The sequence below is a fragment of the Symphalangus syndactylus genome, chromosome X (assembly GCF_028878055.3).
Source record: "Symphalangus syndactylus isolate Jambi chromosome X, NHGRI_mSymSyn1-v2.1_pri, whole genome shotgun sequence".
In the NCBI taxonomy this organism is placed as follows: domain Eukaryota; kingdom Metazoa; phylum Chordata; class Mammalia; order Primates; family Hylobatidae; genus Symphalangus; species Symphalangus syndactylus.
The window spans coordinates 54,596,308-54,740,486 of NC_072447.2; the positions used below are offsets into that span (position 1 = coordinate 54,596,308).

The window sequence follows — 144,179 nt, forward strand, 5'->3', positions numbered from 1 at the left end:
GGCAGGCAGATCTCTTGAGGCCAAGAGTTCGAGACTAGCCTGGGCAACATGGTAAAACCCTGTCTCTGCAAAAAATACAAACACTAGCTGGGCATAGTGGTGCACACCTGTAGTCCAAGCTATTCAGGAGGCTGAGGCAGGAGGATAGCTTGAGCCTGGGAGGTAGAGGTTGCTGTGAGCTGAGATCGCACCACTGCACTCCAGCCTGGACGACAGAGTAAGACCCTGTCCCTGTCTCAAAAACAACAACAAAAAGCCTAATCTCCACTGATTTGAGTACTAACAAAACTTCAATCTCCCATACAGCTGGCTCTGTATGAATTAAACTTTCCTGCAATTCCCATGTCTTGATAAATTGGCCATGTCTAGGCAGTGGACAAGGAGAACCTATTGGGCTCTGTATAAAGTAAAGTAGAGGTTCCTCTTCAAAGACTTTCCTCCCCATTTAATTAGGAATAAATAGTAACTTCTCTTAGAAGCAAAATTTATTCAAAGACCTCTGCTAACATCCTTAAATATCTGCTAGCCGTGGTAAAGAAATCAATATACTTTATGTTCTTCGCTCCCACACTTTAGCCTAAGTATTTGCCCTGGCACGCTTATACTGGTCCAAGCAAGCATTAGGTCATAGCCTGTTCCTCTTCCTTATTTGAAGGTGTTTTTACTTTTCTCAGCATTCCACAAGTTACTTCCTCCTTCCTTTGTTCTCCTCTGCCTTTGCCTCTTTTAAAAAGTTCTAAGTTGCTAGCCAATCGGGACAAATACAGAAGGTAAGGTCCCATTCCAGCCAATGGAAACCAGACACAGCAGTAGGGTGGACGTGTTAGGTTATAAATGTTTGGTGTACTCTCGTGGCAAAACTGCTGGCAAGTGTACCTTTTCTGCAAGAAGTAAAAATGGCCTTGCTGAGAAAATTAAATTTATGTTCAAGTGCTATTTCTTTTTTTTTTTTTTTTTGAGATGGAGTCTTGCTCTGTCACCCCCCAGGCTGGAGTGCAGTGGCGCGATCTCGGCTCACTGCAAGCTCCGCCTCCCGGGTTCACGCCATTCTCCTGCCTCAGCCTCTCCGAGTAGCTGGGACTACAGGCGCCCGCCACTACGCCCGGCTAATTTCTTTTTGTATTTTTAGTAGAGACGGGGTTTCACCGTGTTAGCCAGGATGGTCTCGATCTCCTGACCTCGTGATCCGCCCACCTCGGCCTCCCAAAGTGCTGGGATTACAGGCTTGAGCCACCGCGCCCGGCCCTCAAGTGCTGTTTCTTTATGGCACTGGGGAACAAGCATTTCAAAGAGACTCCTTAGGCCCATTCTGGGACTATATTAACTTCTTTATTCTTTAAACTACTACATGTTGGGGACCTCTTAGTTATAACATGTAGTCTTTCACCATAACTAACATACATAATTAGCAACTGTTTAAAGTTATAATGAAAAATATGAGAAAACTTCTAAATGTGTAAAAAAGTAAATAGTTTGTTTAAAAATGCTTTTTTCTTTTAAGTAGTCATAAACGAAAAAAGTTTAGACTCCTAGAATAGTTTACACTTGATTGTCTATACTTCTTTACCTTCTAGTCACTCACCAACCTATTGTACCTTGCTCCCTCCCTCTCCAGAAAGAGAAGAAGCAGATTCCAAAGAGGTTGATATATCAATCACTTGTTCTGCCCAGAGCAACCTCTAGATATATCCATTGACTTCTCTGCCCATAGTCCCTTCTAAGGGAACCTACCCCACCTTCAGCTCCTATTGAGACAGCTTCCTATTTTGTTCCATATGACCTAGTGTGCCCCCTTCCCTACCACCAATCATGATGATAGCAGACTTGGCCAGGGTGGGCACCTGACCAATGAGTGACAGTCAATCCATAGGTAGACCAGGAACCTATGATGTAGCCCAGCCCAAAAGCCAAACTGGCTTTATCATATTACCTCTCTTGGGTATCTGAACTGGAAAACATGAAACAGATGGCAAAGGAAGCTGAAGATGAGCACATGTTTGGAGAAAGGCCATGAATTACTGCTGGGACCATTAAGGGTCAGAACAAACTCAGATTACAAAGAAGCATAAACTGTGAATTGGCAAAAGCTAGGAGTTAGAGCTCTGCAGAAAAGAAGAAAGGAGTAAACCAGAGAAGGCATTCTGTTTCATGCCAGTTATTTTTATTTTTATTTTTCAGTATTTTTGGGTTTTTTTGTTTTGTTTTGTTTTGTTTTGTTTTGAGACAGAGTCTTGCTCTGTCACCCAGGCTGGAGTGTAGTGGTGGGATCTTGGCTCACTGCAACTTCTGACTCCCAGATTCAAGCGATTCTTCTGCCTCAGCCTCCCAAGTAGCTGGGATTACAGGTATGTGCCAACACACCCGGCTAATTTTTGCATTTTTAGTAGATACAGGGTTTTGACATGTTGGCCAGGCTGGACTCAAACTCCTGACCTCAGATGATCTGCCCGCCTCAGCCTCCCAAAGTGCTGGGATTACAGGTGTGAGCCTCCGCACCCAGCCACAAGCCAGTTATTTTTAAAAACCTTCAACTACAAATATATGGGAATTCTGGATAAATATAACAAATATCCCTTAAAATGCATAGCTGAGGTGAAATAATTAAATGTGAGGGGAGACAGGACAAAGAGAAAGTTGAAACCAAGTTAGCAAACTTGCATTCATATTTTGGCTGCCCTGGGGTAAAAGCAAACAAGAAGCAATGCAGAGATGAGACATAAAAGGTCCCTCACTGAAAGGATGAATTATTATTCTACTCACCAGCAAGGGACATGATGAAGATACTTGTCAATATAAGCTAGACAATTTTTGCCCTTCCTCCTGCAAGTAGAACCTACATCAGTTGGGGAACACAGATGAACATGTCACCAATGTGGCCTTCTGTGCAGGTGATACACCTTAGAGTTCTGGGTTCTGTCTGAATAATTGAGTCTGGTCCTCGTTTTTGGGGAGCTTGACTGAAAGGCAGTCAGTCCAGCCTATTCTATTTGTCCACACTACCAGCTTGAGGGCATGTGTCACCTCATGGAATGACCGAGAGATAGCTATAAGAATGGGATTGGGGAAGATATCTGAAGATGCTGACAGATGGTTTGTGTGAAAGTTTGTCAGCTCTTCCACTGTTTCTGATAGACTTCTCAGTAGGACAAAGGACAATGGTGACCAAATTGTAGTTAAAGCTGTCTAGCAGAGGACAGCAGACACAGAAGTCAGTTTAATTTAAAGTGTACAAGCAAAACAGTTATGGAGAGCCACACCAGGGAATTTTTCCTTCAAGAGGAAGGCTCCAGGGGTGACTCTAAAAGATCAAAGATCATTAAGGTTCCTCCCTCCCCCGTTCGCCTTGACATCTGGGGTGTTTCCTCCCCAGGCACTGGCATTGTTGTTCTCCCTCCACCTCCATAAAATTGGTGTGACCTATTCCAGCAGTTATAACTTCACCTTTTCCCAATCATCCATTACTCATATCCAGACCTTTTGTCCACAAAGGTCAGATGCAAGAGGGACAAGGATATTTTATTTTATTTTGAGACGGAGTCTTGCTCTGTCGCCCAGGCTGGAGTGCGGTGGCGCAATCTCGGCTCACTGCAAGCTCCGCCTCCCGGGTTCATGCCATTCCCCTGCCTCAGCCTCTCCGAGTAGCTGGGACTACAGGCATCCGCCACCACGCCCGGCTAATTTTCTTGTATTTTTAATAGAGATGGGGTTTCACCGTGGTCTCGATCTCCTGACCTCGTGATCCGCCCGCCTCGGCCTCCCAAAGTGCTGGGATTACAAGCGTGAGCCACCGCACCCAGCCGGGACAAGGATATTTTAATAAAACTTATAGAGACCCATTATGTTCCCCCACTTTGGCCCTCCCATGTGGGTCATTGTAGGGTGGAGGGGCCGGTGAGCAGTGTACTCAGCCAAGTGGTCATTATCCTTTATGATCTAGATGATGGCAGTCCAGCAAGAGATCCAGATGGCTGAACTAGAATTAAGTTTCAATACTTTAGGTCCATTTTGAGCTGAGCTGCCATACAGAGAGTAAACCAACCAGGCTGGCTTGGGTTTCCCTTAAGGGAAAGAAAGAAGCAGCATGCCTAGAAATGATCACAAAAGTATTGAATTTTCAAAATAGATCTCTATAAACCCCACCCCTTTGTCCTGATCATTACTTAGGCAATAGCTGGGAAGGGACAGTTTTTTTTTCTGGGGACAACTGCGTTCAATGACAAATTGCCTTATTAAGGCATGTAGACCAGGAGGAGGTGAGGGAAGTAGAGTCAGAAATCTTTTTTTTTTTTTTTTTTGAGATGGAGTCTCGCTCTGTTGCCAGGCTGGAGTGCAGTGGCGTGATCTCGTGATCTCCGCTCACTGCAATCTCTGCCTCCCAGGTTCAAGCGATTCTCCTGCCTCAGCCTCCCAAGTAGCCAAGATTATAGGCGTGTGCCACCATACCCAGCTAATTTTTTGGTATTTTTAGTAGAGACGGGGTTTCACCATGTTGGCCAGGATGGTCTCGATCTCCTGACCTCGTGATCCACCCGCCACAGCCTCCCAAAGTGCTGGGATTACAGGCGTGAGTCACCGTGCCCGGCCAGAAATCTTTTAAAGTAGATTTTGGAGGAGGTTGGTCAGACTCCACAATACCAGATGCCTTTGGATGGTAGGGAGCATGGAAGGTCCATTGAATACCTTGACAATCAGCCCATTGTGTGTGGCTTTTGCAATAAAAGGGGCATTATTGTCAGCCTGCAAATGGTCTGGGAAGCTGATCACATGACATAGATTAGTTTCAAGGGTCACAGTGATTTGTTTGGACTCTGCTGATCAGACTGGAAAAGCAACACAGTAACCTGAAAAAGTGTCAACAGCAGTGAGGCCCTGCTGATAGGCCCAAGAGGGGATCAAAGGTCCAATGTGGTGCGGTCAATCTTGCAGGAGCAGCGCCCTGTGCAATGTGGGCTCCTTCGCTATGAGAGAGGAGTCCCAAGTCTGGTATGCCACGATAGCCTCGGCATCAGAAACATAAAGTCCTTCATTTTGTGCCCAGTTTATGAGGGTGGCTGTCTTGCCATGTCTAATCCAGGCAGCAATGGTGGTAATCTGGGCAGTGCAGGTTTGATTAGCAGCTTGCTTGGTCTCATCAGAGAACAGGCCTTTCCATGGGCATCTACATGAGTGACCCAGATGGTTTGATCAGCCAGCCATGATTTGTTTCCACAGTACATGGCCCCAGAGAAAGATGTCTTTAAACTGTCAAGCTATCACTTTCTATGTGGCAAACCAAACAAATAGGCCATCGGCAATAGTCAAGAAGTCAGTAAAACCATAACAAGGTTCATCAAAGGAAGTATTGGTTGGAGCTATGAGAATGGCCTTGTTTTCTGCCCATTAAGTGGAGCCACATTCATTTTTGCTTCTGCATAGCTGGTGGTGAGGTCGAATAGCTGCAGCATTCCAGTAGACACTATTGGGTTTCAGTTTAGTTGAACCATCAGTGAACCAGGCCCAGGCATTAGAGAAACTTCTGTGAATCAACGGTCCCATGGAGTCAGTGGTTTTGCTTCAGGCAAGCAAATGAGGGATAATTGAATGGGGATAGCTGTTACTTTTTCATCTAAGTCAAGATGCTGCTTGGACCAGGTCAGCTGCTTTCTTGAATACATTTCCTTTTGACAAGGGAAGCTTATTGGGCCCATTCTGATCTGTTAGTCACTGAGTTTGAGTTAACCCACCCCAAAATGGGAATATAAGGCTGGAGAGTCACAAGGCCTCCATGAGGCAGGTGTTCAGTTTTGACACGAGCCGTAGCAAGCTAATAGCTGGTTTTCAAAAGGGCTGTTTCTAGTAACCATATCAGGGAGACGGCTAGTCCCAAACCCCAAGCGGTATTTCTGGGTGGAAGCTGCCTCCCTTTGTCAGAGACTTCAATCAGCAAAATCATCTGCCATGATCATTAAGTTTATAGCACCCTAAAGGTAGACAGCATGCCACAGCTTGCAGGACAGCTTCAAACACAATTTATTGGTTTAAGCCCCACTCAAAGGATGCTGATTTGGCAGGTTCACTGATATAAAGATCAAGTAGCATGACTGAGTGGGGCACATACTGTTTCTAATACTCTAAGAGTCCAATAAGGTACTGGACTTCCTTTTTGATTTAGGGGACCAAAGAGATAGCAGTTTTTCCATGACCACCACAGGGATTGAGTGTTATAAATCCATCCACATAGTTCCAAGAAATTTTGCTTGGTAAGCCAACAAGTCACCATCTGTATAGTGAAAGCTTCAGACATCAAAAGGTAGAAGAACTCATGCTAAATCCTGACTCACCCACTGGTGACAAATGGCAGAAGAACTTAGGTACCCCTAGGGGAATGCCTATAAACGTATATTGGAGGCCTTGCTACATGAATGTGAACTGATATTGATCCTCAAGTGTCAGGGAGAAGGTGCTGGTAAAAGTCTAAGACAGCAAACCAGGTGTTATCAGCCTGTGTAATGGATTAATTTGCAGTTGCAATATCTGGAACAGCCATGGCTATGAAAGCAAAAACAGATCAGTCAGCAATAATCTACTCTAAGCCTTCACCACCTGCTTCACTGGCCATACAGGGTTATTATATTGAGATAATGTCTTATTTTCCACCTCTGATGCCTTAAAGTCCTTAATCAAGGCTATGATTTCCCTTTCTCTTCCTGGGGTTCTTTAGCTTCTGTTGGACCATCAGGGAGGAGACAGAGAGGTGGGCTGAGAAGCAATGTATACCTTCCATAAACATTTCTCTATATGCCACTCTTCTGAATCCTGAAAATCTCCCCTCACCCAACCCTGGTACTTATGGGATGGGGATACAATACATCAATTCCTACTGTACATTCAGATGCAGAAGTAACAATCACAGTACATTGAATTGGCCCAATGGACCCTACCCACAAGTTAGATTTCCTTCTTCACTGTGAACCCTGCCTAAGCACCATTAGCTGGATCTGAGGGCTTTTGCCTTCCCCATGTCTGGGTAGGATAGTGACTTGAGCACCTGTGTTCAACAGAGCCATAGCAGTTTGAATTCCTCACTTTCCCCAAATTCCCCTTGGATGAGTAGATATAGTTTTCAATTTTCTTTAGGGTCAGGAAAATCTTGGCCCCACCTCTAATAATCTTTCTTTTTAAACTAGCTGAGTTTGGGGTAGAGGGGGTGGGGAGGGATCAGGGACATGGAGGGAGAGAGTGGCTCTAAGCTATTAAATAAAAAACTTTGCATTTAGGGAGTGTGGCAGAAGCTTATGGTGCAACCAAAAAAAATTTCAGTGTTTTTTCCTACTCACACTTTACACTGACTGAGTAGAGATCCTGATGGTTGACACTATCAATTTCAGCTTTGGAGACCCCTTCACTCAGTCATAGCTGCATGTTTTCTAGCTGAAGCTATTGGGTTTGTGACCCCTAGCTGACTTGACCCAGGCTTGCACAGCAGCAACCTTCTTTGAGAATTCCACTTTAATTCAGGGCCTCTGCTGCCCCTTCACCAAGATAACATCTCTTATGTTCTCACCTGGTTTCAACACAAGGGAAGTTTTCCAGGGCAGCAGCATCTACCTAGGTTTGATTGGGTCAGCTTCTCATTCTCCAGTGGGTCACCTTTGCCAGCATTGCAAACCCAAATTCAAGGCAGTGAGAGCCTGAATACTACTCAATGCCTCATCTACGGTTTCCCATAGGAGTTTGTCTGTCTCAGGGAAATCTCCCTGAAAGGCCCACAGCTCCCTTATTGCAGCCAGGATCTATTGCAAAAAAATAAAAACCTCTAAGACCTTCCACTCTTCCCTCCTAGTGGATCTAAGGCAGACACGATGGACCACAGGAGGGGCTGAGCCATAAGACCCAGTTTACATTGCCATTCTTCCTTGACAAGCATTACTAGCCCCACTTCCTCATCTCCCAAGTGAACCAGCCAAACTCCTAAAGATGTGCCTGGTTTCTGCCCATAGTGGTCATGAATTTCCGTCCTTCCACACATCTCTGCAATTGTTGTCTAAAAGAGGGCAGAATCTTTTATGTGCACCAGACAATACCTAGTACTAGTTGTTACAGTGGGGCAAACCTGAGGCTAACTCCAAATTGTTCAGGAAGTTCTACACCTGCAGGAGAGTTAGCAAGAACCAGGGCACCATTTGAGCAGGGGTCTTTGAACCTGCTTCCTGGTACTCAGCCTGCATCCACCTCTTCAATCCCCATCATGAACAGGCAATAAAGCAAAGAACTATTTATGGCCTAGTTGAGCAGATAATTTGATCAACATATTTCAGCAACTTTCTTCAAATTTCTTTTCTTTTCTTTTCTTTTTTTGAAACAGGGTCTTGCTGTGTTGCCCAGGCTGGAGTGCAGTGGTGCGCTCTTGGCTCACTGCAGCCTCAACTTCTCAGGCTGGAGCAATTCTCCCACCTCAGCCTCCCAAGTAGCTGGGACCACAGGCACACGTCACCATACCCAGCTAATTTTTGTATTTTTTGTAGAGACAAATTGCCTTATTAAGGCATGTAGACCAGGAGGAGGTGAGGGAAGTAGAGTCAGAAATCTTTTTTTTTTTTTTTGAGATGGAGTCTCAGTCTGTTGCCAGGCTGGAGTGCAGTGGCGTGATCTCGTGATCTCCACTCACTGCAATCTCTGCCTCCCAGGTTCAAGCGATTCTCCTGCCTCAGCCTCCCGAGTAGCCAAGATTATAGGCATGTGCCACCATACCCAGCTAAGTTTTTGGTATTTTTAGTAGAGACGGGGTTTCACCATGTTGGCCAGGATGGTCTCGATCTCCTGACCTCGTGATCCACCCGCCACAGCCTCCCAAAGTGCTGGGATTACAGGCGTGAGTCACCGTGCCCAGGCTGGTCTCAAACTCCCGAGCTCAAGCAATCTGCTTGCCTTGGCCTCACAAATTGCTGGGATTACAGGTGTGAGCTACCACACCCGGCCCTCAAATTTCATTAAATTTACCCACAATATCCTCATCCTTCTCCTTCTAGAAAGCCATGTCTCTGTCAGTATCCCACCCTCCTCACTAAAGCTGTCAAGAACTATAAAAAGTCTGAGATTTTGTCCTACTCAACAAGCTAACAAGTCAGCCCACCACAGTTTCATGGAATCTGGTAGAAAACATGACACTCAGAGATGGACAGCGTTTTACTGTAGAAAGGCCAGTCACCAGATATCAACATTTTGGCACCAGTTTCTTGAGCCCCGATTACGTAGGGGAACTCCTCTGTGCTGGTGCCCTGAAAACCGTGCATATATCCTCATAGGCCATATAAGCAAAGCTCAACTGCAAGCCGATCCAAGCCGTGGCAGAAGGCCCTGTGATCCTCCCCAAGCATGCGGGAAGATCTTCTGCACAGTCGTTTATTTTCTCTTCCAACTATCTGTTGAGCCGGGAGATCTCCTTCCTCATCAGCTCGGGCTCATGGGGGGTCTGCAGCCCCCTGAGCTGTGCATGGAGCCCCCTCATGTATTCGTCCCTGCTGGCATCGTATCGCTGCCACTTGGCATTGAGGTCTTCAACGTGAGTCACCTTCTGTTTTAACAGTCGATTTTCTTCCTCAGTAACACTCTGGACAGAGGTGTCCCTACCTGTGTGTTCTGACTTTCAGGACTTCTCTCCCCGACGTTCCTTTGTGCATGCTGTCGTTTATCCAGACACTTGGCCAGATGCTGACACATGTGGGCAGTGGAGGTCAGCGTCCTCCGCAGCTGGTGGGTCTCATTGGCCAAGGAGCGGCACAGAACGTCACTGGCGAGGTGGGCGGGTTCCCCCTCCGCCATGCTCCTCCGCATCAGGACGACTTCCTTCTCTCGCTCGTGCTGTGGCTGGCTCAGCAGCTGCTGCATCTCCCTCTCTTTCGCTTCTAGTTGCTCAGTAAGCCTCTCAATTTCCTGGCGCATCTGGGCCTCCGCGGTGCCGTCCTCCTGCCGCTGCAGCTGCTCTCGGAAGCGCGCCACCTGCTCCAGCAGCGCGTCCACCAGGGACGGCGCAGTGTCCCCCTCCAGCGCGGCCAGCCGGGCGCGGAGGCACGCGATGAGGGAGTCGCGGGCGGCCAGCTGGTCCTGCAGGCGCCGCAGCCACTACCCGACCTGGTAGTACAGGCCGCAGAGCTCTGCAGCTGCGCGCGGGGCCCCCTCCCGGCTGCCCGACCCCGGGTCCCCGCACGTGACTGTGGGCCTGCCTGGGAGGCCGCACGGCCGCCGGCAACTTCGGTGCCCGGGCCCCGTCGGCTGTCTATCTTGAGGGAGTTTCTCATCGCCTCTTGGTTCCAATGAGGTGTGGGACTTTCCAGCTTGTCCCCTCTCCCTTAGGGAGGCTAAGCTGCAGGCTATAAAACTACTTAGCGGCAGTATAGAAATGGCTCCTCTGGCGCGGTGGCTCACGCCTATAATCCCAGCACTTTGGGAGGCCGCAGCGGGCGGATCACTTGAGGTCAGGAGTTCCAGACAGTGAAACCCTGTCTTTACTAAAAATACAAAAATTAGCTTGGCGTGGTGATGTGTGCCTGTAATCCCAGCTACTCGGGAAGCTGAGGCAGAAGAATCACTTGAACCCGGGAGGTGGAGGTTACAGTGAGCCAAGATCATGCCCCACTGCACTGCAGCCTGGGCAACAGAGCAAGATTGTCTCAAAAAAATACAAAAAAAGAAAGAAAGAAAGAAAAATGAAATGACTCCTCAGCAACAGGGTGCCCCAACACTCATGTTTCTTGTCATTTGGCCTCTTTTGTTTGGGTGTCTTATTGTGGGACAAGGAATGCAGGGAGCTGACACCATGCTGTTGTTTCTTTTTCTTTTCCTTTTTTTTTTTTTTTTTGAGAGGGAGTCTCACTCTGTCACCCAGGCTGGAGTGCAGTGGTGCGATCTCGGCTCACTGCAAGCTCCGCCTCCCGGGTTCACGCCGTTCTCCTGCCTCAGCCTCTCCGAGTAGCTGGGACTACAGGCGCCCGCCACCACGCCCGGATAATTTTTTGTATTTTTAGTAGAGACGGGGTTTCACCGTGGTCTCGATCTCCTGACCTCGTGATCCGCCTGCCTCGGCCTCCCAAAGTGCTGGGATTACAAGTGTGAGCCACCGCACCCGGCCGTTTCTTTTTCTATGTAAGTAATAAACTGTCTGAATCTAATCAGTGCTTGTTGTCCTCTTACCAGCCAAATCTGTAAGCCTGCTCAACGCATTCTCACAGGGCAACTCTAAAGAGGACCAGGTAACACCTGCACGTGCAGTGGATTGCATTATAGGAGAGAAACCCTGGGCTTAGGGAATCTGAACCTTTTATAATGGGCAGTAATCATTCCTGCCCTTCACTCCAGAGGGAGACTATTTTTATTATAGTGGACAGTAAGTATGCCTTCCCTTTGCTTCAGATGTAAACATTGTCTTTACTATGTTAAAGACAGTAAGCATGCTTGCCCTTTTCTTTGGAGGGAGACACTACCTCTGTCTTTCAAGGATGCACTCTATACAAATATCCTTGAAAAGATAGTCCAGAACAAAGGACAGTACAGTGCCTTACTTGCAAGATGTGCAAGCACACAAGACCTATGAAGAACTGTCTCCCAACAAAGGATACATGCAGAAGGAGAAAAAACTCTCTTAAACAAAAAGAGGCGGAGCTGGCAGGGACTGAGCGGGTGCCTCAGTCTCCTTCCCCTCCCCTCGCCTGTCATCGCCATCTTCTCCTCACAGCCGGACCGGAACTATGTGATCCCGGAAGTTCCGGGGCGTTTGGACCTCTGTGATCCCGGAAGTTCCTGGGCATTCCGGGGCGTTCTGGGGCCTTTGGAGCGTGGGATAAGCAGTAATGGCGGAGGCTGCAGCTCCCGGAACAACAGCCACAACATCTGGAGCAGGAGCGGCAGCGGCGGAGGCGGCGGCAACGGTCTCCACGACTCCGATCCCCACAGTCACCGCCCCGTCCCCGAGGGCGGGCGGAGGGGTCGGCGGCAGCAACGGCAGCGACGGTAGCAGCGGTAGTGGCGGCAGGGGCGACAGTGGCGTGTGTGACGGCAGCGGCGCTTGCGGCGGCAGCGACGCTTGCGATGGCAGCGGCGACAGCTGGACTAAACAGGTCACTTGTAGGTATTTTAAGTATGGGATTTGTAAGGAAGGAGATAACTGTCACTACTCGCATGACCTCTCTGACCGTCTGTGTGGTGTAGTGTGCAAGTATTTTCAGCGAGGGTACTGTATTTATGGAGACCACTGCAGATGTGAACATAGCAAGCCACTGAAACAGGAAGAAGCAACTGCTACAGAGCTAACTACAAAGTCATCCCTTGCTGCTTCCTCAAGTCTCTCATCAATAGTTGGACCACTTGTTGAAATGAATACAAACGAAGCTGAGTCAAGAAATTCAAACTTTGCAACTGTAGGAGCAGGTTCAGAGGACTGGGTGAATGCCATTGAGTTTGTTCCTGGGCAACCCTACTGTGGCCGTACTGTGCCTTCCTGCACTGAAGCACCCCTGCAGGGCTCAGTGACCAAGGAAGAATCAGAGGAAGAGCAAACCGCCGTGGAAACAAAGAAGCAGCTGTGCCCCTATGCTGCAGTGGGACAGTGCCGATATGGGGAGAATTGTGTGTATCTCCACGGAGATTTATGTGACATGTGTGGGCTGCAGGTCCTGCATCCGATGGATGCTGCCCAGAGATCACAGCATATACAATCGTGCATTGAAGCCCATGAGAAAGACATGGAGTTCTCATTTGCTGTGCAGCGCAGCAAGGACAAGGTGTGTGGGATCTGCATGGAGGTGGTGTATGAGAAAGCCAACCCCAGCGAGCACCGCTTCGGGATCCTCTCCAACTGCAACCACACCTTCTGTCTCAAGTGCATTCGCAAGTGGAGGAGTGCTAAGGAATTTGAGAGCAGGATCGTCAAGTCCTGCCCACAATGCCGAATCACATCTAACTTTGTCATTCCAAGTGAGTACTGGGTGGAGGAGAAAGAAGAGAAGCAGAAACTCATTCAGAAATACAAGGAGGCAATGAGCGACAAGGCATGCAGATATTTTGATGAAGGACGTGGGAGCTGCCCATTTGGAGAGAACTGTTTTTACAAGCATATGTACCCTGATGGCCGTAGAGAGGAGCCACAGAGACAGCAAGTGGGAACATCAAGCAGAAACCCAGGCCAACGAAGGAACCACTTCTGGGAATTCTTTGAGGAAGGAGCGAACAGCAACCCCTTTGATGATGAAGAACAGGCTGTCACCTTTGAGCTGGGCGAGATGTTGCTTATGCTTTCGGCTGCAGGTGGGGACGACGAACTGACAGACTCTGAAGATGGGTGGGACTTGTTTTGTGATGAAGAATTTTGTGTCTCAGATCTATAGAAACCTTGCGTGGTGTGTGAGCTGGTCTGCTGACCCCAGACAGCAGCTGTCCCCTGTGGTGGTGTGGCAGTGCCTATGTTCTCTCCTAGGCAGGCCTAACAACTCCGGGTGCTGTGGTAAGAATATGTACCCAGGGCCTGTCTTCTCAACCCCTCACCTTTCCCCCAAGGAGTGTGTTGTTTTCCCTGTTGAAAAAATTTACAAAAATAAATGTTAAAGGTTTTTTTTGTTTTTTGTTTTTTTGAGACAGAGTCCCACTCTGTCACCCAGGCTGGAGTGCAGTGCTGCAATCTTGGCTCACTGCAACCTCCGCCTTCCGGGTTGAAGCCATTCTCCTGTCTCAGCCTCCCAAGTTGCTGGGACTACAGGTGCACGCTACAATGCCCAGCTAATTTTTCTCATTTTTAGTAGAAACGGGGTTTCACCATGTGGGCCAGGCTGGTCTCGAACCCCTGACCTCAGGTGATCCACCTGCCACTACCTTCCAAAGTGCTGGGATTACAGGTGTCAGCCACCGTGCCCAGCCTTAAAGTTAGTTTTTTGTGACAGGCATGAGCCACCGCACCTGGCTTTAAAGTTAGTTTTTTGTAACAGGCATAAGCCACTGTGCCTGGCCTTAAAGTTAGTTTTTTTGTAACACGAATTTAACTGTTGGACGGTTAGTTTAGGTGTGTTGCATCATCTATTTTCAACCAGATTGTGTTTATGGACTTTTCACACTAATTTTGAGGACCCCAGGTTCAAAAGTAAAAGCAGTGGCCCTGCTTGGGGGTCCAATAATAGGAGTGATGGGTGAAGGGACCTAAGCTGGCCAGTAGCCTTCTGCTCCAGACATGGGACGTGGATGCTTGAGGTTTCTGGTTAAATCTGCACATCTGTGTTTTTATATCTGTTCCCTACCCCTGTAATCCCTACCACATGCACTTGTTCCGTAGTTTTGGTCTCTCATTTAATTGCATACAAGTAGTACTACTGGGTACCCAGAACCAAGTGTGAATGTGTTCAGATTTCTACTGTTTTGCATGATAGGAAAATTGAGAAAGAATACATATAAAAGATATAGAGGCATAACATCAATGCAGAGTTGGAAGTTGACCTCCACGGGGTGACATGGTGTGTGCGAGTGTGGGTGTGTGATAAGCTTCTCAAACCTGCATAGATGCAGTATTCTTGGCTGTGGTAGAAAACCTTGGTTTAAGGCCGGGCGCGGTGGCTCACGCCTGTAATCCCAGCACTTTGGGAGGCTGAGGCAGGCGGATCACAAGGTCAGGAGATCGAGACCATCCTGTGAATGGTGAAACCCTGTCTCTACTAAAAATACAAAAAATTAGCCAGGTGTGGTGGCAGGCGCCTGTAGTCCCAGCTACTCGGGAGACTGAGGTGGGAGAATGGTGTGAACCTGGGAGGCAGAGCTTGCAGTGAACTGAGATTGCGCCACTGCACTCCAGCCTGGGCTACAGAGGGAGACTCTCAAAAAAAAAAAAAAAAAAAAAAAGAAAACCTTGGTTTAGTGGTTTAAGTCTTGTGTGGCTGTTAGATCTTACAGGACAAAGCAGTATATTGGTAGTTGTCAATATAGCAGTACTAGCTCTGTTTATATAAATAGAGAAATGGAGTTAGCCATAGAGGTTAAAACTACCTGGTTATCCCATATATTAACCCAAACTGGGTCTTGGATACACAATTGTATTTAATGTTTTACGATCTAGCCTTTCCAGTATAGGCACTTTCTGAAAAACCTTTGTCCTCATTTGGGGCATTTTGTTGTCGGGTTTCGCCATGTTGGCCAGGCTGGTCTCGAACTCCTGACTTCAGGTGATCCACCTGCCCTCAGCCCCCGCAAAGTGCTGGGATTACAGGCGTCAGCCACTGCGCCCATCCTGACACTTTGATTTTAACCCAGTAAGATCTGTGCCAGACTTCTAACTCCCGGAATGGTTAAGATAAAAAATTTGTGTTGTTCCAAGCCATTCAGTTTGTGGCAATTTGTTACAGCAGCCTGACATTTTGATTTTAACCCAGTAAGACCCGTGCCAGAATTCTAACCTTCAGAATTGTTAAGATAATAAAATTGTGTTGTTCTAAGCCATTCAGTTTGTGGAAATTTGTTATAGCAGCCTGACACTTTGATTTTAACCCAATAAGACCCGTGTCAGACTTCTAACCTCCAGAATTGTTAAGATAATAAAACTATGTTCTAAGGCATTCAGTTTGTGGCAATTTGTTACAGCAGCAATAAACAACCAATACACATACTTTAAATGGAGACCAATATTTAATTTTCCATGATTTTATAATAATTATAATAACAAGTTAATCATAGTAAATGCAAGTGAGGAAATTATTTTTTTTAATATCTTGAAGCTTAATATCTGGTTCAGAAAAGCATCCTTGTCCTGCCAAAGACATGAGCTTAAAAAATTGTCATTCCATGGGGGTATAAATTGATACAACTGTTTGGAAGGCACTTTGGCAGTAGCTAGCAGAAGTTTAAATGTGAATACTCTTTGGCTCAACAGGGTAATTCTAAGAATTGTGCTACTGATTTTCTTTCATAAATTGATGATAATGTATAGACAAGAATGTTTATTAGATTGTTGTTTGTGATTAAAAATTGCAAATAACTTATATGCCTACCAAAAGGGACTGGTAAAGAAATAGTATACAATGGCATTTTATGTAGAATTAGCTCCATCTATAAGTAGTAACATGTCCATAATACATAAGTGAAGCAAGCAACTGGCAGGTAGTGTGTATAGAATAATTTCATTTTTGTAAAACGAAATTTGTATGTATATGTGTTTATATAACAAAAAAAGTTCTAAACAAAGGTATAGTAAATAGGAAAAAAATCACTCACTTTTTACTGTCTGCATGTCAGTAATAGTTATGGCTACTAATACTTTTTTTTTTGAGGACAAGTCTCACTCTGTTGCTCAGGCTGGAGTGCAGTGGCATGATCTCGGCTCACGGCAACCTCCGCCTCCCAGGTTCAAGCGATTCTCATGCCTCAGCCTCCTGAGTAGCTGGGATTACAGGCATGTGCTACCACGCCCAGCTAATTTTTGTGTTTTTAGTAGAGGCAGGGCTTCACTATGTTGGTCAGGCTGGTCTGGAACTCCTGACCTCAAGTGATCCATTCCCCATCAGCCTCCGAAAGTGCTGGGATTACAGGTATGAGCCACCGTGGCCAGCCATTATGGTTACTAATACTTTTGCAGTTGGAATATATCAGCTTCAGCATGAAATGAAAACCTGAAGAAATAAAAAAATGTTTTGTAATAACCCTTAGGTGATTTGATAGTCTCACATGTGATTAGCGATTTGGCGTACCTCTAATTCCTAACTGGATTACTAAATTTATAAGTGACTGAAAAAAAGCAAGAAATGGCTTGTAATTCAGGACAGTACAAACCAAATAAGGAACAAACAAGCGGAACAGCCCACAAGGCCAGTAGGGGTTCAGAGGATGAAAAGAATGCTGTGGGCTCTCAAAGGTGCCGTCAGAGTCATTGGTGGCGCCCATGAACTAGGACATGGAACAATTTCACTTTGACTAGACTTGGGGACCACTTGGGGTTATGCAGTGGCTGTAGGAATACACCTCACAGGACCTGGCGTGGTGGCTCACGCCTGTAATCCCAGCACTTTGGGAGGCCAAGGCGGGTGGATCATGAGGTCAAGAGATCTAGACCATCCTGGCCAACATGGTGAAACCCCATCTCTACTAAAAATACAAAAATTGGCTGGGCGTGGTGATGCATGCCTATAGTCCTAGCTACTCGAGAGGCTGAGGCAGGAGAATCGCTTGAACCTGGGGGGCGGAGGTTGCAGTGAGCCGAGATCGCACCACTGCACTCCAGCCTGGTGACAGAGCGAGACTCCGTCTCAAAAGAAAAAAAAAAAAAATGCACCTCACAGACCTGCAATGACAGAGAGCATAATTGAACAAGGGCCCCCAATGCTATGGTCTGAAATCCTTTGCCATGTTGGCACTAAAGCCACACCTCCCATGAGTTACTCCCAGCGAGTGACAGCAAGGATACTAAGGCTGACACTTTCCTCAGATACACAGGACTCCTTTGTGAGCTGACTTTAGCTCAAGGCTCCCCCTAGTCCTTGCTGAAACTTCCTTAGGCTTCATGGTAGTCTAGGATGTTTCCTAGTCTTGACCTTCTGTCTCTCTCTCCACTTTGGGTTACCCTTGCGTCACGATCTGACAACTTGCCCAGCCTCTATCTGGCTCTCTCCCCATTTTCTATAACAGCCCTTATCTGGCCCCCTCTTTATCTGGCATGTCCTCTAATAAAATAGTACCTACCTTATGAGTTTATCTTATCACTTTATAGATGAGGACATTGAGGCTACAGTTCTGGAGGTCAAAAATCCAAAATGGATGGTCAGTGGACTAAAATCAGGGTGTTGGCAGGACTGGTTCCTTCTGGTGGCTCCATTCCCTTGCCTTTTCCAGCTTCTGGAGGCCACCTGCAAGACCAGCAATCACGTCACTCTGACCTCGGCTTTTGTCATCATGTCTCCTTTTCTGACTCTGATCTTGTAAGAACCTTGTGATTGTAACAGGCCCAACCAGATTCAGAAAAATCTCCCCATCTCAAAATCCTTAACTTGATCACACCTGCAAAGTCCCTTTTGCCCTGTCTCGAAAAAGAGGAAAAACAAAAGTGTATTTGACTCATGGTTCTGCAGGGCTGTACAGGAAGCAGAGTGCTGTCATCTGCATCTGGTGAGAGCCTCAAGCTGCTGGCACTCATGGCGGAAGGGGAAGGGGAGCTGGCAGAAATCACACGGTGAGAGAGAAGGTAAGAGACAGGGGAGGGAGGTGCCAGGCTCTTTTTAACAATCAACTCTCAAGGGAGCTAATAGAGTGAGCACGACTCCCCACTCCACATGGGGAGGGCATTAATCTATTCACGAGGGATGCATCCCCATCCCCCATTACCCCAACACCTGCCATTAGGCCCATCTCTCTCTCTCTCTCTCTCTCTCTTTTTTTTTGAGATGGAGTTTTGCTCTGTTGTCCAGGCTGGAGTGCAGTGGCCTGATCTTGGCTCACTGCCAAATCCACCTCCCAGGTTCAAGTGATTCTGCCTCAGCCTCCCAAGTAGCTGGGATTACAGGTGCCTGCCAACACACCCAGCTAATTTTTGTATTTTTAGTAGAGACAGAGTTTCACCATGTTGGCCAGGCCGGTCTCGAACTCCTGACCTCAGGTGATCCACCTGCCTCAGCCTCCCAAAGTGCTGGGATTACGGGCATGAGCCACCACACCCAGCCAGGAAAGGTATTTTATATTTATCATTGCTGTGCTGTTTATTCATTTGTATAAATTTAAGTTCCCATCTGGTATTATTTTCCTTCAGCATGAATAACTTCTTTGAACATTTCTTATGTTTCATGTCTGCTGGCAACAAATTCTCTCAGCTATTTATCTGGAAAAGTCTTTATTTCACCTTCATATTTCACCTGTATTTTCTTTGTGTACAGAATTCTAGGTTGACATTTTTTCCTTAGTGTTTTAAAGATGTCATTTCATATTCTTCTGGTTTGCATAATTTCTGATGAGAAGTCTGTAGTTTATTTTCTTTCTGTTTCTCTCTTTGCTTCTCTGCAAAGCCAATTCCTCTTGCTATTTTTAATATTTTCTCATTATCATTGTTTTATAGGAATTTGATTATGATTTTCCTTGGTATTATTTCCTTAACATTTGTTCTATTTGGGACCATTGAGCTTCTCATAGCTGCATATCTGTATGTTTATAATTTTCATCCAGTTTAAAAAAATTTTTTTGAGAGTCTCACTCTGTCACCCAGTCTAAAGTACAGTGACACGATCTTGGCTCACTGCAACCTCCGCCTCCCTGCTTCAAGTGATTCTTGTGCCTCAGCCTCCTGAGTAGCTGGGATTACAAGTGCATGCCACCATGCCCAGCTAATTTTTGTATTTTTCGTAGAGACAGGGTTTTGTCAAAACTCTCGACCTCAAGTGATCCGCCTACCTCGGCTTCCCAAAGTGCTGGGATTACAGGCGTGAGCCACTGTGCCTTGCCCAGTTTTAAAAATTTTGACCATTATTTCTTCAAATATTTTTTTCTGCTACTACCCTTTCTCTCCTCTCCTGAAAGTCAATTTTGAGTATGCTAGACTGCTTGATATTGTCTCACAAGTCAGTGAGGTTGTTCTCCTTTCTTCTTTTTCTTCAGTCTTTTTTTCTGTGTCTGCTGCATTTTGGATAGTTTTTATTGTTATGCCTTCAAGTTCACTAATTTTTCTTCTGCAGCATCTAATCTGCTATTAATCTCATCTTCGCAGACTTCAAGTACACATCTGTGAGATCATTAATATTGTTTCTCCCAGGCCACTGAGGCTCTGTTCATTTTTAGCCTTTTTTTTCTCCTTATACTTCAGTTTAGACAGTCTCTATTGCTATTTTTTAGAATTCATTGACCTTTTCTTCTGTAGGTTCTAATCTACTGCTAAGTCCATCCAGTGAATATTTCATTTCAAATACTGTATTTTTTAGCTCCAGAAGTTCCATTTGGCTCTTTTTTAAAAAAATTGTGGTACAACATACAGAACATAAAATTTACTATTTTTACCATTTTTAAGTGTCCAGTTCAGTGGCATTTAGTACATTCACATTGTTATGCAACCATCACTGCCATCCATCTCTAGAACTTTTTCATGTTCCCAAATTGAAACTCTGTACCCATTAAACAAAAACACCCAATTTCTCCCTCCCTCCCAGCCCGTGGCAACCACCAGTTTACTTTCTGTCTCTGTGAATTTGACTATTCTAACTGCTTTATATAAGTGGAATCATACAATATTTGTCATTTGGTTCTTTTTATTTTCTTTTCTTTTTTTTTTTTTTTTTGAGACGGAGTCTCGCTCTGTCGCCCAGGCTGGAGTGCAGTGGCGCAATCTCAGCTCACTGCAAGCTCCGCCTCCCGGGTTCACGCCATTCTCCTGCCTCAGCCTCTCCAAGTAGCTGGGACTACAGGTGCCCGCCACCACGCCCGGCTAATTTTTTGTATTTTTAGTAGAGACAGGGTTTCACCGTGGTCTCGATCTCCTGACCTCATGATCCGCCCGCCTCGGCCTCCCAAAGTGCTGGGATTACAAGCGTGAGCCACCGCGCCCGGCCTGGTTCTTTTTAAAAAGTCTTCTGGCTGGGCATGGTGGCTCACACCTGTAATCCCAGCACTCTGTGAGGCTGAGGCAGGTGGATCACTTGAGGCCAGGAGTTTAAGACCAGCCTGGTGAACATGACAAAATCTCATCTCTACTAAAAATACAAAAATTACCCAGGTGTGGTGGCGCATGTCTGTAATCCCAGCTACTAGGGAGGCTGAGGAAGGAGAATTGCTTGAACCTGGGAAGTGGAGGTTGCAGTGAGCCAAGGTCATGCCACTGCACTCCAGCCTGGGTGATAGAGCGAGACTCTGTCTCTAAATAAATAAATACATAAAAATAAAAAGTCTTCTATTTTTCTCCTCTTTATGTTATGTTTTCCTCTAAGTATATTAACATACTTATAATAGCTGTTTAAAGTCCTTGTCTGCTAATTCCCTCATCTCTGTTGCTTCTGGGTCTATTTCTATTGACTGACTTTTCTCCTGATATGGGTCACATTTTTATGCCTTTTAGCAAGTTTAGTAATTTTGACTGGATGCTGAACATTATAAATGTTACATTGTTGAAGTCTGGATTTTATTGTCTTCTTTAAGGCATGCTGAGTTTTGTTTTGACACACAATTAAGTTCCATACAGTTCAGGCTGATCTTTTCATGGCTTATTTTTTAGCTCTCTTATGGCAGGTCTAGAACAGCCTTTCATCTAGGGCTAGTTTAGACCTGTTATTGAGGCTTAAACCTTCTGGGCTCTACTGAATACCCTGGTGTTTCTCCACTCTGAGTGGTCAGAACTCAAACATCTCCCAGTCCTATGAAAGCTCTGAGAATTGTTCAGCTAACAGCTCCTTGGTGGTACTCCTTTCTGTGGTAGTTATCCTTTGCCTAATCTTGTGGGGTCTTACCCTATTATGTATGCATTAATTTATAGTCAGCCAAAGGAAGTCAGCCGATCATTTTAGCTCTCTCTGCATAGCTCACTCTTCTCTGGTAGTCTTCTCCCCAAATTCCAGCTATCTCAGCTTTCCTGAACTCCAATCTTCATCTCTTCAACTCAGCAAGACTTCTGTGCTGTGCTTGGATTTCCCCTCTCACACTGCATTCTGGAAAGTGCCCCCAGTCAGTAGATATCTCTTCATTTGGTTCCTTTCTTTCAGATATTGCAATTCCATGCTGCCTGGTGTTCAATGTCTAGAACAAGTTGTTTCATGTATTTTGTCCAGTTTCTGGTTGTTTACATTAGAAAGGCAAGTCTTGTACTTGTTGCTCCATCATGGTTGGCAGAGAAATTTACCCTGTCTTTTTTATGTAATGCTGGCAATTTAGTTCCTTTTATACGCTCCCTTCATGTGTGTTTAAAAAAAAAAAAAAAAACAACTTGAGGCCAGGCACAGTGGCTCACACCTGTAATCCCAAACTTTGGGAGGCCAAGGTGGGTGGATCATTTGAGGTCAGGAGTTCAAGACCCATCTGGCCAACATGGTGAAACCCCATCTCCACTAAAAATACAAAAATTAGCCAGGCGGTAGTGGCATGTGCCTGTAATCCCAGCTACTCAGGAGGTTGAGGCAGGAGAATTGCTTGAGCCTGGGAGGCAGAGGTTGTGGTGAGCTGAGATCGTGCCACTGCACTGCAGTCTGGGCGACAGAGCAAGACCCTGTCTCAAAACAAAACGAACAAACAAAAAAACTTTAGACAAATGAAATGTAACAGAGTTCAGTTGAGCAAAGAATAATTCATCAATCAGTCAGCTCCCAGAACCAGAATAGGTTCATGTGACTCTGGAGCTACCACATTGTCAGATAATATTTATGAACAGAAAAAGGAAAGCAATGTACAGAAAATGGAAGTAAGGTACAGAAACAGCTGGATTGGTTCCAGCTCAGTGTTTGCCTGATTTAAACACAGTTTGAACAGTTGGCTGCCTGTGATTGGCTGAAGCTCTGTGATTGGCACAGAGTAGGTTACAGTATATTTATACATCCAGTGAGGCTACAGTTCACTATGTATGGAGAAATGTTTAGGCTGAACTTAAAATATGTTAGGAGGCAGCTTTAAACTTAATTTAACATGTTTTTATGGCCAGGCACGGTGGCTCATGCCTGTAATCTCAGCACTTTGGGAGGCCAAGGTGGGTGGATCTCCTGAGGTCAGGAGTTTGAGACCAGCCTGGCCAACATGGTGAAACCCTGTCTCTACTAAAAATACAAAAATTAGCAAGGTATGGTGGTGTGTGCCTGTAATCCCAGCTACCTGGGAGGCTGAGGCAGGAGAATTACTTGAACCTGGGAGGTGGAGGTTGCAGTGAGCTGAGATTGCGCCACTGCACTCCAGCCTGGGTGACAGAGCAAGACTCAGTCTCAAACACAAACAAACAAACAAACAAAAAAAGACATGTTTTTACAACCAATTCATTGCCAATTTTTGCCATATTATTGCCTACATATCTCCACCATCAATTTCTTCCCTCCAATACCATTGCTACTTCTTCAACTGAGGCAATCTGCCATTTGTAGTGTGGAGTGCTTCAGAGTTTTCTTTTTTTTTTTTTCAGAGACAGAGTCTTGCTCTGTTACCCAGTCTGGAGTGCAGTGGCACAATCTTGGCTCACTGCAACCTCCGCCTCCTGAGTTCAAGCAATTCTCCTGCCTCAGCCTCCCAAGTAGCTGGGATTACAGGCACCTGCCACCACACCCAGCTAATTTTTGTATTTATAGTAGAGACGGGGTTTCACCATGTTGGCCAGGCTGGTCTTGAGCTCCTGACCTCGTGATCCATCCACCTCAGCCTCCCAAAGTGCTGGGATTACAGGTGTGAGCCACTGCACCTGGCCTCAGTTTTAATAAAAGCTTCACTTTTCTAACATTGTGTCCCTCTGTACCATCTGCCACACAATACTCAGAATATTTATAAAATACAAATATGACCCTATTGTTCTTCAGCTTATGAAACTGCCTTTGCAAAAATTGTAACTGAGAAAATTATGTCAGTGAAAGACATCTAACCTAACCAACTCCATCTTGCCTTTAACCTCCAAACTGCCCTTGGTCACTCCTGGGCATGGGCCAAGCTAACTTTGGGAGAAATTTATAGTTTAAATGATAATAGCCCTTCCCAAAACTAAACTGCCTTTATAAAACTAAAAAAAGTCCACAAGTTTAGGATTATGAGAGGGGCCTGAATTCTGCTAAGATGTAGGTATAGTTAAACTATTACCAGCCATTGTTCTGGAGCTCACAAGATTTGTATCTCCCCCAATTACCCCTATGAATAACATCACTGTTATAGAACCTAAGATTGGCCTTTTGAGACATCTTGTCCGACTTTGCATTTCTGACAAACAGATGACTCCACTCAGACCCGAGACTCAAGACTCAACTGGTCCTGTGGCCCCCACCCAGAAGCAGACTCAGTGCACAAGGACCATTTTCCATACCTCTGTGATTGCACCTCCAACAAATCACCAGTACCCATTCCCTAACCCCCTGCCTGCCAAACTATCTTTAAAAAACCCTAGCCTCTGAATGTTCAGAGAGGCTGATTTGAGTAATAATAAAACCCCAGTCAAGGCAGAGTTTGCAGTGAACTGAGATTGCACCACTGTACTCCAGCCTGGGCAACAAAATGAGACTCTGTCTCAAAACACACACACACACACACACACACACACACACACACGCAAAAACCCAGTCTTCTGTTTAGCCAGCTCTACACGTATGAAACTCTTTCTCTATTGCAGTTCCCCTGTGTTGATAAATTGGCTCTATCTGAGCAGTGGGCAAGATGAACCTGTTGGTGGTTACACATAAACCTTACAGTGGCTTCTCACTGCCTAAGATAAAGTCCATTTTCTTTAGCTTAGTTTATGAGGTCGTTCCTTTAGGGTCCCAAACTAGATATGGACATCCCTTCCTGCCCCACCCTTCTTCCCTTTACCCTCCAACAATGCTAAACTACTGGTAGTTCCTTAAACACTGTGTCAATTCAAGGGCTCTGAAAAGCAGAGGCAATGACAGATGTAGATGCACATGAGGTTTATTCAGGGAAACACCTCAGAAGGATAAAGGGCAGAGGGAACAGGAATAGACAGACAGAGCCTTCAAACTGTGATAGAGTTCTAACACCTATGAAAGAAGAAAAGGATAGAAGGAAGAACTGGATAGGAGGAGCTTAGGTTGCAGTACAGCTCTCTGAGAAAGTCTTGGTCAGGCAGGTTGAGAGCCCCAGGGTAAACATTGACCACTAGGGAATCCCTCATCAGCAAGAAATGGCTCAGTTCTAGAATTCCTGTCAGAGGCATCCTAACCAGAGTGACTGCATCTTGAAAACAGGTGGGATAAAGCCAAACCTGCTCGGTTACATTCCCAGAGAATTGGACACTCTTGGTCACAAGATGTTTATGGTCAAGGGAATGAGTTAATGATGCTGACTAAATAAAGAACCAGGGCTTATGCAAATGTCCAAATATTTTAAGAACAAAAAGCAGCCGAGCAGGCACGGTGGCTCATGCCTGTAATCCCAGCACTTGGGGAGCCGAGCGGGTGGATCACCTGAGGTCAGGAGTTCGAGACCATCCAGGCCAACATGGCGAAACCCTGTCTCTACTAAAAATACAAAAATTAGCCGGGTGTGGTGGCAGGCACCTGTAATTCCAGCTACTTGGGAGGCTGAGGCAGTAGAATCGCTTAAACCCAGGAGGCAGAGGTTGCAGTGAGCCATGATCAGGCCACTGCACTCCAGCCTGGGCAACAGAGTGAGACTCCATCTCAAAAACAAGAACAAAAAGCATTCTTAGTTTAAGAATAGGTTTTGTTTTGAAGATAATAGTACACTTGGAAATTCTTGTTGAAATCAATAGTAACATAGGAAAATAACAATACTAATAGCCTAGCACAAGCTGATCACAAGCTTTTGTAATAAAGTACATTATTCTTAACAGCCTATATAAGCAAGTACCATGCTTAAGATGGGGGAGTTTCTCCTCTTGCTTTCTGAGGATGCCCTACTCTGTACCACAGTAATCTCTAATAAACTATCTTAACTTCACTATACTCTGCGACTCACCCTGAATTCTATCTTGTGTGAGATCCAAGACCTCGTGGGGTTTGGGGCAAGACCCCTTTTCCAGTGACACTCCTGCCATGCTACGTCATTGGCTGGGAGTAAAGCAGAAAAAATTTGGCCTCAGCATGAATGCAATGGCAGATCTGGAAGTGAGGTATCTGGAAGCTGTTGACCAACTACACTTCCTGTAGCAGGTTTTCTTGAAGGGAGATCTTAGGAGCATGTTCACCTCCATGGCTGCCTAGTGTGATTTTTCCCACTTCTTTGTCTTTGCTAACACAGTTTCTGCTATTTGAGATGCCTGACCTCCCCGTCTATTTCCCCTGGACATGCATACTTATCTTTCAGGACTGACTTACCAGTCAGTCTTCCAAGAAGCCTTCCCTGACTGTCTATCCCAGCCCCCATTAGATGTCCCACCTTATACATAGTTTTATCATAGCACTTAGCATTCATATTGTAATTGTCCTTCACGTATTTTGTCCCTTGCCCTTTATTGTGAGAAACCATTTCTTTGTATCCCCACTACCTCATTCAGTGCCTGAAACGTGGTAGGTGCCGAATTGCACTTTACCTTAACATTGTTGCACTTCATCAGCGTTGCTCCATAAATGCGAGAAAGTACGTGTCCAAATGAAATTATTCTCTATCAATAGGCTATAGAGGTCACCATCCTTAATGCAGTCCTTTATTCATACAATTTCCATTTTGTATTATATTTGTTCCTGTGAGAATCCATTGATAATCTCTGACAAACTGATTTACATTACAGTAAGTGGCACCCCCACTCTGACATTATTTGCATTTAAAAAAGTGAAGTCTGAAAGGGGGAATTCCTTTTGCCAAAGAGGAATTTCAAGCATCTGTTGCTGGCCACTGAGGTGAATTTTTTTGAAGGGGCCAGAGGCCCTTTCAGGGAGCAACTACCAAATCATCCCATAGAAGGAGGTGATTTTATTTTGGTCATAACTAGTGACAAGAACTGTCTTGAAGACTTGAGCAAAGTCCCTAAGGAGGCCTGAATTTGGAAAGACAATGGGAGTGACCGCACTAGCATTTAAAGAGACATTTTTCGTTTTCCGTTTTCCATAGCTAAATGCTCTGGTTGAATCCTCTGCCCCTTCCCCCCATGTTTTTGTGTGAGAGAAATTCTGCTTCTGCTAGCAGTGCCTGGGATTCTGTCCAAACAGTGTGCTGTCAGCAGCATCAGCCAGCAGGAACGCATAATCCTCCCACCCTTTGGTTTTAGTGGGTAATGTTAACTAAGAAAATACTCCAGATTTTTGTTGTTCTCATGGTGTAACTCACTCACTTCAGACATGCCCCTTTCTCCAGTAGTTGCCCCCTATACTTGAGGAAATTTTTTTTTTTGCAATACAATAGCCAATTCAGGAAACTAGTAAGCATCTCCCAGGACAAAAAGGCAGCTTTTCAGACTGCAATGCCACTTTCTTTCATTACTGTCATTCCTTGGGTCAAAGGGGCACAATGACCTCAAGTTTTTAAGTTTTTAACATTTCTGAAATCGAATTGTTACAGGAAAGGGGTCCCGATCCAGACCCCAAGAGAGGGTTCTTGAATCTCATGCAAGAAAGAATTCAGGGTGAATCCATACAGTAAAGTGAAAGCGAGTTTATTAAGAAAGGAGAGGAATAAAAGAATGGCTACTCCATAGAGCAGCCGCAAGGGATGCTGGTTGCCCATTTTTTATGGTTATTTCTTGATATATGCTAAACTAGGGGTGGATTATTCATGCCTCCCCTTTTTAGACAGTATGGGGTAACTTCCTGATGTTGCCATGGCATTTGTAAACTGGAATGGTGCTGGTGGGAGTGTAGCAGTGAGGACAACCAGAGGTCATTCTCGTTGCCATCTTGGTTTTGGTGGGTTTTAGCCAGCTTCTTTACTGCAACTTGTTTTATCAGCAAGGTCTTGATGACATATGTCTTTTGCTGACCTCCTATCTCATCCTGAGACTTAGAATGCCTTACCCATCTGGGAATGTGGCCCAGTAGGTCTCAGCCTCGTTTTACCCAGCCCCTATTTAAGATGGGGTTGCTCTGGTTCACATGCCACTGACAACACTATACTACAACCTAGTTCAAGCCAACAAAATTTATTGAAGATTTATTATATGCCAAACTGTATGGTGTAAAATAGAGCAGAATGATTTAATTTGGCCAAACCATATTGAGGCTCACATGGAACTGGCACTAAGTCTATAAAGAATAAATCATGGCCCCTACCTTAATTAGCTCAGTGTGGTCAGAGAGACAGTCTACAATTAGAAAATGTGATAGGCCAGGCGTGGTGGCTCATGCCTGTAATCCCAGCACTTTGGGAGGCCGAGGCAGGTGGGTCACCTGAAGTCAGGAGTTTAAGACCAGCCTGGCCAACATAGCAAAACCCCGTCTCTACTGAAAATACAAAAATTAGGTGGGCATGGTGGTGGGTGCTCGTGATCCCAGCTACTTGGGAGGCTGAGGCGGGAGAATCGCTTGAACCCCTGGGAGGCAGAGGTTGCAGTGAGCCGAGAGAGATTGCACCACTGCACTCCAGCCTGGGCAGCAGAGCAAGACTCCATCTCAGGAAAAAAAAAAAAAAAAAGAAAGGAAACAATGTGATAAGCACTATAGTGGAAGTACAGAGGAAGAAACAATACAATTTTGTCTGGGGAATGAGACTTTAAAGTTCCTTACACAGCACTGTAATAGCGTTCAGATCCTCTGCCTTATCCCACGGTAAGTAATCCACATTTTTAATTGATGTTTTTATTGAGATAATTGTGGATTCACATGTAGTTTTTTTTTTGGTTTTTTTTTTGCGACAGAGTCTCGCTCTGTTGCCCAGGCTGGAGTGCAGTGGCGTGATCTCGGCTCACTGCAAGCTCAGCCTCCCGGGTTCACGCCATTCTCCTGCCTCAGCCTCTCCAAGTAGCTGGGACTACAGGTGCCCGCCACCACGCCCGGATAATTTTTTGTATTTTTAGTAGAGACGGGGTTTCACCGTGGTCTCGATCTCCTGACCTCGTGATCCGCCCGCCTCGGCCTCCCAAAGTGCTGGGATTACAAGCGTGAGCCACCGTACCCGGCCGCACTTGTCTTTCAAGTCGTCCGCTTGGTCCTCTTTCAAGTGTTCTTTCCTTCGTTTTGTTCCTACTCTAAAGCTTTTTTCACTCCTGCTCTAAAACTTGCCTTGGTCTCTCCTTTTGCCTGTGCCCCTGAGTCAAATTCTTTCTTCTGAGGAGGCAAGAATTGAGGTTGCTGCAGACCCATACAGATTTGCTGCCAATAACAGTTGTAAGAAATAATATAGAGCGATCCTTATACACTTTGTTCAGTTTCCCTCCAATGTTAACATTTTGACAAACCATACTGTCATATCACGACTAGGATTTTCTTTTTCCAAGAGTTAGGGCCTTGCTCTGTTATCCAGGCTGGAGTGCAGTGGTACAATCATAGCTCACTGCAGCCTTCAACTCCTGGCCTCAAGCATCCCAAGTAGCTGAGACTACAGGTATGCACCACCATACCCAGCTAAGTTTAAAAAAATTTTTTTTAGAGACGAGGTCTCACTATATTGCCCAGGCTAGTCTCAAACTCCTGGCCTCAAGCAATCCTCCTGCCTCAGCCCAAAGTGCTGGGATTACAGGCATGAGCCACTGCACCTGGCACAACAATTAGGATATTGATATTGATACAATACACTGAACCTTTTCAGATTTCTCTAGTTTTACTTGTACTCATGTATGTGTATGTATGTATGTATGTTTGTGTGTTGTGTGTGTAAGTTCTAAACTATTTATTTTTATTTTATTTATTTGTGTTTGAGACGGAGTTTCGCTCTTGTTGCCCAGGCTGGAGTGCAATGGTGCAATCTCAGCTCACTGCAACTTCTGCCTCCTGGATTCAAATGATTCTCCTTCCTCAGCCTCCCAAGTAGCTGGGATTGCAGGCATGCACCACCACACCCAGCTAATATTGTATTGTTAGTAGAGACAGGGTTTTACCATGTTGGTCAGGCTGGTCTCGAACTCCTGACCTCAGGTGATCCACCTGCCTTGGCCTCCCAAAGTGCTGGGATTACAGGCATGAGCCACTGCGCCGGGCCCTAAACAATTTTATCACTTGTGTAGGCTCATGTATACACATCATCATCCATGACAGTCAAGATACAGACGATTTCCATCACTACAATGATCCCTCCTCTTGCCCTTTTATAATTATGCCCACCTCCCTCTCACCCCCATTCCCCAACCACCTGCAAGCACTAATCTGTTCTATATTTTGAAAATGTTGTCATTTCAAAAAATGTTACATAAATGGGATCACACAAACCTTTTGAGTTTGGCTTCTTTTCATTCTGCATAATTCTCTGGAGATTGATCCAGGTTGTTGTGAGTATCAATAGTTTGATCCTTTTTATTGTTAAATAGTAATAAAATACTACACAGCATAGAATTCCATGGTGTGGCATTTTTTGTTTAACCATTCATCTGTTGAAGAACAGCTGGGCTGATTCTGGTTTTAGGCTGCTACAGATAATGCTTCTAAGAACATTTGTGACAGTTTTGTTTGGACATGAGTCTTCATTTCTTTGTGATAAGTGTTCAGGAGTACAATTACTGGGTTGTATAGCAGTTGTATATTTAGTGTTTAAAGAAACTGACAAACTGTTTTCCAAAGTGGCTATATCATTTTTGTATTCCCACCAGTAATCTATGAGTGATCCAGTTTCTCCGCATCCTCCCCAGCATTTGGTGTTGTCAGTCTTTTTAATTTGTATCCAGTCAGATATATGTGTAGTGATATCTCAATGTGTGTTAATTTGTATTTCTCTAATGGCTAATCATGTTCAACGCCTTTTTATGTGCCTATTTGCCATCTGTATATCCTCTTCAGTGAAGTGTCTCTTCATGTCTTTTGCCTATTTTCCAGTTGAATTGTTTGTTCTTTTACTGTTGGGTTTGAGAGTTGTTAAAAAAGATGTTCTAGATGGTAGTCCTTTGTCAAATATGTGGTTCGCAAATATTTTCTCCCAGGCTGTGACTTGTCTTTTTATTCTCTTCACTTGGGCTTTCACAGAACAAAAGTTTTTTAATTTCAGTGAGGTGCAGTTTATCAATGTTTCCTTTTATAGCTTATGCTTTTGGTATCAAGTCTAAGACTCTGCCTAGCTCTAGATCCAGAGGATCATCTCCTATTTTTTTTCTCTAAAAGGCACTTCATGAAAACCTTTTACTAATTTCAGAGAAATCACACCAGAGCTTAGGGAAAGACAGGCAGTAAGCTCGAATTTAATAACAACACTGTATTAGTCAGCTTGGGTTGCCATAATAAAATACCACAGACTGCGTAGCTTAAACAACAGAAATTTATTTTCTCACAGTTCTGAAGGCTACAAGTTCAAGATCAAGGTGCCATCGGGATTGGTTTCTAGTGACGCCTCTCTTTCTGGCTGGTAGATAGCTGCCCTTCTTGTAATGTCCTCACCTGGCCTTTCCTCTGTGTGCATGAAGAGAAAGAGAGAGACAAAGAAAGAGAGAGTCAGAGAGAGAGACAAAGAGAGAGAGCTAGAGAGAGCACTCTGGTTTCTCTTCCTTTTCATATAAGGCACACATCCTGTGGGATTAGGGCCCCACCCTTATGACCTCATTTAGCCTTAATTGCCTCCCTAAAAGGCCCTATCTCCAAATACAGTCACATTGAGGATTAGGGCTTCACCATATGAATTTGGGAGTGAGGGCACAATTCAATCCATAACAAACACTTGCAGTTACAGAGCACTGACAGAGCTTCTTTGGACCATCTGTGCTGGTTCTCACAGCCAGCACTATGTGCGGGCATAGGTGCCAATTATGTGCTCGTCTGCTTCGTGTGTTCCTATTCCCTTCACCCTCCCTGGTTTTCTGGGAATCACCCCTGCCCCTCCCACTTTGTTTTTTTTGTTTGTTTGTTTGTTTGTTTGTTTTTTTGAGACGGAGTCTCGCTCTGTCGCCCAGGCTGGAGTGCAGTGGTGCAATCTCGGCTCGCTGCAAGCTCCGCCTCCCGGGTTCACGCCATTCTCCTGCCTCAGCCTCTCCGAGTAGCTGGGACTACAGGCGCCCGCCACCACGCCCGGCTAATTTTTTTGTATTTTTAGTAGAGACGGGGTTTCACCGTGGTCTCGATCTCCTGACCTCGTGATCCGCCCGCCTCGGCCTCCCAAAGTGCTGGGATTACAAGCGTGAGCCACCGCGCCCGGCCAACCCCTCCCACTTTGGTAATGAGGTTATTACCCTAAGAACTACTAACTTAGTACAGTGTGCCCATGGCACCCTGGGGACAGTTGATGAATCCAGGAAAGGGACTAGATGCAAGCTGTACCAATCACAATCCTTCTCTGGAAATTGTGGCTCTTATTATTTTTTTCATTTTTGGTATTGTCTATGGAGACTCTTAACACTTAAACTCACTTTAGCTCTTCTGTCTAACTAAGGAAATCTAAATTTGTGGGCCTTTGGTGGAGGCCATTTTCTGTCATATAGGCTAGGAAACAGGGATGATAGGGTTGCTGTAAGAAAGAAAATGGAGCAGGCTGGGTGCAGTGGCTCATGCCTGTAATCCCAGCACTTTGGGAGGCTTGAGGTCAGGAGTTTGAGACCAGCCTGGCCAACATGATGAAAACCCATCTCTACTAAAAAAAAAAAACAAAACAAAAACAAAATTAGCCAGGTGTGGCAGCACATGCCTGTAATCCCAGCTACTCGGGAGGCTGAGGCAGGAGAATCACTTGAACCTAGGAGGCAGAGGTTGCAGTGAGCTGACATTGTGCCATTGCACTCCAGCCTGGGCAATAGAGTGAGACTCCATCTCAAAAAAAAAAAAAAAAAAAAAAAAATGGAGCAGATGGAAAAAGAAAGAGGCAGAAACAAGGAATAGAGAACATTCTAGCCCTAACTTCTTTCCCGCTTTATCCTGCCCTTGGGTTTTATGAAACACCCAGGAATAAATTGCCCTTTTTGCTTTAAGGAAGTTGAAGGAGTAGGAAACAATGGGGAAGAAAAAGAAGCCTCACTTGTAACCATAATAGGTTTGTTGCCCAATGTGAGGGACAAATCAATAGGCTGTGACACTGAGTTGCAGCAGAGAAAGAGGTTTAATCGCAGGGTCGCCAAATGAGGAGATGGAAAGGAACCTCAAATCCATATCTTTGAGGAGTTTGGGGCTAGGGATTTCAAGGGTGTTGGAGTGGGCCGAAGTGTTGAATTGTTGATGGGTTGAAGAGTGCAGGGTGAAGTCATGGGACAGGGAGAAGAAACAGCTGTATTCTCATGCTGATTCGGTTCCTCTGTGGGGGTCTTCAAACTGGTTGGCATCAGTTGTCCTAATGGAATTCAGAATCTGAAAAACATACTAGGCAATTCTTCTTCTTATTATTATTGTTTTGAGACAGAGTCTCGCTCTGTCACCCAGGCTGAAGTGCAGTGGGGTGCAATCTCGGCTCACTGTAACCTCTGCCTCCCGGGTTCAAGCAATTATCCTCCCTCAGCCTCCCGAGTAGCTGGAATTACAGGCGTGCGCCACCACGCCCAGCTAATTTTTATATTTTTTTGTAGAGACGGGGTTTCACCATGTTGGCCAGGCTAGTCTCGAATTCCTGACCTCAAGTGACCCGCCGGCCTCAGCCTCCCAAAGTGCTGGGATTACAGGCACGAGCCATTGCGCCTGGCCTTAAGTAATTCTTAAACAAAAGCCTTATGATTCTAATGTCAGAAATCCTATCTATAAGAACAGTGGAGATGAAAATGGTCAGTATCTAGTGCTACATGACTTTTGGTTGCAAGGAAGTGGGCCAAAGTGCAGCCTGATTAATGCTTAATTATAACTATATTTCTGTCCTGAATTATTCTTAATTCTGCCTGTGAAGACAGCTTCACACTGAACTCCTGTCCCATCTCTTTTCCCTGCCTATCCCAGTGACACTTTTAGTACCTTTAAAACTAACCTTCTAAGTTAGCATATTCTATAGAGCACCTCTTTCCAATAAAATATAATGCAAGCCACATATGTAGTTTTCAGTTTTCTGGCAGCCACATTTTAAAAAGTAAAAGGAAACAGGTTAAATTTTAATATTTTATTTAACTCAGTATAACTACAATATTATCATTTCAACATGTAATCATTTCAACATGCACTCTGAATTTTAAAAATTACCCTAGGTGATTATCATTCAAAAGGTTTGGCAAATAGGATTATCTGTTGCCTCAAGAGCCTTAGAAATTCCTCTGGGAAGTAGAAGCTGAAAGAGGAAGGGTCTCCAGCCAGGCTAAACTCTGGGCTTTAATGGGGCTTCTTTGTGGCAGCTCTGAGCTCTGGAAACAAGGGCAAACATGTGAGGATTCCAGGTTTCAACTTGTAACCAACTTGACCAGCTCCCTAAATAAGTCAGATTCTTGTTAACCACTAAGAGCTAAGAGTAGACTCTCTTCCTCATGAACATCATCTATCTGTCTGTGCATCTGTTTGTTCATCCATCTGTCTATATATCTACTTTATCTACTATCTAATCTTTTGATGGGCTCTAGTGTCAGAAATCTCTGTATTTTTATCTGTGCCTCTTATTAGCTCTGGGACTTTGGGCAAATTCAACTCCTCTGAGTTCCTCTTTTTACACCTTAAAAATGGGCATAATAATGTTACTACCTGCCTACCAATCCTAGAATGAGGATTAAATGAGTCAAGTATTTTTAAATGTGAGGATGAAAGGCACAGTGGCCTATGTTAAGTGTTCCATGAATGGTGGCCACTATTATGCAGAGATCTCCTCTCTGCAGGACTAATAGCTTTCTAACAGTTAATGGGAAGAACAGAAAAGGCCACATACAAGAGATTAAGAAACAGAGACACTTCAAATTTTGAAGTGTTACAATACCTAAGGCTTAGCACAAAACTTCCATGGGTTTCCACGTAAAGACCAAAATAAAATTAAGGTCCTTTCCTTGTCTTAGCATCTATTTGCATTGTAAATTTTAGACTGGGCTATTCAAATGAAATTCTTCTTGTGCAGTTGGTCTTTCTCCTTCTGCAGCTCTTTTAACATTCTCATTGAACACACCTACTTTCCATTCTCTCTACAAGTCACGAGCCTTTGCTTCTGTCATTCCAAGTGATTTTCTTCTGGAGCATACATAAGTAATTTTAAACTGTGGCCCTGGAAACGGCTTTTACTGTGAGAAAAAACTCCTAAGGTGATATGTAAGTAGGTTTAGCTGGAGTCCACCCACATCCCCACAGAGCTAAATCCCCCTTACAGTAGAAAGGAAGACTTCAGAAGGAGAAATAAACTGCAGAAATTTCAAACTAAAAGGGACTTTAGAAAACATTCGACACAATTTTTCCTAAATATTGCACCACCAAGCACCTGCCCAACCCACACTTGGACAGTAGCCCTCACTATGTTGCAATATGGTTGGTAGTGTGCCTATCTTGTCTGCTACCTTCTGAGATTGTGAAAAGAGGGATCAAGTCTTACTCATCTGAACCCCCAGCACCATACTTGATACATAGTAGGTAGTGAGTAAATGTCTGATAAATGAGTGAAAATGCTTTGGGACTTGTAACAGTCTATTTCTAAAAGATCCATTAATAAAAGATCAGAGTGAGGTCTTTATGTCCCATCATTTTTGCTTTCCAGGGCTTGTCTTTGTTCTCTGTTATGGTTTTACACTTCCTGGGGCTCAGTTTCTGTAACATGTGGCTGACATTTTATATTTATTTATTTATTTATTTAGAGACGGAGTCTCGCTGTCGCCCAGGCTGGAGTGCAGTGGCCCAATCTCGGCTCACTGCAAGCTCCGCCTCGCGGGTTCACACCATTCTCCTGCCTCAGCCTCTCCGAGTAGCTGGGACTACAGGCGCCCGCCACCACGCCCGGCTAATTTTTTGTATTTTTAGTAGAGACGGGGTTTCACCGTGGTCTTGATCTCCTGACCTCGTGATCCGCCCGCCTCGGCCTCCCAAAGTGCTGGGATTACAAGCGTGAGCCACCGCGCCCGGCCGTGGCTGACATTTTAAGTGGCATTTAAAATGTGGCTGACTGAAGTCCCAGGCATAATGTGAAACATAATTATCTGGTGAGGATTTCAAAGTACTACAGAATTAAAAATTCTCAACCTGTCGCATCTTTAGAACGGCCATTTTCACTACCAAGTGGAGAGAGCCTGCCTGAGAATGAAGCTTACGCAGAGGAAATCAATATTAAGTGAAGGAGAGAAAGGTGTATTTCTGATGACATCATCTGAGTACCTGGATCCAACCATACTTTAATGAAGTCAGTACACCTGCACTTTTCTCTTATATGAGCTGATATATTGGCTTTCCATTTAAGCCAGATAAAGTTAGGCTTTGGTCACCTGTCACCAAAAGAACATTGATGAATAAACATCAAACAAGCCCAGTGCTGTGGCTCACACCTGTAATCCCAGCACTTTGGGAGGCCGAGGCGGGCGGATCACTTGAGATCAGGAGTTCCAGATCAGCCTGGCCAACATGGCGAAACCCCGTCTCCACTAAAAATACAAAAATTAGCCGAGCGTGGTGGCACGTGCCTGTAATTCCAGCTACTTGGGAGGCTGAGGCACAAGAATCACATGAACCCGGGAGGCAGAGGTTGCAGTGAGTCGATATTGTGTCATTGCACTCCAGCCTGGGCAACAGAGTAAGACTCTGTCTCAAAGAAAAAAAAAAAAAAGACCAAACAATTAGTGCACAATAAAAGCTAACATATATAAAGTGTAATAGGACTTGGGCAGGGCGTGATTACTGTTGTAATCATAAAAAAAAAAAAAGAACTTCGTGGCTGGTAGACTATAACAGAATAGTATAGTATAGTATAGTATAGTATAGTATAGTATAGTATAGTATAGTATAGTATAGTATACAATAACAACATATTAGACAAGAAAGGAAGAAGGGTTGGCCAAGCACAGTGCTAGCCTTTATCCTCTTGTAAGGTTAAGAGGGCTGGTAGAAGGGGAGGAAATCAATATTGTGCAAGACTGTTAGATTTGGACAGTCATCCAAGCATACCCTAGCATCTGGACTGAATGTACTCTATTCTCTTTATTTTAGGGGCAGGGGCAGGGGCAGGGGCAGGGTCTTGCTCCATTGCCCAGGCTGTAGTTTTATTCTAGTCTCTAGTCTAGAGCAGTGGTTCTCAACCTTGGCTGCACATTAGAATCACTTGGTGAGTTTTAAAAAAAATCCAGATACCCAAGCTGAACCAGACTAACTGAATCAGAATCACTGGAAGCAAGACCCAGATATCATTATTTTTTTAAAAAACTCCCCAGATGATTCCACTGTGCAGCCAAGGTTGAGAACAAATGCCCTGGGGCAGTGCTTCTCAAATTTTAATGTGTATTTGAATCCTGTTTTAACAAGATTCAGACACAATAGGTCTGGAGTGAAGCCCAGAATTTAGAGTGTTAAATGTAGTTTAGGATGGTGGTGCTGGTGGTAGAAGGGTGTTCTTTCCAACTCATCCAGCCAGATTTCCCAGAAATAACCTTGGACAGCTAAGTGTGGTGAAAGATTGATGGACTGCATGATTATACCAGGTCTGACACAGGATATAGGGTGACAAACTGTCCTACTTTGCCTAGGACCCAGGGGTTTCCTGGGACACAGGGCTTTCTCTACTAAATCAGGAAAGTCCTGGGCAAACCAGGATAGTTGGTCACCCTATCCATCTCTGACCCTCAGTGAAGTTCTGATCGCTGTTATAAAGCTTTTCCCACCAAACAGACACCATTGGTAAAGGGGGCAAATTGGACCTCAGAGGATGATTCTAGGAAAAGAGAAGGGAATCACTGGGTATAAAATTTTCCTTGAGGCCCTCAATAGATGGGCAAGAGAAGGAAAACAGGCTTTACCTGGCTCATAGGCACCTGTCAAAGAACAAAATTTCAGCAAATTGAGTTTTTAAAGATGAATTGGCTTTTATCAGTGATTCATGAATTGGGCAGCATCCAGTCTACAAAATAGAAAAAAGCTCTAATGAGCTGAGAAGAGTGGGTGGGCTTTATAGGCAGAAAAGTTTGAAGGAAACAGAAACAAGGGACAAAGAGAGTTGGTTATTTCAGTTACTTTCCTTATAGGGAATCATGTTGGCTTAGTGGGTTTGGGCTATCATCTTTCTCCTGATTCTTTGGAAGGTCAGATCTTACAAGTAAACAACTTAGGTTTCAGTTTGGTGATGTGGAACCTTAGCATGAGTGATTCCATTTTGAGTTGATATGTTGGAGCCTAGTGCAGGAGCTCAGTCCAAATCAATGGCCTCCCATAAATTTTATTTAACACACCTATGCAAAATAGGGCAGACCTGGGGACAGAATAGTCTTTGTTATGGACTAAATGTTTGTGTCCCCTCAGAATTCATATGTTGAAATCCTAACACCCAATGTGATGGTATTAAGAGGTGGAACCTTTGGGAGATAATTAGGTTATGAGGACTCTGCCCCCATGAATGGGAATAGTACCCTTATAAAAGAGACCCCAGAGAGTTCACTTGCCACTCATGCCATGTGAGGACACAGCAAGCAGACAGCTGTCTAGGAACCAGAAAGCAGGCCCTCCCCAGACATTGATCTGCTGGCACTGTGATCTTGGACATCCACCCTCCAAAACTGTGAGAAATAAATTTCTGTTGATTATAAGTCACCTAGTCTGTGGTATTCTGTTATAACAACCCAAATGGACTATGAAAGTCTCTTGTCTTGGTTTTTTTTTTTTTTTTTAGATGGAGTCTTGCTCTGTTGCTCAGGCTGGAGTGCAGTGGCACAATCTCAGCTCACTGCAACCTCCACCTCCCGGGTTCAAGTGATTCTTGTGCCTCAGCCTCCCGAGTAGCTGGGATTACAGGCGCCCACCACCACGCCCAGCTAATTTTTGTATTTTTAGTAGACACGGGGTTTCTCAATGTTGGCCAGGCTGGACTCCTGACCTCAAGTGATCTGTCTGCCTTGGCCTCCCAAAATGCTGGGATTACAGGGGTGAGCCACCATGGCTGGCCAAGTTTTTTGTTTTAACATGGAGAAATTGGAGGCTTCTTACTAATAAGGAAGATTCAAACTAGAGTGTACAGGAGAATTACCTGGAGAGCACGTGAAAAATGAAAACTTGACCCCCCACCAAGAAATTATAATTTAAAAGGTTAAAGGGCTTTTTAAACTAGCATTCCAGGTGATTCCAGGCCACACTCTGAGAAACACTGAACTAAAGGGCATATCTGCTGGTGGTTTGGTCTGTTAAAAAAAGCTTTCCTGCTCAAGGCATGAGTTGACCCAAAGAGACTCAGCAGAACTGGTAGGTGATGGTAAAGTTTCACACAGCAGTTCCAGCAAATGTTTAAGGAATGGATAATTCTAATGCTTTTAGAGTTCCAGAGCATAGACGAAGAAGGAAATAGAATTCTATTAAGCTATAATACTGAAATAAAATCTAGCAAAAATAACACAAAATAAAACTGCAAACAAATCTCACCCATTAATATCAATGTAAAAATCCTAAATAAAATATTTGCAAACAAAATTCAGCAGCATATTAAAAAAAAATTATTTGGCCGGCCCCGGTGGCTCATGCCTGTAATCCCAGCATTTTGGGAGGCCAAGGCGGGCGGATCACCTGACGTCAGGAGTTCGAGACCAGCCTGGCCAAACCCCATCTCTACTGAAAACAAAAATTAGCCGGGCATGGTGGCGCGTGCCTGTAATCCTAGCTAGCTACTCAGGAGGCTGAGGCAAGAGAATCACTTGAACCAAGGAGGTGGAGGTTGCAGTGAGCCGAGATGGCGCCACTGCACTCCAGCCTGGGTAACAGAGCAAAACTCTGTCTCAAAAATAAATAAATAAATAAATTGCTGTCGCCAAGTGGGGTTTATACTAAGAATGGAAGGATAGTTCAGTGTGCAGAAATTTATCACTATGATGTGATATTAATAAAGCAAAAAAATCACATGCTTATCCTTATAGATCATGTAACAGCATTCAATAAAATTTAGCATCTACTCTTACTGCTTTTGTAAAGGTCCGTTATGAGCTGGGTATTAAATGATCTACGAAGCCACAAGCTTGGACATACGTAGCATTTTTTCATTAAAAAACTGAAGTGGAATATATGAAACCAGGCAGAAGCATATTTATTGAGTTTTTCAATATTTAATTTTTGTGGGTACATAGTAGGTGTATATATTTATGGAGTACATAGATGTTTTGATACAGGCATGCAATGCATAATAGTCACATTATGGAAAATGAGATATCTATCCCTTCTAGCATTTATCCTTTGTGTTACAATCAAACTATATATTTTTATTTTTAAATGTACAATTAAATTATTATTGGCTATAGTCACTCCGTAGTGCTGTCATATACTAGGACTTATTCATTCTTTCTATGTTTTATGTACCCATTAACCATCTCCACCTTCCCCCAACTCCCAACTACCCTTCTCAGCCTCTGGGAAGAGTATCTACTCTCTATCTACATGTGTTCAATTGTTCTGAATTTTAGTTCCCACAAATAAGTAAGAACATGTGATGTTTGTCTTTCTGTGCCTGGCTTATTTTACTTAGCATAATGACCTCCAGTTCCATCCATGTTGTTGCAAATGACAGGATCTCTTTTTTTTTTTTTGAGACGGAGTTTCACTCTTGTTGCCCAGGCTGGAGTGCAATGGCGCAATCTTGGCTCACCGCAACCTCCGCCTCCCAGATTCAAGCAATTCTCCTGCCTGAGTAGCTGGGATTACAGGCATGCACCACCACACCTGGCCAATTTTTTTGTATTTTTTTTTAGTAGAGACGGGGTTTCTCCATATTGGTCAGGCTGGTCTCAAACTCCCGACCTCAGGTGATCCACCAGCCTGGGCCTCCCAGAGTGCTGGGATTACAGGCATGAGCCACTGTGCCCAGTCAATCTCATTATTTTTTATGGCTGGATAATAGTCCACTGTGTATAAGTACCACATTTTCTTTATCCATTCATCTGTTGCTTCCAAATCTAAGTTATTGTGAAAAGTGCTGCAACAAGCATGGGAGTGCAGAGATATCACTTCAATGTACTGATTTCCTTTCTTTTAGGTATATAGCCAGCAGAGGGATTGCTGGATCATATGGTAGCTCTAGTTTTGGTTTTCTGAGGAGCCTTCAAACTGTTCTCTGTAGGGGTTGTACTAATTTATATTCTCACCAACAGTGCACAAGAGTTCCTTTTTCTCCACATCCTCATCAGCATTTGTTATTGCTTGTCTTTTGGATATAAATGATTTAAACTGGATATCCAGTTTTCCCAGCACCATTTATTGAAGACACTGTCTTTTCCTCTAGTATATGTTCTTGGTACCTTTGTCAAAAATTAGTTCCTTGTAGGTGTGTGGATTCGTTTCTGGGTTCTCTATTCTACTTCATTGGTCTATGTTTCTGTTTTAATGCCAGTATCGTACTGTTTTGGTTACTACAGCTCTGTAGTATAATTTGAAGTCAGGTAATATGATTCATCCAGTTTTGTTCTTTTTGCTTAGAATAGCTTTGGCTATTCTGGGTCTTTTGTTGTTCCATATAAGTTTTAGGATTGCTTTTCTCTTTCTATGAAGAATGTCATTGGTATTTTGATGGGAATTGCTTTGAATCTGTAGATTGCTTTGGGTGGTATAAACATTTTAACAATATTGATTCTTCCAATCCGTGAACATGGAATATCTTTACTTTTTTGTGTGTCTTTAGTGTCTCTTTCAGTGATATGAAATTAAAACTATGAGGATTCACAGATACTGTGAGTGCTTATCTGATTTTTGGTTCATATGAAGGTGCTTTTTTTGTGTAGTTGTTAATTTGGTGTCCTTGCAAAGGGGGACAATCGATGCAGACTTCTATTCCACCATCTTGCTCCCTATGTGTATCCCAAACATGTTTGGAAAGCAAGAGAAAACTACACTAGCAGGTGGCTCAGACTCCCATGGTATCTGCCCTTACCACTGTTGTGTCTCTCCTTCAGTCCACACTTCATGGCTTCCATTTCCTATGACCTGTTACCAGAGGAGGAAAAGGCCTGGGTCTGTCTCCCCAATGGATCTGTATATGTCTTAGTCTATTTTATGTTGCTTATAACAGAATACCTGAAACTGGGTAATTTATGAAAAAAGGGAATTTTTTTCTTACAGTTATGGGGCTGAGAAGTCCAAGGCCAAGGGGCCACATCTGGTGAAGACACTCCTGCTGGAGAGGACTCTCTGCAGGGTCCCAAGGCAGTGCAAGGCGTCATATGCTGAAGGGGCCAAGCATGCTAGTGAAGGTCTCTCTTTCTCTTCTTATAAAGCCATCAGTGCCCCCCACCAAAAGAAAAAGAAAAAGAAAAAGCCAACAGTCCCACTCCTGTGATAATCCATTAATCCATTAATGGATTAATCCATTTATGAGGGCACAGCCCTCATGACCTAATCACCTCTTAAAGTCCCCACTTCTCAATACTGCCACATTGGAGATTAAGTTTCAACATGAGCTTTAGAGGGGATAGTCATTCAAATCATAGCATTTTATTCCTGGCCCCCAAAACTCATATAAATACATTTCTTCTCACATATAAATACATTTCTTCCATCCCCATGGCCCCAAAGTCTTAACTTATTCCAGCGCCAACTCAAAAATACAAAGTCTAGAGGCTCATCTATGAGCCTGTGAAATCAAAACAAGCTGACTACTTTCAAGACACATTGATGGTACAGACATAAAAGGGAGAATAGGCAAAAAGAAAGAAGTAACAGGCCCCAAGCAACTCTGAAACCCAGCAGGGCAGACATTAAATCTTAAAGCTGGGGAATAAACTCTTTTGATTCCACCTGTTACCTCCTGGACACACTGGGGCCTCAGGCAACCCCACCCCTATTGCTTTGCTAGGTACAGCCCCTGTGGCTGCTCCAGGTTGAGGTCTGGTGTCTGAAGCATTCCCAGGTGGACATTTTATGCTGCCAGTGACTCCACAGTTCTGGGGTCATCATGGGAGTCCTAGTCCCATGGCTTTACCAGACATGACCCTAGTGGGGACTCTCTGTGGTAGCCTCACTTCCACAGCTCCACTAGACATTGCCCTGATGAGGACTCTCTATTGGCAGCTCTGACCTCACACTTCTGCTCAGCATTGCTCTAGTGGGGGTTCTGTGCAGTGGCTCTGCCTCTGACAAGTCACTGCCTGGGCCCCCAGGCTTTCAGTGACATTCTTTCAAATCTGCATGGAGGCTGCCAAGCCTCCGCAGCTCTTGCTTTCTGAACGCCTGAAGAATTAGCACCTTGTGGATGCTGCCAAGGCTTAAAACTTGTATCTTTTTGGGTAGCGGGTCGATCTGCACCTGGGGCTGCTTGAGCCACGGCTGGGGGGGCCAAGAAGCACTGTGCCAGAGTGTGGGGAGCAGAGTCTTGAGGCAGCCCTGGGCGGCAAGCCTGTAGAGGGTGCCTCAGGCCCATCCCCTGAAGCCATTCTTCCTTCGCAGGCTTCTGGGCCTGTGATGGGAGGGGCAGCCTCAAAGTTCTCTGAAATGCCTCTGGGGGTCTTCCTTCCATTGTCTTGAGGAATAGCACCTGGCTCCCTTCTAGCTATGCTAATTTCTTTCGCAAACAGTCACTGGGCTACACTCTTGGTTTCCTCTGCTGAAAATGCTCTTCCATTCTCTACAACATGGCGAGGCTGAGAGTTTTCCAAATCTTTTCAATTTGCTTTCCTTTTTATTATAAATTCCATCTTTAAGTTATTTTTTCCCTCTTGTAGCTTAATGTAAGCAGTTAAAAGTAGCCATGCAGCAGCCTAAATGCTTTGCTGCTTCAATATTTCTTCTGCCAGATACCCTACGTCATTACTCTCCAGCTCAGCCTTCCACAAAGCCCTTGGGGATAGACACAGTTCAGCCAACTTCTTTGTTCATTTATAACAAAAACAGCCTTTACTCCAGGTTTCAATACCTTGTTTTTCAGTTCCATCTGAAACCTCATCAGAACGGCCTTTACTGACCATATCTTTATCAGTATTCTGGTCACGACCACTTAACCAATCCTAAGGAGTTCCCAACTTTCCTTAGTCTTCTTGTTTTCTAAGCCCTCACCAGAATTGCCCTTAATGCTCTGCTCACGGAAATACAGGCTTTTTCTAGCTTGCTCCTCCAAACTTTTCCAGCCTCTCCCCATTATCAGTTCCAAAGATGCTTCCCCATTTTTAAGTATTTATTAGCAACAACTCCACTTTCGGTACCAATTTTCTTAGTCCCTTTTTTCTGTTGCTTATAACAGAATGCCTGAAACTAGGTAAGTTATTTTTAAAATGAATGTATTTCTTACAGTTATGGAGGTGGAGAAGTTCAGGGTCAAGGGGCTGTATCTGGTGAGGGCCTTCTTGCTGGTGGAGACTCTCTGCAGAGTCCTGAGGCAATGCAGGGCATTACGTGGTGAAGCAGCTGAGCGTGCCAGCTCAGGTCTCTTCTCCTCTTTTTATAAAGCCATCAGTCCTACTCTCATAACTCATAAATCCACTAACTCATTAATTTATTAATCCAGGGCAGAGCCCTCCTGATCCAATCACCTCCTAAAGGTCCCACCTCTCGATATTGCCACATTGGGAATTAAGTATCAAGATGAGTTTCAGAGGAGACAAACATTTAAACCATTGTAGCATTCTATGGTGGCATCAGCCAGAAGTGGACGTCTGTTGTACCACAGCCGTATTCTGAAGTGGCCCTGAAAGTGGTGATGAAGGAAAATCCTCCTAGGAGGCAGAACTTCCAGTGATTCATTTGGTTGTTCATTTTGTTGGGACTGAGAACAACCAGATGACTGGATCCACACTGCCTCATAAGCAATGGCTGATGGGTTATCCAATTGGCCGGGGACTTGGAAAGAGCAAGACTGGAAAACTGGTGATAAGGAGGTATTGGGGCAGGTATATGGATGGACCTCTGGGACTAAGCCCAAAATATGAAAATATCCATGTCCATGTAAATGCTGAGTAGAGGGCATCTACTGCAGAGGAGGCTGTCAATAATTAGATGGACTAGACAATCCATCCCTGGATGTCAGTCAGACTCTTCCCCCACTTATCCTGGTGTTTCCTTGATTATCTTATAAACTCAGTGTCAGAGCATCCACAATATAGGCTTCCCTTACAAAGCTCACTGCTGGATGCCTGACTGGCCAACAGCAGAGGCCAACTCTGAGTCTTTGATATGGTACCACTCCCAGAGGGGATCAGACACATGAAACAGACATGAATGGAACTTGAAGTCTGGAGTCAGCCTGGTCCAGCTGCACCCAGCCTAAATCAGCTGAATCACCACCAACCCACACACTTGTGGCCAAGAAATAAAATGTTTGCTCTATTAAGCCACTGAGGTTATGGTTCTGTTTGTTATGCAGCAGAAACCTAATATACTCCTTTTATTAATCCTAATTGAATTATCCTAATTTGATTGTACCATCTGTTTTCTTTTGAGATCCTGACTAAATCACTGCCTATTTGCAGATGTCTTAAGGGTATACAGTTGACCCTTGAACAATTCAGGCTTGAAATGAACAACGCAGGTCTATTTATACACAGATTTTCTTGTCTCTGTCACCCTTGAGACAGCAAGACCAACCTCTCCTCTTCCTCCTCTCCTCAGCCTACTCAATGTGAAGACAACAAAGACGGAGACTTTTATGATGATCCACTTCTACTTAATGAATAGTAAATATATTTCTCTTCCCTTTAATTTTTTAATATTTTCTTTTCTCTAGCTTACTTTATTGTAAGAATACCATATAATATATATAAAGATATATATATATATATATATCATACAAAATATGTGTTCATTGACTGTTTATGCTATTTGTGAGGCTTCAGGTCAACAGTAGGCTATGAGTTTTTCAGGAGTCATGGATTTTCTACTGTATAGGGGATTGATGTCCCTAACCTCCAAGTTGTTCAAGGGTCAAATGTGTATAGATTTCCAGCTCAGACCTCTTCTCTCAGTCCCAGATCCAAATGTAGTCAGTGATCTGCCTGATATCACCTCTTGGATATCACAAAAGCACCCAAAACTCAACACTCAATCTTCTGTCACAAACCTGGTCCTATTTCACTTGATAGTACCAACAATTGAAGAAACCTGTGAACTCTCCTTGACTTCCACCTCCCTGTAACCCCTATATTTAAGCCATCACCAAGTCCTATTAATTTAACCTCCTAAATATCTCTCATATTTGTTATCTTCTTTTTTCCACCACTACCAGCCCCACCTCAGCCCAAGCCACCAGTATCTCTCACTTAAAATATCCTCCCAATTGGCCCCTTTCCAGTTTGTTCTCTACACAGAGGTCAAAGATATCTTTGTGAAAATTCAGTTTTGATTATGTCCCATCCCTCAGCTGAAGCTTCTCAATGGCTTCCCGTTACTTTTAGGATAAAGACCAGAATATTTAACATAGCCTTCAAGGTTCTAAGTGATATGGCCTCTGCTCCCCTGCTTCATCTCCCCATCTGTACTTTGGCCACATGGCCTCTTTCTGCCCTTCAAATTTGCTGTGCTCCATCTTACCACTCACTGTTCCCTCTCCCCTAAAGCTCTTTCCCCCTTCTTTGCTGTGTTAATGCCTGCTCCTGCTTCACATGTCAGCCTAAGCCTTACCTCTTTGAGGTAGCCCTTCCTGACCTCCCTAAATCTGCCTCATAGCATTATGTATTTTACATTTGTTTGTGTGATTGCTTTTAATATTGGTCACTCCCTACTCCTACCCACTATAATATAATCTTCAAGAGGGCAGAGGCATGTCTGGTTTTGATCATCACTGTATTTGCAGTGGCCAGCCAAGAGTCTGGCACACTGTAGGCACTTGGCCCTTATTTGTTAAACTAATAACTTGATAAATCAGGTGTTGGGCTAGAACATCTCTAGGGTTCACGTTAGCGCTAACTTTCAGGGCTTCCTTTACAGATCCTTCTTGTAGATCAGAGGGGTGATGGGGAAAGCAGCCAACTGTGGTAAATTAACAGCTTCCACACAGTCAAAGCTGTTGGTTAGAGCTCAAAGGAGCCCTTTTCCTACTTCAAAGATACTGCATGGCAGGCACCAGCACTGACTGGCCAGATAGTTTTCAAGGAATGCTTGATACAGGCCAGCAAACTAAGTGCCAGAAATCCTGGGACAGAGACTTTTGCCAGGAGATTCCCTGCTCTGGTGAGCTGAGCCGAGCTGAGAGATGGCTCTAAATGTCACTGATTAATCATGAAGGGTGGTTCTCAGCCATTCCAACACCCTGCTTTTGCTCCTTTTCAAGTCTTCACCCTTCGGCCCCTTCTAGAAAAACCCCAAGTAACTGCTGTCTAGAAATATCCTCAGATACTTGGCTTGGCCGATGCCCAGATGTCCCTTGCCTTATATTAAAGTGTTGGGGAAGGAGGCAGGGACAAGTTACTCTTCTAGCTCTTGCATTGTATGATTCTGTTATTCTATATTTTGAGAATTTTTTTCCCTTTTAAAGAGTGAATTAATTATATTTTGACAGCATGACTTGGATCCCATCCAGGGAAAAGAGGTAGGAAGTTCCAGGGATGTGAGTCATCTATCCCCCGGGGCTGGAGGCAGTTCTTCTGTTCTTATCCCATGACAAGGACAAACTCTCTATCAAGGTCAGATCATGTTCTGAATCCATACTCACCAGGCAGCCTGCCATTTCCAATGGCAGCTTCTCCTGGGGTTCAGGAAAGAGGGCTTAGGTGAGGCACCTGGACAATTTGGTCCTTAGAAAAGGGTGTTCCTCTGATTGTGAGTTAAGAATCTAATATTCTGTATGAGGTGGGAAAAAGAAGTGAGTGCATGGCTGGGTCCTGAGTTTGGCTGGTAGAAAAGGTCTGTTTATAAGATGGAATACTATACAGCAGTATTGACATGGATGCCCTAGAGCCACATTAGCAACATGGACTAATTTTTTTAAGCTTTATTTTGTTAATTGACACCAAAAACTCTACATATTTATGGGGTACAATGTGATATTTGAATACATACATACATTGTATAATGATCAAGTCAGGGCAATTAGCAAATCCATCACCTTAAACATTTATCATTTCTTTGTGGTGAGAACATTCAAAGTCCTCTTTTCTAGGAAATTTGAAATATACAAAATATTGTTAACTATAGTCACCCTACTGTGCCATAGAGCACCAGAACTTTTTCCTATCTAACTGTAACTTTGTCCCCACTCTCCCCACCCTTTTGTAACCGTCTACTTCTATGAGATCAACTTTTTTAGATTCTGCCTATGAATGAGATCATGCAGTATTTATCTTTCTGTGCTTGGCTCATTTAACATAATATCCTCTAGGTTCATCCATGTTGTTGCAAATGACAGAACTTTATTCTTTTTTACAGCTGAATAGTATTCCATTATGTACATATACAATATTTTGTTTATCCATAGTATTCTATTGTATATATTTTATTTTTATTTATTTGAGACAAGAGTCTTGTTCTGTCATCCAGGTTGGAGTGCAGTGGTGCGATCTTGGCTCACTGCAACCTTTGCCTCCCAGGTTCAAGCAGTTCTCCTGCCTCAGCCTACTGAGTAGCTGGGATTACAGATGCCTGCCACCATGCCCAGCTAATATATATATATATATATATTTTTTCTTTTTTGTAAAGACAGGATTTCATCATGTTGGCCAGGCTGGTCTGGAACTCCTGACCTCAAGTGATCCACCCTCCTCAGCCTCCCAAAGTGCTGAGATTACAGGTCTGAGCCACCACACCTGGCCCCATCATGTATATATACAACATTTTCTTTATCCATTCATCCACTGATGAACACAGGTTGATTCCATATCTTGGGTATCATGAATACTGCTGCAATAAACATGGGAGTACAGATAACTCTTCAACATGCCGATTTCATGTCCTTTGGATATATAACCAGTAGTGGGATTGCTGGATCATATGGTAGTTCTATTTTTAATTTTTTGAGGAACTCTCAATACTGTTTTCCATAATGACTGTACTAATTTACATTCTCACCAGCAGTATGTAAGGGTTCCCGTTTCTCCACATCCTTGTCAACACTTATTGTCTTCTGTCTTTTTAGTAACAGCCATTTTAACTAGGATGAGATGATATCTCACTGGTTTTGATTTGCATTTCCCTGATGATTAGTGATGCTGAGTATTTTTTCATATACCTGTTGGCTATTTGTATGTCTTCTTTTGAGAAATGTCTATCCAGGCCTTTTACCCACTTCTTAATCAATGGGGTTTTTTTGGCTATTGAATTGAGTTCCTTCCGTATTCTGGATATTAACCCCCTTGTCAGATGCATAGTTTGCAAATATTTTCTCCCATTTTGTAAGTTGTCTCTTCATTCTGTTGTTTCCTTTGCTGTACAGAAACTTTTTAATTTGATATAATCCTACTTGTTTATTTTTGCTTTAGCTGCCTGTGCTTTTGAGATCTTATAAAAAAAAAAATCCCTGCCCAGACCCACACCCTGAACCATTTCTCCTGCTTTCTTCTATCAGTTTCATAGTTTTGGGTCTTACATTTAAGTTTTTAATCAATTTTGAATTGATTTTTGTATATGGTGAGAGATAGGGTTCTAGTTTCATTCTTCTGCATGTGAATATCTAATTTTCCTAGCACTATTTATTGAGGAGACTGTCCTTTTCCCAATGTGTGTTATTAGCAACTTTGTTGAAAATCAGTTGGCTGTAGATGTGTGGATTGATTTCTGGGCTTTCTATTCTGTTTCAGTGGTCTATGTGTCTGTTCTTATGCCAGGACCATGCTGTGTGCTCTTTTGGTTATTATAGCTTTGTAGTATGTTTCCAAGCAAGATAGACTAATTTTTAAAACATAATGTTAGAGGCCGGGCACGGTGGCTCATGCTTGTAATCCCAGCACTTTGGGAGGCTGAGGCGGGTGGATCACGAGGTCAGGAGATCGAGACCACGGTGAAACCCCGTCTCTACTAAAAATACAAAAAAAATTAGCCAGGCATGGTGGCGGATGCCTGTAGTCCCAGCTAGTCGGAGAGGCTGAGGCAGGAGAATGGCGTGAACCCGGGAGGCAGAGCTTGCAGTGAGCCAAGATTGCACCACTGCGCTCCAGCCTGGGTGACAGAGCGAGACTCCGTCTCAAAAACAAACAAACAAAAAAAAAACCATAATGTTAGAAAGGAAGAACAAGTGACAGGACACATAGAAAGTGCTACCATTAGGCTGGGCATAGTGGCTCATGCCTGTAATCCCAGCACTTTGGGAGGCTGAGGCAGGAGGATTGCTTGAACCCAGGAGTTTGAGACCAGCCTGGGCAACAAAGTGAGACCCTATCTCTATAAAAAGTTTTTAAAAAGTTAGCTGGGCATGGTGGTGTGCACTTGTGGTCCCAGCTACATGGGAGGTTGAGACAGGAGGATTGCTTAAGCTCAGGAGGTCAAGGCTGCAGTGAGTCATGTTTGTGCCACTGCACTCCAGCCTAGGTGACAGAATGAGACCCTGTCTCAAAAAAAAAAAAGTGCTACCACTTATAAAATGTTAAAATATGCAAAAATATCAAATCATTTAGGATAAACATATGTCCCTAATGATTTATAATAGGATATAATGTCTATAGATTTATAATATACATATATGTGATCTACATGTAATAAAAGAATAAAAATACACATGGAAATGATAATACCAAACTTGTAGCTGTTTTGGGGTACAGAATGAAAGTGAGACTTGGTACAATAGAGGGCTCAACTATATCTGAAATGGGTTTTTTTTTTTTTCTTTTTGGAGACGGAGTTTTGCTCTTGTTGCCCAGGCTGGAGTGCAATGGCGCGATCTCGGCTCACCACAACCTCCGCCTCCCGGGTTCAAGCGATTCTCCTGCCTCAGTCTCCTGAGTAGCTGGGATTACAGGCATGCGCCACTACACCTGGCTAATTTTGTATTTTTAGTAGAGATGGGGTTTCTCCATGTTGGTCAGGCTGGTCTCAAACTCCCGACCTCAGGTGATCTGCCCACTTCAGCCTCCCAAACTGTTGGGATTACAGGCGTGAGCCACCACGGCCAGCCCTGAAATGTTTTATTTATTTTTATTTTTATTTTTTTTTTGAGACGGAGTCTTGCTCTGTCGCCCAGGCTGGAGTGCAGTGGCGCAATCTCGGCTCACTGCAAGCTCTGTCTCCCAGGTTCACGCCATTCTCCTGCCTCAGCCTCTCCGAGTAGCTGGGACTACAGGCGCCCGCCACCACGCCCGGCTAATTTTTTTTTGTATTTTAGTAGAGACGGGGTTTCATCGTGGTCTCGATCTCCTGACCTCGTGATCCGCCCGCCTCGGCCTCCCAAAGTGCTGGGATTACAAGCGTGAGCCACCGCGCCCGGCTGAAATGTTTTATATCTTCAGCTGGATGTTTGTTAGATTGTTCTGTATACTTTTTGTATATCTGAAGTATGGTTTTTAAAATAATTTCAACTTTTATTTTAGATTCAGGAGGTACATGTGCAGGTTTGTTACATGGGTATATTGTGTGACACTGAGGTTTGGGGTACTAAAGATCCTGTCACCCAGGTAGTGAGCATAGTACACAATAGGTAGCTTTTCAGCCCTTGCCCCCCTTTTCCCCTCCCCCTTCTAGTAGTCCCCAGTGTCTATTGTTCCCATCTTTATGTCCTTATGTACCCAATGTTTAGCTATCACTTGTAAGCGAGAATATGTGGTATCTGGTTTTCTGTTCCTGTGTTAATTTGCTTAGGATAATGGCCTCTAGCTCCATCCATGTTGCTGCAAAGGACATTATTTCATTATTTTTTATGGCTGTGTAGTATTCCATTGTGTATATGTACTACATTTTCTTTATCCAATCCACCATTGATGGGCATCTAGGTTGATTCTATACCTTTGCTATTGTGAATAGTGCTGCGATGAACATACAGGTCCATGTATCTTTTTTTTATAGAATGATTTATTTTCATGATTTTTTTTTAAGTGGAAAGAAAGGTTAAGTTTCAGTAGGCTTTTTTTTTTTTTTGAGACGGAGTCTCTCTCTGTTGCCCAGGCTGGAGTGCAGTGGCACGATCTTGGCTCACTGCAAGCTCCGCCTCCCAGGTTCACACCATTCTCCTGCCTCAGCCTCTTCGAGTAGCTGGGACTACAGGCGCCCGCCACCACGCCTGGCTAATTTTTTTGTATTTTTTAGTAGAGACGGGGTTTCACGGTGGTCTCGATCTCCTGACCTCATGATCCACCCGCCTCGGCCTCCCAAAGTGCTGGGATTACAAGCGTGAGCCACCGCGCCCGGCCTAAGTTTCAGTAGGCTTGAGTGAATGTTAAAGCATCAACTTGTGTATTCACTGGGACAGTCCCTCAATTATGACTGTACAAGTTGCCAGTGTCCCATAGCAAAATTACCTCTGTGTCCAGGGACTTTCCTCCTGATTGCAGCTGAAGCTATAAATATTCTCACCTCTACCCCTGCATCATTGCTGGGCCCACCCCTGCTCCTTTTCCCTTCCTCTTTCTGTCACTGCTGGGAAGCCCCTGCCTTTGCTTAGACTTCTGGATGCCTTCCAACTCCTTTTCCTGTCCTGCACACTTCAATCCCCCATGGTGTAGGAATCCCCACTTCTGACAGTAGAGCACAGTAGGGAGGAGAGAAGGTGAGCTGAGTTTCTGTTCTCACAAGAAAACTTAGAGTGGATTTTCACCAGGAAATAACACTCTACCCAGTAACTGGTTCTTGACCATCATTAATACTAGAGTCTCATTTCCTGTGGGTGGCATGGGCTCTGGTGGTGTGCCTAGGAACCAGTCATTCATACAGAACTGAAGAAAATCTGTTCTGAATTCTAAGACAGATTTTCCAACAAACTTTTGGATCAATACCAAGTTTTAAGTTGTCAGTTCCCTATAAAGCCCTAGGGGTGCCTAGCTTAGCTAAAGGGAAAGAATTCAAGGTTTCTGTGGGTGAAGTAAGCCAGGGAACTTCAGGGGAACTCCAGAAAGAATTTCCTGAGAAATAAAATTGCATCACGGCTCACCTGCCTGAGCTGCTTAGAGTGTTCATGCTTCTACTAAAAAAGCCTTCTTCTCTCTGCAGCCCCACATTTTAAATGCAAACAGTATAATAACAAACTCCAGCAAGAAGAGCTGATCATTCACCACACGATGTGATTTCTAATTGCTCGAATAATACTGTATGATGGAATAATTTCCTACCCAGTAAAAATGATTTCTTTTTGCCAGAGCAGTAATATCCTGTTAAAATATAATGCCATTCTAGACAGTGACTACATAATGTCTGGAGTCTTTTTTTTTTTTCCTATATATAACCTTTAAATGCTAAGCATTAGGAACAAGGCAGTAGCAAGTGATAAAACAAGTTCCCAGATGAAGAGAAGAATTCTTTGGGTCTATGTTGGAATCTAATTACCCAACATCCTTGGGTAAAATAGTGAGTTGACAAATTTATGATACATAGATGGTCTTTGCTCTGTTTCTTCAGAGAAACTCAGTTGCACAAGAATGGAAATGGATTTTTCCGTAAAGCTGGTGTGCAGTATAACATCTATATTTGGACAGGCACACACACACACCCATGTTGTTAATTTTAATGTGCCAATTGAATCCTCATTTTGTGCATCACTGAACCCATAAAAGCAGATTTTTTTCTTTAGAAAATGAAATTGCAAGACATTTGTTGTCTAGTGACCTACTGTGCCAATAGGTATGTAGAGCATGAGGTGCTCTCTAGGAATACAGAGGAAAGTGAAGATGTGCTTTCTGTTCGTGAGGCATTTAGAACACAGTCAATTACAAGTTCAGAGCAGAAAGCAGCCTCACATCAGAAAGATGAGAAAAGTGAGGCCTAGAGAGAAAGAATGACCTTCCCAAAGTCACACAGCCAAGGAGTGAAGTTGGTCAGATGAAAACCAGCTGTCCAGAAATGGGGCTCAAAGGCTAGCCTCTCAACAGCAGCCCTTCACAATACCCATGTGGAGGCAGGGACAATGCTGCGCCAGATTAAAATCTTTCTGTAGGTTGGGCCATATTCCTGGCATATAGATTCTTCTGTGGGGCTCATGGGAGGCTCCTTCGCTGGGCCCCTTTGACTGCAGCTCTGGTGATGCTCACCATACAGTGTTTCTCTAAAATCCACACCCCTTTTGGCTTCTGGTTCTTGGGCTGATGTGAGAGAGTGGGAGTAGAGGCTCGAATCCGCACTTTCTTTAAGAAATCCTCTTTGGAAACACTTAAAACTGTTGTAGCTTTTACAAACACCACCCCTATAACTCTGAAGTCCCACTCCTAGATGTACGTGCAAGAGAAATGTGTACATATGTTTACCAAAAGACATGTGCTAAAATATCCTTAGGTATTCATAATAGTCCCCAGTTGGAAACTACCCAGATGTCTATCAACGGTAGAATGGATAAATTGTGGAATGCTCACACAATGGGATGCTATACAGTAGTGAGAATAAACCATCTACAACTACATACAATACGGATGGATCTCATAAATAGAATGCTGAGCAATGAAGCGAGCCCCTAATGGGTACACACTGTATGATTCCATTTATATAAAGAACAAAAAGAGGCAAAAATAATCTGTGCTATTAGAGGTCAGGATAGTAGTTACCCTTGGGGGGTAGTAGTGGCTGAAAGGGGGGTACAGAGGCCTTATGGGATGCTAGTAATTAATGTTCTGGTTTCGTTGGGATATTCAGTTTGTGAAAATTCATCAAGCTATAAACCTGTTATTTGTGCACATTTTAATATGCATCTTATATTTCCAAAAAGATTAACAAAAGAAGACTCCAACCTTTTTTTTTTTTTTTTCAAGAGTGGGTCTCACTCTGTCACCCAGGCTGGGGTGCAATGGTGCAATCTCATCTCACTGCAGCCTCCACCTCCTGGGCTCAAGCAGTCCTCCCACGTCAGTCGCCCAAGTAGCTGGGACCACAGGTGTGTACCACCATGCCCAGATAATTCTTTTTTACTTTTTTTCTCTTTTTTTTTTTTTTTTGAGGCAGAGTCTCGCTCTTGCCCAGGCTGGTATGTAGTGATGCAATCTCAGCTCACCAAAACCTCTGCCTCCCAGGTTCAAGCGATTCTCCTGCCTCAGCCTCCCAAGTAGCTTGGATTACAGGTGCCTGCCACCATGCCTGGCTAATTTTTGTATTTTTAGTAGAGATGGGGTTTCACTATGTTGGCCAGGCTGGTCTCAAACTCCTGATCTCATGATCCACCCGCCTCGGCTTCCCAAAGTTCTGGGATTACAGGCGTGAGCCACTGCGCCCAGCCAATTTTTTTTTACTTTTGTAGAGATAGGGTCTCACTATGTTGCCCAGGCTGGTCTCAAACAATCCTCCCATCTCAGTCTCCCAAAGTTCTGGGATTACAGGTGTGAGCTGCCATGCCTAGCCTCCAGCCTCTTTTTCCCCCATGGCTCCCACATGCAGAGGTGCAGCCCACTATCACAGGCTGTCTTAATTCAGGCTCTGATCCTAGCTCCCCAACCACAGAGAACACACAGTTACCTCTTCAAGGGTCCCTTTAATGTACCATTTCATGGGTTTAAGGTTAAAAGGTAGCTCCCCATCACCTCAGGGGTCGGAGAGGGATGCCCACAGCATGGCAGTAGCCTTATCTAAAGAACCTTCTTCACAAATCCTTCTTACTTCTACCCTCTCTTGATGCCTTTGTAGTCAAAATTGTTGAGGGCATTTGAGAGTCTTAGAGCATACCTTTTGTAAAGTCAGCCTCTATAGATCTGAGCACACTCCTTTTGGATGTCTCTTGTATTGGTGCAAAACAGCACTGGGAAGGTCCATTTTCATATCTTATTATATAGGTAAATAAGAAATCCATCCATAATAATGGCTTGTCACATTCATATAGTGCTTGCCCTTTATAAAGAGAATGCAGATCTATTGCCTTAATATTCACAGCAACCCTACAAGGTAGGTGTTACTCTCGTGTTACAAGTGAGAACGTTAAGACTTGTAAAGGAGAGGTGACCTGCCCTGCCTGAGCTTACACAGGCACTACATGAAGACAGGGATATCCCAAGCCAGGGCTTGTGACTCCAGATTTATTCTCCCCCTCCCCCACCTCCACCAAGGGTAGGCCAAGGTGGAGATGTACCAAAGCAGAGAAAGAAGAGCCTGGGAAACTTCTGCTTGCTGTTCTGGGATGTGAGCTTTGGAAGACACCAGAATGGGTTTGAATGGCAAATCTACTACCTACCAAGTGCATGATTTGGAGTTAGGTTATTTCACCTCTCTGGACGTTAAATGATAACATCTACTTCTTACGGCTCTTGTGAACATAAAATCAAATAGCCATGTGAAATGCCTTTTAAAGCATAAGGCTTTAAAAGGATATTGGTTTTCTTCTCCCTTTGAACAAAGCCTAAGGAAGTCTAAGGAAGAGTAGGTGGGGAAGGACAGTAAGCCCAGCGAAGGGTGGAGGGTTCTGAGTAGCTGATAAGGATCATGGTGGCACATTGGACAGAGTGAAACATGGACCTTCATCAAGTCAAGGCAGTTTATTCCTCCACTACACAGACTGTTTAGTCTGTTTAGTATTTGGAATGAACAATTTAACCTCAGCTGCAAGACTAGGCTAGAGTCCAAATTCTAGTATCTAGTAGCTAGCTGTCTAGAAGTAAGGGAGGAAGGTAAATTGAAAGAACTTAAAACCACGGGTAGGGCTTTCCATGTAAAAAGTTGGAAATTATTCTATGAAAGGATCAGGAAAACTGGTCATGCCGAGGGATTCTCCCTACCTTTACCTCTTTTTAAGTGTTTCCAGCACGTTTTTGTGTGTGTATTTTCAGTAGTTCAAAATGATGAAGTCTAGCAGACGCTATTGGTTACCTCCCCAAATCATTTCACCTTGCAGAGACACCTTCTGGCCATGTGCTCAGGGAAGGTACTCCCCCAACACCCAATTCCCAGACACTTAGGGTGATTTCATTCCTCTAGTCTGTGATCAGTTTAAGCATGGGCATGTGATCTAAACTTCGTTAATGAATCTGATGGGGGAATCTTGGGAAAGTTTTGCTCACTCTTAGAAAGGGACACAAGACTGGAAACATTCCTCCCTCTTTTGCTCCCCCTCTCAATGCTATTTTGTGAGAATGTGACGCCTGGAGCTACTGAAGCCATCTTGTGATCATGAAGCACAAATGTGAAGACAAAACCCACCATAGCGAAGATACAGAAACAGTAGGAGAAATATCACGTAAGTCCTTGATAATGTACCACTGAATTAGGCAACTCTGGTATCACCTACATTTAGACATATATGAGTTACTAAATGTCGTGATTGTTAAGCCAATTTTAGAGAAGTATTCTGTTTACAGCCAAAAGCAAACATTTTGCCTAACCAAAATAGCAAACATTTTTGTACCATATTGTTCTTTTTTACACTATTAATGCTCATTTATTAGATGATGTAATTAAACCTACCAATAGAGGAGAGAGAACACAGGGTTCTACTGTAGGAAGAGACAAAGGAGGTCTTAGAAATGGAGTGAAAAGGTAGCCAAAAAAGGATGAGAAGATGGAAGGAATTCCCTTCACCAGACTGGAAGTAGAGCTAAAAGTAAGCTATAACCCGGCGCGGTGGCTCACGCCTGTAATCCCAGCACTTTGGGAGGCTGAGGCGAGTGGATCGCTTGAGCCCAGAGTTTGAGATCAGCCTAGCCAACATGGTGAAACCCCGTCTCTACTAAAAATACAAAAAATTAGCAGGGCGTGGTGGTGGGCGCCTGTAATCCCAGCTACTCGGGAGGCTGAGACAGGAGAATTGCTTGAACCTTGGAGGTGGAGGTTGCAGTGAGCCGAAATTGTGCCACTGCAATCCAGCCTGGGCGACAGAGTGACACTGTCTCAAAAAAAAAAAGAAAAGAAAAACAAAAAACATAAAACATATCCTTTACCCATTTTCCATTGTAATAAATGTTTTAGTTCAAAAATAAAAAGAGAATCACTTGACAAGTGCAGGCACAAACTTTGGTTTGGTCTCTTGTATTTGTTTGGTAGTTACCTTAGACAATTGATTTCTGCTAGCTCAGCCATGGCTAACTACAAACTAGCACTAAGGGCTTATCAGGATGATGGGTTTAAATCCTGCTTTGCCACCTTTAATGGTTTGACCTAGGGCAAGTTCTTTAGCTCTCTGTGCCTCTGTTTTCCCATCTAAAATGGGGATAATAATGATACTTATAGAGTTGTGACAAGACTAAAATGAGAAGATGTGTGTACAGAATGCCTGGCACATAGTACTGAGTAAATGTTAGCCCTTATTGTTGTAATTGTTATTACAGTTTCCATGCTATCTAATCCTTTTAATGCAAATATGCAAATAACTTAATATGCATATCCTACTAAAGGGACCTTTAAAACAATGAGGCCAGGCGCAGTGGCTCACGCCTGTAATCCCAGCACTTTGGGAGGCCGAGGCAGGCAGATCACCTGAGGTCAGTTCAAGACCAGCCTGGCCAACTTAGTGAAATCCCATCTCTACTAAAAATACAAAAATTAGCCAGTGTGATGGCATGCACCTATAGTCCCAGCTACTCGGGAGGCTGAGGCAGGAGAATCACTTCAACCTGGGAGGCGGAGTTTGCAGTGAGCGGAGACCGTGCCACTGCACTCCAGCCTGAGCAACAGAGCAAGACTCTATCTCAAAAATAAATAAATAAATAAAACAATAAGAAATGAGTTTGCCAGTGACTATTTACAAAAGCAGAAATCTAAGCGCTAAAGTTTGTTGAACTGAGTGGAAGGCAAATAAAGGCCCATAGTTATAGTATTAAGTAGACCTCAAATAAATTGATATTGCTGTCTTTTGTATGTTATAACCACGATTCAAATACTGGGGGAAGAATTATATTTCATGTAAAAAGCTTTTACAGATGTTAAGATGTAGAGTCTATCCTCTAGGCTTAAAATAGCTTCTTTCATAATTTTTTAAACATATGCATTTTCATTCAGGACAGCAGGGGGCAGCTTTATTAGCAACGTTGATCCGTTAAACAGTAAGTTATCGTAAACATCTTGTACTGCACGTTTTACCCTAATCGGGTGAAGTCAACAAATATGTAAGTGATATCTCTGTTTATATATTGTCAACAGTATTTATTTGCTTAATAAAGCTCCCGATGTGGCTGGTAATTGGAAATGCTGACTGAATCAGTTTTCTTTGTACAAAGTGCAAGACTTAGTGCAATTTTATCATAACTGTGAATCACAAAACCCCTTTTAAGCAAATTAATGGCCACCGATGGAAATAATCAAAGAGTGCCAACAAAAATTTCCATTAGTCATTTCACTAATATTCCCCCATCTTACACTTAGTCCTTTATCTTGCTATATCATCACAGTTTTTACAATTCAAAACGGGGTCTTTTATTTGACATTATTGGTGTTGATTGATGGTATGACACATTTTTAAAACTGCGAAATGGCAGAAGTTTCATTAAATTTTAATTAGCATAATCAGCACAATATAAAACACAGTGCTAGGATTTCTACTCTCCAGTGTTCAGAAAAGCAGCTTAGTAAGTTAAGAGAGTGTATGTGGAAAGACAATTTAAAATACATTTTTGTCTTTATTATGTTCTCTGAACATGTAATTTATAAAATCTAATTTTCTAGTTAGCTCAGATTTGCAACTGGCAAGAATTAGGATCCCTTTAAAATCAGGTAACAGATGTGTCTGAGTTTGAGTGCAGATGACTCAGAAAGGCAAAGCTGAGCTCTTTTTAAGCTAATATTTTTTTTTTTTTTTTTTTTTTTTTGAGACGGAGTCTCGCTCTGTCGCCCAGGCTGGAGTGCAGTGGCGCAATCTCGGCTCACTGCAAGCTCCGCCTCCCGGGTTCACGCCATTCTCCTGCCTCAGCCTCTCCGAGTAGCTGGGACTACAGGCGCCCGCCACCACGCCCGGCTAATTTTTTGTATTTTTAGTAGAGACGGGGTTTCACCGTGGTCTCGATCTCCTGACCTCGTGATCCGCCCGCCTCGGCCTCCCAAAGTGCTGGGATTACAAGCGTGAGCCACCGCGCCCGGCCAAGCTAATATTTTTTAGGTAGACATTTGGAGGGTTTTTTTCTCTCTTGAGTAAAAGGGAGGAAAAAGGCTTTGATGCCTGGTAAAGTTGAGAAATCTCTGAGTGGTCTTTATGATCCTGGAAGTGCTTTGCTTCTGTTAAAAGATTTAGTGTGAGTTCAAATAGGCATTCTTGTCAAGCCTGGAGGGCTGGTGATTAGTAACCATTACAACTCAGTGACTCTTTCTATTTACATGTAGATGTTTCTATTCTTCGAATCATTCTCAGATTTTCTGTGGTCTTCATTTAAATCTTAGTTTGGATTCCTCCAGAAGCTGACTGTGAGACAAGGGCTCGAGTACAAATAGTTTATTTGGGAGGCGTATTAGTCTGTTCTCACGCTGCTAATAAAGACATACCCAAGACTGGGTAATTTATAAAGGAAAGGGGTTTAATTGACCCACTGTTCCACATGGCTGGGGGGGGCCTCACAATTGTGACGGAAGGCGAATGAGGAGCAAAGTCACATCTTACATTGTGGCAGGCAAGAGAGTTTGAACGGGGAACTCCCATTTATAAAACCATCAGATCTCGTGAGACTTACTGCCATGAGAACAGTATGGGGAAAACTGCCCCCATGATTCCATTATCTCCACCTGGCCCCACCTTTGACAAGTGGGGTTTATTACAGTTCAAGGTGAGAGTTGGGTGGGGACACAGCCAAGCCATATCAAGAGGTGAAGGAAAACACCAGTAGAGGAGTCAGGAAATAAGTCCACGAAGAGAAAGAGTTAAAGGATGGGTTATCCAGCAAGATAGAAGAGTGGACCACTCTGGGCCTAATCCCACTAAGGAACTATGGGATATGGTATAGAACATGAGCCTCAGAGTCATCCCACATTAGGAGTGAGGGAGCTGGAGTATTTATACACTAACAAGCCATAGTCTTTGGTTGAGGGCTACTCCTGGGGTTGTCAAATCCTTGACACTTCCAGCTTGCCAGCTCTGGGCCAAGCCCTCAAGCAGATACAACAAATGGGGAACACTGAAGTGGTAAAGCCTGAGGGTGTATGGATAGGACACCAAAGGCATCTGCTCTAGGTTACCTCAGAGGATTTCTTTCTTTCTTTTTTTTTTTTTTTTTTTTTTGAGACGGAGTCTTGCTGTGTTGCCTGGGCTGGAGTGCAGTGGTGCAATCTCGGCTCACTGCAACCTCTGCCTCCCGGGTTCAAGTGATTTCTCCTGCCTCAGCCTCCCGAGTAGCTGGGATTACAGGCACCTGCCACTACGTCCAGCTAATTTTTTGTATTTTTAGTGGAGACGGGGTTTCAGCAAGTTGGCCAGGCTGGTCTCGAACTCCTGACCTCGTGATTCACCCGCCTTGGCCTCCCAAAGTGCTGGGATTACAGACGTGAGCCACTGCACCCGGCCACCTCAGAGGATTTCTATAAAAAGTTAATTATTGCATATAATTTAGAATAATGCATGGCACAGAATAAGGATTAAATGTTAATTCCATTGTTTTGATAACATTGGCCTTCTTTTTTTTTTTTCATGGCCAAAACCTGTGTCTACAAAAAATAAGAAAAGTTAACCGGGCATGGTGGCACCAGGAGTCTCAGCCACTCAGGAGACTGAGGTGGGAGGATTTCTTGAACCCAGGAATTGGAGGCTGCAGTGAGCTATGATCACACCACTGCATTCCAGCCTAGGCTGCACTCCAGCAAGACCCTGTCTCAAAAAAATAAAATGACAAAACAAAAAAACTTTTCCCAGAACAGCGGGGACCAGTAGTACTATACTACACAGGGAAGGGAGACTAGTCAAGCAATCCTTCAGAATTTTTGTTTTGTTTGAAATCTCTTAGGAGATTTTTCTAGCCCTCTCTCGAGCTAGAAGGGACAAATTTTGATTTAAAAAAAAGAGGGAAAAAACCCCACATATTTCATCCCCTAATGAGCTCCCCTCTGCAGGGCACTCTGTCTGGGTAGATATTTTTATCAGATGCCAGGTAATTCTCGTGCAGCCTGGCCTAGACCCACATTCAGGAAACAATGGCCCCAGGATAAGGGTCCAACCCTCAGGGCAGCGTTCAAAGCCCTCTAATACTCAGCCCTTCCCCACCTCTTTGGCCCCCTCTCCTGGCCCCCCTTGCCTAAAAACATCAGCCCCAGCAACACAACAACCTGCAATGTCTTTTTACCCCTCCCTCTACCTAGCTCATTTCACCTGGCTGACTCCTATTAATTCTTATTCAATGTTTTCCTCCATTTCAGCTCCAAGTTGGGTTAGATACCACTCCTCTGGACCCTGCCAATGCCCCATGCATACCTCTGTCACTGCACTTATCTCACTGTGTTAGAATTATCTCTAGGTCTGTGTCTTTAATAGACTGTGAGAACCTTGAGAATGGGAACCATATATTAATAGTATTAATCCATGCACCTCCAGTATGGTTGACAGGGTACAGAAAGAAGGAAGCTGGGGAGGGAGGAAAAAAGAGAGGGATGGTGTTAGTTTGGGTCTTCAGAGAAGCAGACACAAAGATGAGATAAAACACACAAGAGATTTATTAAAGAAAACGCCTGTGAGAGAAAATGTGGGAGGGAGATGGAAAAGACTGGAAGATCTATCAGACTTCGTTGCAGGTCTGACTTGTGAAGGAGAGAGAAAAGGAAGGAAGGAAGTTTGCATGGAAGCATCTTACACTGCAGTTCAGTCTCAGAAAGGTTTGGCGGCCAGGTGCGGTGGCTCACGCCTGTAATCCCAGCACTTTGGGAGGCTGAGGCGGGCAGATCACTTGAGGCCAGGAGTTCGAAACCAGCCTGGCTAACATGGTGAAACCCTGTCTCTACTAAAAATACAAACATTAGCCAGGTGTGGTGGTACACGCCTGTAACCCTAGCTACCTGGGAGGCTGAGGCAGGAGAATCGCTTGAACCCAGGAGGCTCAGTGAAACCCAGGAGGTTGCAGTGAGCCAACATTGTGCCACTGCACTCCAGCCTGGGCGACAGCAAGACTCTGTCTCAAACAACAACAACAACAACAACAACAACAAAAAGATTTGGCAGGGCCAGTGGGGAGTCCCTGGGCTAAAGTTGTTGGTCAAAGGAGTTTCCATGTCTCTCAAGAACAGGCCTGCCTCAGTATCCCTGCTGCACTCAATCATTGCCCGGGGGCAGGCTGTAGGAAGCACGGTCTCGGCACCAATGTGATGGTGGATTTCAGAGGCTGAAGCTGGGGCCCAAGGTCAGTGACACTTCCAGTGGTTAGAGATTTGAGAGGTGAATTCTCATGGACGCTAAAAAAGGAGGAAAGGAAGGAAGGAGGGTGGGACTAATAAACCCACTTATGGAAATTCTGACAGTTTGTATGGTAACATGCTCACAGGAAATCTGGCTGTTTGGATGCAGGGTAGGGAAATGCAAAAAGCACAGGAGTCAAGGGGCATCTTGAGTTGGTGACCTGGTTTCATCACTGACTAGCTGTGTGACCTGGGCAACGCCATCACTCTATGTGTCTGTTTCCTGATCTCTAAATTAAGAATATTAATACTTGCCCCATCTATCTCACAGGATTGATGTCCCAACTTGGGGGTCCTGACTTCATCTCATTCACCACCATATGTAGAAATACAGCTTTGGGGGCTCGCTAACATCACCCCATGGATAGCCAGGGTTGCCCCTTGGCTTGTTAGCGTTTTGGGTCTTTGTGGGGAAGTATCCACACAGAGTGGGCTGGGCAAAGGAGGACACAGCAAGGTTTCCTGGTCTAACTGGCATCACCCCTGCCAGATTTTCAGTAAGCAAGCTTCAGGTACAGATGGGGAAAGGTAGCCATCCGCCCGGCAATTGTCTACTGGCATGCAGACTGTGGGTCAAATGGGGTGGCCCTGGGTGACGGTGTTAGAGGATTCCCCTGGAGAGGCAACTCGGCAGGCCAGTGATGAACCAGAATTCAAACCCAGCAAGATCTCTGAACTCTGGAGCAGTGACCCCTCAGTAGTTCTTCTCCTGGGCCCTTCACCACAGCTTTTCCAAATGATACCCACCTTTCCCTGCCCTCCAGGGTCACCATTCATTTCCTGCTACGTATGGGAAAAGCTGCCTATTACACAATGGGATCGACACGAGATAAAAATCTAAACCCAGGCTGACCTTCCCTCCAAGGCTCCCTCTGGTCTTTAACCAGAGGTGTGTATCAGAATCACCTGTGAAGCTTTTCAAATATGAAAATTTCTAGCCCTGACCCTTGACTTACTGAATCAGAATCTCCAGGGAAGGGACCTGGGGATTTTATTTTTAAAAGGCCCCGGATGATTCTAAAATATAACTATGCAGCAGGAAATCACAGCCTCTTGAGGGCCGACCTTATTAACCCAGACCTAAAATGCACCAAGAAAACCCATCCCAGCTGGTCATCCCAAGGCTGAATTTTAGTTCCACACTCGTGATTTACTTAATGGTTTGTTTTGTATGCTTCCTAATCTCCGTCCCCAGTGTTCACATTAGGAAATGAATTCAAAAGAGATCCTCAAATAGAAAACGCATCTGACCCCCAACCTTGGTCCCTCCATCTGGTTTGATTAACTAGGAGAAACTCAATGAATTTCCTTCAAAGTATGGCTTTCTACTATTATTGTTCTACTCCTATATTTACATTGGCACAATTAGCTGGCCTGTAAGGACCACCCAAGATGCTGGATGACAGTTTCAGAGATAGTTAGAGCAAAGAAGATTGAATTCATTTAGTACATAGTAAAATAGTCAACACATGCAGACATTTCGATTGTACCGGTTGTTGTGAATTTCTGAGCTCTCCAAGGACAGAGATTCTGTTTTGTTGACCTTTTTGTTTCCAGTGTTGTTCAGTCCTTGACACACAATTGGTACTTAATGTTAGTTAATAAATGAGAATTTAGGACCTGTGACCCAATTCAACATTGCCTTCTATGATACAACATAATCAACATGGCCTGTGAGAATTTTTCTCGCTCTTTTGCTTTTATTTAGTTGCAGAGGTACTTCATGCACCTTGTAACCAGTTGTATTAGTCATGGTTCTCTAGAGGGACAGAATGAATGGAATAGGTATATATCTAATGGGGAGTTTATTAAGTATTAACTCACACGATCAAAAGGTCCCACAATAGGCCATCTGCAGGCTGAGGAGCAAGGAGAGCCAGTCCGAATTCCAAAACTGAAGATCTTGGAGTCTGATTTTCGAGGGCAGGAAGCACCCAGCACGGGAGAAAGATGTAGGCTGGAAGGCTAGGCCAGTCTCTCTTTTCACATTTTTCTGCCTGCTTATCTTCTAGCCACGCTGGCAGCTGATTAGATTGTGCCTGCCCAGATTAAGTGTGGGTTTGCCTTTCCCAGCCCACTGACTCAACGTTAATCTCCTTTGGCAACACCCTCACAGACACACCCAGGATCAATATCCTTCAATCCAATCAAGTTGACACTTATATTAGCCATCACACCAGTTAAACAAAGAATAGAAGGTTTAGAAAAACCTGGCCAAGTGCAGTGGCTCACGCCTGTAATCTCAGCACTTTGGGAGGCCAAGGCGGGTGGATCACCTGAGGTCAGGAGTTCAATACCAGCCTGGGGGAAACCCCATCTCTACTAAAAATATAAAAATTAGCTGGGCACGGTGGTGCGTGCCTGTAATCCCAGCTACTCGAGAAGCTGAGGCAGGAGAATTGCTTGAGACCGTGAGGCGGAGCTTGCAGTGAGTCGATATTGTGCCATTGCACTCCAGCCTGGGTGACAGAGTGAGACTCTGTTTCAAAAAAAAAAAAAAAGAAAAGAAAAGAAAAAGCTTTACCTCCCCAATCTAATCCCATGCCCTGGGATCACCAGCGTTAGGTTTGGTTAATTCTTCTTCTACATCATTCTTTATGTTCATACAAAAATATACAAATGCATGTGTATTAATTAGTCAGGGTTCTTGGAATCAGCTTTGTTTGGGGCACAATGGCAGACACCAAGATGAAGTTGTACATAAGACATTTAAAATGTAGTAATAGCAATTCCCTCTTTTGAAAAAGCATAAAAACCAATACATGTTTTTAAATGTCCAGCAGAACAGAACTAACAAACATGAGAAATAACATCACCAAAAAAAAAAAGATCATCCTCAACTAATACACATCATTGTGATGCCACTGAATGGAAAGGAAAATGTAATCGTGCTGAGCAGGTAGGGAAGCGGCACTAAGCTTCAATTCCCCTTCATTTGAGGGTGGCAAGGGGTGATGGAACAGGAAGAAAAAGCTGCCTTCTCAGAGTATTCATCAGACACCCTGGTTTTCAGTCCTTTAAAAATCTAATTAAGGCCAGGTGCAGTGGCTCTCACCTGTAATTCTAACACTTTGGGAGGACCAGGCGAGCAGATTTCGAGCCCAGGAGTTTGAGACCAGCCTGGGCAACATGGTGAAACTCCATCTCTACTAAAAATACAAAAATTAGCCAGGCGTGGTGGTGCACACCTGTGGCCCCAGCTACTCAGGAGGCTGAAGTGGGAGATCACCTGAGCCTGGGGAGGTTGAGGCTGCAGTGAGCTGTGATCGTGCCGCTGTACACCAGCCTGGGTGACAGAGTGAGGCTCCTTCTCAAATAAATAAATAAATAAATAAAATCTAATTAAAGGACCCTGCATTACGAAGCCCATATATTTGGCCAGTTTTTTTCAGGCTGGCAGATACTTTATCCAGGGATTTAGGAAGAAAAGCAATGCAACAACACATTGTTTTTCTTTTTTCTTTCTTTCTTTCTTTTTTTTTTTTTGAGACAGAGTCTCACTCTGTTGCCTAGGCTAGAGTGCTGTGGCACGATCTTGGCTCTCTGCAACCTCCATCTCCCAGGTACAAGTGATTCTCCTACCTCAGCCTCCCAAGTAGCTGGGACTACAGGCGTGTGCCATCACACCTGGCTAATTTTTGTATTTTTAGTAGAGACGGGGCTTCACCGTGTTTGCCAGGTTGGCCTCGAACTCCTGACCTCAGGTGATCTGCCCACCTTGGCCTCCCATGGTGCTGGAATTACAGGCGTGAGCCACTGCGCCTGGCCCAAAACATTGTTTTTCAATGCCTACTATCAACGGTGTTACTCCTAAGGAAAATTATAGAATAAACTTAGATAGCATCTTATGTAGCTTAATGACTTTAACCATGGTCCAGTGTAGATCTAAATGAAGAATGATCCAGGTGTCTTCTGGAAGCCCCTTTCTGATCTGCATACTATTTCATGCGGAAGTTACACTCTAGAATCCGATGAATTCATCCATGGGTATGTGGAAATATTGCTAGGCTGCAACCATGGTCACCTGTCAGCCTCAAGCTATCTGGCTACATGGCCCCAGGAGAGTAGTAACAACTCTGTGACTCAAATCTGTAAAAGCAGGAACTTTGGACCACATAATTAAGATTACTTTCAGCAATAAGAGTCTATGGAAAATTACTAAGCTTGTCATTATTTTTGTTCAAAAGTAACTTATTTACCGGCCTACCTCAGAAATATTATAAGTGTGGTTCCAGACCACTGCAATAAAGTAAATATCACAATAAAAAGAGTCACACAGATTTTTCGGTTCCCCAGTGTATATAAAAGTTATTTTTATGCTATACTGTAGTCTATTAAGTGTGCAATAGCATTATGTCTAAAAAAATGTACACACCTTAATTTAAAAAATATTTTACTATTAAAAAATGCTAACGATGGCTGGGAGCTGTGGCTCACGCCTGTAATCCAGCATTTGGGAGGCCGAGGCAGGAAGATGGCTTGAGGCTAGGAGTTCAAGACTAGCCTGGGCAATATGGCGAGACTCTGTCTCTTAAAAAAAAAAAAAAAGACAAAAAGAAAAGAAAATACTAACAATCATCTGAGCCTTTAGTGAGTTGCAATCATTTCGCTGATGGAGGGTCTTGTTTCTATGTTGATGGCTGCTGACTGATCAGGGTGGTGGTTGCTGAAGGTTGGGTGGCTGTGGGAATTTCTTTTTTTTTTTTTTATAATTTCAACTTTTATTTTAGATTCAGGGGATACATGTGCAGGTTTGTTACATGAATATATTGTGTGACATTGAGGATTGGGGTACAAATGATCCTATCACCCAGGTAATGAGCATAGTACCCAATAGGTATTTTTCAACCCTTGCTCCCTTCTCCCCTCCTCCCTCTGGTAGTCCTCAGTTCTGTTGGTCCCCTCTTTGTGTTCATGTGTGCTCAATATTTACCTTCCAATTATAAGTGAGAATGTGCAGTATTTGGTTTTCTGTTCCTATGTTAGTTCGCTTAGGACAACGGCCTCCAGCTCCAATCATGTTGCTGCAAAGGACATGATCTTGTTCTTCTTTATGGTTGCATAGTATTCCATGGTGTATATGTACTACATTTTCTTTGTCAAATCCACGGCTGATGGGCATCTAGTTTGATTCTGTGAATAGTGCTGTGATGAACATTCAAGTACATGTGTCTTTTTTGTAGAACAATTTCTTTTCCCTTGGGTATATATCCAGTAATGGGATTTCTGGGTTGAACAGTGGTTCTGTTTTTAGCTCTTTGAAAGTTCTTCAAACTGCTTTCCACAGTGGCTGAACTAATTCACATTCCCGTCAACAGTATATAAGCATTCCCTTTTCTCTGCAGCTTTGCCAGCATCTGCTATTTTTTGTCTTTTTAATAATCATCATCCTGACTAGTGTGAGATGGTATCTCATTTTGGTTTTGGTTTGCATTTCTCTGATGATTAGTGATGTTGAGCATTTTTTTATATGTTTCTTGGCCACATGCACGTTGTCTTTTGAGAAGTGTCTGTTAATGTCCTTTGCCCAATTTTTAATAGGGTTATTTGGTTTTTGCTTGTTGAGTTGTTTAAGATCCTTACAAACTCTGGGTATTTGGCCTTTGTTGGATGCAGAGTTTGCAAATATTTTCTCCCATTCTGTGAGTTGTCTGTTTACTCTGCTGATAGTTTCTCTTGCTTTCCAAGCCTCTTTAGTTTAATTAGGTCCCACTTGTCAATTTTTGTTTTGGTTGCAATTGGAGGATTTAGTCATAAATTCTTTGCCAGGGCTGATATCCAGAATAACATTTCCTAGGTTTTCATCTAGGATTTTTATAATTTGAGGTCTTAGATTTAAATCTTTAATCTGGATTTTGGCGATTCTAATACATATGTACTAGTATCTTGTTTTAATTTGCATTTCCCTGATGACATACAATACAAGCATCTTTAAAACAATTTTTTTCGTTTTCTTAATTTTTTTGGCTCCCCACAGGAAACGAAACCATCTTTTCATATGCTTATTTGCCACCTATCTTTGGTGAGGTGTCTGTTAAAGTCTTTGACTTATTTTTTGATCTGGTTCTTTTCTTATTGTTGAGTTTTACCTTGTATATTTTCGATAACAACCCCTTATCAGATATGCCTTTTGCAAATATTTTCTCCCAGTCTGTGGTTTGTCTTTTTATTGTTTTGATAGTGTCTTTTGCAGAGCAGGAATTTTTAATTTTAATGAAGTCCATGAAGTTATTTCATGGGTCATGCCTTTGGTGTTGTATCTAAAAAGTCATCACCAAATCCAAGGTTATTTAGATTTTCTCCAAAGTTATCTTCTAGGAGCTTTATAGTTTTGTATTTTACAGTTAGGTTTGTGATCCAGTTTGAGTGGAAGAGTGTAAGGTCTGTGTCTAGAGTCATTTTTTTGCATGTGGATATCTAGTTGTTTCAGCACCATTTGTTGAAATATTTACCTTTTCTCCACTGTAGTGCTTTTGCTCCCTCAAAAATCAGTTGTATTTATGTGGGTCTATTTCTGGACTCTCTCTTCTGTTCCATTGATCTATTTGCCTATTCTTTCATCCATACCACATGCTTACTGTAGCTTTATAGTAAGTCTTTAAGTTGGGTAGTGTCAGTATTTCAACTTTGTTTTTCTCCTTCAACACTGTGTTGGCTATCCTCGGTATTTGGTTTCTCTGTATAAACTTTAGAATTAGTTTGTCAGTCTCTACAAAATAAATTGCTGGGATTTTGATTGTGATTGCATTAAATCTATAGATCAAGTTGGGAAGAACGGCCATCTTGACAATATTGAGTCTTACTACCCATGAACATGGAACAGCTCCCCATTTGTTTAGTTTTTCCTTGATACTCATACCTTTGTCAGAGTTTTATGGCTTTCCTCATATGTATCTTATACATATTTTGTTAAATTTATCCTGAAGTATTTCATTTTTGGGGGTGCTAATGTAAATGTATATTTTAAGTTTCAAATTCCACTTGTTCATTTTCGATATATTAGGAAAGCAATTGACTTTTGTATATTAACTTTATATCCTGCAACCTTGATATGATGACTTTTTTTAACTTTATGTATACATATTTAATTAGAATAGACATAAACCAAAAAGAAGAAAAAAATCAGAATAAAGTGTCGCTATCATTTTGTTTGCAAGGAGGAGTCAGGAAATGGAACAAATTACCAGAAAAATATCCTATGACCATCCTGAAGTAGCTAGGTTACATAATCTTAAGAGTCAAATGCCAAAATTAAGTCTTATACCACTTAATCCACAAATGAACAAAAGAGGAGTCAAAAGTTTATCCTATTTAGTGTAATAATTTTTACATTAAATATATAGTGATTTGCTTCTCACAAAGCGGTACTGGCAACTTTTAGTAGAAAGAAGTTTCCATTATGCATTGACTAAAAAATCTCAAAAACAACTAAGCAGCTACGCTATAGCTCAGTAAGTACCATTAAACTGTTCTGTGTACATTTCAGGTTAATACATTTAATGGCTAGTGTACATTTCAGGTTAATAGAGAACTACATTTTGGGTTTTAAAAAGGCAGCAATAATTATATTTTGGCTTTTAGTCTAGATGCTTAACATAGTTAAGGCAACAGTTCAAGCTGTTGCCTTTTAAGTGAAAGTAGTTAAAATTTAAGAACAATCATCATAATCTCTTGCAACCTACATACACTGTTTAATGCTTACATGGAATGAAACCAGTGTTCTTAATTGGCATGTTACACACACACACACACACACACACACACACACACACACAAACAGAATTTTTTAAAAAATTAAAGGCAATCATTCTAAAGGTACTATGGTAGCATGTTAAAAATGCAAATATGCTATAGAACTAAAGTAATATGAACAGCACTACTCATTACCTAGGAGAAAGGTGACTGGTTTTCACACAAAGCTAAACCTGTATCAGTCATCCTAATCACAATGGCTTAAAAAAGCATCAGGTTTCCAGTAGAGGAACTATTCTAGGAAAGTCAGTAAATCTCTTGAAAGTTTCACCTCTGTAAAACCAGGATAAGGCTACAACAATTTTGAAATCTGAACAAGGTATCAGATGAAATAGTAAGATTCCCAATCATAATGTAAGATAGAAGGCCATGCGCGGTGGCTCATGCCTGTAATCCCAGTGCTTTGGGAGGCCGAGGCGGGCGGATCATGAAGTCAGGAGTTTGAGACCAGCCTGACCAACATGGTGAAACCCCATCCCTACTAAAAATACAGAAATTAGCTGGGTGTGGTGGCGCATACCTGTAATCCCAGCTACTAGGGAGGCTGAGGCAGGAGAATTGCTTGAACCCGGGAGGCAGAGGTTGCAGTGAGCCGAGATCGTGCCACTGGCACTCCAGCCTGGGCGACAGAGTGAAACTCCATCTCAAAAAAGAAAAAAAAAAAGATAAAAAGGTCCTCATGCAGCATATGCTCGCTGGCTCTGGGAAAGCTACATGTGCATAATACCGAAGTTGCCAAAGAAGGAAACTGGAGATGTTCAGTTACATTTCCATGGTGCCATGAATTTTAAACCTCAGAAATGGTGTGGTCCATTAGGCTTTTCATAATGCTTGGTGCCATCCGCTTAATAATATGTTCAAAGATAAAAGCAGGCATGACTGTAATAGTAACTACAGTCCCAGATGTTGACAGTATGTCTGCAGTTTGAGAGTCCTTCAATTCAATGACATTCTGTCCATTGATTTCACAGATGTTATGTTCTGTGAGAAGACCGTTTCTGGCTGCAGTGCTATCTTTCACTATGGATGTTATTTTTCCCTTTTTAAAGATAAAACCGGCCGGGCACAGTGGCTCACGCTTGTAATCCCAGCACTTTGGGAGGCCGAGGTGGGCGGATCACGAGGTCAGGAGATCGAGACCACGGTGAAACCCCGTCTCTACTAAAAAATACAAAAAAAATTAGCCGGGCGTGGTGGCGGGCGCCTGTAGTCCCAGCTACTCGGAGAGGCTGAGGCAGGAGAATGGCGTGAACCCGGGAGGCGGAGCTTGCAGTGAGCCGAGATTGCGCCACTGCACTCCAGCCTGGGCGACAGAGTGAGACTCCGTCTCAAAAAAAAAAAAAAAAAAAAAGATAAAACCAACATGTCCAGTGCTATCCTTATGCATGGTAATCGTCCGTTCAAAGGGCCTGTCATGAATGGTCATGGTAATCTCTCCAAAATCCTGTTTGAGCACCTTGTGCGCTTTATCAGAGCTCTACCCTGCACAGTTTTCACTATTAATCTGGAGTACTTGGTCCTCAATTCTCAGACCAACCAATGAGGCTGGAGAATTAGCCTGGACTAGCTGAACAAATATACCATTATCTATTGATTTAAGCCTGAGTCCAATTTTTCCATCTTGATCCTTACACAAAATGACTTCACGAATCCCTTGCTTAATTTCTGCTCTGTGAATTCCAACCTCATTACCAGTTACAGGAGCCACTATATAGTTCATACTGGAAGGTCTTGCTACCAACTGCCCCCTGAATTGGTGCACCAGAAACCATGGCCACATTTGCACATATTTCTTCTTCATTTAAACTCAGGCCCATGTATTGAGAGAGCTCTGGATATAATTTGGGATAGAGATTTCCATTTTGAGAGATGGGAGCAGAAGCTTCTGACAAAATTGCTGGATTGGCAGAGTTTGCAGAAAAAGTAGTTTGAGCCCCAATTACTTTGTCTACCTTCAAGTCTTCAAGAGATGGATAGAGAGACATTTTTGCAAGGTTCTTCTAGCCCACAAGGACCCACTCGTCACTGCTGCCTCCAGTCACTGGCACCAACTTCTCTATGATGACTTCTTAATTCCAAGAGTGTTTGTCAACTCTCTTGAATTTTCTACGTAGATGACCATGCCATCTGTGAACAAAGACAGCTTTATTTCTTCCTTCTCAATCTTTTACTTTTTTTTCTTGTCTTATTGCATTAGCTAGGACCTCCATTACAACATTGAAAAGCAGTGGTAAGAGGGGACATTCTTGCCTTCTTCCCAATCTTACTGGGAAAGCTTTGAGTTTCTCACCAGAGGTGGTTTATTCTAAGGGATTGGCTCATGAGATTGTGGGGGCTGGCAAGTCTGAAATCTGAATTCAGGTAAGAGTTGATGTTGCAGCCTTGAGAATTCCTCCGCCTTCAGTGAACCCCAGTCATTGTTTTTAAGGCTTTCAACTGATTAGATGAGGCCCATCTACATTATAGAGGTAGTCTGCTTTATTCAAACTCTATCGATTTAAATGTTAGTCACATCTAAAAACATATCTTTACAATAACATCTAGACTGGTGTTTGAGCAAACGACTTGGCACCATAACCTGGCCAAGTTGATACACAAAATTAACCATCACAATATATAAACAGATTACAGGGATCTTTAAATTTGCTTTTCACACAAGCAAAATCATACTATATGCTTTTCTGTGGAACTTGTTTATTATCTTACAGTAATATGTCATATTATTATTAATAAAATAATATACTTATCTCTCCAGGTCAATCCTTATAGCTATTACTCTTTCTTTTAAATAGTTGGGTAATAAAAAGGAATGAGATCATGTCCTTTGCAGGGACATGGATGGAGCTGGAAGCCGTTATTCTCAGCAAACTAATACAGGAACAGGAAACCAAACATCATATGTTCTCACTTATAAGTGGGAGCTGAACAATGAGAACACACGGACACAGGGAGGGAAACAACACACACTGGGGCCTGTCATGGGGGCGAGGGGAGGGAGATCATCAGGAGAAACAGCTAATGCATGTGGGGCTTAATACCTAGGTAATGGGCTGATAGGTGCAGCAAACCACCATGGCACATGTTTACCTATGTAACAAACCTGCACGTCCTACACATGTATCCTGGAACTTAAAATAAAATAAAATAAAATTTAAAAATAAATAAATAAATAGTTGTGTAATATCCAACCATTTGCCTGTTTTTGGTGGGGAGATTATTTCCAGTTATGATCAATGCAAAAAACATCTTTACACATATATACTTATGTATTGGTACAAGTATTTCTATAGGCTAGAGTCCCAAAAGTGGGATTACTGTGTCAAAGAACATGTGCATCTTTGATTTTGATAGATCCTACCAAATTACTTTCTTAAAACGCTATAGCAATTCTCCAACAGAATAATATTCCAATGTGTATCTATATCATATTTTGTTTACTCATTCATTTGTCAGTGGACATTTGGGTTGCTTCCACCTTTTGGCTATCATGACTAATGCTGCTATAAACATGGGTGTACAAATATATTTTTGAGACTCTGCTTTCAATTGTTTTGAGTATATACCCAGAAGTAGAATTGCTGGATCATATGTAATTCTATTTTTTATTTTTTGAGGAACCTCCATACTGTTTTCCATAGCAGGTGCGCCATTTTACATTCCCACCAACAGTGCACAAGGGATTTCTACATATCCTTGCCAACACTTGTTATCTTCTGTTTTTTTTTTTTTTGATAGTAGCCATCTGTTGTGTTCTTTTCTGTTTTTTTTTTTAGTAGTAGTCATCCTTCTGTTATTATTTTAACATATATATTCACATATTTATAATCACATGTTTTATATATCAGCTATCTGCATTTTCTGTTCTAAGAATTACCTGTTTATAATTTATAGTCTTCACCTTTTTTCTATTGGGTTGCCTTTTTCTTATCAATATATAGAAGCACTATGTGTTGGGTTAGCATGAAAATTGCCATTTCTGGCCGGGCACGGTGGCTCACGCTTGTAATCTCAGCACTTTGGGAGGCCGAGGCGGGCGGATCACAAGGTCAGGAGATCGAGACCACGGTGAAACCCCGTCTCTACTAAAAAATACAAAAAATTAGCCGGGCATGGTGGCGGGCGCCTGTAGTCCCAGCTACTCGGAGAGGCTGAGGCAGGAGAATGGCGTGAACCCGGGACGCGGAGCTTGCAGTGAGCCGAGATTGCGCCACTGCACTCCAGCCTGGGCAAAAGAGCAAGACTCCGTCTCAAAAAAAAAAAAAAAAAAAAGAAAATTGCCATTTCTTTTGGTCAAAAACAGTTGACTATCAGCAATTTTATACAGTTCAACTTAATATTATGAATATTGATATTAATTCTAATATTATAGATATTAATCCTTTATCTGTCATTAATTGCGACTATTTTCTCACAGCTTCTTAGTTGTCCTTTAACTTTTCATGGTGTCTTGTGCAACTGAAAAATTTTAGTTGTCTATATTATCAATCTGTTTTTTTCTTTTATGCTTTCTGAGTTTCTTGTGTTATTTAAGAAGGTCTCCCTAGCTAAATATTACATAAATATTCTCCTAAGTTTTTTTACTTTTCCTTTGTATCTTCTGTAATTAAAGATGAATTAAATAGGAGTTTGTATTTTTCATGTGCTAGGCAATTATTCTAGCACCATTTATTAAATAAGCCATTACTGAATTGAAATGCCACCTTTATTATACACTGTATTAAGTTCTGATAAAATCAGTTTCTTTCTTCTCTATTCCTCTTTCACTGATCTATTCTCCAATGTCCTACTTTTTTGATTACACTAGCTTTATAGAGAGTTTTAATATCCATTAGGGCAAGATACTAGTAAGTTATTACTGGTCTTGTTTTTCAAAGCTTTATTGGAGATTATTATAGAGTTGAGTTATTGTTCCTCACACAAATCTACGGAGATCCCTAGTTAACAGTTAAATATCTTACACATCTTAATATCTCCCTCAGCTCAGGAAGCCAGCTGTGTTCAAGTTTCAACCAACACTTGAGAGCCTCTTTCTTATGTCCACCTTGGGAGGCCAGTACCCAGAGCTTCAGCCAGCTGATGAAGAGGAGAGGGAGGAAGAGGTGAGTTTCTCCAGAGGCCCTCAGCATAGGCCTATGGTTGCTCATATTGTACCCCACTGTCCAGGATGGACCTCCCAGGTAAGTGGGGTAGTCAAGGAAAGTGGAAGGACAGCAGAAACAAACTACGAGCTTCAGAGTTTTGGTTAGGAATGGCCTCATTCTTTTTTTTTTAGACAGAGTCTTGCTCTGTCCCCCAGGCTGGAGTGCAATGGCACAATCTCTGCTCACTGCAACCTTTGCCTCCCAGGTTCAAGCGATTCTCCTGCCTCAACCTCCCAAGTAACTGGGACTACAGGCACATGCCACCACACCCAGCTAGTTTTTGTATCTTTAGTAGAGATGGGGTTTCCACCATGTTGGCCAGGCTGGTCTCAAACCCCTGACCTCAAGCGATCTACCTGCCTTGGCCTCCCAAAGTGCTGGGATTACAGGTGTGAGCCACTATGCCTGGCCCTCATTCTCAACAAATATCTAAATGACCCCAAAGTATAAATACCAACTCATCTACCTGTCAGTCCTCAACATCAATTACCAAATGAAACACATGGAAGCTCCAATGCAGCCATGGGATCTCCCAGCAAGTGGTAAAGACACAGTGAGAGCCAGGTAGGGGCAAGGCAACTGGACAGCATCCCAGAAAACCTACCTCTGCAGGATGCCAGACCATCATGGAGATAAATCAAACATGCCATAGTAGTTAACTCAGGTTTCCACACAAACTCCTCACATAACTAGGGAAACGTACATGGTTCTACTCTCACTGATGCAGGGGCTACCTTGAGCAGAAATTTCAAATCCATCTTCAGCAGCCTTGCCCTTCTCATCGTTTTTGTGATTTGTGTCTACAATGTGTACTGTGCTTCTATTATTTGCACCACTCAGAGTTACTGGTTATAATTAGTTCCAATTCTTCTTAAAAATAGTGTTATAAAAATTTTAAAGTAGACCGGGTGTGGGGGCTCATGCCTGTAATCCCAGTGCTTTGAAAAGCCAAGGCAGGCGGATCACCTGAGGTCAGGTTTGAGACCAGACTAGCCAACATGGTAAAATCCCGTCTCAACTAAAAATACAAAAAAATTAGCCGGGCGTGGTGGCACAAGCCTATAATCCCAGCTACTCGGGAGGCTAGGGCAGGAAAATCGCTTGAACCTGGGAGGTGGAGATTGCAGTGAGCTGAGGTGACACCACTGCACTCCAGCCTGGGCAACAAGAGTGAAACTCCATCTCAAAAAACAAAAACAAAAACATTAAAGTAAAATATAAACTTGGTTGTAAAAGCAACCTTTAAACACTAAAACTGAATACGGAGTAAAAAGAAAGTCTCTCATCCGCTCCAGCCCCCAACCTTCCTTTATTTGTATTTATTTATTTTTTTGTAGAGACAGGGTCTCACTATATTGTCCAGGCTTGTCTTGAACTCCTTGCCTCAAGTGATGATCCTGCTTCAGCCTCCCAAAGTGCGGGGATTACAGGTATGAGCCACCGCGCCCAGCCTCCCAATCTTCCTTTAACCTCCCTCATGTCTTACATGGAGAGAGAGTTCCAGTAAAGCAGCTACAAGAACCCAGTGTCTTTAGGTTTCTGATTATAAATTAACATCCTGGTTTATTAAATTGCACATTGGTTAACTTTTATCTTTAAAGGAAAGGCCTTCTACTGTAGCAGATCCTACATTGCAGGCTAGGAATAAAGAGGAACTGAGCTGGGCAGTGGGAGAGGGAGCAAAGGCCAGCTGGAGCATGGAGGTGGAGTGAGCACAGGGACCCCAGGTAGGTCAATGGCCTAGGTGAAGTCCTCACAGACACGGGGTTGTGTATCCTCACTTCTGGTAGCCACGGGGAACCTGAGGGAACCAGGTGGGGCTGTGAATTATCCAGGGGACCGGCAATGCTGAGGGTGTGTAGCAGCCCACTTGTAGAGGCAACTAGCCATTCAAGGCATGGCAGGGGACAAGAAATAAGGCTGGCATGGCCAGGCACGGTGGTTCACACCTGTAATCCCAACATTTTGGGAGGCCAAGGTGGGCGGATCACTTGAGGCCAGGAATTTGAGACCAGCCTAGCCAACATACTAAAACTCCATCTCTACTAAAAATACAAAAATTAGCCAGGCGTGGTGGCACGCACCTGTAGCCCCAGCTACTCAGGAGGCTGAGGCAGGAGAATCGCTTGAAACCAGGAGGCAGAGGTTGCAGTGAACAGAAATTGTGCCACTGCATTCCAGCCTGGGTGACATAATGAGACTCCACCAAAAAAAAAAAAAAAAAAAAAGAAAGAAAGAAAAAAGAAAAGAAGAGAAGAAAAAGAAAAAGAAGACTGGCAGGACAGGTATGGGAAGGTAGACCCCTGCCTAGAGGCTGGGGCTCAGAGCAGGCATCCTCTTTCATGGATGGCACTGCCTTTTGTGGGCACTGGAGATGAACAGACAGCCTACAACCCAGGCAGAACAGGACCAGGTAAGTTGCTCTACCTCCTGCTAGAAATACTCAGGAAGAGGCCACCCCAACCCCCCACCTCCACCCCCAACCCCCCCAGAAGTGCTGACAGCAACCAACCTGGACAAAGAACTGCAGCAGAGTATTTCCAAAATCACATGGTGGACCACATGGCCTCCTTTGACCCCTCCAGACCCACCCCACCCTTCTCCACCCACTCTCCGCTCCTAGAGGCGGGCCTGGATGAACTCCATCAAACGGTTCCTATGCCCTCTGCCTTCCAGTTGACCTTGGCTACCAGCAGGAGGTGGGAAACCGAAAGGAGAGAGGTCAGAGTATTTATTTCCCCCAAATACCTCTTTGAGAGCTGGCTGGCTGTGTCCCTGGACCAAAAGCCACAGCTCCTGTCAAGAGGCCCTCTTCACAGCATTTTCTCTCTCCAGTTTCCAGTGATTGCTTTCTCCTTCTGCTCCTTCTGGCCTGTGGTTTCCTTGTATCCTGATATTCCTTTGTAAATAGTCTCTTTATTAAACTCTTCTCAATTTACTCAATCTGAGGGTGCCATCTGTTTCCCGCCAGGACCTGGAATGATACAGATGGCTTGTCTGACAGGACCTATTGATGGAGAGTCCAAGAACCCCTTATTATTCTAGGCAGAGGTGGGGCAGCCTGCGTTTAGCTGGAGGTTACTAAAGGTGCATGAAATGAAACCAGGAACTTGAGCTCTTTGGGGGTGGGGACTGTCTTACTGGCTTTGCAACACCAGCGCTATGGCAAAGTCTGTCTTTTAGTAGAGGGCCTTCTAAGAGCAGATTTCCTCTCTCCAGTTCAGGAACACTTTTCTGTCTTAAAAGGGTCTCCTTCTCAAATGTTGATGTCCCTGAGAGGTTTTGCTTTGAATGGTTTTCCGCTAGGATCAAAACAATCAGTGAGTGGCCGGGCGCAGTGGCTCATGACTGTAATCCCAGCACTTTGGTCGAGGTGGGAGGATCACTTGAGGCCAGGAATTCGAGACCAGCCTGCTCAACATGGCGAGACCCTGTCCCTACAAAAACATAAGAAATTAACCAGGCTTGATGGTATTTATATATAAGTATATAAATATAGATAAATAGATAACTTGACAAAGACTGGAAGACATATGAAAATATGTTGGGGCATTGGGGTTAGAGAATAATTTTTTTCATTAAATTGTTAATTTCATGAAGTTATTCTTTTTTTTTTTTTTGAGACGGAGTCTCGCTCTGTCTCCCAGGCTGGAGTGCAGTGGCGCAATCTCGGCTCACTGCAAGCTCTGCCTCCCGGGTTCACGCCATTCTCCTGCCTCAGCCTCTCCGAGTAGCTGGGACTACAGGCGCCCGCCACCACGCCCGGCTAATTTTTTTGTATTTTTAGTAGAGACAGGGTTTCACCGTGGTCTCGATCTCCTGACCTCGTGATCCGCCCGCCTCGGCCTCCCAAAGTGCTGGGATTACAAGCGTGAGCCACCGCGCCCGGCCTCATGAAGTTATTCTTATGATACATGAAAGTGGAGGAAAAAACATAAAACAAGTATGTATATGAAATTGGGCAAAATACTATCTTATCAGCCTCCTTTCCCTCATCTATATACTAAGAGGATAAAGAGTCTCTTCCATTCCAATCCGTTCCAGGTAATACAAAATGTGATTCTAAACTCTTAAAATGAGTCGTATGTGGATACAGAGAATGAGGCAGAAAAAAAGACACAGGAGTTTTGATTATTTTAACATGTCCATAAAAATCAACAACTAGGAATAATTGTTTTTGTTCCCACTAGGGGCTGTGGTAAGTGAAGTTTTGTCTGTCTAGCTTGCTTTCTCAACCCCTCCTCTGGGTCACTTGAAGATCCCCTCCCTGACTCCACATGACTGTGATGGGTAGGTCAATCAGTGTTGTTTCCCGCCCTTGACATTTAGTGGTCAGAAGACTAAACCAGAGCCAATCAGATTCTTCTCTGAAATTGATGCATTGACAGGTGGACAAAGAAGATCCCTTTCTTCTGGGGCTGCCAAATCTTTCTGCCTGTTACTTGGGTGACCTTAGACAAATAGTTTAACTTCTTTGAGCCTAAATTTTCTCACCTTAAATGAAGTTAATAATACAATCTATTTCATAGGCATTTGTAAGAATCAAATGATATGAAGCATGAGAAAGCTTATTATAACTTTAATGTGTTTTATAATGTTATTAATAAATGTATTGTTATCAAACGTAAATAGAATTATATGATAAATTAATTCATTGTAAGGTGTTGGTCAATGACATCTTAAGACATTAAATCTCCCAGGGGTATTTACATGTTTTAAAGGGGCCCATTATATAAAGCACAAAGATAGAGAGCACTAATCTATACTGTCAGGAATTAGGATAGTGGTTAACTTTGCAGGGGTGGGGGGCTTGTGATGAGAGGGAACATAAGGAAGCTTCTGAAAGGTATTGGTTGTGTTCTGTTTCTTGATCTGCATTCTAGTTACATGGGTGTATTGTTGGTAAAGTTTCATTGTCCTGTATGCTTAAGATATGTGCCCTTTTCCATAAGTATTGTATGATTTAATAACAAGTCTTTAAAACTTGGAAATTTTGGCTTCCAAGAAGAAGTAGGCATACTTTTCCTTACTCCTCCTGCTAAGTACAATGAAAAACTCTAGACATTATATATGAAATAAACATAAGAAGACTTTGAAAGGAGGCACTCTCTTTGAAAGGAGGAGACTTTGAAGAAGATGGCACTTGGAAATATCAATAAATGTAGACTGAAAAAGGCCTAACAAAAACTGCTCTATCTGGCCAAAGGGCCAAGAAAGGAACAACACAAGAAAAGAGAAAACTTTTAGACAGAAACTGCTCTGCTCTGACTAAACACCACAGAAAAAAAAAAAAAAATGTAGCCCTATCCTCATTCATACCAGCAGAGGCCAAGTGGGGAGCTTAGAATTCCACTTGCCAGGCTATAGCAATGTGCCCTAACCCACCCACTGGGATATCTTCAGAGAAGGCCAAGTCTGGAGCCAGTACGTTTATCCCTGCTGGGTAGTGTTGAGGAAACCACATAGGCAACCTGTACTTCCAGCCCGCATCCTTCCTGCTTGGGCAGTATCAGAAGAAGCATAGTAGAAAGTCAGGACTTTCACCACTGCTCAGCAGTACTGATGCCATCCTCTCCCTGAGGTGTCAGTGGAGGCCTAGTGAGGAGCCTGAACTCCCACCCCACCCAGCAATAATAAAGAACACCCCCCGAGATGTCAACAGAGGCTGAATAGACTTTCTATGCTTACCTGGCAGTAATGAGGGGACACCCCACCCCCTTCCCTTGCCAATGTACTGTCCAAAAAGCCAGCTAAAACATCAGGTTTAAATAAGATACAGAGTCATAACATAATACCCAAAATTTCCAAGTTTCAATCAAAAATCACTCATTACACTAGAAATAAGGAAAATCTCAAACTGAATGAACAAAGATAATCTTTAGATGCCAACACTGAGATGAAACATGAGATAAAATTTTCTGACACAAATTTTAAAGCAGCCATCATAAAAATAATGCAATAAGCAATTACAAGCACACTTGACACAAATAAAATATAGAATAAATAAATAAATAGGCCGGGCTCAGTGGCTCACGCCTGTAATCCTAGCACTTTGGGAGGCCAAGGCAGGTGGATCATGAGGTCAGGAGACTGAGACCATCCTGGCTAACACGGTGAAACCCCGTCTCTACTAAAAGTACAAAAAATTAGCCGGGCGTGGTGGTGGGCGCCTGTTGTCCCAGCTACTCGGGAGGCTGGGGCAGGAGAATGGCATGAACCTGGGAGGCGGAGCTTGCAGTGAGCTGAGATCGCACCACTGCACTCCAGCCTGGGCGACAGAGCGAGACTCCATCTCAAAAAAAAAAAAAAATAATAAATAAAAAAATAAACAGCGCCTCAGGAACATGTAGGACTTTAACAAAAGATCTAGCATTGGTATTACTGAAGACCCAAAAGGAGAGGATAAAAAGGGTAGGGCTAAGAAAGTATTCAAAAAAATAATGGCTAAAAACACCCCAAATTTGGCAAAAGACGTAAACCTATAGATTCAAGAGGCTGAGTGAACTCTAAACAGAATAAACCCAAAGAAATTCAAACTAAGACACATATAATCAAACTTCTATAAACTAAAGACAAAGAAAAAATTATGAAGGCATCAAAAGAGAAATGACATCTTATGGCAGGAGAAAAACAACCGAATAACAAGATTTCACATTAGGAAACAGAGTAGAAGGAAGTGGCACAATATCTTTCAAGTACTAAAAGAAAAGAATTGTTAACCTGCATTTCTTTTCTTTTCTTTTTTTTTTTTTTTTTTGAGATGGAATCTTGCTCTGCCACCCAGGCTGGAGTGCAGTGGTGCAATCTCGGCTTACTGCAACCTCCGCCTCCCGGGTTCAAATGATTTTCCTGCCTCAGCCTCCCGAGTAGCTGGGACTACAGGTGCCCGCCACCACACCTGGATAATTTTTGTATTTTTAGTAGAGACGGGGTTTCACCATGTTGGCCAGGCTGGTCTCAAACTCCTGACCTCAAGTGATCCGCCCACCTCGGCCTCCCAAAGTGCTGGGATTACAGGTGTGAGCCACCGTGCCCAGCCTCAACCTGCGTTTCTATATCCAGTGAAAATATCCTTCAGGAATGAAGGGGAAATAAAGACATTCTCAAATATACGGAAACTAAGATAATTTGTTACCAGCGGATCTACTGTAAATAATGGCTAAAGGAAGTTCATTAAACAAAAAGGAAATGATAAAAGAAGTAACCTTGGAACATGAGAAAGGAAGAGAGAACATGACAAGCAAAAGATCTGGGTAAATACAATAGACTTTCCTTCTCCTCCTGGGTTTTATAAATCATATTTGACAGTTTAAGCAAAAAATATAACACTGATATAGTTTTAAATGGCTCTGGAAGAAATTTCAAGACAATTATATAAATGGGGGAGAATAAATAGACATAGAGGTAAGATTTCTACGCTTCACTCAAACTGGCGAAGTGATGACCCAAGTAGACCGTGATAGATATGTATGTACAATGTAATTCCTAGAGAAATCAATAAGAAAACAATATAAAGAGATACACTAAAGAACACTATAAATAAATCAATATGGAAAGCAGGAGAAAGAAAATAGAAAATGAAAAGGAGAAATAACAAACAGAAAACAAGAAATAAAGTAGCAAATATAATTATATTTAATGTAGATTGTCTAAATATACTACTTTGGCGGAGTGGATCAAAAAGCATGACCCAGCTATATACTGTCTATAAGAAACTTATTTACAATATAATGATAAAGGCAGATTGAAAGTAAAAGAATGGAAAAAGATATATAATACAAGCATTAATCACGACAAAATAGGAATAGCTCTATTAAATCAGATAAAGTAGACTGCAAAGAAAAGAAAGTTACCACAGACAGAAAAGGACATTATATAATGATAAATGGGTCAGTACACCAAAAGGACATAGCACTCCTAAAATGTGTTTGCACTAAGTAACAGAGCAGCAAAGTATGTGAATCAAGATCTGATAGAACTGAAAGGAGAAATATGCAAATTCACAATTAGAGACATCAACATCCCTCTCTCAACAACTGATAGTACAACTAGCCAGAAAATCAGCAAGGATATAGAAAAGCTCAACAATATCATCAACCAACAGGGTCTAATCAACATGTACAGAATACTCTACTCAACAAGAGCAGAATATACCTCAAGAATTTAGAAAAATGGGTCCTGGTAGTGGCTATAAGAAAAAAAATTTAGAAAAAGAAAAGCAAAATAAACCCAAACCAAGCAGAAGGAGATGCATAATAAAAATAAGAGCAGAAATCAATGAAATTGAAAATGGCAAAACAATAGAGAAAATCAATGAAACACAGAGCTTGCTCTTTGAAATCATCAATAAAATTGACAAATCTCTATCAAGATTGACAAAGAAAGAAAGAAAAAGATAAAATTACCAATATCAGAAATGAAATAGGGGCTATCACTATAGACCCTGCAGACATCAAAAGTAAAATAAGGGAATACTATGAACAACTCTACACATAAATTTGACAACTTAGAGGAAATAGACCAATTAATCAAAAATAACAAACTAAAACAACTCACCCAATATGAAATATATAGTTTGAATCCCTATATATTAAGGAAATTGAATTTGTAATTAAACTTCTCCCAAAAAAGAAATATCAGATGATTCCACTGGAAAATTCTACCAAATTTAAAAGAATTAAACTAATTCTAAACAATCTACTTTAGAAAATAGAAGAGGATGGAACACGTCTCAATTCATTTTATGAAGCTATTATCCCGGTAAGAAAACTAGACAAAGACAGTACAAAAAAAAGATATTACAGACCAATTTTCCTCATGAATATACATGCAGAAGTTCTTAACTAAATATTAGCAAATACAATTCAACAATATATAAAAAGAATTATACAACTTGATAAAGTAGACTTTATTCCTGGGGTGCAAGGCTGGTTCAATTTGCTAAAACTACTTAATAGAATTCACCATATTACTAAGCTAAAGAAGAAAACTGATGTGACCATATCAATTGATAAAGAAAAACATTTGACAAAATTCAATACCCACTTATGATAATCAGAAAACTCTTAGCAAATTAGGAATAGAGGAGAACTTTTTCAACTTGATAAAGAGCATCTACAAAAACCCTACAGTTAATATAATACTTAATGATAAAAGACTGAATGCTGGCCAGGCGTGGTGGCTCATGCCTGTAATCCCAGCACTTTGGGAAGGCGAGGTGGGCGGATCATGAGGCCAGGAGTTCAAGACCAGTCTGGCCAATATGGTGAAACCCTGTCTCTATTAAAAATACAAAAATTAGCCGGGCATGGTGGCACATGCCTGTAATCCCAGCTACTCAGGAGGCTGAGGCAGAAGAATCACTTGAACCCAGGAGGTGGAGGTTGCAGTGAGCCGAGATTGTGCCACTGCACTTCAGCCTGGGCAACAGAGCGAGACTCCATCTAAAAAACAACAAAACAACAAAAGACTGAATGCTTTCCACTTAGGATAGAGAAGAGGCCGAAAATGGCCACTCTCACTACTCATATTCAACATAGTACTGGAAGTTCTAGCCAGCACAATAAGGCAAGAAAAAGGAATATAAGGCATACGGATTGGAAATAATTCTTTCAAACTGTCCCTATTTGTTGATGGCATGGTAGTATATGTAGAAAATTCTAAGGGATTTACAAACAAAACAAAATGAAACAAAAACCTACTAGAACTGATAAGTGATTTCAGCAAAGACAGTGCTCAAGAATAACATTAAAAATCAATTGTATTTTTATATACTGGCAATGAACATGTGAACATTTTCACAATTGAAAATAAAATATCATTTAAAATAATTCAGAACAAAACATAACATTCTTCAAAGAAGACATATAGATGGCCAATAAGCACATGAAAAGATGCTCAATGTCATTAATCATTTGGGAAATGCAAATCAAAATTACAATGATATAACACCTCACACCTATTAGGGTGGCTACTATTTAAAAAAACAGAAAGTAGGGCTGGGTGCAGTGGCTCATGCCTGTAATCCCAGCACTTTTGGAGGCCAAAGCAGGTGGATCACCTGAGGTCAGGAGTTCAAGACCAGCCTGGCAAAACCCCATCTCTACTAAAAATACAAAAATTAGCCGGGCGTGGTGGCGTGCACCTATGGTCCCAGCTACACAGGAGGCAGAGGCAGGAGAATCACTTGAACCTGGGAGACGGAGGTTGCAGTGAGCCGAGATCACACCACTGCACTCCAGCCTGGGCAACAGAGGGAGACTCTGTCTCAAAAAAACAAAAACAAACAAACAGAAAGTAAAAGGTGTTGGTAAGGATGTGGAGAAATTGGAACCCTTATACACTGTTGGTGGGAATATAAAATGATACAGTCACTGTGGAAAACAGCATGGCAGTTCCTTTAAAAATTACAAATAGGATTGTCATGTGATTCAACAATTCCATTTCTGGGTATATACCCCAAAGAATTGAAAGCAGGGTCCTGAAGAGATATTTATATACCCATGTTTATAGCAGCATTATTCACAAATGCTAAAATGTGGAAGCAATCCATATGTCCATCATCAGATAGATGGGTAAGCAAAATGTGGTCTATCCATTACAGTGGAATATTATTCAGCCTTAAAAAGGAAGGAAATTCTGGCACATGCTACAACATGGATAAACATTGAAGACATTATGCTAAGTGAAATAAACCAGTTGTAAAAACACAAATACTATATGATTCCACTTATATGAGGTACTTAGAATAGTCAAAATCATAGAAAAATATAGTAGAATGGTAGCTGCCAGGGGCTGGGGGAATTGGGAAGTGGGGAGTTATGTTTAATAGGTATAGAGTTTCAGTTTTACATGATGAAAAGAATTACGGAGATGGAAAGTAATGATGGTTGCACAACATTATGAATATATTTAATGCTACTGAACTATACACTTAAAAATGTTTAAGGCCAGGCGCAGTGGCTCATGCCTGTTATCCCAGCACTTTGGGAGGCTGAGGCAAGTAGATCACTTGAGTCCAGGAGTTTGAGACCAGCCTGGGCAACATGACAAAACCCTGTCTCTACAAAAAAAAAAAATACAAAAATTAGCCAGGCATGGTGGTGTGTGCCTGTGGTCCCAGCTACTAGGTAGGCTGAGGTGGGAGGATAGCTTGAACCCAAGAGGTGGAGGTTGTATTGAGCTGTGATCGCACCACTGCACTCCAGCCTGGGCAACAGAGCAAGATCTTGTCTCAAAAAAAAAAAAAGGTTAAAATGATACATTTTATGTATATTTAAACATGATAAAAATGAAAAAAACATATATAGGACTTATATGGTAAAAACTACAAAAATGTTGATGAAAGAAACAAAATATTTAAATATCTGGAGAAATATACTATGTTCACGGATTGGAAGATTCAACATATACAGATTTAATTGATATACAGGTTTAATGCAAATACTACCAAATTCCCAGCAAGAATTTTTACAGATATACACAAGATTATTCTAAAATTTATATGGAAAGGTAAGGAACTAGACTAGTGAAAACAATTTTTTTTTTTTTTTTGAGATGGAGTTTTGCTCTTGTTGCTCAGGCTGGAGTGCAATGGCGTGATCTCAGCTCATTGCAACCTCTGCCTCCCGGGTTCAAGCAATTCTCCTACCTTAGCCTCCCAAGAAGCTGGGATTACAGGCATGTGCCACCACCTCTGGCTAACTTTTTGTATTTAGTAAAGACGGGGTTCCACCATGTTGGTCAGGCTGGTCTCGAACTCCTGACCTCAGGTGATCCACCCGCCTCAGCCTCCCAAAGTGCTGGGATTACAGACGTGAGCCACCACCCCCGGCCTCAATAAAAACAAAATTTAAAGAAGAATAAAGTGGGAGGAATTACTATACCCAATTTCAAGACTTATCATATAGCTACAGTAATTAGGACTGTGTGTTATTGGTGGAGGGAAAGACACATAGATCAATAGAATAGGACACAGAACCCATAAATAGACCCACACAAGTTTGGTGAAATGATCTTTGACAAAGGTGCGCAACAGCTAAATGGAGAAAATAAAGATTTCTCAACAAATGATGTTGGAGCAATTGGACATCCATAGGCAAAAAAATGAACCTTGACCTAAATCTTACTCTTTATGAACAACAATTAACTCAAGTGGATCACCAACTTAAATGTAATACATGAAATTAGAAAACCTTTAGAAAATAATGTAGGTGAAAATTGTTGGGGTTTAGGCAGAGGCAAAGGGATCTTAGACTTAACATTGAAAGCACAAGCCATAAGTGAAAAATTGATAAGTTGGACTTCATCAAAATTTAAAAATTTTCCTCTAGGAAAGACTCTGCTAAGAAGATGAAAAGACAAGCTACAAACTGGGAGAAAATACTTGTAAACCAATTATCCAACAAAGGACTGGTATGTGGAATCTATAAAGAACTCTGAAAACTCAATAGTTACAAAAAACAAACAAAAAAACAAACAAAAATCCTGACTGGACACGGTGGCTCATACCTGTAATCCTAGCACTTTGGGAGGCTGAGGTGGGAAAATCACTTAAGGCCAGGAGTTCAAGGAGTTCAAGACCAGTCTGGGCAACATAGGGAGACCTGGCCGGGCACGGTGGCTCACGCCTGTAATCCCAGCACTTTGGGAGGCTGAGGCAGCCAGATCACGAGGTCAGAAGATCGAGACCATCCTGGTTAACACAGTGAAACCCCGTCTCTAGTAAAAATACAAAAAAATTAGCTGGGCGTGGTGGCGGGTGCCTGTAGTCCCCGCTACTCGGGAGGCTGAGGCAGGAGAATGGCGTGAACCTGGGAGGTGGAGCTTGCAGTGAGCCGAGATCGCGCCATTGCACTCCTGCCTGGGCGACAGAGAGAGACTCCACCTCCAAAAAAAAAAAAAAACATAGGGAGACCCTATCTCTACAAAAAATTTTAAAAAAATCAGGTATGCTGGTGCGCACTGTAGTCCAGATACTCAGGAGGCAACGACAGGAGGATTGCTTGAGCCCAGAAGGTCAAAGCTCCTGCACTCCAGCCCGGGTGACAGAATGAGACCCTGTTTCTAAAAAAAAAAAAAAAGAAAAGAAAAGAAAAAGAAAATGAAAGAAAGAAAAGGCTATATACTGTATGATTCCATTTCTGTAACTTTCTTGACAAAATCGTCGAAGTGGATAACAGATTAGTGGTTGCCAGGGATCAAGGTGAGATAGGCGAGGAGTATAGCCATAAAAGGGCAACATGAGGGAATCCTTGTGATGACGGAAATGTTCTGTACCTGTACTGACAATGTAATAGTGTCAATATCCTGCTTGTGTTATTGTACTAAAGTTTTGCAAGATATTACCATTGGGGAAATTGGGTAAAGGATAGATGGAAATGTCTCTATACTTTTTCTTACAGCTGCATGTGAAATCTATAATTATCTCAAAATAAAATGCTTAATTAATTTATTATTTTATTTATTTATTTAGAGACAGAGTTTTGCTCTTGTTGCCCAGGCTGGAGTGCGGTGGTGCAATCTCAGCTCACTGCAACCTCTGCCTCCTGGGTTCAAGCATTTCTCCTGCCTCAGCCTCCCGAGTAGCTGGGATTACAGGTGTTTGGCCACCATGCCTGGCCTAATTTTTTTTTTTTTTTGTATTTTCAGTAAAGACGGGATTTCACCATGTTGGCCAGGCTGGTCTCAAACTCCTGATCTCAGGTGATCAGCCTGCCTTAGCCTCCCAAAGTGCTGGGATTACAGGCGTGATAAAATGCTTAATTTAAAAAGTAATGGGCCTGGCATGGTGGCTCACACATGTAATCCCAGGAGGATCATTCGAGCCTAGGAGGTCGAGGCTGTAGTGAGCCATGATCGTGCCACCGCACTGCAGCCTGGGCAATGGAGCAAGACTCTGTCTCAAAAAATAAAACAATAAAATAAAATAGTAGAGGATATTCTCTCTTCCTCAGCGCTGCCTACAGAGGTGGCAGCCATCTCCTCCTTGGCATCACAGCTGCCCTCAGACCCCTTGTGAAACTCAAGATTGTCAAAAAGAGAACCAAGAAGTTCATCCTGTACCAGTCAGACTGATAGGTCAAAATCAAGCCTAACTGGCAGAAATCCAGAGGTATTGACAATAGGGTTTGTAGAAGGTTCAAGAGCCAGATCTTGATGCCCAACGTTGGTTATGGGAGCAACAAAAAAACAAAGCACATGCTGCCCAGTGTTTTCCGGAAATTCCTGGTCCATGACATCAAGGAACTGGAAGTGCTGATGATGTGCAACAAATCTTACTGTGCTAAGATCGCTCACAATGTTTCCTCCAAAAACTGCAAGGCCATCGTGGAAAGGGCAGCCCAGCTGGCCATCAGAGTCACCAACCTCAATGCCATACTGCGCAGCAAAGAAAATGAATAGGCGGCTCATGTGCATGTTTTGTGTTTAAAGAAAACCATAAAAAGTGCCAAAAAAAAAAAAAAAAATAGTAGAGGGGGCCTGGCATGGCATCTCACGCCTGTAATCCCAGTACTTTGGGAGGCCGAGGCAGGCGGATCACCTGAGGTCAGGAGTTTGAGATCAGTCTGGCCAACATGGCGAAACCTCATCTCTACTAAAAACACAAAAATTAGCCAGGCGTGGTGGTGCACACCTGTAATCCCAGCTATTCGGGAGACTGAGGCAGGAGAATCTCTTGAACTCAGGAGGCAGAGGTTGCAGTGAGCCAAGATTGCACCACTGCACTCCAGCCTGGGTGACAAAGTGAGACTCTGTCTCAAAAAAAAAAAAAAAATAAAAAGAATAGTAGAGGGGCTCCTAAAGAGCAAAAAACCTGTAAGACTAAGAGGAAAAGCATCTAATGGTGGGACTTCAGGCATGGTGACAAGTCACTAGAAAAGGGAGAGAGATACACCCTTTGCCACTTTCTTCAAAGTCAATCCTGGCACCTAATATAGAGAGATGTTAGTATTTACCTATGATTGATTTAAGGAAGATTCTTCCCCTATTACCCTCCGTAAAATTTGCAGTCATCATTGATAAAGACAAGACAAGAGTTTGACTCTTAGCCTCAAACATAAAGGACTTCAAAATCTTATTTGGTGCACTATTTGTGTGTTTATGTAATTTAACTATAAGTGACTTACATATTTAAAAAATTACCACAATTTTGATCTGCACCAGAAAGGAATTTGCAGCTGAAAATAATCTGTTCCTACCTAGGTAAATTTTGAAAATATCTAAATTTTCTTAGTGAGAAAACATCCGTGGTCTCAGATGTGGTTATGGGATAATGGTCTCCCAATGACTCATAAAATACTTCTCTTGGGAAAATACCTCTAGCATTACAAATAGGGTTGCAAATCTAAAAAGACAAATTTCATTAAGGCAGGAGATTTTTCTGGGCATGCTATGTAACTCCTGTTGTGGTGATCTGGTGGAAAGGTTGGTGGAAAAGTGGGGGCTGGAGGGAAGGGGATGGACAGGAGAGACCCTTAAAGAGAGACCCTTGAAACCAGTATCTGTTGAGAGACTCTTGAAACCAGTATCTGTTGAGAGACTCTTGAAACTAGTATCTGTTGTTGGTATCTCTAAGAAGTTTAGGAAATATACCTTAAGATGAGAAGGAATTGTACTAAAATGTAGTCATTCAGATTCTAAAGAGGACTGTGTGAGGACAAAAAAATCCAGGGAAAATACACTTTAAAGACATGATCATAAAGAGAGTGGCATTAATGGATCATTGTGGGCCCCCTTCAAGATTATGTATTCAGAGGCAGAAGAGAGGGAGGAGGGGCCAGGAAGTTACTGGTGTGGTTGGCACTCATGGGTTATTGTTGTCTACAGGTTCTGAATCCTACCCTAGCAATGCTGACCACTCTTCATAGGATGGCTAAGACAGGAACAGCCAGTGCCTGGGGTAGGCAGCTGACAGCCACCTGGTAAAATGATTTGGTCTTTAGAAGAATATGGATATGCAGCCAGGTGCAGTGGCTCACACCTGTAATCCCAGCACTTTGGGAGGCCGAGATGGGCTGATCTCTTGAGGCCAGGAGTTTGAGACTAGCCTGACCAACACGGCGAAACCACATCTCTACTAAAAATATAAAAATTAGCCAGGCATGGTGGCACACGCCTGTGATTCCAGCTACTCGGGAGGCAGAGGTTGCAGTGCAGTGAGCCAAGATCATGCCACTGCATTCCAGCCTGAAGCACAAAGCAGGACTCCGTCTCAAAAAAAAAAAAAGTATGGATATGCAACCAGCAACCAGGAAACTGAGGCAGAGTCTAGCCAAGAACCAAATAGGGGAGGTGCTGGTGCACACAAGGATGGGGAATGGCTTTTGTGGGGCCCTGAACTAGGGACAATAGCCAGGTCATCTGTACTCCAGGCTGAAGCCAAGGGCTGAGCAAAGCTGGGCTCAGGAACAAATGAAGGTGTGGTAGGCAAAATTCTCCTGCGTTAGTCTGTTTTGTGTTGTTATAAAGGAATACCTGAGGCTGGATAATTTACAAAGAAAAGAGATTTATTTTGGCTCACAGTTCTGTAGGCTATATAAGAAGCATGGTGCCAGCATCTGCATCTGGTGAGGCCTCAGGAAGCTTCCGCTCATGGCAGAAGGGGAAGAGGCAGCAGGTGTATCAAAAAGCAAGAGACAGAGCAAGAGAAAGGGAAAGAGGTGCCAGACTCTCTAAACAACCAGCTCTTATGTGAACTCATAGCTTGAGAACTCACTCATTACTGTGTAGAGGGCATCAAGCCATTTCATGAGGGATCCTGTCCCCATGACCCGAACACCTCCCACTAGGCCCCACCTCCAACACTGGGGGTCACTTTTTTTTTTTTTTTTTGAGACAGAGTCTCACTCTGTCACCTAGGCTGGAGTGCAGTAGCACAATCTCAGCACTCACTGCAACCTCTGCCTCCCGGGTTCAAGCAATTCTCCTGCCTCAGCCTCCTGAGTAGCTGGGATTACAGGTGCCCACCACCACAGATGGCTAATTTTTGTATTTTTAGTAGAGATGGGGTTTTGCCATGTTGGTCAGGCTGGTCTCAAACTCCAAAACTCAGGTGATCCTCCTGCCTTGGCCTCCAAAAGTGCTGGGATTACAGGCGTGAGCCACTGTGCCTGGCCTGGGGGTCACATTTCAACATGAGATGTGGAGGGGACAAATATACAAACTATATCAACCCCAAAATTCCTGCCCCCTAGCATACATACTCTGTATCATTCCCTCCTTTTGAGTATGGGTAGGATCTGTGGATATGATGGGATAATTTTGCAGTATCTATCAAAATTACAGGAGCATATGATCTCGATCTTTGACCCAGTAAGTTCACTTCTAGGAATTTACTCCACAGATATATTAGCAGACATGGGAAATTATTTATGCACAACGTTTTCCATTTGAACATTCACCTACCTATTCATTCATTCAATACATGTATATTGTTAGTAATTTTAAAAGGTTGGAAACAACCTAAATATCAGTCAATAAGGATGATTAAATACATTACTGCACAATGGAATACCACATAGCTAGAACAAAATAAAGAACAAGGAAACTCTGTATGTATCAATTTGGAAAGATCTCCAATACATTTTTAAGGGAAAAAAGCATGATGCGGAATAGAGCATACATTGCACTAAAAGGAGGGGATTGGGGATGTATATTTATATTTGTTCATACCAGCATTAAAAAATCTCTGGGCTGGGTGTGGTGGCTCATGCCTATAATCCCAGTACTTTGGGAGGCCGAGGCTGGTGGATTGCTTGAGTCCAGGGGTTCAAGACCAGCCTGGGCAATATGGTGAAACCCAGTCTCTACTAAAAATACAAAAATATTAGCCAGGTGTGGTGGTGCGCACTTGTAGTCCCAGCTACTCAGAAGGCTGAAGTGGGAGAATCACCTGAGCCAAGGAATTTGAGGCTACGGTGAGCCAAGATCATGCCACTGCATTCCAGTCTGGGCAACCAGAGTGAGACTCTGAAAGATTATAGTCACTGGCTATTTGGGGAAGATGGGGACTGGGCAGATGGGGCAGGCCTTAGAGGGAGATGTTTCACTGTATATCTGGTTATACTCTTTATGTATGGATCATTTTGAACTATCAGCTAAATAAAATGTTAAATGCATGTATTTTAAAATTAAAACATTTTAAAAGAGGTTTTGTCCCAATAGAGTTAGGGAGCCACATGATCTTTGTAGCATTACCTTCTCAGTTTTTGTTTTGTTTTGTTTTGGTTTGTTTGCTGTGTGAGACCAGGATGTCAGCAAAAGAAAGAGGCCCTTTCTCCCCTCACCGCCCACCTCCATTTGGATTTTGCAGCCTGAGCACTGTCCTCTAATGGAGCCACTACTTACCTTTCCCACTTCAGCTCCCTAGGGAGAACTGAAGGGCTGCTTTCCCAGAAGCCACCAAGGCTCTCTAGCTGCACCCCCAGAGCCACTGCTGGCAGCTGAGATTCCCCTGGGAGGTGAGAATCTGTGCGTCTTCCTAACCACCAGGCCCCAACCATCTGGGAACACTTGAGTTCAAATAACCCAACCAGTCCTGTCCTGCAGGTCTCGATGCCCTTAAGCAGAGCTAAGATCCACCTGGAATGTATCAGCGTTAGTATCAGTACTAGTTGTTGACACATGGAGTCCATTCTGACGGGCTGGTGCCTGTCCTCTACCAGTTGTTAAGTATTTTGGCTATCACTTCTGTCCTCTGTTGCCATGCCTCGCACTTCAACCCCTCCTACATTCCTCCCCTGGGCTTCCTCCCCTAGTCCTGCCTTTCGCTGCTGATTGCCTTTGGTATCAGACAGGGGCCCAGTAAGCAACAGATGGCACACCCAAATTGGGTAATTTGAGAAGAATGTAATAAGGGACTGTTTAGGAAAGTGTGGGCAGGGTATAGGGAAACCACTAGGGATAGGGCAGTACCCCGGGGCAAGGGGAGGGACCAGTAATAGAGAGGGATGGGTGAAGAAAGCTCTGGTGTGAGCTGAGACCCCTGGCTGGTTGCTGGAGGCAGACAGTTCACTATTATTCATCAGTGAGAAAACCTGGGAAATTAAAAACCCCCAATCTCCCTCTCTTTCCTCCCTTCCATCTCCTATAGGTATCCCATTTTCCAAACCCAACAGAGGGCACAGGAGCCCATTGAACCATTCTATCCGTAGAGGCCAGCCTCCCAGGCACAGAACATGGTGGGAAGGGGTGGAGAGTGGATCTGGAGGGGCAAATGAAATGTATTTAGCCCCCCTCCCATAATATTTTAGAAAAACTTTATCATGAAAAAAATTCAAACATATTTTAAAAACAGAATAGTATAATGAACCCCAAATACCCACCATCCAGCTTCAACAATGATTATTTGAGAGCCAATCATCTCATTTTATCTATATTCTCACTCACTCTTACCTCTTTATTATTTTGCAGCAAATGCTGGGCTTCACATCATTTAATGTCAATAATTCGTATGCATCTCTAAAAGATAAGGATTCTTTTTAAACCATAACACCATTAGCACGGCAAAAAAGCAAAAAATAATAATGATAAAATAAAAATAATTCCTTAATATTATCAAATGTCTAATCAATGTTAAATTTCCAATTGTCCAATAAACATTACGTATGGCTTTTTAAAAAACAATGTGTTTGCTTAAATCAAAACCCAAATAAGGGCAAATCCTTGCAATTGGTTCATATATCTTTTGAATCTCTTTTAAATCCACAGGGTCCCCCTCTATCTTTTTCTTGCAATTTATTTATTTTTATTTATTTATTTATTTTTGAGACGGAGTCTCACTCTGTCGCCCAGACTGGAGTGCAGTGGTGCAATCTTGGCTCACTGCAAGCTCCACCTCCCGGGTTCACGCCATTCTCCTGCCTCAGCCTCCAGAGTAGCTGGGACTACAGGCGCCTGCCACCATGCCCAGCTAATTTTTTTGTATTTTTTTTTTTTAGTAGGGACAGGGTTTCACCGTGTTAGCCAGGATGGTCTTGATCTCCTGACCTCATGATCCGTCCACCTTGGCCTCCCAAAGTGCTGGGATTACAGGCGTGAGCCACTGTGCCCGGCCTCTCTTGCAATTTATTGTCGAAGAAAACAAAACATTTGTCCTGTAGCATTTCCCATGGTCTAGATTTTGTTGATTGTATTCCCATAGTCTAGGACAAGCTGGTCCAACCCACACCCCATGGGCTGCATGCAACCCAGGATGGCTTTGAATGTGGCCCCATACAAATTCGTAAACTTTCTTAAAACATTATAAGATTTTTTGGCAATTTTTTTTTTTTAGCTCATCAGCTATCGTTAGTGTTAGTGTATTTTATGTATGGCCCCAAACAATTCTTCTTCTTCCAATGTGGCCCAGGGAAGCCAAAACATTGGAACATGCTCTTTCCTGGTAGTATAACATGCTCTTTCCTCTGTATTTCCTGTAGTTTATATTTGGCTCTGGAGGTGGTATCAGATTCAGGTCCAATTTTTATGATTACTTCATAGATGATTGTGTGTTCTTCCTTCAGGATGCACCAAAAGTCTGGTTGACAATTTTTTTGTGAAGTTAGCAGTCATGATGGTTGATCCGTAGATTCATTAATTCATTTGAGGTTGCAAAGTGATGACATTCAGATTTATTATTTCTTCTTCATGTATTAACAACTATTTTGCATCTTGGTGTTTGCTTTTTCAATTCCCAATACCTCATGGAACTCCCTCATGTCACCTAGTATTATCCTAATTCATCCTTTTTAATGGCTGTGTAATATTCACGTTGTGGATATACCATCATTTATTTAACCATTCTCCTATTGACAGCCTTTCACTTGGCATCCAGTTTTTTGCAACTACAAACAATACTGCAATAAAACGTCCTTTTATATATGTCCTTACTAGCACTTTCATTCCTATGGAATAGATTCCCAGGAGTGAGTTTGCTGGGTAAGCAGAATATTTTATTTATTCATGTATCTATCTATCTATCTATCTATCTATCTATCTATCTATCTATCTATCATCTATCTATCTATCTATCTAGTAGAGAAGATGTCTTTTCATATTTCCCAGGCTGGTCTTGAACTCCTGGGCTCAAGCCATCCTCCCACCTCAGCATCCTAAAGTGTTGAGATTACAAGCATGAGCCACTGTGCTTGGCCCAGGATATTTTATTTGTTTATTTATTTATTAATTTATTTATTTTTATTTATTTTTGAGACGGAGTCTTGCTCTGTCACCCAGGCTGGAGTGCAGTGGTGTGATCTCAGCTCACTGCAACCTCCGTCTCCAGGGTTCACGTGATTCTCCTGCCTCAGCCTCCCAGGTAGCTGGGATTACAGGCGCCCACCACCATACCCGGCTAATTTTTTGTATTTTTAGTAGAGACAGGGTTTCATCATGTTGGCCAAGCTGGTCTCAAACTCCTGACCTCAAGTGATCCACCCTCCTTGGCCTCCCAAAGTGCTGAGATTACAGGCTTGAGCCACTGCGCCCGGCCGGCCCAGTATATTTTAATATTAACAGATATTACCAGATTACTTTCTTTTTAATTTTTTTTTTTTTTTTTGGAGACGGAGTCCCGCTGCGACACCCAGGCTGGAGTGCAATGGCATGATCTTGGCTCACTGCAACCTCCGCCTCCCAGGTTCAAGCGATTCTCCTGCCTCAGCCTCCCAAGTAGCTGGGATTACAGACGCTGTGCCTGGTATTTTTAGTAGAGATGGGGTTTCACCATATTGGTCAGGCTGGTCTCGAACTCCTGATCTCAAGTGATCTATCTGCCTCGGCCTCCCAAAGTGCTGGGATTACAGGCATGAGCCACCACACCTGGCCAGATTTCTAAAATGGCTATAATACTCCAATTTCCACATGCAGTGTACAAGGATACTCTTTATATCTCTTCTCACTGTACGTATTATAGCGTTGTTTTTTTGTGGTTTTTTTTGCCAGGTTTTAAGTACAAAATGATGTCTCATTGCTTCAGTCTCTGGAGCCAGACTGTCTGGATTTAAACTCTGGCTCTGCCACAAGCTGTGTACCTTGGACAAATTAACCTCTCAGCATCTCAGTTTCCTTATCTGTAAAACGGAGGTAATGATAATACCTGCCTCAACATTGTTGTAAGGGTTGAGTGAATTAACAGATATAAAGTGCTTAGGACAATGCCTGGCTCATTGTAGTGTTCATCATTATTTTTCCATCTAACGTCCTTTCTTTTGAAGTCTAGAGCTCATACTATATCACATCAATTCCTCCATTACCAGCACCGCAGCATCCTGTGTCCCCTGTTCTTTTACTACTCCCACCATTGCAAAGGCCACTCTCCTCTTAGCTTGGCAATTAGATGCAGTCATGCAGACAATGCCATTAGGAATGTAAGCCTTCTCTCCTCAGATAGGTCCTGAGCACTAATCAGAAACCAATCTGTGTCCTTGAGTCCATTTCCCCTCACCTCCCTAAAGCAGGTATTCTAAGCAGTCATCACATTTCCTGATCCCCTACCCCATTAGCCTTTTGGCAAACAACCTAGAATCCCTTACCTATAACCTGATAGGGATAGACTCAGCAGACTGATTTGTTCAACATGAATTTCAGTATGTAGAGTCTGAAAAGATAAAAAGCCCTTTTGCAGCCAGGGTTTGGGTTGGGATTTGGGTTCAGTCAATTAGAGGCACTTATACATTACAGTGCATGATACATGACCTCATAGAGAAAAACAAAATTATTTCAAATTGCTTTAAAATACAGTGTTTTGACTACACAAACCAAGTGGAAGATACCGTAAAGACAAAACACTCTAAAAAAAATCTTTTTTTTTTTTTTTTGAGACGAAGTTTCGCTCTGTGGCCCAGGCTGGAGTGCAGTAGCGTGATCTTGGCTCACCGCAAGCTCCGCCTCCCGGGTTCACGCCATTCTCCTGCTTCAGCCTCCCGAGTAGCTGGGACTACAGGCGCCCGCCACCACATCCGGCTAATTTTTTGTATTTTTAGTAGAGACGGGGTTTCACTGTGTTAGCTAGGATGGTCTCAATCTCCTGACCTCGTGATCCGCCCGCCTCGGCCTCCCAAAGTGCTGGGATTACAGGCGTGAGCCACCGCGCCCAATCTAAAAAAATCTTAACCTGCTATCAGTAGTCTTAGTAATACTAGTATTGCTATTTACGCACACGGCATAAGGCAAATTCATAAGTATGTTAATGTTGTCAGGGATCAGAGTTTTCCACAGAACATTAAAAAGTTGCCAGTATAAAATCAAATAAATTAAGCATAAACCCTTTAATCGCACATTTGAATTGGAAATATCAGTATGAATTCATGATTTAGTTTTTTTTTTCAAAAAAAATTGGCATTTCTTAGCTTTCTACACTGAAAAGCCTTAGGTAAAATAGTGACTCAGTATCTAGTGAGCACACTAGTATCAAAATGTTGGCAAATAAATATCATTTTCCACCTAAAGGAAACAGCTTTTTGGAGAAATAGTTGATACTAGTCAAAGATGGAAAATGTACAAAATAAGTGAAGAAGCTACTAGTGACTACTGGGGTTGTGTCACAAGGACATAGCCACCAACTTATAAGTGCTCCCGTTGGTTTAAGATGAGACAATTTAAGCATCAGAATAAATAATTATTGCAACTGATTGATAAACATTAATTTTTTTTTTTTCTGAGACGGAGTTTCACTCTTGTTGCCCAGGCTGGAGTGCAATGGCATGATCTTGGCTCACTGCAACCTCGGCCTTCCGAGTTCAAGTGATTCTCCTGCCTCAGTCTCCCAGGTAGCTGGGATTACAGGCTCGTGCCACCACACCCAGCTAATTTTTGTGTTTTTAGTAGAGATGGGGTTTCAACACGTTGGCCAGGCTGGTCTCACACTCCTGACCTGGTGATTTGCCCACCTCGGCCTCCCAAAGTGCTGGGATTACAGGCGTGAGCCACCACACCAGCCAATAAACATTAGTTCTTTTAACTTCACGAGTTCCTAATGATCCTTTAAAAATGAAATAAAAAGCCGGAAAGCTCATTGGTCATCACTGGAGGTTGCTAGAGCACCAATTTATTGTTCTGCAAATTGGTTTTTAAAAAAGAGCTGGAATCAAGCATTCTGCCTTTTTCTAGGTAACTAAATAGTTGATAAACAGCATTCTTCTTTTAGAAGAATTCCAGCTAACAGGTGGAATAAATGATACAATAAGAATATCGCCATTTATCGGGTTCTAATAAAGACTATCTGTGATGATCATCAATGACGGTTAAAACCATTAGGTAAAAGCTTAACAACAACTTTATAATAGATGAATCAGGCTGATACCACCTGATTCCACTAATCAATTTTAGCATCCCTACAAGTGAGTCAACGCACATGATATACCCCTTGATGTGATGGGATGGGAAGTACACAGTGTCGCCTATTCAATATTTTTGCCTACAAAAGAACCCTTAACCTAATAAAGCCTCTATATCTAACTATCCATTCTCAGGAAACACAGGGAATAGAGAATGAGTTAAATGACACCCTGCAGAAGCAAGGGACCAAATCCAAAATGTAAGAAATTCTATAGGACAAATGATCTAGTTTTTTCAATAAATCAGTGGTACCAGGTGGGGGTCTGGGTTATCTAACAAAGAAACTTAAGAGCTAAAATAATCAAATACAGTATATGAACCTTGCTCTGATCCTGATGCAAACAAACTAAGTGAAAATGATATATTTGTGAGAATTGGGGAACTTTGGATATGGCATGAGATGAGATTATATTAAAGAATTATTTTTTGGCCAGGTGTGGTGGCTCACGCCTGTAATCCTAGCATTTTGGGAGGCCAAGGCGGGCAGATCACGAGGTCAGGAGTTCAAGACAAGTCTGGCCAATATGGTGAAATCCTGTCTCTACTAAAAATACAAAAATTAGCCGGATGTGGTGGCACGTGCCTATAGACCCAGCTACTCGGGAGGCTGAGGCAGGAGAATCGCTTAAACCTGGGATGCAGAGGTTGCAGTGAGCCGAGATTGTGCCACTGCATTCCAGCCTGGGCGACAGAGCAAGACTTCATCTAAAAAAAAAAAAAAAAAAATTTATTTTTCATTTTTAACATATAATAGTGGCATGGTATTTATATTATCTTAATGTCTTTGTTATGTAGAAATGTTTACTGAAACATTTATGGATGAAATGATATGGCCTGGGTTTTGTTTTAAAATACTTCAACAACAAAATATTGAGGCAGTGGATGAATGAAACAAGACTGGCAAAATGTTAATTGTTGAAGCTGAGTGATGAGTACATGGAGCTCATAATATTAATCTCATTTCTACTGTTGCATATGTTTAAATTTTTCTATAATAAAAAGGTTTTAAAAGTAAAGATTCCTTAAAGACCAAGAAACTATCACAGATTGAAGGAGACTAAGCAGATGATGACTAAATCCTATGTGGTATCCTGGGTCAGATCTGGAAAGAAAAAAGGGGAAAACCCAAATAAAGTCTGTAGTTTAGTTACAAGTACTATATCAATGTTAATTTCTTGTTTTGAAAATGTACAATGGTTAAGTGAGATGTTAACATTAGAAGAACCTGGGTGAAGGGTATACAGGAATGATCTGTACTATCCTGGCATCTCTTCTGTAAATCTAAAGTTATTTAAAAATAAAATGTTAAACATAAATAAATAAATACTCTTTAATCCTGACACATAACATGTTAAAGTGAATTTTTACCTACCTTCAAAGAAAAATACTTCTGTCTCTATTATTGAGCTATAGGCTTTAAATAATTCTCAAAAGATGAGAACATTGGCATACTTGCACCACCTCCATGTTTTCCCCCCTCTAGAATCTCCAGAAATATATGATAATTTTTATTTATACAATTAAAGTATATAATGTTTATATTATATTCTCTTTCTGTAGTTGCTTTAGCTTTTAACGGGCCCATTGATCACTGTCATCATTTTTACTATTACATCTGTTTGTAGAAATTTATCGGACAATTGTATCTCCAAGAAGAAAGGCTCTCGGGAAGTATAAAGGCATCTGTTTGTGACATTATACTTGGATGACAGTCTGGCTTGGCACACATATTCTTTCCCTGAAGATTTGGTAGGCATTGCGCCTCCATCTTCTGATGTTGGATGCTATTATGGTGAGGTTGGAAGCCAGACAATTTTTTCCCAGTCACAAATGATGTGGTTTATTTGCAAGGATTCCCATAGGATTCTTTCCTAATCTCCAAAGTCCAGTAACTCCATCAGTATATGAACTGAACTTACTTGTTCTGTGGCAATTTTACCTGGGATAAGTTTGTTTTTTCAAGCTATAAATTCAAGTCTTATTACTAGAAGCACTTTTGAATGATATATTTGAACATTTTTGTTGATGTTGTGGTTCCATTTAATCTATTCTCTTATTCAGAAACACCAATCATGCATATGGTGGATAACCTTTGTTCTCTATATATGTCACTTTCTTTACAATCCTTTTAAACTTTTAAAACTATTTATTATATCTTCATTCATTTTGCTCACTTTTTCCAAGCCTTCCTTCCATGCCCATAGCTGTTTTTTGAACAGTATCTGTTTTCCTTTTTGCTGCTCCTACTATGGGCTTCATTTCTCTTTTATTTCTGTTTTCTCTATTTCTTTCTTGAGCACTGTCAGCTCGCTTTTTAATCTCCTTTATCTTATTTCTTTCTTGAGGTATTGTATCTCTGCCTAAGCCCACGATTGATTCACAGATTTTCTTGTTGTTACTTTTTTTTTGGGTGTCTTTGGTCAGGATTTTTATTTTTTTTCCATGGCAAACTATTTCTGGTGTGTGCTTTTTGGTCCTGTCTTGGCCATGCCCATTTATACTTGAGGATATTTTTGTATAGTTCCTATATTGCCTTCTTTTTATTATTACTAATATTTCAATGATGATTGATTTTGCTAGACCAGCTCTGTGGAAAGCAGAAGGGACAGTGCTGAGTTCTGAACAACAAAACATTTCCTTAGTTCAGAGTTCCTTGGAGCCTCTCAAGGTACAAGATAGTGTGTGAGAGTTATTGGTTTAGTCTTTTCTTCTCCCCAACCAATAATGGTAGACAGGTGCCAGTCTGGTCATCAATCTCAGTGTCCTTCCCACCCTACCACAGCAACAGACTGCTTCATGCAAAGATGGCTTATCATCAATTCCTGGCCTGGCCCCACTTCAGCTACCACTTCTGCAGCCAGCCTATGTACCTGTATCACGCTGGGGCAAGTCAGGTGTTAGTGATTTTGTCCACAATTGTGTGCCACATACACTAGGGAACTCTACCCTACTACATGTGCCTGGCATCAGAAGAGCCAGGGACTCTTTCCTGACCCCCATTTTTCCTCACTGCACAAAGCAGCTCTTCCATACTCATTGTAATTTCAGGTGATAGCTGCCTCTTACTCTCCTACTCTCACTGAAAGTGTGGTTTCTGTTCCTGTTTCTTTCTTTCCTTTTTTTTTTTTTTTGAGACAGGGTCTCACTCTGTTGCCCAGGCTGGAGTGCAGTGGTACGATCTTGGCTCACTGCCACCTCCGCCTCCCGGCTTCAAGTGATTCTCGCCTCAGCCTCCCAAGTAGCTGGGACTACAGGCACGTGCCACCAAGCCCTGGTAATTTTTGTATTTCACCATGTTGGCCAGGCTGGTCTCGAACTCCTGACTTCAGGTGATCCTCCCGCCTCGGCCTCTCAAAGTGCTGGAATTACAGGCATGAGCTACTGCACCCAGACTCTATTCCTGTTTCTCATTCTCCTTGTTGTATCTGGTTGTTTACAGAGAGGAGAGCACAAAGATAATAATTAGGAATATATTCTCTGGAGTAAGACAGGCCTGTGTTTGAATCCAGGCTCTGCTATTCATTAGCTATGTAATCTTAGACAAGTTATGAAACCACTTTAGTTCTCAGTAATGGGATAATAATACTTACCCCAAAATGTTGCCAAGAGGATTAAAGGATATAAATTTCAGTTCTAGGTTCTGTACCAGTCACATAACAAGATTTCACTGAATGTTAGCTTTTTAAAAATTATTATTAGTACAATAACTATTAAAGAAACTAAATTTGTAACTAAATATCTTTTAGAAAAGAAAGCTCCAGGTCCAGATAGTCCAAAATTCTACCAAACATTTAAAGAATAAATAATGCTAATTCTGCAAATCTCTTCCAGAAAGTAGAAGAGAATACTTCCCAACTTATTTTATTAAGGCATTATTACCATGATGCCAACACCAGATATAGACATTACAAGAAAAGAAAATGACATATTAAGATCCCTTTTGACCATAGATACAAACATTAGTAAATCAAACCAGCAATATATAAAGAGAATAATATCCTGTAACCAAGTGGGATTTAATCCTATGACTGAAAGTCTCACTCAATATGCAAAAATCAATGCAATCCATCATATCAACAAGCTAATGAAGAAGAACCATATGATCAAATCAAATGATGCAGAAACAGCATTTGTCAAAAGTTAACATCCATTCATGAAAAAACAAAAAACTCTCAGCAAACTAAGAAGAGAAAGAAACTTTCTCAACCTAATGAAAGGCATCTATTTAAAAATCTGCCGGGCGTGGTGGCTCACGCTTGTAATCCCAGCACTTTGGGAGGCCGAGGCGGGCGGATCACAAGGTCAGGAGATCGAGACCACAGTGAAACCCCATCTCTACTAAAAATACAAAAAAATTAGCTGGGCGTGGTGGCGGGCGCCTGTAGTCCCAGCTACTCGGGAGGCTGAGGCGGGAGAATGGCGTGAACCCGGGAGGCGGAGCTTGCAGTGAGCCGAGATTGCACCACTGCACTCCAGCCTGGGCCACAGAGCGAGACTCCGTCACAAAAAAAAAACAAAAAAAAAACAAACAAACAAACAAAAAAAATAAAATAAAAATCTACAGCAAACATCATTGTTAATACTGAAAGATGGAATACTTTACTTCTAAGATTGGGAAGAAGGCAAGGAAATACACTCTCACTACTCCTATTCAATTTCATACTGGAAGTCCTAGCCAGTGCAATAAGGCAAGAAAAATAAATAAAATGTGTACATATTGAAAAGGAAGAAATAAAACTGTCCTTATTCACAGGTAAGATAATCGTCTATAAAGAAAAGTCAAAGAAATCCACACACACAAAATTCTAGAACTTATAAGGAAGTTCAGCAAGGTTGCAGGATATAAGGTCAACACACAATATTTCTGTACACTAATAATTTGGCAACCAAGTTTCTGTATAATAACAATTTGGAAACAAAATTTTTAAATGCAATTTACATAGCTCCAAAAAATCTAGGCATAAATCTAACATAAATCTAAAAGTTTAATGACATTGATCTTAGCAATGATTTCTTGGATATGACACCAAAAGCACAGGCAGAAAAACTAAAAATAGACAAGTTAGGGCTATATCAGGGCTAATAAGACAAGTTAGGGCTAAAAAGCTTCTGCACAAAAAAGGAAATAATCAACAGAGTGAAAAGGCAACCTATGGAATGGGAGAAATATTTTCAAACCATATATCTGATAAGAGGTTTGTCCAAAATGTTAACATGGCATTTGAGGTTGGGGCATGGAAAAATACTGAGGCACTGTGTGTATGTTGTTTGTGCATGGGAATGTAACTCCTTGACCCTGAAAACAGGACAGGGAGTGGAGTGTGTGATAAGGAATGCTGAAAACAGCCTCCTGAGAATGCGGTTTGAGTGCTTTTACAAGGCCATAGGTGTCTAATGACCCGCCGTCAAAAGGCCATCTAGTGGATGTTTGTAGTTTAACAAGCCCTTTCAATAAATACTTGGCGGACGGATTCTGGGGTGACACTCTTTCTCAGAAGAGTGGTCCCCCGCCCCGCTCAGCTAGAATTGTCTGAGAACTCATTCTTGGTGTTCACTGCAAGCTATAAGCTCTGCAGAAATAACCTAAATGTCCATCAACACATGAATGGATAAAGAAAATGTGGTACAGTATATATGCCATTGATGGAATATTATTCATCCCTAAAAAGGAAGGAAATCCTGTCACATGCCACACCATGGATGAACCTGGAAGACATTATGCTAAATGGAATAATCCATTCACAAGAAGGACAAATACTGCATGATTCCATCTATATGAAGCATCTAAAGAAGTCAAACTCATTGAAACAGAAAGTAGAATGGTAGCTGCCAAGGACTGGGGGTAGCCGTGGGAGAGTTGCCATTCAGTAAGTATAAAGTTTCACTCATGCAAGATTAAAAAGTCCTAGAGATCTACTGTATAGCATTGTGCTTATAGTTAACAATACTGTATTGCACACTTAAAAATTGTTAAGAGAGTAGATCTTGGATTATGTGGCTTTTTGTTTTTTTTAACTACAATTTTTTTTAAAGCTGAGGCTAAGCCTGAAGCCATTAACAGCTAAAGGCTATTAGCTAACTTAACTCCTGGCAGTTGAATGGTAAATTCTTTCTTAAAGATCACAGCAGAACACCTCCATGGCTACTGAACCTTGTGCTGCTCAACATTTTCCATAGCAGTGAGTGAGATGAAGGCACAGAATGATAGACTCTGACGTATCTGTAGCGGACTCACCATATGAAGATAGTCTTTTGGTATGGTTTGGATGTTTTGTCCCCTCCAAATCTCATGTTGAAATGTGACCTCCAATGTTGGAGGTGGGCCTGGTTGGGGGTGTTTGGGGCATGGGAGTGGATCCCTCATGAATGTCTTGGTGCAGTCCCCACAATAATGAGTGGGTTCTCACTCTATTAGTTCACATGAGATCTGGTTGTTTAAAAGAGCCTGAGACCTTGTCCCTTTCTCTCTCTCTCTCTTGCCATGTGACACACTGGATCCCCTTTGCCTTCTGCCATGATTGTAAGCTTCCTGAGGCCCTCACCAGAAGCAGATGCTGGCACTATGCTTCATGTATAGCCTGCAGAACCATGAGCCAAATAAACCTCTTTTCTTTTCAGGTTACCCTGTCTCAGGTATTCCTTTATAGCAACACAAGCAGACCAACACATCCTATTATAGACAACTAAATCAAGTTTGAAAGCTTTCTTGATGGCTGGGACAGAGCTGGACTGAATTCAACAAGATGAAATCCCATGAAGGTTAATGAAAGATCTTCCATTTAGGTTTGTGATAACCAATTATATATGTACTAATGGTGAAATTTTTTTCCATCTATATGCCAGGATCTGAAAGTTTTATTTGACTACAAGACTAAAAATGATGCAAGAATGTGTGCTATGGCTACTTAAAGAGCAAACGAAGACTGGTCACATTAATAAAAGTATTGTGTCTAGAACCAGGGAAATGATATTCTATCTGAAGCAGGATGTTCCCTTCTGGGCATCACTATTTAAGAAGGACACTGACAATTTAGATACCATTCAGAAAAGGGTAACCAGGTTCTTGGAAGGTCAACAACAGATGAAGAAATAGGGTCCACTTGTTATGTTATCATAGCACCCTATAGTTTTCCTGTGAGGAATTTATATAACATTGTAAAATAAATAATGTTTTAGTTGTACAAATGTTTTCAAATTTCTTTAACTTTTTATTTTGAGATTATTATAGATTTACAGGAAGTTGCAAGGATGGCACAGAGAGGTCCCATGAGCCCTTTGCCTAGTTTATCCTAATGATACATCTTATATATTTATAGCAAAATATCCAAACCAGAAAGGAAATTGACATTGGCACAATGTTTGTGTATAGTTCTGTGCCATTTTGTCACAAGTGTAGATTTGTGTAACCACCACCACCGGTTTTATTGATCTTTTTAAAGAACCAACTCTTTGTTTCAATGATTTTCTCTGTTTTTCTTGTCGATTTTCAGCTTCATTGATTTCTGCTCTTGTCTTTATTCTCTCCTTCCTTCTGCTTGCTTTGGGTTTATTTTGCTCTTATTTTTCTAGGTTCTTGAAGTTGGAGCTTAAATTATTTATTTGAGACTTTTCTTCTTTTCTAATGTAAGCATTTAGTGCTTTAAATTTCCCCCTCAGCACTGCTGTGTACCACAGATTTTTATAGAATCCTTTTTCATTTTCACTCAGTTCAGTGTATTTTTTAATTTCACCTGTGACTTCCCCTTTGACACATGGGTTATTTGGAAGCATTTTGTTTAATTTCCTAGTGTTTGGAGATTTTCCTGTTATCTTTCTACTATTAATTTCTAGTTAGTTTACATTGTGGTCAGAGAACACACTGTATGATTTCAATTCTTTTACATCTGTTAAGGTTTGTTTTATGGCCCAGGCTATGACCAATCTTGGTATACATTCCATGGGCACTTGAAAAGTATGTGTATTCTGTTTGTTGGATGGAATGTTCTATAAACATTGATTCCATCCTGTTGGTTGATGTTGGTGTTTTGTTCTTCTGTATCTTTGCTGATTTTCTGTCTAGCTGTTTACTAAATGTTGAGAGAAGTGTTCAACATTTAATTATAGTTGTCTCCAGCTATAATTGTGGATTTGTTTATTTTTCCTTTCAGTTCTGTCAGTTTTTGATTCGCATGTTTAGCTGCTCTGTTTATTTGGTGCATATACACATAAGAATCTATGTCTTCTTGGTGTATTGAGACTATTATCGTTTGTAATGTCAGTCTACGTCCCTGGCAATTTTCTTTTCTCTGCAGTCTACTTTATCTGATATTAATGTAGTCATTTTTGCTTTCTTTTGATTAATGTTTGAATTATATAGCTTTCCTGTGTTTTATTTTCAATCTACCTATCTCATTATATTTGAATAGTGTTTCTTGTAGATAATATATAGTTGGACCATTTTATTAATCCCCTCTGCCAGTCTCTGTCTTGGAGTTGGTGTATTTAGGCCATTTTAATTTAATATAATTATTGATATGTAGAAGTTTGTCTGCATTTTATTTTTTGTTTTCTGTTTATCCTTTGCTTTCCATTCTGTTTTCTTTTTCCTGCCTTCCTATGGTTTACTTGAATATTTTTTAGAATTCCATTTTGATTTATCTGTAGTATTATTAGGTTTATCTCCTTATATAGTTTTCTTATTGGTTCTTCTAGGTAATGCATTATATATATATTATGTACATAATGTATATACAGTCATGTGCCACATAACAACATTTTAGTCAATGATGGACTGCATATACAATGGCAGCCCCATAAGATTGTAATGGACCTGAAAAATTCCTATCACCTAGTGGCATTGTAGCTGTCCTAATGTCGTAGCACAATGCACGTGTTTGTGGTGATGCTGGTATAAACAAACCTACTGCTCTGCCAGTCATGCGAAGGTATAGCACATATAGGCCGGGCGCGGTGGCTCATGCTTGTAATCCCAGCACTTTGGGAGGCCGAGGCGGGCGGATCACGAGGTCAGGAGATCGAGACCACGGTGAAACCCCGTCTCTACTAAAAATACAAAAAATTAGCCAGGCGTGGTGGCGGGCGCCTGTAGTCCCAGCTACTCGGGAGGCTGAGGCAGGAGAATGGCGTGAACCCGGGAGGTGGAGCTTGCAGTGAGCCGAGATTGCGCCACTGCACTCCAGCCTGGGCGACAGAGCGAGACTCTGTCTCAAAAAAAAAAGAAAGTATAGCACATACCATTGTGTGTAGTATATAATACTCAATAATGATAATAAATAACTATGTTACTGGTTCATGTATTTACTTTCTTTTTCATTGTATCAAAGTGTACTCCTTTTACTTACATAAAAAAAAAGTTAACTGTACAACATCCTCAGGCAGGTCCTTCAGGAGGTATCCCAGAAGAAGGCATTGTTATCATAGGAGATGACAGCGCCATACATGTTATTGACCTTGAAGACCTTCCAGTGGGACAAGATGTGGAAGTGGAAGACAGTGATATTGATGATTCTGACCCTTGTAGGCCTAGGCTAATGTGTGTGCTTGCATCTTGGTTTTTAACAAAAAAGTTTAAAAAAAAAAGAAAATTTTTAAAAATAGAAAAAGCTTATAGAATAAGAACAGAAAGAAAATATTTTGTACAGCTGTATAAAGTGTTTGTGTTTTAAGCTAAGTATTATTACAAAAGAGCCAAAAAGTCCAGGTGTGGTGGCTCACGCCTGTAATCTCAACACTTTGGGAGGCTGAAGCGGGCAGATCACTTGAGGTCAGGGGTTCGAGACCAGGCTGGTCAACATGGCAAAACCCCATCTCTACTAAAAATATGAAAATTAGCCAAGGTCACGCCATTGCGCTCTAGCCTGGGCAACAGAGGAAGACTCTGTCTCAAAAAAAAAAGGGTTAAAAGTTTAAAAGTTTATAAAGTAAAAAATTTATAGTAAGCTAAGTTTAATTGATTATTAAAGAAAGAAAGATATTTTTTATAAATTAGGTGTAGCCTAAGTGTGCAGCATGTATAAAGTCTACAGTAGTATACAGTAATGTCCTAGGCCCTCACATTCACTCACCACTTGCTCACTGACTCAGTTGAAGCAACTTCTAGTACTATAAGCTCCATTCATGATAAGTACTCTATACACGTGTAGCTTTTTTTATGTTTTATACCATATTTTTACTGTACCTTTTCTATGTTTAGATAAACACATACTTACCATTGGTTACCATTGCCTACAGTATTCAGTACAGTCACATGCTGCACAGGTTTATAGCCTAGGAGCAATAAGCTATACCATGTAGCCTAGGTGTGTAGTAGGCTATGCCATCGAGATTTGTGTAACTACACTCTACAGTGTTGACACAATGACAAAATCACCTAACAATGCATTTCTCAGAATGTATCCACATCGTTAAGGAATGCATGACCATACATAACTTATCCCAGTCTATTGATGTCATCGTTCCACTAGTTTGAGTGTAGAAACTTTATCTCCCCTTACATCCCTTTACCCTCCCCAATTTATAATTGTCTTAACTATCTCCTCTACATACATTTAGAATCATATAAGACAGTATTATAATTTTTGCTTCAACCATCAAAGATAATTTATAAAACTCAAGAGAAGGAAAATCTATTGTATTTATCTATATTTTTGCTTTTTTCTTTGTTCTTTCTTGCTTCCTGATATCCCAAGATTCCTTCTTTTATCACAAGAGTTCCTTTGTGTTAGAGAACTTCCTTTACCCAATCTATAGGATTGGTTTACTGGTGATAAATTCTCTTAGTTTTCCTTCATCTGTGAATGTTTTCTTTTTTGTCTTCATTCTTGAAGTATATTTTCATTGCTTATAGAATTCAGGGTTGAGAGTTCTTTTCCCTCAGCACTTGAAAATGGTATGTCACTTCTTTCTGGCCTCCATGGTTTCTGATGAAAAATTCAGTCATTTAAATTGTTTTTCCCCTACAGATAATATATCATTTCTTTCTAACTGTTTTCAAGAATTTTTCTTTGTCTCTAGTTCTCAGAAGTTTGACTATAGTGTGTATTTCTTTTGATTTATCCTGTTTGAGATTCACTCAGCTTTTGAATCTGTATATTTATGTCTTTTGCCAAATTTGGGAAGTTTTTAGCCTCATATTCTTCCTCTCTCCTTTTGGGAACCTGATGACAAGATATTTTGTTATAGTCCTATGTATACCTGAGGCTCTGTTCTTTTATTGTTCATCCCATTTTCTCTCTGTTGTTCAGATTTTGTAATTTCTATTTTATATTTTCAAGGTCATCGATTCTTTCTTCTGCCCTTTTCATTCTGCTATGAGCCCATTCAATTGTGCTTTTTAAATTTCAGTTTGTATTTTTCACTTCTAAAATATCCATTTAGTTATTCTTTATATCTTGTATTTCTTTGCTGAGACTTTCTATTTTTTCATTTGTTTCAAGTATGCTTGTAATTACTTTTTGAAGCATGTTTATGATGGCTGTTTTCAAATCCTTGTCAGATCATTTTAACATCTTTGTCATCTCAGTGGTGGCATCTATTGATTATCTTTCTCAAGTTGAGATCTTCCTGGTCCTTGGTGATTTTCTATTGAAATCTTATGTTATGAGGCTTAGAATTTTATTTAAATGGTGTGTTTTTAACAGACCTCTTCTGGTACCATGTCACCTCATTACTACCATATGGGCATAGACACCCACCTTCTCTACTCAGTGTATGTGGACATTGGAAAAGCAGCAAGGAGGGACCTTGTTACTGCTGGGGTAGGGATGTGAGGTGAGGCTCCCCAGCTGGCCTCTAATGATACCATCCTGGCTGGGAGCAGGAAGGGGACCTCATTACTGCTCCTCTCAATTGCTTCTGTTGACACTAGTAGGGGGTAGCTTCTTTACTGTTGAGCAGTGGTTGAAGTCCTGACTCTCCAGTGGGCTTCCTCTGATACCAGCCCAGCAATGAAGGGGAGGGGACCCTCCATTGCTGGTGGGTGGTGGTGGGCATCCAGGATCTCCAAGTAGTTTCTACTGACACCAGAGGGGTGGCCTATCTTCCCATCCATTGAGGATAAAAGTCCTGGCTCCCCACTTGGCCTTCTCTGACACTCCATGATGGAGATTCAGAACCCCTCATTACAGCCTGGTAAAGGTTGGCATTTCTGGGTTACCAGCTTCTCCATTACCCAGAGTGGGATATATGAGGTAAAAAGAAAACCTGAGAGTTTACCACCATGTCATTTCTCAAGTCCCAAGGTCCCTAGCCAGTCAGCCTTCTCTCCATCTTTCAGAGTCTTCTTATGTTCATCCTAACATATAATATCCAGGGGGGTTAGCTGTACTTGGTGGAAGGGATACTGGTACATACTTCTACTCCATCTTTCCAAAAGCAGAAGTCAATATGTTCTGATTGTTTCCCTACTTAGACAATGAGGCTCTGTGTTGACAAAGATCATTTCTATCTTGCTCATTGCTGTACCCTCAGCTCTTAACTCAGTGTCTGATATGTAATTGATGGTCTACAAATATTTGAAAAATGAATAAGCATTTAACCAAAAAAAGACAAAACTTAGAGAAGACTAGAGAGTTACTTTTGAATATCTAGGGAGGTTTGGAGGTTTTTTTGTTTGTTTTGTTTTTGATATAGAGTCTTACCTGTTGCCCAGGCTGGAGAGCAGTGGTGTGATCTCGGCTCACTGCAACCTCTGCCTCCTGGGTTTGAGCGATTCTCTGCTTCAGCTTCCCGAGTAGCAGGGATAACAGGTGCGCACCACCACACTAGGCTAATTTTTGTATTTTTAGTAGAGATAAGGTTTCACCCTGTTGGCCAGGCTGGTCTCGAACTCCTGACCTCAGGTGATCTGCCGGCCTTGGCCTGCCAAAGTGCTGAGATTATAGGCGTGAGCCACCAGGCCCAGCCTAAGAAGTTGTTTTCTAGAAAAAGAGTTCAATTTGTTGTGTTGCATTCTCTCCCAAGGATAGAGTTAGAACCAAGGAACAGAGAAGGAAGTTTTGCCTGCATTTCTGGCAATTTGCAAAGCCCATTAATTTCCTAAAGATTATAGGAGTGCTGAAGTGAAGAAACTTGCTTAATTTTGTTTAGCCTAAGTGTATCTGACCCCCAATTCTCATAACCTCAGTTGATATCTCAAAGGCCACTAGAGTCCATATAACCCAGGTAAGAAGTGCTGTTCACAGGGGACTTTGGTATTTTTCTCTATCATAATGTATCATAGAAAGGCTATTACAGGGCTGGGCGCCGTGGCTCACACCAGTAATCTCAGTACTTTGGGAGGCCAAGGCAGGAGGATCACTTGAGGTCAGGAGTTCGAGACCAGCCTAGCCAACATGGTGAAACCCCATTTCTACTAAAAATACAAAAATTAGCTGGGAGTGGTGGTGGGCATGGGTAATCCCAGCTACTTGGGAGGCTGAAGCAAGAAGCAAGAGAATCACTTGAACCCAGGAGGCAGAGTTTGCAGTGAGCTGAGATTGCACCATGGCACTCAAGCCTGGGCAACAGAGTGAGACTCTGAAGAAGAGAGAGAGAGAGAGAAAGGAAGGAGAGGAGAGGAGAGGAGAGGAGAGGAGAGGAGAGGAGAGGAGAGGAAAGTCTATTACAGTATTACACTGGTGTTCAAAGCAAGTGTGTCTTCTCAGAAAAACAATTAGATCCTTAACCTTGAATATGAAATGAAACTTCCTGTCTTAGCTTGGATTCTCCTAGAAGCAGACCACAAGACAAAAATATGAGCACAAATTTGGGGAGTACAGAGGGAGATGCTCTCAGGAAATACCAGTAAGAGAGTGGGAAAATGAGACAAGAAAGAGAAGGGAAGCTTAAAAGGGTGAGTTATGGGCCGGGCAGATCACGAGGTCAGGAGATCAAGACCATCCTGGCTAACATGGTGAAACCCTCTCTCTACTAAAAATACAAAAATTAGCTGGGCATGGTGGGGGGTGCCTGTAGTCCCAGCTACTTGGGAGGCTGAGGCAGGAGAATGGCATGAACCCGGGAGGCGGAGCTTGCAGTGAGCCGAGATCGCGCTACTGCACTCCAGCCTGGGCGACAGAGCAAGACTTTGTCTCTAAAAAAAAAAAAAAAAAAAAAAGGGTGAGTTATGAAACATGTTACAGTTATGGGCAACCAAGACACCATCCCACTGGAGAGCTCTGTGAGAAAGTGTAGACTGCACTTTGGGGTTTAGTCATACATCACACACACACACACACACACACACACACACACACACACACACGGTATTTATCCTAAACTCTTTTCCATCTTTGGCTGAGGGCTGCTGCCAGGGGTGTTCACTCTCCGGCACTTCCTGCCTGCCCCGCCCGCAGCTGAGAGCCAGTGCACAGGCAGACTCACAGGTGCTTGCGGTTGGAGGCCTTAGTCTTGTACTGGAAGAGTGAGTGCCAAGGGAATGTGAGTAGGTCAAGGTCAATGTCTGCCACATCTCTGAATTGTTTTTTTTTTTTTTTTGAGATGGAGTCTCACTCTGTCGCCTAGGCTGGAATGCAGTGGCGCGATCTCAGCTCACTGCACCCTCCACCTCCCGGGTTCGAGCAATTCTCCCCCTCAGCCTCCCGAGTAGCTAGGACTGCAGGGGCCCGCCGTGATGCCTGACTAATTTTTGTATTTTTCGTAAAGACAGGGTTTCACCATGTTGGCCAGGCTGGTCTCAAACTCCTGGGCTCAAACCGTCTGCCCGCTTCGGCCTCCCAAAGTACTGGGATTACAGGTGTGAGCCACTGTGCCTGGCCTCTGAATTCTAAACATGTCTTTTCTACTTTCTTCTGTGCTCCAGTGTAGTTAAATATACAACCCTGCTGGTAAATTATTTTTGAAGATACTGAAACAAGCTATTTTTTTACTTCTATTTTTTTTTAAGTCCAGAAGACCCCTGAGAATGACCAAGTGGGCTGCAGTAAGATGGGGCATGCTGGGAAGTACCGGCACCTCAAACCACCCTCCCCTCGGCCTCCGGAATAGCACGGATGCTAGTGAGACAGGCACAGCTGCAGGTACATGGGTCACAGACCCAACTTCTGAGCTGAGAGCAGTCCAACATAGCAGACAGCCCGTGACATCTGACATAAATGACAAAGGCAGCTGACCGTGGGACAAAGGCAGCATTAGCAGGGCCAAAGATGGATAAACAGAATTCCCTAAAGGTGCTCAGAGCGTCTGATGGAAATCCTGGCTTAAGCAATGCTTAGAGAGCCAAGAGGACAGACAGGCAATGGGTGACAGAGTCATCTGTCTCCAGTAGTTGGAGCCAATCACCAGGAAGGAGTTTTGGCAGCACTCTGGGTTATGGAAAGGAGCCTGCCAAGACTAAGTCAGGACCCCCAGCCTTAGAGGGCATTAGGAGGCAGATAGAGGCCTAAGGCATGGCCTTAAATACAAGGAACAAATCCAAGACCAAGAGAGGGTCAAGAGTAGAACTGTAGCTAAGAACATGTAGAACTGTAGCTTCCAGTTAGGGAAACAAAAACCCCAAGGTCAAGACAATATAAGCAGCAAGGATGCCCTGTTTCCGGGTCCCAGCATATGGGGCTAGGGCTCCTGAGATAGTCCAGCTAAGGCCAGAATTTGTCCTAGAGCTGAGAGAAGGCTGCACCAACAGATGGACATCAAGTGGTCCTAGCAGTAGGAGATGAAGTTTTTTGAGACTACACTCAGACAAGGCCTGGCTCTCTACTGTGATGTTTGCAGCCAGGTGGTCAGGGGTTCTTGCCAACCAACCCACTCATCCATCCCAATGCCTTCATGGCCTTACACATCCCCTCATCTTCTTGCCCCACTGATGGCCACCCTAGGCCTTTGGGGCACTTGAAAAACAGTGATTATGATCCTGTCCACTGGCCTCGAAATTGGCTGACTTCTGGGATGGAAAATATGGCAGCCAACCATTCCTGTGACACCATCCAGAGCCTCCGCCCTCTGTAATTCACAGGGTTAGAATCTGCAGGTCATTCGAAAGGGCCTCTGTTTTTTGTTTTATTTATTTATTTAGAGACAGAGTATCACTGTGTCCTGAAGTGCAGTGGCGCGATCTCGGCTCACTGCAACCTCCGCCTCCCAGGTTCAAGCGATTCTCCCGCCTCAGCCTCCCGAGTAGCTGGGACCACAGGTGCCCACCACCATGCCCAGCTAATTTTTATGTTTTTAGTAGAGATGGGGTTTCACCATGTTGGCCAGGCTGGGTCCTCTGTTTTTTAATATTTAAAATCATCTCTCCCCAAATTCCTAAGCTTACATGGTGTTAATGGCCCCTTCTCCCCCTTTCCCTTCAGATGGCACTGTACGTATCTATTTTGGTTGGCTTCCTGTTAAAAGTGCTTCCTTTTCTCTTTCTACTTACTCATCTTTTCCCCTCTGCTTGTTTATTTGCTGGGTTTTTAATTTTTTTTTTTTCCCTGAGTTTGACCTCAGCCTGCTGTCCCCATCCCCCATGCCCACACTCCTAACCCACAATAAGATTGGGATCTTTTCATTTATACTAAACACATCACCAGCTCTTTATTCTTTGTGGCCCTTTCCTTACCCTTATTTCCTTTTCATTTTGTTTCGGTTTTAATCCTTCATTACCCAGCTTTTCCTGGCAAAGGTCCAAGACCAAACTGCATATTTTTCTAAGCTTTCTCTCTTCTAGTTCTTCTTTCCTTTCTCTCCTCCACCCCTGGCTTCCTGAAAGTCTGCCTCGGGATCCGTATTATGTCTTTGTTTTTGCCAATAACAAATACTTCATTTATTGTTTTGAATAAACAATGCTTTTCAGTTACTGGAGCACTTGCTCCTTCTTTGAAAACACTGTATTAGAAGAATCAGATAAACCTCACTGATATTTTGATTGAAATATTTCTGCATTCTCGTCGCAGAATTCCAAGTATGTGGCAACACGCGTGTTTGGAGCCAGACTTCTGAGAAGATGCCCTCAATCACCCACAGCCTCTTTATGAGTTTTCCCCACCAATGTGACTTCAGTTATTAAGATGTCCCAAGTGATTAGACTCACCAGCAGCCTCCTAAATACTCAGCCAAGGAAACCTGATATGGTGGGGAGAGGCTGTTTGGGGGAGATTACTTGGCAGTGGTAAAAGTCAGAAGCCTTATGTCTGCAGAACTTTGTTCACTTCTCAGAAGTCCTTTGACTGTGTGATACGAGGAAGTCACTCTAAATCTCGTTGTCTCTTAACTGCAACACAGAGGCAACAATACCCCATTACAGGAACTCTGTGTGAAAAATATTACAAAATATTAACAAAATGCTTTGAATTCCTTGTATATTTCACCACGTTAGATCTAGCAAACTACCATCCTTCATCTGGGGCAGAGAATTGTTAAATGTGGTTAGGCCAGCCAGAGGGCAGCCTCAGGCAAGTCCTTGTGAACTTACTAAGGCAGGGAGGGACAAGGACAGGGGCAGGTTTGGGGTTGGTACAAACCCCTCCCTCTGGGCCTATTCCAGGAATCCAGGAATATTTCTCTAGCAACCTATTATTATTATTATTGTTTTGAGATGGAGTCTCGCTCTGTCACCCAGGCTGTAGTGCAGTGGCGCTATCTCGGCTCACCACAGCCTCCGCCTCCCGAGTTCAAGCGATTCTCATGCCTCAGTCTCCCCAGTAGCTGGGATAACAGGAGCCTGCCACCACGCTTGGCTAATTTTTGTATTTTTCGTAGAGGTGGGGTTTCGCCATGTTGGCCAGTCTGGTCTTGAACTCCTGACCTCAGGCGATCCACCTGCCTTGGCTTCTCAAAGTGCTGGGATTACAGGCGTGAGCCTCCGCACCCAGCCAGCAACCCATTATTTTATACATCTGAGAGCTCATGATTTTCCACAAACCATTTCTTTCTTTCTTTCTTTTAAGAATCGGGGTCTCTTTCTGTTGCCCAGGCTGGAGTGCAGTAATGCAGTCATAGCTCACTGCAGCCTCAGACTCCTGAACTCAAGCAATCCGCCTGCCTCAGCCTCCCCAGTAGCTGGGATTACAAGTGTGCACCACCACACCTGGCTCAGAGGCTATATTTCTTTCTCTTTTTTTATAACATCTTTTATTTGTATACAATTACAAATTACAAACTTGTTTTATTATGGTTTTTCTTTTTGTGTGTGTGTGTGTGTGTTTTGTTTTTTGCTTTTTTTTCCTCTCAAAGATTTTTTTTTTTTATTATACTTTAGGTTTTAGGGTACATGTGCACAATGTGCAGGTTTGTTACATATGCATCCATGTGCCATGTTGTTTTGCTGCACCCATTAACTCGTCATTTAGCATTAGGTATGTCTCCTAATGCTGTCCCTCCCCACTCCCCCCACCCCACAACAGTCCCCGGAGTGTGATGTTCCCCTTCCTGTGTCCATGAGTTCTCATTGTTCAATTCCCACCTATGAGTGAGAACATGCGGTGTTTGGTTTTTTGTCCTTGTGATAGTTTACTGAGAATGATGTTTTCCAGTTTCATCCATGTCCCTACAAAGGACATGAACTCATCATTTGTTATGGCTGCATAGTATTCCATGGTGTATATGTGCCACATTTTCTTAATCCAGTCTATCGTTGTTGGACATGGTTTTTCTTATTTTTTAAAAAATTTTATTTTTAGTCAACTTACTCCCTTTTATTTATTTACCAGCAGTTTGCTCTGACAGAATAAATTACAAACTATTGTTTTGCTTAATCCTTTTAACCACCATGTCAGGCACACAGATTGGAGGATATTAGCTCCCATTTTACAGACAAAGAGAGGAAACACAGTACCCATATTTAGTGTAAGACAGAGCTGGGATATAAGCCTTGGGCTTCCATAGTCACAACTGCTTTTTTTTTCATAACTTTGTAATACATCATTTGAAAGTAATCTGATTTCACAATGTTTTACAGTATAAGAGTAGCATCTATAGCATCTCTTCTTGGAAATTTACCTCTGGAGAGAACCAATCTAATTACCTCATAAGCTGGCACATTTTAAAGCAGTTACACCTCTAACTTGATTTCCCAGCTGTGCTTGAGGGTCCCAGGAACCAAAATTGCAGCCAAACTGATCTGAAAGGAGCAGGGAATAGAATGGTCAAGCATGTTTCCAAGTTTAATCTAGGCCTGGCACATCCTCACCAACTGCTCAGATGGCAAGTAGGGGGCAACTAAGTGTAAGGGAGTAGCAGAAAGACCCACTTGGAGTGGACACTGATGAAAAACACAAGCAGTATCAGACCCACTGTTTTCAGGATTAAAATCCCCAGATGCCCAGTTGCTAGGATACTATCTACTATGTCATTACCAGCAGGACAAAGGGTAATACTTATGGAGACTAGAATATGCAAGGAAAAAATTAAGCTGCCTGCCTGTCTGGGGCCTACAAAGCCAAACAGTGCTAATTTCATCCATGCCAAACACAGAAAATTGTTCATTCCTTCTTGATTTGGGTTTTAAGGAAGAGTGCTGATCATCAGAGAAACCAGGTAATTCTATCCTGAAGCCCAGGGGGAGAAATAGTGGCCATTTCCAAGCTATAGATGGTGCAGGGGGCAACACTATCTGCCACCATGAAGGGAAAAAGCTATTTTGGTAAGCTTTGGTCTTCACAGGATGTGGAACCAGAGTAGCAAGATCAGGGCCTGCGTGACTGATCTTGATTAAGAGCAGGACTTCCTCACGTAAGGTACACAAGGGCAGGGCGCTGTTGCTCACGCCTGCAATCCCAGCACCCTGGGAGGCCCAGGCAGGTGGACCACCTGAGGTCAGGAGTTCGAGACCAGCCTGGCCAACATGGTGACACCCTGTTTCCGTCTCTACTAAAAATACAAAAATGAGCCGGGCACGGTGGCACATGCCTGCAATCCCAGCCGCTCAGGAGACTGAGGCAGGAAAATCACCCAAACCCAGGAGGTGGAGGCTCAGAGGCTATATTTCTTGTTGCGCAGGTTAATAAGGAGCCAATGGAGTAGAATAATGATAGAGAGGCAACATAACATGGTGGTTAAGAATATAGATTTAGGAGCCAGATGCCCTGAGTTTGACACCTGTCTCTGCCATGTGATAGCTTTGTGACCTCGGGCAAGTTACTTAACTTCTCTGTGCCTCAGTTTTCTCATCTATATATTCAGAATAATGTTATGAAGGTTAAGCAAGTTAATATTTGTAAAGGGTCTGTTTGGAACAGTGCCTGGAACATAGTGAAAGGAAAACATTGCCCTAATTCTGACATTTTTAATGTTACAAAATCTTTCTTGGAAATAATTAGGTAAGATAGGACAAAGGATTGTTTGAGAAGATAGCCTTCTTGTCTCTATAGCCTAAAGAATGTGGCGATGTGGAACATAAAATATAAACATAGCAAAAATAAAATCAGCGAGGCCAGACTCAATGGCTCACACCTGTAATCCCAGCACTTTGGGAGGCCAAGGCGGGTGGATCGCTTGAGGTCAGGAGTTCGAGACCAGCCTGGCCAACATGGTGAAACCCCTGTCTCTACTAAACCCCCATCTCTACTAAAACTACGAAAATTAGGCAGGCAAGGTGGTGCACACCTGTAATCCCAGCTACTTAAGAAGCTGAGGCACGAGAATCGCTTGAACCCGGGAGGTGGAGGTTGCAATGAGCCAAGATCACGCCATTGCACTCCAGCCTGGGCAACAGAGTGAGACTCCATCTCAAAAAAAAATTAGGGAGCCCCCAGGCAGACCATCAAAATGACCCTACCGGCAAGACTTCACACTGTGAAACAGTGACTCACTGATAGTTATGCTGCCTATAACTGAAAGGAAGGAAGAATGAGAGGGAAGGAGGGAGGGAAGGAAGAAGGGAGGCAGAGATAGAGGGAAAGAAGGGAGAGAAGAAAGTTCTCCGAGATTTTCATTTCTTTTTGAAGAATATAGATCCAAGACGTTTGGTGAGTTCCTGTTGAAATCTGGGAAGTGTGCCAGGTTGTATTTTCCCAAGATGGCTGCATCAGTGTGTGTATCCCACTCCACATACTCCACAGACAATGTAGGGTCTACATTCCCTCCTCTGACAACTGGGCAGAGGCTGCGTCTGCTCTGACCAATGGAGTATAGTGGAATGATGTTAACATGACTTCCAAGGCTAGGTTGTATAAAGGACACAGCTTCCACTGCACGCTCTCTCGGGATACTTGCTCTTGGACCCAGCCATCGCGCTGTCTGGGCCACATGAGAAGACCACAGTGTGTAGATGTCCTGGCTGACAGCCAGCATCAGCCACCAGATATATGAGTAAGGCTTCAGAGGATTCCGGCTTGCAAATACTGAGTCTTCCCAGCTGAGGTCCAGACATCGTGGAGCAGAGACAAGCTGTCTCTGCTGTCCCTTCTCTGAATCCCTGATTCACAGAAACCATAAAAGATAATAAATGATTATTGTTGTTTTAAACCACCAAGTTTTGGAATAATTTGTTAGACGATGATAGATGACGAATATAGGAAGTCTATAAGAAGGTAGAGTGTGGTTTCTAGAAGAGGACATCAAAGCATTCCCATGGTGAATCCTATTTGAGCCTTTGGGATCCATGCCATTGCGTATTTAAATCTTTCCCCCTTCGACCAGGCACTGTGGCTTATGCCTGTAATCCCAGCACTTTGGGAGGCCCAGGCAGGAGGATCACTTTAGCTCAGGAGTTTGAGACCCATCTGGGCAACATAGCATCTCTACAAAAATAAAAATAAAAAATTAGCCAGACACAGTGGCACATGCTTATAGTCCTAGCTACTAGGAAGGCTGAGGCGTGAGGATCACTTGAGCCCAAGTGGGAGGATTGCTTGAGCCCAGGAGTTCAAGGTTACAGTGAGCTATGCTCACGCCACTACACTCCAGTGTGGGCAACACAGTGAGACCCTGTCTCAAAAAAAAAAAAAAACCCTTCCCCCTTTAGCAAGCAAACTTATAATTCATAAATTTTGTCAAATGAACTATGCTTGTTCTAAGTCACACTGGGAATCTCTGAACAGGTGCCATAGGTGGGAGTGCTATAAATCCCTCACAGAGATCAGGGCTCCCTGGCCCAGGCTGCCACCCAAAGACTGAGCAGGGCTGGGTGCAGGGACTCACACCTATAATCCCAGCACTTTGGGAGGCCGAGGCAGGAGGATCTTTTGAGGGCAGGAGTTCAAGACCAGCCTGGGTAACATGGCAAAACCCATCTCTACAAAGAATACAATAATTAGCTTGGTGTGGTGGCACACACCTGTAGTCCCAGCTACTTGGGAGGCTAAGGTGGGAGGATCACTTGAGCCTGAGAAGTCGAGGCTGCAGTGAGCCATGACTGTGCCACTGTACTGCATTCTAGCCTGGGTGATAGAATGAGATCCTGTCACAAAAAAAAAAAAAAAAAGGAACAAAGACTGAGCAAAGGAAGATTCTCATGAGAGTAATTATAAAGTGGCCCGGTGTCAGGAGCTCATCAAAAGCGCAACCAACAATGTTCCAAACTTATCTCCTGTTATGTTGACTATAAGTGCAAACAAGAAATGTAATAAAACAAAATAAAAAATAACTAAAAGAAGATGCCAATCAATCCTCCACTTTCCTAATTAAATATGCAAGTAATCCATATTTCATTTCAGATAATTTTTTTTTTTTTTTTTGAGAGGGAGTCTCGCTCTGTTGCCCAGGCTGGAGTGCAATGGTGTGATCTCGGCTCACTGCAACCTCTGCCTCCCAGGTTCAAGCGATTCTTCTGCCTCAGCCTCCCGAGTAGCTGGGATTACAGGCGCAAGCCACCACACCCAGCTAATTTTGTATTTTTAGTAGAGATGGGGCCATGTTTCACCATGTTGCCCAGGCTGGTCTTGAACTACTGACCTCAAGAGATCCTCCTCCCTCGGCCTCCCAAAGGGCTGGGATTGTAGGCGTGAGCCCCTGCACCCGGCTCATTTTAGATAAATTAAAAAGTGAAAATTCAGGAATAAAATTGAAAACTATCATAACCCCATCGCCCAGAAATAACCACTCATAATATCTTGATGTATTCTTTTTGTTACCTTTATTTTAATTGACAATTAATGAGGTACAATGTGATGTTATGATACATGTAAACATTGTGAAATGAGCAAATCAAGCTAATGTATCTATCACCTCACATACTTACTATTTTGTGGTGAGAACATTTAAAATCTACCCTTTTTTGGGCCCGGGAAGGTTGCTCACACCTGTAATCCCAGCACTTTGGGAGGCCAAGGCGGGCGTATCACTTGAGATCAAGAGTTTGAGACCAGCCTGGCCAACATGGTGAAACTCCGTCTCTACTAAAAGTACAAAAATTCGGTGGCGGGCGCCTGTAGTCCCAGCTACTCGGAGAGGCTGAGGCAGGAGAATGGCGTGAACCCGGGAGGCGGAGCTTGCAGTGAGCCGAGATTGCGCCACTGCACTCCAGCCCGGGCGACAGAGCGAGACTCTGTCTCAAAAAAAAAAAAAAAAAAAAAAAAAGTACAAAAATTAGCCAGGCGTGGTGGCAGGCACCTGTAATTCCAGCTACTGGGGAGGCTGAGGGATGAGAATCGTTTGAACCAGGAGACAGAGGTTGCAGTGAGCCAAGATCACGCCACTGCACTCCAGCCTGGGTGATAGAGTGAGACTCAGTCTCTAAATAAATAAATAAAAATAAAAATAAAATCTACCTTTTTAGCAATTTTGAAATATACATTATTATTAACTGTAGTCACCATGCTGTGCAACGCATCACCAGAACTTATTCCTCCTGCCTGAAATTTTGTACTCTTTTCCTAACATCTTCCCTTTCTCCACCCCCCCAGATCCCAGCCTCTGATAACCACCACTTTACTCTCTACTTCTATGAGTTTGACTTTTCTGGATTCCACATATAGGTGAGATTATGCAGTATATCTTGGTGTATTCTTTAAAGAAATATCAGTATTCAGATAATCTTTAAAGAAATAATATATAGATATATATATGGAGGTGACTATGAAAAATATTCAGTGTCATATTCCACTTTCCTCACTTAACTATGTTTTTACATCTTTCTGTGTCAATAAATATAGCTCTACTTCATTATTTTAATGATCAGAAAGTAACCTGTTGATGAAATGTACCATGATTAATATATTCAATTTCCCCTTGGAAATTTTGTCATTTCTACTTGCTTTCCATTACACAGCCTCGCAGTGAACATCTCTGCACACACATAACTGATCATTTCTTTAAGATAAATTGCTAGAAGTAGAATTATAGGATCAAAGGGTCAGAAACTTATAGATCTTTTAACAAATCATGCTACATTGCCTTCCAGAAAGGTTATGACAATTTACACATACACCAGCAGTGTATGAGAGTACCTGTGCTGACACTCAGATTTATTGTTTTTTTAACTTAGCTAATCTTATAAGCCAAACATTATGTACATTGTTGTAATTTCACCTTTAAAGGTGAACGTATTTTTGTTCTGTGTTTTGGTCATTTGTAGTTATCTGGGAGTTGCCTGTTTTATTCTTTGCCCCCTCTCATGTATATACAGTCAGCCCTTGGTATCTGTATAGTAGATGCTCAAGTTCCTGAGATAAAATGGTGTCATATTTGCGTATAACCTACAACATCCTCCTGTATACTTTAAATCATCTCTAGGTTACTTAAAATACCTAATACAATGTAAATGCTATGTAAATAGTTGTTATACTGTATTGGTTTTTAATTTGTCTTCTTTTTATTGTTGTATTGTTACTTTTTGTTGGGTTTTCTTCCAATTTTTTTTTTTACCCGAAGTTGGTTGAATCCACAGATACAGAACCTATGGATAGGGAGGGCCTACTATATATTTATTAAATGATTTGTAGGAACCATTTATATGGTAAAGATATTAGCTTCTTGTCTATCATAGCTCTTAAATGCTCATTTGTCTTTTTAAATTATTAGTGGTGTTTCTTTTCCTCCAAATTTTCTAAATAGAAAATACCTTTACACCTAGTGATGATAAACAAAAGCATCTGATAGTAGCATACACCATATATGCAAAAAGAGCTGGAGGAACAAAAGCCTCAAGGGAAGGTTGCCCTGGGTGATGCTCTTTGTACATTTCTATACATTTCAGATTTACTAAAATGAATAAATAACTTTTTTTTTTTTTTTGAGGCAGAGTCTCGCACTGTCGCCCAGGCTGTAGTATAGTGGCGCCATCTTGGCTCACTGCAGCGTCTGCCTCCTGAGTTCAAGCAATTCTCGTGCCTCAGCCAACCGAGTTGCTGGGATCACAGGTATGTGCCACCACACGGGGTTAATTTTTGTATTTTTAGTAGAGACAGGATTTTGCCATATTGGCCAGGCTAGTCTCAAACTCTCGGCCTCAAGTGATCCACCTGCTTCGGCCTCCCAAAGTGCTGGGATTACAGGCGTGAGCCACGGCGCCCAGCCTGAATAAATAACTTTTATAATCTTAAAAAGTATTCTAAATATTTTGTTTTTCTTAAGTACAGGGAAATTTGTGTAGTCTATGTGAGTGGAATGCCAGAAGCAAGAAAGAGAATGAAAGGGAAACACAATGAGAGGAATGAGAGGTAAAAGGTGAAGTTAAAAAAATAATGGGCAGGCCGGGCGCGGTGGCTCACGCCTGTAATCCCAGCACTTTGGGAGGCCGAGTCAGGCAGATCACAAGGTCAGGAGATCGAGACCATCCTGGTTAACACAGTGAAACCCCAGCTCTACTAAAAATACAAAAAATTAGCTGGGCGCAGTGGCAGGCGCCTGTAGTCCCAGCTACTCCAGAGGCTGAGGCAAGAGAATGGCGTGAACCCGGGAGGTGGAGGCTGCAGTGAGCTGAGATGGCGCCACTGCACTCCAGCCTGGGAGACAGAGCGAGACTCCGTCTCAAAAAAAAAATACAAAATAATAATAATAATAATGGGCAAAACATCATGTTGTATACTATAAGTATGTACAATTTTATTTGTCAGCTTAAATATATTAATTAATTAAATAAATAAAAAGAAAATAGAAACCAGACCACCAAGGAATTTGGATTTCATGTTAGGGTTGCAGTCTATAGCCAAAGGCTTTTAGAAAGTGAAGTGATCTGATAAGATCTGTATTTCAGAAATCTTTGGTTACAATAGAAAAGAGAAATTAGATTTTGGAATTAAGAAGCCATCTGTGATGGTATCAGTTGTTTATTGCTATAATAACGTCATGTAACAACCACAAAATCTCAGTGATAAACAGAGTGTTTATTGCTTACATGTCTGGGGTCAACTGGAGGCCAGCTAAACAACCCTGCTAATCTTGGCTAGGCTCATCCATATCTGGGAGTGCTTGTCTATTGACTGATCTAGACTGCCATTTGCTTGTTCCAGACTGTCTTTTTAAGGATGTTTGTATGGCTAACAAGCTTGGAAGATAGAGGTGGTATCTCCCTCCAGAGTAAAGGGCAAGCATGCTCACCACCTATTATAAAAAATTTAGATTTCCTAACTCTAGTATTTTTCTCATTTAATGCAATCCACTGTGTGTGCAGACATTCATCTGAGCACGTCCATATCACCATCATCAGACTTGGGGGACACAGGGAACTGATGTAAATGTGCTCATGCTTATACTGCTTGCTGTGTCATGAGTAATGAAATCCTTCACCTTTGACCCAAGAGTCTCATATTTTCTGTCCACATCCATGAAACTGTGACAAGTTATCTTATTAGCTGTAAGTAGGATAAAATCTCAGACCCTTCACAGTTCTTGATGCTGGTCTGCTTCCCCTTCTCAACCATTGGATCTGTGAAGACCTTTCATAGCCATGTTCCCAGCACCAGGCACAGAGCTCAGTATATAATTGGCACTTCAGAAATATTTGTCAGTGAGGCTGGGCGTGGTGGTTCACGCCTGTAATCCTAGCACTTTGGGAGGCCGAGGAGAGTGGATCACTTGAGGCCAGGAGTTCAAAACCAACCTGACCAACATGGTGAAATCCCATCTCTACTAAAAATACAAAAAATCAGCCAGGTGTGGTGGCAGGCACCTGTAGTCCCAGCTACTCAGGAGGCTGAGGCATGAGAATTGCTTGAAACCAGGAGGTGGAGGTTGCGGTGAGCCATGTTTGTGCCACTGCACTCCAGCCTGGACAACAGAGCAAGACTCTGTCTCAAAAAAGAAAAAAAAAAGAAAGAAATATTTGTCAATGAATAAATTAATTATTCCCCCTTTTCATTTTCAGTAGATAGGCTTGAAAATACCATTTCATTTGACATGGCCATCAATCTCCTGTCATTGTTACTCTAAGTAAGCTTTCCTCTACCTCCTCAGTACTTGTTAAGATAGTGGTGTCCCAGCACTGGGATACTTGGGTGTATCCTACTTTTTTTTTTTTGAGACGGAGTCTCGCTCTGTTGCCCAGGCTGGAGTGCAGTGGCGCGATCTCGGCTCACTGCAAGCTCCGCCTCCCGGGTTCACGCCATTCTCCTGCCTCAGCCTCCCGAGTAGCTGGGACTACAGGCGCCCACCACCACGCCCAGCTAATTTTTTGTATTTTTAGTAGAGATGGGGTTTCACCGTGTTAGCCAGGATGGTCTCGATCTCCCGACCTTGTGATTCACCCACCTCGGCCTCCCAAATTGCTGGGATTACAGGCATGAGCCATTGCGCTCAGCCCTGGTGTATCCTACTTTTTAAAGCACTCTGGAATGGAGCCCAATACAGGGCTTCCTTATATCCAAAACAGCCATATATTGACTCTTGTGGATATTGTTTCTACTTTACTGAAATTTATTTATACGTGGGCTTTGATTTCTTTATGAAAATTTTTCTCGTACACTTAAGAAAAGAAACTTGTAATGCTTCCATGTATACTTGTCAGTTGGATTCCCAACTATTTGTCCAACTGAGCGGGTAAGCCCAGAATGAAGACGGGGGAAAATAAAAATAGGGAACCAACTAACTCAAAAGGAGAGAAATGAATAAATGTCAGGACAACTTGTCCATTCAACCGTATTGTGCAAGTTTTCTGCAGCTATCTCCTCAGCTGCCAAAGTCTGGGTTAAAGTTCAAAGGGAAAACTCTCCATCCACATATTTTCCAATTTAAAAAAAAGTTAAAGTATTTGAAACTCAAATATTTTTATACATGAAAAATCCAGGGGTGAATTTTAATAAAGCCTGTGAGCAGAACAGAAGTAATCCGGCTCTGATTTAAACATCATTAATGTTTAAACTGTATTAATTTTAAAACCTTAGCCCTGGCACACTTTGAAAGCCTGTCTTCCTCCTGCTAACTCTGGCAACAATCTCTGGGCTAAACGTGAGTCATAACTTGTGACACTGCAGACAGCATCTGTGAGGTGGGGTGTTTCACTTCTCACTTTGGCTCATGTTTGCTTGTGCTGATTGGGAAGTAAGGACATAAGAGGAAAGCAAATTGTGGGAATGAGGTTCTCCTAATTTCATTCAAAAGGCTCTAGGCTAGGAAATATTTAAAGATTTTAAAAAACAGAACAGATTTTTAAAAATGAAACAGAGCTTCAATAAGTATTAAAATGCAGTAGATACTTAATGCCATAAAACTGTAGACTTAAAAATGGTTCAAATGCTAAATTTTGTTATATATATTTTGCCACAATAAAAATGCAACAAATTAAAACCTATAAAACACGTTTAAATGTTTAAATTCATGGTGATATTTAAAAACTGGCCACCTTGAAAGATGTCAGGGGACCAATTCATCATCTGAAAATGGATAAAAAAGGGAAAAAACAAAACATATATCCTGCTTTTCCTTTAGAAACTGCACCACTAGGTAACCAAATAATAGATAATTTTATAAAATTATCCAATTACCCCAACTAATAAATGAAATAAAATGATAGAATTAGATTATAATCATTTTGCAACACTCTATGAATTAATTGAGCTAGGCAATGAGAATCAACAGCAGCTAAAATCACAAAAGGAGACACAACCAGACTTTACATGTCTCAGAACTCAGCACCACTTATAGTCTTGCAAAAAAGATAGAAATTCAGTCTAATCAAACCTCTGGATCCAACTGACAATTTGCAAGAAAGGCAGGGAACAGAATACATGTTGAGATGCACCATCAGTGTGTCATCAGCAAAATGCAGATTTTAGGAAACTATAGGTCAAATTGTCTTGTTCTTCAACAAGTAGAGAATAAAGAAAAGAAAGGGTCATAGAGGGCTGGGGCACGGTGGCTCACACCTGTAATCTCAGCACTTTGGGAGGCTGAGGCTGGTGGATCACCTGAGGTTAGGAGTTCGAGACCAGCCTGACCAATATGGTGAAACCCTGTCTCTACTAAAAATACAAAAATTAGCCAGGTGTGGTGGCATGCACCTGTAGTCCCAGCTACTTGGGAGGCTGAGACAGGAGAATCACTTGAACCAGGGAGGCGGAGGTTTCAGTGAGCTGAGATCGAGCCACTGTACTCCAGCCTGGGCAACAGATGGAGACCCCGTCTCAAAGAAAAAAAAAAAGTCATAGAGGAAAACTGTAGATTAAAAGAGATTTAAAAGATGAATCAAGGCCAGGCACGGCAGTTCATGTCAGTAATCCCAGCACTTTGGAAGGCCGAGGTTTGAGACCAGCCTTGACAACACGGCAAAACCCTGTCTTCACACACACAAACACACAAAATATATATATATATATATAGCTGGGTGTGGTGGTATGCACCTGTAGTCCCAGCTACTTGGGAGGTTGAGGTGGGAGGATGGCTTGAGCCTGGGAGGCAGAGGTTGCAGTGAGCCAAAGTCACACCACTGCACTCCAGCCTGGGCAACAGAGCCAGACCCTGTCAAAAAAAAAAAAATAGACAAATCAAACTTTTTAATGAGCATGGCACAACCAGAATGTCTAAGGATACACACTTGGGTGATAAAGCTGTAGAGAAGAATAAGGAAATGGTTGCTATAAAAATCAGGATACTGGCCATGGAGGGGCTTCCGGGGTGGCTGGCAAAGTACTACTTCTTGACCTGGATGGTAGTTATGAAGGTGTGCCCTTATAATAATGTACTATTCTGTACATTCGTTTTGTATGCTTTTCTGTGTTTTATAATAAAAATAGAGTTCAGTTGGGGCTTCTGGGATGAACTATAGTCATATGAGTCACCCGGGACTGCTAACTGGACATGAACAGCTGGTCAGAGAGAAGGACGATGAGGGAACTGGTGAGCCCCCAGAGGTTACCTAAGGGCCAGGAATTTGCCCAGCTACGTGTGGGCAGGTAAAACCTGAATTGTACCATCAGTTTGTGCCAGGACAGAGTTTTGAATTCCCGGCAGAAATGGATGGGAAAGGGCTCAGAAGTTGTTTTGAGTGTACCACATTTTAGTTCCTGGAATAGTTTAGTTCTTGGGCATTATAGCTCAGGCCAGCCAACTGCCAGCAAAACTTAAACTTAAGCCTTCAACACTGTGCTGTTTGAGAGCTGCGAGTGAGGAAGTCCTAGCTCCAGAGATCCCATTTCATTACAGATAAATGCTGTAGCATCTTTATCAGCAATTCATAGTGCACTTAAAGCTGTATCAAAGGTTGCAGCCAGGTCTCCTTCCACCAAGAAATCTGGAGAAGGTGAAGACATTATTAAATAAATGATGCCAAAAAGCTTGGATCTAAGTCCTCAAGGAGAAGGCAGCATAAAATGTCAGAGTGGGAGAAACTGTGTGGTCTACCAAAGACTATTTAACAACAATCAGATACCAATACAGAGCTATTAGAATCCTAAAATCCAAAGAAAACTGACAATACCAATTGCTGCTGAGAATGGGAACAATGGTAATTCTCACTCATTGCTGATGGGGATGCAAAAATGGTACAGCCACTTTGAAAGACCATTTGGTCTTTCCTGCAAAGCTAAACATAGTTTTACCATACAATCCAGCAATTGTGCTCATAGGTATTTAACCAGCTAATTTGAAAGTGATGTCCACACAAAAACCTGCACACTAATGTTTATAGCAGCTTTATTCATAATCACCAAGAACTGGAAGCAACCAAGAGACGTTTTGATAGGTAAATATATAAACCAACTGTGGTACATCCATACAGTGAACATTATTCAATGACAAAAAGAAATTTGCTATCAAGCCATGCAAAAACATGGGTGAATCTTAAATGCCTCTTGCTAAGTGGAAGCAGCCAGTCTGAAAAGGCTACATACTGCATGATTCCATTTTATATGACATTCTGTAAAAGGCAAAACTAGAGATAACAGATCAGTGGTTGCCAGGGGCCAGGAAGGGGGAAGGTTGAAAAGTGAAGCACAGGGGAATTTGAGGACAGTGAAAATATTCTGTATGATATTATAATGGGGGATAGATGACATTGTGCATTATTTAAAAACCTATAGAACTTTATAGCACAAAGAGTGACAATGTATGCAATTTAAAAAAGTCATTTAGAAAGTCAGGTGATTGCAAGATGGAATACAGAATATGACAAAAGAATCTAGCTGCATTACAAATGTATGAAATCATTTCAATGAAGGGGGTAGGGAGGAAAGGTGCTGACCTATGTAACTTTGGAAATGAGTGGATACTGTAAGACCAGAGACAAAAGGAGCTGTATATAAACACTATACTCTAGTTGTTAAAGTTGTTTCCCATGAGGGTATGTGTTACCAATTCTAATCCTAGCCAGGCGAGATGGCCCATGACTGTAATCTCAGCAACTCAGGAAGCTGAGGTGGGAGGATTGCTTGCAGCTAGGTTGAGGCTAGGAGTTTGAGACCAGCCTGGGAAAATAGAGAGAGACTGTCTCTACAAAATATTTTAAAAAGTAGCTGGGCATGGCAGCATGTGCCTGTAGTCCTAGCTAATCAGGAGGGTAAGGCAGGCAGACCTCTTGGGCCTGGGAGTTCAAGGCTTAAGTGAACTATGATCATACCACTGCCTTCCAGTCTGGGTGACAGAGCAAATCCCTTTCTCTAAAAATAAATAAACAAATAAATAAATAAATAAATTCAACAACATTTGGGGCAACTGTCAACCATTAGAATTGGAATTTATTATCCATTACCCATGGAAGGCTGGACCCTTTCAGGAGATCAGGGACAAGTAGGGAATGGTAAAGTTGAAAATGAGTGTATTAGTTCATTCTTGCATTGCTATAAAGAAATACCTGAGACTGGGCAATTTATAAAGAAAAGATGCTTAATTGGCTCATGGTTCTGCAGGCTGCACAGGAAGCATAGCAGCTTCTGCTTCTGGGGAGGACTCAGGAAACTTACAATTATGGTGGAAGGCAAAGAAGGAGTGAGACGTCTCACACGGCCAGAGCAGGAGGAAGAGAGAGAGTGAGGGAGGTGCCACACACCTTTGAACAACCAGATCTCATAAGAACTCTATCACGAGAACAGCACCAAAGGGATGGTGCTAAATCATTCATGAAGAATCCATCCCCATGATCCAATCACCTTCCACCAGGCCCCACCTCCAACATTGGGGATTACAATTCAACATGAGATTTGGATAGGGACACAGATCCAAACCATATTATTCTGCCCCTGGCCCCTCCCAAATCTCATGACCCTCTCACATGGAGAAATCCAATTATGCCTTCCCAACAGTTCCCAAAAGTCTTAACTCATTCCAGCATTAACTCAAAAGTCTACAGCCCAAAGTCCCATCTGAGACAAAGCAATTCCCGTCTGCTATGAGCCTATAAAATAAAAAACAAGTTAATTACTTCCAAGATACAATGGGGGTATAGGCCTTGGGTAAATACTCCCATTCCAAAAGGGATAAATCAGCCAAAAGAAAGGGACTACAGGCCCCATTCAAGTCTGAAACCCAGCAGGGCAGCTGTTAAATCTTAAAGCTTCAAAATAATCTCCTTTGACTCCAAGCCTCACATCCAGGGCACGCTGATGCAAGGGGTGGGCTCCCAAAACACTGGGCAGCTCTGCCCCTGTGGCTTTCCAGGGCTCAGCCCACACAGCTGCTCTCATGGGCTGGCATTGAGTACCTATGACTTTTCCAGGTGCATGGTGCGAGCGGCCAGTGGATCTACCATTCTGGGGTCTGGAGGATGGTGGCCCCCCTCTTACAGCTCTTCTATGAAGTGCCCCAGTGGGGACTTTGTTTGGAGGCTCCAACTCCACATTTCCCCTCAGCATTGCCCTAGTAGAGGTTCTCCATGAGGGCTGTGCCCCTGCAGCAGGCTTCTGTCTGGACATCCAGGTGTTTCATACATCCTCTGAAATCTAGGCAGAGGCTCCCAAACCTCAACTCTTGCACTTTGGGCTTCTGCAGGCTTAACACCATGTGGAAGCCATCAGGGCTTATGGTTTGCACCCTCTGAAGCAGTGGCCCAAGCTGTACCTGGGCCCCTTTGAGCCAAGGCTGGATCTGGAGTGGTTGGGGCACAGGGAGCAGTGTCTCAAGGCTGCGCAGGGTGGCCGGGTCCTGGGCCTGGCCCATGAAACCATCCTTCCTTCCTCGGCCTCTGCGCCTGTGATGGAAGGGGTTGCCAGGAAGTTCTCTGAAATGCCTCGGAGTCCTTTTCCCCATTATCTTGGATATTAGCACTTGGCTCCTCTTTACTTATGCAAATTTATGCAGCTGCCTTGAATTCCTCCCCCAGAAAATGGGTTTTTCTTTTCTACTGCATGGCCAGACTGCAAATTTTCCAAACTTTTACACTGCTTCCCTTTTAAATATAGGTTCCAGCTTCAGGTCATTTCTTGGCTCATGCATAAGAGCATAGTTGTTAGAAATAGCCAGGCCACATCTTGAATGTTTTGCGGCTTCGAAATTTCTTCTGCCGGATACCCTAAATCATCACTCTCGAGTTCAAAGTTCCACAGATCCCTAGAACAGGGGCACAATGCAGCCAACCTCTTTGCTAATGCATAACAAATGTGACCTTTGCTCCAGTTCCAAATAAGTTCCTCATCTCCATCTGAGACCTCCGTAGCCTAGACTTCATTGTCCATATCACTATCAGCATTTTGGTCACAACAATTTAACAAGTCTCTAGGAACTTGTTAAACTTTCCCTCATCTTCCTGTCTTCTTCTGAGCCTTCCACACTCTTCCAACCTCTGCCACTTACCCAATTCCAAAGCTGCTTCCACATTTTCAGATATCTTTATAGCAATGCCCCACTCCTTGGTACCAATTTTCTGTATTAGTCTGTTCTCGCACTGCTATAAAAAAATACCTGAGGCTGAGTAATTTATAAAGACAAGAGGTTTAATTAACTCATGGTTCTGCGGGCTGTACAGGAAGCATAGCAGCTTCTGCTTCTGGGGAGGCCTCAGGAAACTTACAATCGTGACAGAAGGCAAAGGGGGACTGAGACATCTCACATGGCCAGAGCAGGAGGAAGAGAGAGAGTGAGGGAGTGCCACACACTTTTAGACAACAAGATCTCATGAGAACTCTATCATAAGAACAGCACCAAAGGGATGGTGCCAAACCATTCACAAAGAATCCACCCTCATGATCCAATCACCTCCCACCAGGCTCCACTTCCAACACTGAGGATTACAATTTGACATGAGATTTGGATGGGGACACAGATTCAAACTCCAAACCTTATCAATAGGATAGGGGTTAAGGGTGGACATGAGGGGACACAGGTAAGTTACCAGGCTGAGTGGGTACAATTAGGAGCCTATGGTGGAAACAGACTGAGGCATCAGTGTGTGAGTGACCAAATCCAGGTGTATTAATCCATTCTCACACTGCTATAAAGAGCTACCTGAGACTGGGTAATCTATGAAGAAAAGAGGTTTTACTGACTCACAGTTCTGCAGCCTGAATAGGAAGCGTGGCTGGAAGGCCTCAGGGAACTTACAATCATGGCAGAAGGGTGAAGGGAAGCAAGCACGTTTTCACATGGTGGCAGAAGAGAGAGGGTGAAGGGGGAAGTGCTGCACACTTTTAAACAACCAGATCTCATGAGAACTCACTCACCATCACAGAACAGCAAGTGGGAAATCCACTCCCATGATCCAATCACCTCACACAAGGTCCCTCCCCCAACATTGGGGATTACAGTTCAACACGAGATTTGGATGGGGACACAGAGCATAACCATATCACCAGGCAAGAGAATTGGTGTGTAAGAGGCAGCGAGGCTACAGTGTTGGCAAAGAAATAAGGTAGCAGAAACTAGGAAGCATCCAGAATAGTCTTGGACAAAGTGCTATGGAGAGCTTTCTGCTGTGAGGGGACCCTGTTGGGGATCCTCCATCCTTATCCCTCAGGATGACCTCTGTTAACAGTGCTCAGTGTGTGCTACAAGCAATTCACAAAATTATGATTATTGAAATGTATAGATTGTGGCACAGATTGCTACTAGTTGCCTGCCCTTTTTGTTGTTGTTGTTAGACAGGGTCTCATGGTGTCACCCAGGCTGGAGTGCAGTGGCACAATCACAGCTCACTGCAGCCTTGACCTCCCAGGCTCAAGTGTTCCTCCCACCTCAGCCTCTCAAGTAGCTAGGACAATAGGTGCACGCCACCATGCCTGGCTAATTTTTGTATTTTTTGTAGAGACGAGGTTTTGCCATGTTGGCCAGGCTGGTCTCTAACCCCTTCTTTATTACTAATGGAAACATTATATTGTTGAGGGTGGCAATGTGCCCAGCTTTAAAGCAATACTTTTCCAGCTTGCCCTGCAGATATCGGTGGCTAATAAAGTGAAAGCAAAAGTCATTGCCTGAGTCGTCTGAGGAAGCTTTGGAAAAGGAACTGATTAATGTGAGTGATTTCACCTTCTGCCCCTGCCCCTTCCTCCTGCCTACAGCCCAGGATGTGGTATAAAATGTCAGCTGCAGCAGTCATCATGGGCTGTAAAGCAACCTTGATGATGGGAGCCATGCCTTCTAGGGGAGCAGAAAGAAAGAACCTGGGTCCTAATATATGTAGAGCTGCTATGTCACCACTGGACGCCCATCCCTGAACTCCTTTCACAGGAAAAAACAAAAAACAAAAAAAAACAAAAAAACTCATCATGTTTAAGCCACCATAATTTGGGTTTCTGTGCCATGGAACCTAATCCTAACTGATATGGTGACTAAGGGTTATAAAAGAAATATAATATTTGTGGGAAATTTTAAACTTTACATGTGAACTATCCTAATGAAAAACACTGGAAATGTTAGGTTTCCTAAGGTATTGATTAAGCCTGAAATCATTAGCTGATATATTCTGAAAAGAGGAAATCATACATCTGAAATCATTACCTGATATATATGCTGAAAAGAGGAACTTTAACTCAGCCAATAATTATATCTTTCAACAAGGGAAATTTCCCTGTGAGCAAGTTTGTGGTGTGAGGTCATCTGCAGCTGAACCTTTGCTGTGCCAAGGCTTTGGTGTGGGAGCACACACACAATTTTGAAGAGCTTGGACTTGATGTTGGTTTCCATGCCTGATGTGCCTGCACTATACATTGGAGAACATTAAGTCAGTAAGTATGGTATGTGCCAGAGTCATGTCCTCTGGGGGTAAAAAAGCAACGAAAAGGAGAAAAAAAACTAATTTTAAAAAATCAGGCTGGGCGTGGTGGCTCACGCCTGTAATCCCAGCAGCTTGATAGGCCGAGGCAGGCGGATCACCTGAGGACAAGAGTTCGAGACCAGCCTGGCCAGCATGGCAAAACCCCATCTCTACTACAAATACAAAAATTAGCTGGGCAAAGTGGCACACACCTGTAATCCCAGCTACTCGGGAGGCTGAGGCACGAGAATTGCTTAAATCTGGGAGTTGGAGGCTGCAGTGAGCCAAGATCATGCCACAGCACTCCAGCTTGGGCGACAGACTGAGACACTCTCTCAAAAATAAATAAATAAATAAATTAATTAATTAAAAATTGTTCCCTTAGTCTTTGAGATAGAGACGGAACAGAGCAGAGGGCACAAGGACGCACTTTTCTGAATCTATCTTGCTTGGGAGACATAAAAATATTTTCACATAATTATAAAAACAAATTGAGGCCAGGCACAGTGGCTCATGCCTGTAATCCCAGCACTTTGGGAGGCCAAGGCAGAAGGATCACTTGAGCCCAGTGTTGGAGACCAGCCTGGGCAACATAGTGAGATCCTGTCTATAAAAACAATTTAAAAATTAGCCAGGCATGGTGGCATACGCCTGTAGTTCCAGCTACTTGGGAGGCTGAGGTGGGAGGATCCCTTGAGCCCAAGAGGTCAAGGCTGCAGTGAGCCATGACGGTGCCACTGCACTTCGGCCTGGGTGACAGAGCAAGACCTTGTCTCAAAAATAAATACATAAATAAAAACAAATTGAAATCAAAAGGATAGAAATGAATCCCTGAATAACAAAAGAAAAGTGAAACAAATTAACATGTATATCAAGCTGGTAGGTTAACAACACAGAAAGAAATCACTTCAAATGACTTTAAACACAGGCCGGGCGTGATGGCTCATGCCTGTAATCCCAGCACTTTGGGAGGCCGAGGTGGGTGGATCACCTGAGGTTGGGAGTTCAGGACTAGCCTGACCGACATGGAGAAACCCCGTCTCTACTAAAAAAAATACAAAATGAGCCAGGTGTGGTGGTGCATGACTGTAATCCCAGCTACTTGGGAGGCTGAGGCAGGAGAATTGCTTGAACCCAGGGGACGGAGGTTGCGGTGAGCCGAGATCGCGCCATTGCACTCCAGCCTGGGCAACAAGAGTGAAACTCCATCTCAAAAAAAAAAAAAACAAAAAAAAACATAACTTTAAACACATGGTATTCATGGTAAATCTTTTGTGGGATATATCCTGTGGACAAAAAGACACACAAAAAAATCTTAAACTCTTAGTAATGATTCTATTATTGCTGTCTTGAAACTATTAGTGTGTATAATATATATACACACTTATAAGTACATATATATAGTAAGATAAAACAAATAAGTAACTACGTTAATGGCATTAGGAACTAATATTTTCAGCCTAAGGGAGGAAAGACACAAATATTCAATGAAATATGTAAAAGCCATGTAATCTTAATTTTGAATTAGACATATCAATGTGAATTTATGAATTATTTTTATCTTTCTAAAAAGTACAAACTTTCCAGCTGTGGCTATTGAAAGGCAGTGATCAACCCAGTAGCAACGAGTATACTTAATATGCAGATTGTGGTTTCTCAATGCGTTTACCCATTAAAGGGAACAAGGACTCCTTGGAGAAATAGCTGATTTCAGATCTGGGGCAGGACATGTATATGATGTACAAACTGTTGCCATGGAAAACATGGAAGCTATCAAATACTATTGATATCATGTCAAAAGGACACAATAACCAATTTTTTTTTTTTTTTTTTTTTGGAGACAGTCTCGCCCTGTCACCCAGGCTGGAGTGCAATGGCACGATCTCAGCTCACTGCAACCTCTGCCTCCCAGGTTCAAGCAATTCTCCTGTCTCAGCCTCCCAAGTAGCTGGGACTACAGGTGCGCACCACCATGCCCAGCTAATTTTTGTATTTTTAGTAGAGACAGGGTTTCACCATGTTGGATAAGCTGGTCTTGAACTCCTGACCTCAGGTGATCTGCCCACCTCAGCCTCCCAAAGTGCTGGGATTACAGGCGTGAGCCACTGCGCCCAGCCACAGTAACCAATTTTAATAGGGTCTACTTGCTAAAGATGGAACAAGTTGAACATCAAAAGGAGTAAAATCTTAAGGTCAGGAACAAAACAAGGATGTCTGCTCTCACAACTTCTATTCAACATTGTACTTATAGTTCTAACCAGGGCAATTAGGCAAGAAAAAGAAATAAAAGAAACCCATATGGGAAAGGAAGAAATAAAAATTATTTCTATTTGCAGATGACATAATCTTGTAAGTAGAAAATCCTCAGGAATCCACCAAAAACTATTAGAACTAGTAAACACTTCTACCCCTTAGCTTAAAAAGATAAAAAGAGAAACTAACATAAAAAATTTTAAAAAGAGCTAGTAAACAAGTTCAGCAAGGTTGCAGGATACAAGACAAATATACAAAAATGAACTGCATTTCTATACACTAGCAATAAAATCTAAAAATAAAATTAAAAATTCCACTTAGCATTAAGAAAATACTTAGGAATACATTTAACAAGAGAAATGCAAAACTTGTATGCTCAAAATTACAGAACATCTTTGAAAGAAATTAAAGATTCAAATAAATGGAAACTTATCATATATTCATGGGTCAGAAGACCTAATATTGTTAAGATAGCAATACTCCCCAAAGCGATTTACAGATTCAGTGCAATGCCTATCAAAATCCCAGCTTGCTTTTTTGTAGTAATTGACAAGCCGATCCTAAAATTAATTTGGAAATGCAAGAGACTCACAATAGCCAAAGCAATCTTGAAAAAGAAGAACAAAGTTGGAAGACTCACATTTCCTGATTTCAAAACTTACCACAAAGGTACAGTAATCAAGACCATGTGGTACTGGGATAAAGACAGACATATAGACCAGTGAAATAGAATTAAGAGTCCAGAAATAAACCCATTCATTTACGGTCAAATGATTTTCAACAAGGGTGCTAAGACCATTTAATGATGAAAAAATAGTCTTTTCAACAAGTGGTTCTGGGACAACTAGATATTCAATTACAAAAAGAATGAAGTTAGACCCTTACCTCACAATATACACAAAAATTAATTTAAATGAATTGAAGATCAAATGTAAGAATTATTGCTATAAAACTCTTAGAAGAAAATAATAGGAGTAAATCTTCATGGCCTTGGGTTAAGCAATGAATTCTTAGGTATGACACCAAAAGCACAAGTGGCAGTAGAAAAAAATACATAAATTAGACTACATCAAAATTTAAAACTTTTGGCCAGGCACGGTGGCTCACGCCTGTAATCCCAGCACTTTGGGAGGCCGAGGCGGGCGGATCACGAGGTCAGGAGTTCGAGACCATCCTGGCTAGCATGGTGAAACCCTGACTGTACTAAAAATACACAAAATTAGCCGGGCGTGGTGGCGGGCGCCTGTGGTCCCAGCTGCTTGGGAGGCTGAGGCAGGAGAATGACGTGAGCCTGGGAGGCGGAGGTTGCAGTGAGCTGAGATGGCACCACTGCACTCCAGCCTGGGCGACAGAGCGAGACTCTGTCTCAAAAAAAAAAAATTTTAAACTTTTCTGCTACAAGCAGTACCATCAAGAAAGTGAGAAGACAACCAAAAAATGGGAGAAAAATAATTGTGATTCATATATTTAAGAAGGGATGTATATCCAGAATATGTTTAAAAAACAAACAAACAAACTCTTGTGGCTCATACCTGTAATCTCAAAACTTTGGGAGGCTGAGGCAGGTGGATTGCTTGAGCCCAGGAGTTCAAGAACAGCCTGGGCAACATGGCAAAACCCTGTCTCTACAAAAATAATAATAATAATAATTAGCTGGGCATGGTGGCACATGCCTGTAGTCCCAGCTACTGAGGAGGCTGAGGTGGGAAGATCGCTTGGGCCTGAAAGGTCGAGGTGGCAGTGAGCTAAGATCACACCACTATACTCCAGCCTGGGTGTCAGAACAAGATCCTGCCTCAAAAAACAAAAAACAAAACAAAAAAAACCTCTTATAATTCAATAATAAAAAGGCAAATAAACTAACTTTAAAATGGGCAAAGGATATGAATAGACTTGTCTCCAAAGAAGATGTACAAATGCCAATAAGAACCTGAAAGGATGCTCGATTTCATTAGTCACTAGGGAAATGCAAATCAAAACCACAATGAGATACCTCTTTTCACCCAGTAGGATGGCTACAATCAAAAAGACACATAATGTGGCCAGGCGTGATGGCTCACACTTGTAATCCCAGCACTTTGGGAGGCCAAGGTGGGCGGATCACCTGAGGTCAGGAGTTTGAGACCAACCTGTCCAACATGACGAAACCCTGTCTGTACTAAAAAATACAAAAATTAGCTGGGTGTGGTGGCACATGCCTGTAATCCCAGCTACTTGGGAGGCTGAGGCAGGAGAATTGCTTGAACCCGGGAGACAGAGTTGCAGTGAACCGACATCGTGCCACTGCACTCCAGCCTGGGCAATGGAGCAAGACTCCGTCTCAACAAAAAAAAATTACACATAATGTGAAGAAATTGTAATCCTCATACATTGCTGGTGGGAATGTAAAATGTTGCAGCAGCTTTGGAAAACAGTTTAGCAGTTCCTCAAAATATTAAACATAAAGTTACCATATGACCCAGCAATTCCACTCCTAGGCATATACACAAGATAAATGAAAACATGTCCTCACAAAAACTTGCACACCAATGCTCATTGCAGCATTATTCATAATAGCCAAAATGTGGAAACAATACTGTAATTAGTTTCCTAGGGCGGCAGTACCAAATTGCTACAAACTGCGTGGCTTAAAACAAGAGAAATTTGGCCAGGCATGGTAGCTCACACCTGTAATCCCAGCACGTTGGGAGGCTGAGGTGGGCAGATCACCTGAGGTGAGGAGTTTGAGACCAGCCTGGCCAACATGGCGAAACCCCAGCTCTACTAAAAATACAAAAATTAGCCCGGCATGGTGGTGCCTGCCTGTAATCCCAGCTACTTGGGGGGCTGAGGTGGGAGAACTGCTTGAACTGGGAGGCAGAGGTTGCAGTGAGCTGAGATCCCGCTACTGCACTCCAGCCTGGGTGACAGAGCAAGACTCCATCTCAAAAAAACAAAAAACAAACAAACAAACAAACAAAAAGAGAGAGAGAGAGATTTATTCTCTCCTAGTTCTGGCGGCTAGAAGTCTGAAATCCAAATGTTGGTAGGGCCACTCTCCCTGTCAGCATTCTAGGAAAGAATCATTCCTTGCCTCTCCTAGCTTCCCGCAGCTCCAGGTGTTCCCTTGGCTTGTTGTGGCTGCATCATTCCAATTCCTGCCTCCCTCTCTATATGACGTCCTCCTCCTTCTCCCTCTGTTTCTCCTGCGTATGTCTCTTATAAGGGCATTTGTCACTGGATTTAGGGCCCATCTGTATAATACAGGGTGATCTCATCTTGAGATCCTTAAGTTAATTACGTCTGCAATGAATCTTTTTCCAAATGAAGTCACGTTCACAGGTTCCAGGAGTTAAGAAAGATAGACATATCTTTTTGGAGGCCACCATTCAACCCACTACAAACCCAAATGTCCAGCAACTAATGAATGAATAAACCAAATGTGGTCCATCCTTATAATGAAATATTATTTGGCAGTAAAAAGGAACGAATGTACGGATGAGGCAGGAGAATAGGGTCTGGAGGCAGGGAACCTAAGGCTGTTTCACGCCAACTTCCTAAAACTAAATTGAAAAGAAAACCCTAACTTTCCAAGCCTAAGTAACAAAAGGACCAGAGGCTACTCCCTTTGACCTTTTCTGCGTGGCAGATGGGAAGTTGGCTGTCTGCAACAAATCAGACTGATTGCAGGCTACCACTTCAGTTACATGAGGTGAGCATGAAGTGGCCAATGGGAAACTTCTAGGGGGTATTTGAACCCTAGAAGACTCTGTATCTGGGCCCTTGAGCTGCTGCTTGGGTCCGCTCCCACACTGTGAAGTGTATTTTCGTTCTCAATAAACCCCTGGTTTCGTTCTTTGTTGCTTCATTCTTTCTTTTCTTTGCTGGGCGTTTTTTCCAATTCTTTGTTCAAAATGCCAAGAACCTGGACAACTTGCAGTCACGACCCTTTACTAGTGATACATGTGACAACATGGATGAGCCTTGAAAATATTATACTAAGACAAAGAAGCCAGACAAAGGCCACATGATATGTAATTCCATTTATGTGAAATGTCCAGAATAGGCAAATCCATAGACATAGAAAGTAGATCAATTGTTGCCTAGGGCTGCAGGGGGTGTTAGAGGGAATGGGGAGTGACTGCTAATGGATATAGAGTTTCTTATTCTGTTTTTAAAATTTTTTTATTTTTAGATCTTCTTGGATACCAAGGATATAAGGTTTCTTTTTGGCATGACGAAAATGTTCTAAAATTCGATTATGGTCATAGTTGTGCAACTCTGTAAATATACTAAAAACCATTGACTTATGCACTTTTTTTTTTTTTTTTTAGATGGAGTCCTGCTCTGTCACCCAGGCTGGACTGAAGTGGCTTGATCTCGGCTCACTGCAACCTCCACCTCCCAGGTTCAAGCAATTCTCCCGCCTCAAACTCCCAAGTAGCTGGGATTATAGGCGTGCACCACCACACCTGTCTAATTTTTGTATTTTCAGTAGAGACAGGGTTTCACCATGTTAGCCGGGCTGGTCTCTAACTCCTGACCTCAAGTGGTCCACCCGCCTTGGCCTCCCAAAGTACTTGAATTACAGGTGTGAGCCACCGCGCCTGGCTGGACTTGTGCACTTTAAATGGATTAATTGTGTGATATGTGAATTGTATTTCCATGAAACTGTTATAAAATGAGGAATTTAAAAATGAATAATGAATGTAATGAATTGAAATACATCAAATATACTAAAATCCATAGGCTCATAATGATTTTTTTAAAAGCTCTTTGGTCATGTTTAGACAATGCTAGGGAACCAACTGATTTTTATGAAAACTGATGAATGGGGCTGGGCACGGTGGCTCACGCCTGTAATCCCAGCACTTTGGGAGGCCGAGGCGGGTGGATCACCTGAGGTCAGGAGTTCAAGACCAGCCTGGCCAACATGGCGAAACCCTGTCTCTACTAAAAATACAAAAATTAGTCGGGTGTGGTGGTGTGCGTCTATAATCCCAGCTATTCAGGAGGCTGAGGCAGGATAATCGCTTGAACCCGGGAGGCGGAGGTTGCAGTGACCCGAGATGGAGCCATTGCATTCCAGCCTGGGCTACAAGAGCGAAACTCTGTCTCAGAAAAAAAAAAAAAGAAAACTGATGAATAAAGGTAAGCAATCAAGCACTTTTTTCTGCCATTCCTATATGAACTGTACTTGGGGGTATTCAAATAGTTAACCAGAGGAAATTCTTTATTACGGAAAAATTCTAGTTAATGAAGGCAGAAGAAATCGCAGAATTAAAATCTCACAAATTTGCAAGCCCTAATGACATAATGGATCTAGGCACTGCTTTCCATTACATGAAAGGTTTATGG

General features: G+C 42.6%; 1 protein-coding gene, 2 long non-coding RNA genes and 3 pseudogenes across 7 annotated transcripts; 3 read left to right on the forward strand and 3 right to left on the reverse strand.

The window, feature by feature from the left end:
* Window positions 1-4,914: 4,914 nt before the first annotated feature.
* Window positions 4,915-11,783, reverse strand: LOC129475287 (TNFAIP3-interacting protein 2-like; annotated as a pseudogene).
* A 42-nt stretch (window positions 11,784-11,825) lies between these two features.
* On the forward strand, window positions 11,826-13,581 carry LOC129475812 (putative E3 ubiquitin-protein ligase makorin-4). Of its 2 annotated transcripts, XM_055268200.1 has the most exons (2): window positions 11,826-11,970; window positions 12,061-13,581. In XM_055268200.1, the coding sequence occupies exons 1-2, from the start codon at window positions 11,826-11,828 to the stop codon at window positions 13,356-13,358; spliced, it is 1,443 nt and encodes a 480-aa protein (XP_055124175.1). In that variant the 3' UTR covers window positions 13,359-13,581. The 2 variants fall into 2 exon arrangements, with proteins under 2 accessions (XP_055124175.1, XP_055124174.1); XM_055268199.1 differs by having other exon boundaries at window positions 11,826-13,581.
* Window positions 13,582-15,617: 2,036 nt separating this feature from the next.
* LOC134735969 (uncharacterized) lies at window positions 15,618-26,315 on the reverse strand. The gene is made up of 3 exons (XR_010119588.1): window positions 26,147-26,315; window positions 17,680-17,843; window positions 15,618-16,613 (listed from the first exon to the last, which is right to left on the reverse strand). It is a non-coding gene; the product is annotated as an uncharacterized lncRNA (long non-coding RNA).
* On the forward strand, window positions 18,093-109,464 carry LOC129475816 (uncharacterized). Of its 4 annotated transcripts, none has more exons than XR_010119587.1 (5): window positions 18,093-18,178; window positions 75,698-75,817; window positions 105,847-106,044; window positions 106,297-106,432; window positions 106,796-109,464. It is a non-coding gene; the product is annotated as an uncharacterized lncRNA (long non-coding RNA). The 4 variants fall into 4 exon arrangements; XR_010119584.1 differs by lacking the exon at window positions 105,847-106,044 and adding an exon at window positions 77,197-77,289 and having other exon boundaries at window positions 106,796-107,310; XR_010119586.1 differs by lacking the exons at window positions 18,093-18,178; window positions 105,847-106,044 and adding exons at window positions 65,668-65,865; window positions 77,197-77,289 and having other exon boundaries at window positions 106,796-107,310.
* LOC129475814 (syntenin-1-like) lies at window positions 71,397-72,727 on the reverse strand (annotated as a pseudogene).
* On the forward strand, window positions 78,206-90,262 carry LOC129475288 (large ribosomal subunit protein eL32-like; annotated as a pseudogene).
* Window positions 109,465-144,179: the final 34,715 nt, after the last annotated feature.

What these genes read in the sequence shown, in the direction of transcription:
- LOC129475812 (XM_055268199.1), top strand. Translation starts at nt 11,826, where the DNA reads ATGGCGGAGGCTGCAGCTCCCGGAACAACAGCCACAACATCTGGAGCA.